Genomic DNA, 143,022 nt, shown 5'->3' with positions numbered 1-143,022 from the left:
CGATCTAAATACCGAAAAATCCCGAAGATTTTAAGATTAATAATGGTTTCACTCGAGTGAGATTTAGGTTTTGTGTAGGGAACCATTAGTTTCTATGCAAGATCAGTATTTTAGGGTTTTATAATGGAGGATTAGGTTATTTTCAGGATTTAATAAAGAATTTCTGAAGAGGAAAGGAGACTTTAAGAAACCCTAGATTCGTACCTTGAACGCGATCTTCGTGTACTTCTTTGGCTTGCGAAAATTCCAGTTCGCGAGTCGCGACTTCGCGTTCGCGTGCGTAAGAGAGAGAAGACGAGACTCGAGAGAGAGTAATTTTTCTTATTAGGAAAGTGTTTGGTAATGGATGTAAGTCTATTCTACTCCGAGTTTTATGCAACTCTATTCTAGTCTGAGTTTGATTCGGAGGCTTCCATTAACCAACGCATATCACATCAGCTAATGTTCCAATCTCTTGGTTCTTTTCTATGTCAAATAACCTAAATACCCTCAACTCATAATTTAAAAAAAATTAAGAATAGAACATATTTGAAATATTTTCGAAGAATGCTTTGTGATGAATTCTTTATTGCAGAAAATTTAATAAAAAGATGTCAACTTAATGTTAATGGTAAAGAAAATATGGGAAGTGCCATGGTTTTCTCTTTTAACCAAATTATGGATTGAAAGATGGCATAAATACAATAAAAATTACAAATAAAGCAGACAGATAATAATAAAAATAAGAGTCGTGATAATCTGACACCCCCTCCCTCTCTCCCTCCAACATGGGCTCCCATCACAGAATCATAGATCATTTGCCTTGGGATACATAATAGAAAGATTTATGATTCTATGTATCCTAAGGCAAATGATCTATGATTTTTTTTATGGGGCGTAAGGGGGATTTAGAAAATTATTATTTTAAAACTAATATTAGACAATTTGAAATTATAAAAAAAAAAAAAAAAAACCTCCACTCCTTAAGTGGGGAAATTTCATTGTACTTATATAGATTTTAAATATTCTATCATTTGAAACATTTAGCTTAATATAAGCTTCATTAGTATAACAAGAGAAGGCGGGGTAGAAGTGGTTCCACACCAAAATTAAGATTTCAAAAATGGCCTCATCTTAACATTTAAATTTGATATAATCAAGGTTGTTTTGGTATATAAAAAAATAAGAGCATGTCATTGATTAATTTTTAAAGTTACAAAATTATCTTTTTTACCATATAATCTACAAACCACTTTTTAATTATAATTTTAAATTACAAATAAACCCTTGAGATACATGCGTGTTGCACATGCCTCCTTCTAGTTATTGTAAAGATAAGGTGAAGTGTGATTCGACACCAAAATTTGGATTCCCATGAATCTCCACCCCATTTAATCTTATTAATGTCAAGATCATTTTATTTAAAACAAATAAATTACAATCCTAACACATTAGTTAGTTTTCTAAAAGAATAATGTTGAAGTGATACCTCAGGCTGGAACCTCATATCACACTTCTTGACAAGAAACTGTGTGAAAATGCATCTACGGCTCCGATCCACTTTCACGTCAAGAAATGCAATACGAAGTTCTAGCTTGAGGTCACTCCAGCACCACTCTTTTCAAAATTACAAAAATATCTTATTTTTATAGAGAAATATGCTAAACTGACTTCTTATAACACTGCTTACAGACCCTTAGATACTTCTCCTCGAGATACGATTGAAAAGTATTTAGGATTGTAGGAAGTCAGTTACTCGGTATAGAACATCTCTTTGTAAAAGTGGGCTTTGATGCTTATCAGGATTTCATTCAATGAGAGTTCTCGGTGACTTGTTCGAGCTTAAAATGAATCCTAATTCCTGCCCCAGGTTCGAGCTAGTTTAAGAGACAACATTAGACTTTGGGGTTGAGTGTAAAATACCTCAAGAGACTCTTTGATTTTGGAGTATATTTGTCCTCGATCAATAGGAAAATCAAAACAGCCTCAACCAAAACATTTTGACATATTCCGAAATAATTTGAAACAATCCAAGAAATAATTGTGTTTCATCTCAACCAAAATTGAAATGTTCCACCAAAACATTTTGGAATGAAATGAAAGGATTTATATTAGTGAAGAGCTTGTTAGTTATCTATTTGGACTTTTGAGACAAAATAAGAGGATGAATTCCACATAGCTTTAGAAACAAACAAATATCAAAATGACAATGAAAATGAAAATGTTTTTTTTTTTCAAGAAATAGTTCATCCATGGAATCCGATCTACCTTATCTATGCAGGCAAACATCGGCAAAACTCCAACTCATCTAGCCTATCCCCACAGCCAAATGAGGGGTAGTCTCAATATCATATTACCCATAGTGGGCTATATATCAAATTGATTATTTGTGTATTGGTCCATCATACTATAGGATGGTGGGCCAAAGATATGTTTCACAAGACATTGAAGAGAGTGACATCAAGCTTCTGTGTTGGAGGGAATATCAAAAAATAAAAATAAAAATTCTCCTAAAAGCTCCATGAGGAAGAAAAATATTCACCCAATAGATTCAAAGTCAAAACCTCCAATGAAAACTTACATTTAGTGGAAACAAGGAGTCTCCTTCTTACACAAGTTATTACATTTACATCAATATATAATTTATATGTATATGTTTTATATTAAATGCATGCCTTTATATCTCTTATTCCTTGAGACTACAAAGAATACCAAAACCATTTCACATGATATAGAAACCACCTTAACTTACCTTAGTGGTAGTAGCCCATGGCAACTACTGGGATCCTTACCCTGTGACCTTTGCTACCTTTCATCAATACCTCTCCAAAGCTGTAGCTTCCAGTCACTGATCTAACAGTAAGAGACACTGTGAAGTTCCGTGATGCACCAGAAAGTAGAGTCATCGCTGGCAGGCTAGCTTCAATTGCGATCTCTGGTGACATCCTAGTCGTGATGACGTAAGTCTCCTCCTCAGCAACATTAGTGACAGTACGAGTAATGGTTCGAGTTCCTACGAGATGGGAGACGGTGATTGATGGGGTGTTGAGATCTGTTGGAGTACCGCTTGTGGAGTTGCAGGATGAGCTTGTGAAGTTCGCAATCTCATGTGGATCAATGCCAGGTGTTGTACACATGAACTTCACGTAATCACTATAGCCTGCAAAACCCATTTGAGTTTAAGACTGATAAATATCCCAAGTTTTAAAATCTCGTCTCGAAGCAATGTCTTGGTCAACAGGAAAACCGAGACTGTCTTGACCACAATATTCAATGTTTCGTTCTGGTCTTGGCCAAAACCGGAATGTCTCAAAATATTCCAAGATGGTACAAAACTTTAAACTATGAAGATACCTGCATCGAAGATGAGTCCAGGATCTAGAGCAGCTCTTGGATTGACATGGCCACTGCCATAATCGAATGGTGTAGCGGTTACCAATGTCATGGTTTCTGATCCAGAATATTGCTGGGCTTGAAGAGGTCTGTCTGCTCGATCCACTGTTGCTGCCGTTGTCATCAAGGCTGATTTGATGGCAGCTGGGCTCCAATTGGGGTGCTTCTGCTTTACAAGAGCTGCTATCCCTGCAACATGTGGTGTAGCCATGCTAGTTCCAGATACCATAGCAAATCTTTCTCCTGATCAAAACAAGAGAAAATCCGAATATGTTAAAATATTGTATATTGTGCATACCCATGGTTTCAGACATATTAAGCAAAACTTAACTATTTCAAAGCATACTTGATCAACAAAACTAGAGAGAAAAATGTGTTTGTTGAAAACCATTGAGCTTGTTACCTAAGTAATTAACTTCATCTGTTCCATTTGGGGACCAGGCTGCCCAAATAAGAGAACCAGGAGCTAGAATATCTGGTTTCAGAAGATCAGCATCTTGGAAGTTAAAATCTTTTATGTCTGGCCCTCGGGAAGAAAATATTGCCACCTGAGGTGCTGATTGGTGGAGTATAGGCTTCAAACCATCCCCGATGCTACCTGTTGCATTGAAGCTAGTGACTCGTCCAGTCCAATCTCTTGAAGTAGAGCTGTTGTAATAGTCTATAAGATCCTGCGGTAACACCATGACCATTGAATTTGAGCATTTTTTTAAAAGGGAGTCAAGCCCATAAATAAACAAACATTGGTTTTCAAAATCCCACCAATCAATGTGATTTTTGAAGTGTAGGTTTCTCAACGGCTGAGTAAATTAATTCATAAGGTCTATTGAGCCCAAAAATTGTGCCAGGTTGGCTCTTTTTTACAAGGATCAGAAAGGGGTTTAAATTTGAATAAATTCTAACTATTGATATCTGACAAAAAATTGAACTACTTTAATAGTTTCATATGAACAAGGAGACTGGACATAGGATGTTTACCATGGACTGGCTGACATCAGTGATGAGAATCCCAGGAATGCCAACTGGAACAGGATCAAATTTCGTCCCTGGAGAAACATTTTCCACAGCAAGAACAAAGCCAATTGCACCAAGACTCTTTGCTGTTTCAGAAACCTTCTGGACTGAGGCAGTACCAACAACAAAATTGAAGGAATACCCACAAAGAAGAATATTTCCCTCCACCAAATTCTTCTTTAAAACTTCTGGCTTTTGGCAGTCTGAAGGACTGTACTTCGTAACCGAAGAATCCAGCATTACATCATTAGCAGCTACAAGGGTAAAAGTGCTATTCGAATGTGTAGCAGCTGTAATGAGTCAAAAAAAAAAAAACATCCTTCAGCTAAAACAGGAATTTTGTAGTCCAACCCTTCTTAGCCACAAATACAGTCTACAGCAGGCAATGCAGTACATGCACATGCAGTTGATGAGACCCATCATTGGATGGATACTGAAATAGACACAATGGGGACTCTTAGTAAAGCAAGAATTGTCATCAGCAGCAGATGCTGTAGTACCCCGATAACCTTTTGGAGCCACAAAAAAGGAGAAATAAATAAAATAAATTCTACAAATCATTATGATTGACCGGTTGTGTTGGGTTCCAAACATGGAGATCCCCCATAGACCATAATGAAGGGCTATAGGACCACATACTATGTATTGTCACTTGATCAATACTAAGTACTATCTAAAACGGAGGATAGCCAAAACATGACAATCATACAAAAAACACTAGATCACATGGAAGTGTGAAAATGAGAAAATTCTTCACCATGACCAGAAGTCCCTCGTCTTTTAAACCATACCAACTTCATGGAACAAAGTAGATGTTCTTTTTGGGTTTGAAGGAAGATAAGGCAGTTGTGGTTGGTTTTTCGAGAATTCAAGGTAAAGGGGGGCAATTTTCATACTTTTTTTTTTAAGATGGAGAGGCAGGATCCAATGGGTATAATAAGAAGGAAGCAGTTTAATCGAAAAATAAATTTCCTCCATAAGCTAATAAAAAAGAAATAATTAGCATTTAGTTCTGTATATGAAGTTTTACAAAACGGCAAGGAATGACACCTTTATTTTTAATTGATTCCCAAAAACTTACTCAAACTGAACAGAATTATCTACGAGGTAAAACATTGTCAGAACCCCTTAATGAGTGTATCAACTAATATTTGTTGTGCTACTGGTGTCTTGATCAACCTTTCGATTTTGATTCATTGCAAAGCAAGTTCGTGCAGGCTCAATTATGTATCTTCTAAAAGCCTAACAAAATCTAACAAATATGAGAAAGATAAATAAGCATTTAATAAAGACTTACGTGACAAACCAATCCCAGGTAAGGTTTTGCCGTTGCCCAGGAACAAATGATTTTTGTATCTGCGGTCATCAACTGCAGCAGCTACAGTTGCTATCCATGGACTGTAAGACACCAAGGTTTTTGGGAAAGGACCTCCATTTCCTGCAGCCTGAACAACAAACACTCCTGCTTTCACAGCTGAAAGAAGTGTAGCATCGAAGGGGTTTAAAAATGTGGTCCTGGTAGTTGCAGGTGGACTGTTTGGTCCCACTGACAGATTGAGAATGTCCACACCATCCTGAACAGCCTGTTTACAAGTGGTAAGGGATTAAAATCCATATACTATCATTGAAACACTTGCTAAACATATTATTGATGCATTATAACTAAGGTGTCAGAGATACACCGTTTCTTTATATATATATATATAATATATATATATAAATGAGATATATTGTTCATTGTTGATTCTCATCACAATTAGCATGATCTTAATTAGCATCAGTTTGGAATTAAATAAGAGTCAATCAAATACTAGATAAGATTAGCTTTTTTTCTTCGGATGTTCCAATTCTCTATATAAATCTATGATTTGGGTCCATGTGAATCATCCAATTTTCAAGTTAATCTCTTTTCTACAAACATTGATAGCAACCACTGACCAGAATGTCCAATAGATTGGCCAGAGAATAATGTTATAGATACTAAGGGAAGGAGAGTGAGAGCAAAGTGGAGTTCCCGGAAAAATAAGTAGCAATTGTCTGTTTTAGATGGTTAAATTGTTAGAATTCTGTCGTGTGATCCAATTGACCTCATGGTTTTGTTGTTTTAGTTGCACGAGGATTCTATATACATTATAGATATCGATATTTAAAGAATCTCAATATCGTTAGAATTATGAATATTCTTTAAAGTTAGTAAGCGACCTTGATGGATAGGAAACTTACAAAAAGAATAACTCTAGGCCCTCAACCTTCATCTATATAAAAGGGGATCGGCGACCCCATATTGGCAAGTAAGAAACAAATAGAGAGAACGTATGTGTGGAAAACGCATAAGTAGAGAATTCATAAGAGTGATATCCATCAATCACTAATACCTAGCCGATCCATATAGAAAGAAGGGAGAAGGTGAGTCTAGAAGGATCAATTTGATTGGGATTTCAAAAGCTTCAAGGAACACGTGGATAGAGAGGCACACCTCCAACGTTGTGAATCAACGATTTCACAATGGCACAAGGTAAGTACCCTTAACTCGTTTTACATTGAATGAATAGTATGTTTGAGATATGTGATAAATTAGATCATATTGGAAAAAATCAAAGTATATTAAAGTCATGTTTTAGGATTTTGAATGTGTAAAATCTAACATAAATAGCCAATAGGACACATGGACAAAGCACTTTTGGGGTTTTCCATGACAGACATGTATCAATACACTGGCACACCCTGGCAGACAGCCTAAAACCTAGGGTAGTGTCACCATTTATTTGAATATTTTCTATTAAAATCTAGCTTCCAAAAGAGGGTAGGAGCAGAACCCATCCTCCATACAAAACTTTATAAAATTGTTAACACAAACAAGGTTTAAAATCTCATCCCAAGGCAACGTTTCAGTTAGGAGAAAATCCGAGATTGTCTTGACCGAAACATTCAATATTGGGTTCAATGTTTTGTTCCAGCCTTGGACAAGACATTTAAACACAACCATGGTTTAATATTAGAAAACCACTTTTTAATGTATAGAAACGTTGGTTTTACTCTTCATATATTTCTTTCCTTGTATTAGAAAAATAGAAATTTAAGTCCAGCATAGCTAAACTATTGTGTTATAGTACACGGATATGGATGGCATTCAGGCTTTGTAAGGGAGGCATGTCCAACACCTTGTACCAGTGTTAGGCAACAACACACGTCTCCATGTCCCTGTTTCATAGAAATACCAATATACAACAAATAGAAAATTTTAAGAAGGTACAGAACCATTGACATTATTTTCTCCCAATATCAACACACAATTAAACAACGATTTCCTGTTCTTATGATTACAATGTAATGCAATGGCTCATCAAAATGACCTCATCTATTAATTGGTGGCTATAAGGGAGGAATGCAAACTAGAATTCAGATGAGTCACATTCCATCCAAAGACCCAAATATCAAAGTTTTTTGGAAGATAAAAAGGAGGAAGAAAGTGGGAAAAGGAAGAGTCTGTGCACATTGCTCAGGTCTAAGAAAATGAATACATAGGTATATTTCACTATTATCTTACTCCTTTAGTCATGAAAAGGTTGCATACCTGCTCAATGGCAGCTACTACATCAGCCACAAATCCTCCAAAAAGCCTGTAAAGGGCCTTGTATACAGCAATCCTGAACCGTTCAAACAGGATCATCGTCATGCAAACAAAAGAAACATAGAAGAGAATTTGCCAATAAATCAACACCTAGACATTGTTAAAATTGGTAATGAGATATAACCCCTCACCTAGCACGGGGAGCCATCCCACTTGCTTTGCCAAATTCAACTCCATGCATTCGCACAGGAATTCCATTATTTCCAGCTGCAATTGATGCTGTGTGGCTGTTAATCAATTTTAAAAATAACAAAATAAAAAATTAATACAAGAGAACATTACAAGGAAACAACACAAGGGAAAGAAAATAAGCTGTCATCAAGTGAAGTAAGTCATGTAAACATAAAGAAAGATTTAACAATTCCAACTAGAGATGGGGAGATAATTGATGCTATACAAGTATAACGAATCCAACCTTCCATGGCCATCACCGTCTAACGGAGACGCAAAATCGATTGCCGGATTAAATACTCCAGCAGCAATTGCAGCGGCTGCAAAATGTTGGGCTCCAACAATCTTCCCATTGCAGAAGTTCCTCTTAGTGTCTGGATCTATTTCACACTTTCCTCTGTAATTAGGAACAGGCTCATATGGTGCAGTGTTGTGGGTTCCAAAGCTCGGATGTAACGGATATATCCCTGAATCTATAAAACCTATCACAATGTCTTCCCCAGCTTTTTCACAGCCACCACCTGTTGGCCACACTCCCATTGGAAGGCCTAAAAATTGAGGTGTATGTGTTGTCAATCTCTTCACCTTCCAATCTCTCTCTACAGACTTCACACCAGGGACTCGTCTAAGAGCTTCTGCCTACCAAACAAATTGAACTTGCATAAGGGGGTGGAGATTTATTCATATATATAATTAAAAAAACACTGATATAGAAGTAACAAAAAATGAACTACATGCATACTTCATAGTAACAAAGTTCGGATTCGATAATTTTTTGGAGAGGGTTCAATTCGGCTAAATTCAGGAAAGTTCCGTAAAAAAATTTGGGAAAATTTCGGAGATTATACAAAAAAAAATTTTGGGTTTCTTACCAAAACCCATCATCTTCAACCTCTTTAAAAACCCTATCTTCTTCTTGATGTTTGAATATTGAAAAAATAAAAAAATTTGTAGGTAGAGGGTAAAAATGTTACTATATTCCATGATTAATTGAGGAATCATCAATTAATTCATCAATTCGTTGATTTAATCGGCTAACCCCCTAATTCGGAAAATTTTAAGAGAAATTCAGAGAATTTTGTGACTATGGCATAGTTCACCTGTTCGGGTGTAGTGTGGACAGCAAAACCATTGATAAGATGGCTATAGCTGTAGAGCTTCTTGTAGGTCCCAAGTTCAAACAACGATGTTAGAAGCATATCATGTTTCTTCTCAAGGTGATGAGAGTAGGCCGTAACCAATTCACTGCAAAGATGCCCATGGAAGAGGAAAAAAATAGTGAGCAAATACAGTTATAATTTGAATTCTTTGAATCAGATGGCAAACAGTATCGGAACAACGTTTGGTTATAAAGGGTGCCTAGTGACTTGGCCGAGATTTGAGACCCTGTTATTTTCCTTTGAAGGATCGGGAAAAAAGAAAATTCCAATACCTGGTGATATCAATCTTTTCATCAGAATCAGCAGCAGTGGCTGCAAATCCTTCAACGCCCCCTCTATAACTCACCACAGGCTCCCCTTCAACAGACACAATGTAAACCTCTGCCTTACCAAAAACCAGAAGGCCAAACAACACCAAAACTGTGCATCCGACCTCCATTGTTGTCATCTCACCAAACAAATGGTAACAACAGTGATCACCAAGATCTGTTTCTTCTTTGAAGGATACCAACTGTTCATATAAATTTAGCCAAAATAAAATAAAAACTAGTAAGAAAGAGAGATGCAATGAAAGAAAAGATAATAAAATCTTTTACTCTACAAAACAGTGAAAGGCAACACACATGTGTGTGAGGGAAAGAGAGGATCAAAAATTTTGGGGCCAAAAATATATTCTATAAAGTGTGGCACAAAACCCAAAAACATATTTTTTTTCTGCAATTGAAGAAACTAGAGATGAAGATTTACTAGAGCAGAAAAAACACAATAGTAATCTATCTCTACATGTATTCTCAAATACAAGAGAAAAATTGTAATACCCATTACCCGAATGCCCACTTGGCCAAGTTAGTTGCAGAGGACCACAAGAAAGATAAGGTTGTTAACAGTGAAATTGAACAAAAAAAAGACAAAAAAACAAAAAACAAAAAAAAAAAACAAAAAGAAGAAAAATACAGAGCTCACTAGTCATTCCTACTATTTAAGGACTAGTTTGGTTAGAAACTTTTGCACCAGAAAAATGAGAGTATCTTTAAAGATTTGCATGCAAATATTTACATAATTTCTGGCGCGAAAATGGCAATCCAAGCGGGCCTTTAATAGACTGGACTTGGTAAAAAAACGAATCGGAAGTTAAGTTCTTACCTGGAAAAAATGTCGAAGGAATCTTCGAGGCCAAGATGTTGAGTGTTTTGTAACTAAAGAAGCTCAGATTTTAGAAACCAACCACAACGAGGGTTTTTATCTACTGTTAAGTGAGATAACAATTAAGTTCCTGCCATCAAAGCATCTGTAGTTAGAGAAAAGCACAAAAAAAATAGGGTTTCAAACACTAAAAGACTTGAAACTAAATAGCGGAATTGCGCCTGAAAACAAAATCGTTAATCTTTAATTATGCTATTAAACTCAAATCCAGAAAAGCTATAACTTTTACCATCTCCGATCCACGCAAGGAATCAAAGAAACTACGATAGTCGTATAAAAACCAACAAAGAAGCTGAAATGGCGAGGAGAAAGAAAGCAAGAAAAAAAAAAATCGATGCTTTATGCTTTTTTGGTGCAACCGAAAGAAGAACGAATCACTGGACCAGCTACATTACGTTTTCTTCACCAAAGGAGAGGAACAAATGGAAGAAAAAGTAGGGTTTCAGAAGAAAGATCAAACTATAGGAATCTTCGAATGCGATGATCGCATTTACAAACGATCTGAATGTCTGGAATCGCAGAAGAAAACTAATGTGGATGAAGAGGCTCAAAAGCTTATATTTATGATTCTGCCATTGAAGAAGCTTTTCAGTTGCAGAGAGTGGAGTTAGTGTGAGAAACTTATTTTTTAGGGTTTTCAGACGCTCCGGACAAAGAGGCCGAAAATGTCGGAGATTAATGAAAAATGTTAAATAAATTAAATATAATATAATTACTTAATATTGTATTTTCGATAAAGATCGAAAAAGTGCAAGACGAAAAAACGGGCAATCGAGCATTTTGTTGTCGGGTGCTTGAATTTAAGGTATTTATAATAGCACCCCTGGTCGGGTAATCTGATTTAATGTAATCTGGCGGCATGGATATTGGAAGGTGGAATTACTAAACTATCCTTATAGTTGGTCAAATTTACAGATACTAATACCGCTTTGTCTCTTATAAATCGTGGCATGTCGGACATGGAAAAATATATATATAATAAAATTAAAGAAATAAAAAATGAAAATATAATAAAATACAATATAGTAAAATTAGAAACAGTGAAGAGTAAAAAAAATAAAGTGAACCTTACAAAATTATAACTTGATTGTTTGATGGATTAAAGATAGAATATAATAAAATTAGAAGGAAATAAGAGAAAAGACAAAAATTGTAGTTATAGTTGGATGAGACATTTGTCAAACTACAAAATTATAGTTGATGGGACATTTATCTCTAACTTAAAAAATTCAACTATAATAATTCATTGTATTTTATATTTCAATTCAAACGGCATGGACCTCCTCTTTGAGAGTTAAAGGGTAAAAAAGAAAAATAACAAAATTGAAGGGGTATTATTAAAAAATCTTTGAGCTTAAAGAGATAAAAAATGATGCATAGTAAAGTTAGAGAGGTCATTAAAAAAATTAGGAATAAAAGAGAATGATGGTAAAGACAATAAAATTGAAAGGATATGGGGAAAGTAATAAAGTGTGTCACTGTAGCTTAGATGGGACATTTATGCCCCCACAAGTGGACTATTTCATTGTGTTTTATCATATAAATTGGATTCCAACTTATATAGAACTAAGTATGGATGTTACATTTGTCTGACAAAAAATAGTCAAATCTATAACTAAGAATTAATAAAATTACAAAATCTAATAACTAGGTCAACAATTACATTAAGTGTCTATATTTGGATAGGAGTGGAGCCTGGATTTTGCCTATGTGGGGGCAAGTAAGAGTATGGAATTTGTTATGGGGGCAACTAAGAGTGAAAAGAAATATTTCAGAGGATAATCAAGAGTGAATTTTTTTTTCTATGGGTACGATAGTGGCAAATTATTTTATCCATCACTAAAATATGTTGTAATAACTCACTAATCTATACACTTTGAAATTTTTTGTAGGGCAAGTGCCCCCACTATAATATCCGCCCCTATGTTTGGAGCCACCAAAAGATCTCCATTTGAATGTTTATAATCAAGTCCCTTGAAAGATGAGTCTATAAGGTTAATGGACCCAAAATGTATTCCACAATTCATAAAATAACAAAAATGTGTGTTCTAAAATACAACGAATTTATGACTCTAACAACATGCTTACTTCTCATGACTTATCATACCATCATTTCATCAACTCGAACTCCCCTAACCTACCCTTGTTGGTTGCAAGATGAATTAGGATTGTCAATGAGCTAGATGTGGGCATTGTATCGAGTCAGACTAGTCTAATTCATGAAATAAAGAGCCAAATTATGTAGTAATCCTAATATTCTTTCTTTTTTATTCGAATTCATAATAACTCAAAGAGAGGGGAATGGATCCTTTGTAGCTTATTTTTCCTGTAACAATTGTTCTATCGTCCACATAACACCACATTGAAAAAAATAACAATAATGACAACTCAGTCTTCTTGTACTCTCGACTTAGATCAGATTTGAAGATGGAATATTAGAGGAATCCTAAATTTAAACAATTGAAAGAAATCGTCTTGATGATGTGGCACACCCTCAACCATTGAAATTAACTACAGAGATCTACAAGAGAAACAAGCTACGGAGTGTCTACTCCCAAAAGACCCTAATTCAAATGATTGATGAGGTAATTCCACAATTTTGAAACCCTAATTCCATGAAATCCAACTAGACAAATTCCAAAATCTTAAGTTAATATATTAAAATATAGTTTAAATTAACATATCCATATCTTACCGGTGGTATGGCCCAAGATATGGTGAAATAACTATTTCAACAATTTGGTAGAAACATGTGAGGTCATTTAATTCGGTAGCTCGCTATAAAACTACTTTTATATATGGAAGGGGTTATGTTGAATATTGAAGCCTTAGTGGTGCTATTTTTAATAAATAGTCATGTTTAAGGGGGTGCTTACTCGAATAATAAAATATACGTGGGTTTGAAATCTTAAAGAGGTTTGTTGCAACGGCTACTTTTTCAAGCACATGCGAGGGTGCCCACCATCCCCCGCAAATGTTGTCTTTATGCTTATGCACCTCATGTGACTGACAATGACACCGTTTTACCTCAACCACCACCATAACAACATAGCATATGAAACGGGTCGGATTTAGATCGAATCCATGGATCAGGATTCAGTGTCCAATATTAAATACACTGATTCAAAGTGAATCTCGAGAATTATTACGTCATACGATTGCTAAAATGATTATTTTCAAGTTTTAACCAAGACTTGTCGTAATTAGTTTTGGAATTGCTACCACTCAAAATTGCAAGGATCATGATGACATCGTTGAGGGAATGTTTTTATCAGAATATTTTTGCTTGTAACTTAATGAATTTAGTCATAATTTTGTCGAGAACTTTTGGAAATTTTCTATTTCATGAATCTTGATAATGAAATTTTGAATTGTCGGTACATGAACTTTTACGTGAAAGACCTACTAACCACTCATGCAATTTGGGATCCTCATTTTTGTAAATAGGCCACATAAGTCTTTACGCCAGGGAGTCTCAGAGGGATTCACCTTATAACATGTAAAATCTAGATCTAGCTACGAACATGATCTCATAGTAGAACACAAATTCTTTGTTTACGTAATTAGAGTGTGTCGATGATCCAATTGGATTCAATCCTCAAATTTAGGATTGGCAATGATCTAAAATATACCCGATGTTCGAATTAATCCAAATTGACCAGATCATAAAAAATATGAAAAATCAAATTTTTAGATCGAAATGTTGGATCCGAAACAATTTCGGATTGAATTCGGATGTACCCCAATCCTCTCCGGAAAAAAAAAATTCTGACATGAACATATTTTTAATAAATTTATTATTATTATTCTCAATTTCCTATAAATATATGCAGATAAAAAAATTTAGTCTTTTTTGTTTCCCTCTATATTTGTACTTGGTAAGTAGATTTTTTTTAATTGTATATTTTTTATATTTGATGAACATTGATATTTTAAAAATAAGACATGTGTTTGGATTGGATCGGTTTCGGATTAAAGATGAAATGAAATGGATAAGATTCGGTTCACATATGCATTAATTCAATCAGATCGGGTACAAGTTTAAAAAAAGTTCAATCGGTATTGGAATGGTATTGACCTAGTACCGGACTGATCCATTGCCAACCCTACTCAAATTAATCCAAATATGTTTTGAACATTTAAATATATGATCTAAATTGATGGAATCTTTATAATATAATGAGCTCGGGATAACTCAATCGACTCTCTCAAGGTAAGAAGACATCTAGAAGTAAATATTGATAAATTTCTCTTTATTAAAACATGTACCAAACCCAACATGTTGTTAGGAGACAATGTAATTGATTCTTACGCGTTTAATTGATCATAAATCACCTTAGTAATCCCTTTTTCTTTTCTTTCGTGTTTGGGTCCACATTGATCAAATCCATAATAGCAACGATGAATTTGCGAGAATGTGGGGTATGTTATGCTGCATTCTATTCAAATTGTATCTGATCGCTTCAAGTAGGTTTAAATTGCTCTTGATCTTTTCCATCATCATTGAAACAAAAAATAATAATGAAGCAATTGGTACAAGAGGCCCCATGCCTAAATCAATGCGGCAAAAGCACACCCACGTAGCAAGGAAAAATTATTAAAACAATTATGTTTTTTTTGCCAAAATTACTAAATCAGTTTATGTTTTTTTTAATATTTAAGAAAACAGCCATACACTTAGGGTATGTTTGATTGCACATGGAAAATAAGGTGGAAAATCAATTTCCATGGAAAATGACATTTTTCAAGTGTTTGATTGCACATGGAAATGGAAATCATTTTCCACCCCATTCAAAAAGTCCACTAAATCATGGATTTCACTTTCCCACCCATATGGGTAGGAAAATGAAATCCACCCATATTTTCCATCCTCAATTCTTCCCTACCACCATCACTATCACCACCACCACCACCATTACACTAACCTCGCTGTCGTCACCATCGCCGTTGCCGTCGGTTCCGCCTCCGACCACCTTCTTTCTCTCTCTTCTTCTTTTTCTTTTTCATCCCTTACCTCCTCCGCCACCACCACCACCACGTTCTCCCCCCATCTTCCTCACTTACCTCCGTCGCTGCCATGGTCGCCGTCATCGTCGCCGCCACCGTTATCGCCTCCGCCATCACCGCCGCCATTGCCACCACCGTCACCGTCGTATTCGTCGCCATTGCCGCCACCGTCGCCGTTGTCGTCGCCGCCACCTTCATCGCCACATCCTCCCCCCTCCCTCTTCCTCGTCATCTTCTTCTTCCTCTCCCCCTCCTCTCATCTTCTTCCTCATTCTCTTCTTCTTCTTTTTTCTCATATTTTTCCATGATTTTATCCAAGTGAAATCAAACAATGGAATTTGATTTTCCAACCCTACCTATTTTCCACAACCAATTTTCCATGGATTTCAAATTCCATGGAAAGTGACTTTCCATGCAATCAAACATACCCTTAGATTATTTACATAGATGTCTAATGACTATCAAACTTATTACAATTTGATTGATTTACCTTTATGTCCTCATGTTGAATATAGAAGCTTGTTTATAATTTTGTATGCTCTTTATATCTTCAAATGTCTACCTACTAATGCTGAGGCCATGGTTTTAAAACTCGTTTTGACGTCTGGTCTCGTCCATGAACGAGATCAAATCGTCTCAGACGAGATTTTAAAAAATGTCTTAGAATTAGAGCAAATCATGTCTTTGAGACAACTTGTTAACTCGTCTCATTGGTGGACATCTCAGTCTCGGACAAGATTTAAAATCATGATTGAGGCTACTTGCAAAACATTTTGAGGATTCTTAAGGTTGCTTCAAACTTCCACCTCCAACAAGGAGCTAGTTTTCATCAGACCTAAAAATCCGAAACTAATTTAGGGTCTTGATATCCAACTCATTCAGAGTTTATAATTTGTCGAATCAACTCAAAATTTGATTGAGTCAACTTGTTTCGAATGCATTTTGAGCTGACTCAACTGTAACACTCAATGGAACCAACCCCAAAAAAACAATTGACAATTTGTCGAATTAATTGAGTGAGTTGAGTCAAAAGTTGTTAAGCTATAGATCAATATTTTTGTGGAACGAAAAAAGGAAAAAAAATAATTTACTTTTACATAAGTAATACTTATTTTTAAATTTAATGTATATTTATTGATTCATTCAATTCAAGTTAACTCGCAAGTTCTCAACTTGACTCAATCGCCACGAATCAAGTCAAGTTCTATTATGGTTGAAATAAGTAGTAGGTATGGGAAAATTAATATGGGACCATCTATTGAAAATGGTGTCCCTTGGCATGTTACCGGGCACATGAGGTCAACCGTACCCTTTGTTGATGGATACATGGTTTTCTTTTAGATGGGGCAGATCCATAAATTCATGAAGGTCAGCCGTACTCTTCCTAGTTGATAAATATATAATTTTTAAGAAATCCATTTAACAAATCATGGGGTAGGGACCGGGACTTAAAATGGTGGGATTTTATTCAAAATCTGAATGCACTGAATTCGAATTTAGTCGGTTTGGTCCCATCAAGTATATCTAAATTACAATATGATTTTGATATGAATTGATGTCTTCGAGTCGGATTCGGGTCGAATTTGATTTCATTTTTATATTCGTCAAGATCTGAATGATGTATTATTTTGGAAGTTCTATTTATATATTTTTTAAGTTATTTTTCATCAATTAATAATATTTTGGTGTAATGGTTAAAACCTCTTTTCAAAATGTAGAGGTTTTGAGTTCTTGTCACTATTTAATCATATTTTAACAAATTTATTTGAAATAATTTTGAATGGTTTGATATTATCCGATCCGAACCAATTAATTTGATCGGAACTGGATATGGATTTGATGAAAGTAAAATGATTTGGATATGGTTTTAACTATTAGGAATCAAGATGGATTCAGATATGGATATGAATCTGAATAAAAAATTCGAATATGGATATAAACATACTCATATCCAAACCGTATCCGCGATCGATTTTAAGCTCTAGTAGGAACATCCTTCTAAATGCATCCCTTTCCTTTTTCGGCAGCTAAGAGTGGGACTAATCCCACAGTCACACACACCCTAGAGGGTGGCCCCAAGAAATTTATAACTTTGTGGGGTTCAAACACTTGACGTAACTTATCAATATTGACCTTGCCACTAGGCCAACCCCTTGGGATTAAATGCATTCTTTTCTTTGTTATTATGAGAAAAGGTGGAATTCAAATGGCTATTCAAATCATTGAGATCGACCATTCAAATTGTCAATCTTGACAATTTGAATTGTTGATCTCAATGATTTGTGTTCAAACATTTATTAATTCATCCAATTCAAGTAGATTGACAATTTGAATGGTTAATCTCAATGATTTGTGTTCAAACATTTATCGATTCATCCAATTCAAGTTGACTCGCAAGTCCTATTGTCGGATCAAATTTTGCAACTGCCACCCCCTAATTTATATGTAAATAAAAAAGAATTAACACACATCTTGGGGTGGTGTTAACAAGAGTCGATGTGATAATATAAGCTATTTTTATTTAACCTCTCCACATTTTGGTGTATTTGAGATACAAATCCATATCATATGCATCCAGGGTGGAAGATTGAAATCGGAGCTCTTATGGGAATGGATTCTCTATAATACATTTTCCTACAGTTCCCTGTAGTGCTCTAACAATGGTGGAGATATCATGCACAAAAATACAATCTAACACAGCAACCATGTTTTGATCATGACTTGGATTAGATTTGACCAAAAAAAAAATTTAAAAATTTAAAATAAAAAACACATCTTCTTCAACCTGATAAAGTGGGTTTCAAATAAACGATCATTGTAGCTCGAAAATTTCATGAATGAATTTTGGTCTATGTATTACGTGACACTCTATCATCAGTCCAACCAAACTTTAGGGAATTGCAAGAAATAGGTACCACAGAGGATCTGTTCCCCTCTTCTCACACCTAAACACATGCCATGTAAGTCACAATCCAAGGACTTAATGCCTAAAATCTCTCTTTTTCAAAATTTTCTTGGATTATTGCTTATGTGGCATGTGTTGAGGTTGGGGGGCGGGGCAGGGCAGGGCAGGGCAGGGGAGGGGGGGGGGGGGGGGTTCGTTCAATCCTCCACCTTGGGTGCATATGATCCAGACTCTTTGAGATACCCATGTGTTTTTCAAACGAATGACATGCCCCCTTTGCTTCCACCCACCCCAACCCTAAATATCTTAGTGATTAAGACCTGTCTATATTTTATTTTGGTGAATATTTGAGATATTGCCTGTTTTCCAATTTGACAACACGCTTCCTCCTTCATTGCACCCCTTACTTACGTTTTGGTGAATATTTGAGATATCCCTTACCTTTTAAATTAGTGACATACTCCCCCTCCTCTCAATTTTTTTTTTTTTTTTTTTTTTTTGATGATTTGGAGTTTGGACACTACTCAACATTTCCGTAAATATTTGAGACATCCTTACATTTTTTTTACTTATGAAATGTCCTCTTTAACCTCGTTCTTCTTTTCTAAACCAACAAAAACTAATGTAAGTACCATCATTTTCAATTTATAATAATAATAAAAAAATTCTTAATTTTTTATTATTATCTAAAATCAATTTATTTTCAAACTCCTCAACCTCTATAATAAATTAATTTTAATCTATTTAATCTCATATTCAATACGTCATTTTTAACTTTGTCTTAATTCATTGTACAAAATCTTTAAAAAAATTATCCAAAAGTCTCATCATCTTCTACTTCAAAAGTATGATCATGTTCTTTAAGTTTAAATGTTAAGTGGACTAATCTTAAGGTTGAAGACTATACTCAGAGATTTTACTTAAGAGATTAAAGATGATTGATTTTGGGAAGAGAAATCAAAAGGATTTTTTATTTTGTAATAAACATGAGGATATTTAGGTCATTTTGATTTAGTCCATTAGAGAGGAACAAGGTCAAGGGGGCATTGGGCTTTTGATGAATATTTGAATATCCTATTTAAAGGTTAAACTGATGACATTGTCCCCCGCCCCCTTGACTTAGGTTTTATCTTATAGATTAACAAGAAATAACCTAAATGCCCTTTCTCTAGCGAAAAACCATTGAATTTTCCTCCTCAAAACTCTGCATATTCAAACTCTTCAACTTAACACCCCCAACCATAACCCTCTACAAAAGAATTGATTCTCTCTCGTTTGGTGCACAACGGTCCTTAAAGCCAATCTTTCTAATTTTATTTTAATCGAACAAAACCTAAATTCTTTAATTTTATCTTCTCTTAGCATTCATTTTTATTTATAGATCCTATAATGTAATGAAGTAAAGTATACATGCATCCTTTTCTCTTATAAAAAGATTATTATAAGAGAGGATGGTCGAAATCAACCATTTTGGATGAGAATAATATAGAATCAGCCATTTAAATTATAAAAATCAATGTTCGTAAAGAGATTTATCTCAACAATTGGTTGTTATAGGTCAAGACCACTTTAATTTTATAGAGTCTAAGAGGACAACACTTGAACGATCGACCTTTCCAAAAATCAAGATGGACAATTAAACAAATGAGCTTGAAAAATAAGAGAGCTGCTATTGGCAACCCAACCTTTACTTATTACATTCTAATTAAAAATAAATTTATAAAAGAATGATTTAGAATAAGTAAAAGTTGGGGTGCTAATAGAAGTTCTCTCAATTTGATTTTTTTTGATAAGATACACAACATTTTTAGGTTTAAGATTTTATAAAGCCCACTCATAACTGTAAACAGCTATTGAAATTATTTAAATAATGTTGAGATTATAATAGAAAAATTATTTTTGTTGAATTTTAATTTTAAATTTAGGAGTTATATGGAAGTTTAGTAGCCGTACATTTTCAAAATCTTAGATCAAAGTGAAAGAAAAAAAAAATCATTTTGTGTTTTTTATATTATTATTATTAATTTTTTCATAAAATCTAGATGGATGTGTTGTTGATTGGTGAGCAAAGCATTCCTTAGAAGGGTTTAAAATCTTTATAAGGAAATTATTTTTTAAAATATATTATTGCCCCTCAAAAGTAGGGGTATTTAGAAAAAAGTCCCTCTTCCTTAAAGGTCCATCTAGTAATTTTCCCAAAAACCTACCGTACGTGCATACTGCGCACCAATACAACAGCACCAGGAAACTTGAAGAGTCTCTCTCTCTATCTCACATACACATAAAATGGCGATTGCCTTAAACGCAAGTCTTTCTTACAAGAACACATCTCCTTCGCCAGGTAGAAGATGTAAATACTCGGGTCAATCAGTGGTAAATTCCTCCAATTTTCGCACTTATTTTAATCAATTTTTTTATTTTTTATTTTTATAATTTATCTACTGGACTGGATTTGCTCGAAATTTGAAACTCACCCTCTAATCAACGAGAGTTGGGTCAATTGATTTCCGACTCCTATGATTTTTCAGAAATTTGTTAGAGTTTAGACCATTTGACTCGTTACATTGAGTGAGTCAGACGGGACCGAGTCCAATCGACTCGACTCAGTTAACGACAGGTGTCCCTTTTATAAACCTTGAATCACTAATTTGATTTTTCCCATTGTGTTGAAAATTGAAATGGCAGAGAGCACTTCCCATACGTATATTAACAGTAGGGAGAAAGAGATCAAGTGGTGTCCAACTCTTGGTCCAAGAGTACAAAGAGAAGCTCAAATACTATTGCAGTGTGGATGACATTCAAATCCGATCCAATCCTAAAAATACTGGGTGCGTCCTTTCGCTCGTCTTGAAAAATTGTTACAATTTTGTATTGTGCACCTAAGTGACCCTCACTGGGGTATTTGTTGTACATCATGCCCATATTAGAAATTAACGACGTGCCATGTCCACAATATATGTACGTAAAATAATTATTGTATAATTTTCATATGAATTATTGGGTATCACTGACATATCTTTACAGTTTACTTTAGAAGTTGAGAGCAGTGTTGTCAAATGCGGTCGCATATGCTACAGTCACATACCCCAAATTATGCTATCTGTCAATATGCGATGACATATATTTGTGTGCGATGGCATATTTTTTTACCTGTTTTTTTTCAATTTTTTTTAATTGCAACATATGCCATCGCATATGCGATGTGCGAAATCACATATGTGAACCGCGCGTGCTGGTTGCACAACAGTGGTTGAGAGAGATATTTTTAATTAATGTCAATTATACAATGTAAAGTTTAGATAAGCTTGTATACATCATAAGTTTATAACTAAATAAACTGAATCTAAATAATAACTGAAGACTTAACAGAAAGAAAAAGGTTTCGACAAATTATTTACATGCAAGTTAGGATTTATTTAAAGAAATATGCCAGCTTGTTTCCAACATGATTTGTTTTCAGAAATAGTTGTTATTTTTTTTTTCTTCTTAAATTTCATCTTTTAACTTTTTGACATATCAAGCAGCAATGTGAAGGCTCAGATTGAAGGGGAAGATATGGTTGTAATGCAGCACATCAGGTCTGGAGATTGGGTATTACCTTAAACTCAATTAATTTTCAATTTCATCATTTTTATTTCATGCTAGTTTTGTAATATAACATTCCAATCTTCTCCAAAAATTTTCAAGACCTTTAATTGATGAGTCGTGATTTTTTGAAGCCCCCTTTGACATACGCTCCCTGACATGGCATGAGCTAGGACAATAGATCTTTTTCTACACATCCCCATAAATATTGCAGTTATGCATCCCCAGGAAAAAGATCCTTGGTTCTAGCCCGTGCCACGTCAGGGGGCGTATGTCAGAGGGGGGTGTCAGAAAATCATAATTCTTAATTGATTCGTAGTTGATTCTGCCTTACTTTGTTCTTACATTTCTATTTGTCTAGAGATGTTCTTTAACATTCTTTTACTTATGTTTGTTGCTAGTTTTACAATATGATATCTCCCAAATCCCAATGTTACCATAAATCTTCATGGGCACGTTGGCATGTCTGTTTTTTTACAAGCGGCATGTTTGGTTTTCCAAGCATACTCCAATTATGGAACACCCATTCGCGACATTTTTCTTGTTATATTGGTGTTTGGTCTTCATCCCTTCATCCCACGTTCTGTTATTTGAAGACCACCCCCTCCCCCCTCCCTTTTAAATCCTCTTAACAACTTTATATCTCAAAGTCTGTTTCTACTTCTTTCCAGGACTGATAATTTACATTAATCCACATATAAAAAGTTAATGAAAACAATGAGTTTTACTTTTTCCTCGACTACGAGAATTTTACATTAATCCATATATAGAAAAGTAAATAGTCACCTGTAGGCAGTTTTCTTTCCGATAGTCCAAGAATGTGCTTATGTATCTATTGAGCCAAAATTCAGTATATATGCTTATTATTGTAGTCACTGCTGGCACCAATGAGCTTTGGTGCAAGTTGAAGGCTTTGAGAAGTGATAGGGAGGGCAACATAAAGTGGGTTGCAGTAGTAACAAACATCTAAAGTCATGGCTCACAAGCCTTGACAAAAGATATAGCTCTAGGCAGAGTTGATTGGCAAAAAAGAATTCACATGGCTTACCCCAATATTTGGTTAAAGCGTAGTCGTCTAGATGATGATAGTGAATGCTTCACTGTTGAGGTCTCTTAAAACTATTCTGTACATTTATCAAGAACCAGACATCTGACTAATGCCCTATTATGTCCTTCAGGGGATCAGTAATTCTTAAATTATCATTGACACCTAAGGGTACTATGGGACCTGTATTCTTATTGGTTCTTTACAGTTTACACACATCGTTTTACAGTTTTATAATGTAATTCATTTACTTGTTTGTGGAATTTTGTTGACAATCTCTGTTTATGTTTATTGTAACACTGAACTATATGCAACTTGACTAATTCAGATATTCGAAGATAGTCTGTCATTCATTACCTCTGTATGTGTAATTGAGGGTTGCATCTCATGGGTCGTTGCAAGCTTTACTGCTTGAGCTTTTTATATGCATTTTGCAATTTTTGATTTGTAGGTTGTGGTTTTAGATGAGCATGGCCTAGACATCGGGTCTGAGCAAATGGCTGAGTTGGTTGGTGATGCTGGGAACACAGTATGCACTTAACCTCAACTTGCATGATCTTTCAAAAAAGATGTATATATGCTTAGTGATGAATAGACCTATCTTTTAATTATGCTTTATAGTTAAAACAGGAAATGAGGTCTGTCATTTGCATGATCTCTCATTGAATCAGTTATTGCAAATTGCTTTAAATTACTTAAGTGTCATTCAAACTTCGAACACACCCATAAATACATTCGGTTCTATTTTCCTCCTACTTTCCATGACTTTGAATGCTGCCGAAATTGTGCATAGTAATTCGTGTCATCTGCAAAAGGACCTTAAAACATCAATTACACTAAGTTGGCAAAAAGTTGACATTTTTTCAGCAACTTGTATAATCTCAGTGCATTCAGTGCCACCCACACTTGTGCCATCCAAACAGGGCCTTAATAGCCTTTGTTTTGTCTATTTAATCGTGGAGATTTTTTTTCTCAACGATCAGTTACTGCCTAAATGTTGTCTACTCCAATTCTCCTTCATTATCACCATCATCCAGGTTCTGTCCCAATTATTTGGAACCAACTTCAACCTTCAACTGAAAGGTCTGAAGTTCGAGTGATGGTATCATATTCATCAGCAATACAAGTCCTCTTCAAAAGCTCAACTTCGGTGAAGTTAAATATGGTATGAAGTAGTTACTGTCAACAATGGTATATCCGGATTTATTTGACTTACATGTAATGATTTAGGATCCACCATTCAATGGGCCCCAACAAGGAGATTTCTTGGATAAGACAGCTGCCTCGTTAATTATATAACCATCGATATCCTGGATATCTTAGTAGATTTTTTGACAATAAAAAACAATGCTACATACCTGATAACTTATATTGACAGTTTTTGGAGTTGTCTATTATTTGACGATTCATGTGTGAATGGATGTTATAATTATTTGTATTTCTTGTAGGGATCATCAACATTATCATTTTGCATTGGTGGACCTTATGGTCATGGGCGACAATTGCGTGAACGTGCTAATGTAACCATTAAGTTGTCTTCTATGGTTCTAAATCATCAAATTGCTTTAGTAGTGCTACTGGAACAACTTTATAGGTAAACATACTTTTAATTTGCATTCCTATTTCATTCTAGTTTTATTTTTGCATTTTTTTTTTTACTTGTTGAAATTTAGATTAACATGTCATAGATTTAGACCTGAGCACATGCTCATAATTCTCAGAAATAGTCGGATAATTTATTAAAGATCATAGTGCACTAAGAATATCAAATAGATGAAGAGGAATATTCATGCCAAAGAATACATCTCCCTTTCCTCTCAGTGTACAATGCATTCATTGAGTGTTGTTTCAAACCCATCATCGGTGGGTCTCACCGAGGGGTCTTATGGTAATAGGGAGAACTTCCTCCATTCTTCCTTTTATCCTGATATGGGTTTTCCTCTAAGATTAAACAACTGATGCATAGTGAACCTTCTATTGACATTAAGCCAAACATGGAGTTCAAGCTGATTATTAGGTTAGGAGTCTAATTATTTAAGTGAGCTGAGCTGAGGCTACCTATACCTACCCCTCTGATTGATCCTGGCCTTGAGCTCGAGTTCGACTTTGCTTGATCTAAAATGCTTGCATGACTGGAACATATCTAGGTTATAAAGTTGGAAATTTCAAGTGTATTTATTGGTTTATTCAGTGAGATCTAGGCTTCCCATTACGTGCTCGAAAGGAACAGTCGAGTGAAGGGTTCGTCTTGATTTGATGGTCTCACCTTGGAGATCTATTATGGATGAACAAATCCCGTCTTTCATTCAATTCTGTCTCATATCATGTTTATGTTAATCCAAGTATGTTATCAGCTCTCACTACCTCTACCCACGTTCTTTCTGGTTTTCTTCTCGTTCTTTTAGAACCTTCAACTTGTATGTTCCTTCTAACTAGACAATTAGTGGTCTTATCGCACATGACTAAACCATCTATATTGACTTCCCCTTAGTTTATTACCAATTAGGGCTACTAAATGTTCACAATGCGGTCCATCATTGGTATTGGTATTGGTATTGAGTGGCTTAACTGTAGTAATCACAAAATATGAAACCTATTCAGGTCTAGACATCAAGGTGATTGCCAAACGTGCGACAAAAGTAATCTGTAAACACGACATACACATACTCAAGCTTTAATAAGTTGATTAATGGGTGCTTTTGTTTCGATGTTTTCAGAGCATGGACAATTCTTAAAGGGCAGAAATATCATCATTAGTACTCACTTTGTTCTCACAGTGAAGACATGTAAACAGGTATTACTCCAAATAATTTATTATGTGTGCATGTTTATATATTGAGTCATGCTGGAGTGACCTCAAGATTGGACCTCATATCGCACATCTTGACGTGAAAGCGGATAGGAACCATAGATGCTTTTTCACTCGTATCTCAAGGAAAAGCATCTATGGTTCCCATACACTTTCACGTCAGGGTGTGTGATGCGAGGTCCAATCTTGAGGCCACTTCAAGATTATTCTTATATATTATGTGTTCTTCTTAGAACATTTGCACCTCATCCTTTTAATATAAAGAATTCGAGTTTTTGAAGTTTTTACCATGTTGGAGACATGTCAACGCTCTTATTAAAAAAAATCTTAATTCCCCTATCATATTTCTTTTCAGCTATTGTATTTTGAATTGTTTATATAAATTCGGTTTATCAGCTAATCCAAATGCATCGTTATTTTTCACTATACCAAATGAACTTTACAGGTTTATTGGTTTAGTGTGTCCAACATTTTGTATTGCATTTAACATAGGATGTACTTTGATGTGCAATATCTTGTTTACTGAAATGTTTCTTGCATATAAGATCAACTTTGCTTAGCAATGTACATCACGTGTTTTTTGCAGGTTCAAGATTCATGGATTTTACAATGCAACTCAATGATGCAACCCAAAACTACTACGTCTTTCAAAGGAAGAATTCAAGAATCAAAATAAGGGCAGAGAATGGGTCGAGCGTCGAAGTTCAACGATCAATTGTAATTGAAATCTGTAAGAGAGGATGCTAATGCAGAATTTTTAGAGGCTGTAGATTTCCGCTCAACCATTCGATTAGGATTCTCTCAGTTGCTTTAGAAAGTTTGTATGGAAAAAAAAGGTCTTGTGTTCGGCTTTTACCAAAAAGTGAAAACAAGAAAAAATTTAGTTGATTCTTTGTGATGATCTCTTTGCCATTATTACTAAAAATCAATCATAGACTTATATTGTTTTGGGTACTTCGCATATGAGTTTAAAAAAAAACTTGTGTAATTATCAGATATCAATATACTTGGGACCTTCGCATTTGCTCTTATGATTATTATTATTATTATTTGAGTTAAATTAATACTCGACTGATTATATAAATTTAGGAAATAAATATAATTTTATTCTTTAGAATGTTATGAATATTTTTTTTAAGTATTTGGAAAATACAATATATTGGCAAGTTAACGGAACATACTATGAAATCATCTTATTTAGGGGAAGGTACACATTCAAAACTGAATACAAAGTCAATAAAAAAAAGACATTTATGATAAATAGATTTTATTTTCTTCGAATAGTTAGAAGGCTACAAATATTAGAATTGATAAATACATTTTTTGTAGTATAAAAAGTAAAAACACCTTCCTTAGTAAGATTTTAAATCTTAAGAAGGTTTGTGTTTGCTCAAATGGATTACCACACATTGGAAACATGCAAAAACTCGGAACTAGAAAGAAAAAAGAATTGGGCTTGATCCAATGTTTTAAAAATGGCTAATTGCCAAATTTCTTTTTGAGTAGAAGGGTATCTGGGCCAGTTTGCGCGCACCAACTATTCCCTCCTCCCTGAGCAAGGCTTGCGAAATATGATTTTAATCATGCGGTCCGTGGCCACTAATATTAGTAACCGGTGGGAATCGAACTTGAGACCATAGGGGGAGCACACCCCTTGATCCCGAAGTGCCAAATTTCCTCTGAATTCCCATATTTAAAATTAAAATTTATTAGTAAAAAATATGTATATATTTTTTTTTTACAACACTAAAACATCAGAACATGTTTTTGGATGCCACAAGATGAGCTCGAGGACCCTTTGAAATCTTACTAAGTTAGAAAGGTTAGTCACTCTATTTTACATTTGTTTTGGTAATAAATATTTTGGATGCAAAGAGTTAGGGTATGTTTGCTACCACTTTTGAGGTTTGGAACTAGTTTCTCTTTTTTGATTTTTGGTTCAAAACTTTTGAATTCATTCAACGCCCTCTATTGTTGCTTCAAAACTTTTGAATTTTGATTCTGAAGTATGGAATCTGAAAGATTAATGCTGGAGTAACCTCAATGGGGGACATCTTGACATAGTGACGTGCATGCCCGTAGATCCATTTTCTCCGAGATACGAGTAAAGGTGGACCACCTCCATTCACTTCAGAGGTGTTCCCAAAGACACTTAAAATCGGCAGGTGTAGCTATTGAAAAGACAAATTTGCCCACCTAAGGTGAGACGGTGCGCTTAGAGATTTAAATTTCGCACTCAAGTGTCTCTTTGGCGCCAACTTTGTTAAGGTTTTCTCTCTTCTTCCTCTCCCCTTACGTACTCATCGAGTTCAATTAATCAGGTATGTTAGAAACAACAATTTCGTACTCTCCTCCAAATTGTCATCTTCTTTCATCGAAACTGTTCTTGATATGTGCTCCATGAAAAATTAGGGCAATTTCTATCTGTCCAATAGATGCAAAATTGAACACATTTGCTTCAGTAATGGCGGATGATCCTGTCGATCTGGAAATAAACGATAAATTGAAGGAAATGAAATCGGATCCTTTGAGATTTGACCAAATCTGCGATCAAAGGTATTTTTCTGCTCACTGGTTATGAATTCATGTAGTTCTTACAACTATTATTAATCATTAATGTAGTTTTTGGATAAAAGTTGATATAATATCCATGAATAATCGAGATAAATACCTAATTACACTATTATCCAACTAAATGCAACATAGTAATTCAGTATAATTAGAAAAGTATGCTTTGTTTAGATTGGTTTTCAAACTAGTTTTTTGTCCAGTTTAGTTGGCTATTTCAAATCGGTTTAAATTAAATATAAATATATGTATTTTTTGTTTTTTTGATAAATATTATTTTATTTATGTTATAATCTCAATTTAATAGAGGCTTTATTTAAAAAAAAAAAAAATCCCATTTTAAATGGATAGCAAGAATTGAGATTCTTGAAAAGAAAAAGAAAAACAACCCTTGGCCTCGTATGAGATTTAAGAGAATTGGGTCTGGTTGACTCGGTTCAGTAGTCAAAAATTGATCGAGATGATTTGGATCTTGGTCTCGTCTGAGATTTAAAACCATGTTATCTAGAGCAATCATCGTCATCATATACTAATGCTTAGTCGAACACTTTGTATTCGAGAATATGCTTTAGAAAATGAAGAATGTGCATCACGGCGTTCATTATGTACATAGTACACTGATATTAGCAAATTTTATCACATTTCCTTTCAATGCAATGTGTATATATTATATTTATGTTTCACTTATAACGTTACAGTATAATTCAAAAGGCTGGTTCTACTCTAGCTGTTTTCAGAAGAGTGATGGAAGCTAGTGATACTCTGCATCCTGAGGTATAGAGTTGGATATATCTAAACTACACTCTGATTTCAACCTCAAATATTATCTAAAAAATCACTTTTCTTTCATTATTTGGCATGTTTAGGCAATTCTGACATGTTTGCTGATTTGAAGAATCGGAACTTTTCAGGTTTTGAAGCGACCACTTCTGAAAAATTTGTATGATCTGCTAGTCCACTTGTCCTTGAACCCATCACCACAAAACTCTAATTCCAGAGTTTCAAATTACTTGGACATCGGGAACCATCAATTTGATTTCAATGTAAATTTTACTCAAATTTGCAATCTTGCTAATTTTCTCTTCAATGAACTTTCTAGAAGATTTGAACAGTTAATCTCAGATTTAAGCCCTCCACAAGACTTAACGATGCTGTTAAGATGTTGTTTGGTTATTTTGCACTTGCTAGTGTTTGATCAGAGCCTTCTTTTGGAAAAATGCCTAATTCTCTTTACGATCGTCACCAAGTTGTGTTCTCCGGATCTCATATTGCATATTTCTTGCCGTATGAGAGGAAGTGGAAAAGCTAGCATCAGCTTCAAGAGATCAGTTTCACATGAATGCATATATGCCAGTGATTGTGGAATCATCTCTTGCGTGGAGGAGTGCGATGATTTTAAATTTTCTGTTGAACAATCTGGTTCACCCATTCCTCTTGTGTGTTCGCTTCTTGAGGTAGTTTTGAATGATAGAAAACTTCATTGCTTTACAAATTATGCATCCATTCAATCATGATAGAATATGTCTAGGACATTGGAAGGAAACTATTCTAAACAACATTATAGTTAATGTGTCACAAACGGGGACGTAAGACTCAGCTCTGGATGGGTCCCACATTAGAGGTCCTCTTTTTTTATAAAACCATTCTTATCCTCCTCTAAGATGCTACAGATGGGATGTTAAAGGATGAGTTCCACATCATGTGCACACACACAATACTTCCTGTTGTTTATAGGACATTCTTTCATTGTATTACCCATTGCTTTGATTTTTTTCTCATCTTGATTATTGGTTATTTTCAATGTTTGAAATATTAAAATCTCTAGCAAAGTTCTTTAAATCGTGATTGCCTTATCTGGGCATTTTAAGTTACATCTTTTATCTATGTTTTCTTCACTATCCGAAGAATTTATAGGGTTTTTTTTGTGTGGGTAGTAAGTAGAAACTTATACTTGGCATATCTTTTCAGGTTTTCGTGGATGAGCTTTTGGTACATAGACGATTGAGGGAATATTTTATGATAATTAACACAGTTTATTATACAAACGAGAAGCTATTTATGTGTGACTTCAGTCATGGTGATAGTGATGCCGTGTTGGAGGTGATCTCTGCACATTTTCTTCTATTAGTTTCTGATGAGCAAATTTTTAACAAGTTCCTGAGCACATTGTTCTGGCAACACAATGAAGAAGAGCCAATTCTTGAAATTAGCCCGGTTTCAGCTATGCAATTGCTTGGAACCCCTGTCATATTCTCCATGCCAAAAATATTCCAAGCTTATATAATTTCCATGGTTTCTAAATGCGTTGGCATTGCCATGGCTCCAGACAATCAAAGATTGGATAAGATACTCATGAACTGCTACATATCAGTTTTTGAAAGATCATTCATCTTTTATGATAGGCACATGTCCAGTTTACAATTGGATGAATATCCTCTGGGGGCTCAAAGTAGATCATCTTCTTGTGATGAACCACGTGTACTTGAGGGAGAATTCAATCCATCTTTTGAATCTTGCATTCGTCCGGTCACATATAGCAATATCAATATTCAGATTACCAAGATCACTGCTAATTCCAGGCATCATTTATTCCCCAAAACAAAATCTGACCTAATGGACGCTTCTATTGCATTTATGAAGGAGAATGAACGTATTCTTGACAAGTCACACAGAGATGAGATTTGTTCAATTCTAAGTTGCATTTTATCACGGACTCTTTCTGGCGAAACGGAGGGTATTGGAGACGTATGTCTGCAGGAAATGTATCTTCTTGCTTCTATAATAAAATTAATGAGCGGTTCGTTGCTGCAAACTATTTGGTATTTGCAATGTGGGAATTCGGGTTGCCCAAAAACTTTAAAAGATTACTCCTGCTGTCCGGAATATGATGTTATAATAGGCATTGTTGGTTGTTTTCGCCAATACAGTGTTAGCCATCCAATACAAAAGCTTTTATATGGTGTGGTGGGAACCTACCCTTCAAGGCATAAGGAATCCAAGTTGATGCTCATGCATTTTTGTCGCTTGTTAATGTACAGTTTTGATAGAGGACTTGAATTCCTATGGAAGGGCTGCATATTCATGATTATGACACTGATGAATCTATTTATTTTTGAAGAGGGTAATCTAGATGCATTGAAGCCATTCCTTACAATGGAATGTTCATCTTCTCCGTCTTCAAATAAATTCTCTGAGGTGATTATTTTCTCTTTCAAATTTGATAGTTTTATCCATTTTTGTCTTACCTTAATTTACTTCATGTTATCTGCATATGGGTTTCTAACACAGAGCAATGATGCAGGCTCTGGTTGAGCGCTGTTCCAGCATAGTAATTGCATCAAAATTTCAAAAGATTAGGATGCTCAACTTAAGGTACACATTTCTATGAGTTCCTAACTCAAGATGTTGTCAATTCTGTGCATTTGTTGTTTCTCTGCTACTTGGTCTTGCATTCTACCTACCCACCCCACACACAAAAAAAACAAAAAACAAAAAACAAAAAACAAAAAACAAAAAACAAAAAACAAAAAAGCAGCTCTGGATCCCATTTGATAAGATGCAGATAGACTATTGTTTCAGCAACTAATCATTGCTAATTATTTCTTCGAGCATGCAGACCTGCAATATATTTATTATTAGTTTACATAATTTCAAAAATGTGTTTTTGAAATTAAATGAATGAAAATGTTGTGATCTACAAAGTTCATGGCAGGCATTTACTTGCATGTATTTTTAGATTTTCCTGAAATCAAACATTTTTTGGTATGAAGATTTTGGTGATGTAATATAATCTTGTCACTTCTCATATGGTTATTTTTTATGTCAAATCTGTCTTGGTGCCTATATTTTTATTTTCTTGTAGAAAAATTATTCAACTAGCTAACATAATTCTGGCATGATTTGATTTATGGTCAAAATATGAAGAAAGTGTAGAACTGGGAGAAGTTTATCTGTTTAGTTTCTTTTCCTTAGAGCCGAAAGAACACACAGATAACGGCCCCAGTCAGAAAGAAAGTGCAAGTTGAAGGTTCTAGAAGAGTAAGTGAAAGACCTAAAAGGACTTGGATTGAGTTAGTAAAGAGTGGATATGAAGACACTTGAATGAACATAAGACATGGCTTTATAGACATAATTGAATGGAAAGACATGATTTGTTCAGCCAACCCAAATTTTGGATCACTTAATCAAGGTGGTTCTTTTACTAACAATTATACCTAGATAATATACTATGGGATTTTCATTTGTTAAATTCGCTCCAAGATCCATGGTGCATCAGAGCTAAAATCTACGTTTGTTCACCCTTGTACTATTGACAAGCTTTGCTTTTTTACAGGTCAGACATTGTTGTAAATGACATTGTAGAAACACAAGACAGTCAATCAGAATCCTCAAATTCCATGCTCATCAAGGGTATAGAGGAGTGTGTTCTCAGCATAGAAGATGATGACACCTGCAATGGGGAAACTTTTATCGAACTCAGACAAGGCCATAGAAAGCCACCTGATTTTGATGAATTGGCTGATTTTGTTGTGTGCAAGCGAGGAAAAGATTATTCAAGTTGGTTGAAGGATCGAGAAAAGTATCGCAAGTGGAAATATGAGAAAAGAGCAACTTTGATGCGTGAAAGGAAAAAAAAAAAGGCATGGATGTTTACAGAAGGTACTAACACTAGAAAGTAGAAAGTTTATTTAATTCCTTAATTATTTCGTTTATAAATGTGGTTAAATTTGTTTGTATCTTTTGCAAGTTTTGGTAGCTAAGTTGTACAGACTACAGTGACTGACAATGTAAAGGTTTAAGATATCCTTTGATCCATATTTTTAGAGTTTTTTCAATCTCCAGTGATGGATGCATGAGGTTCTGTATCATTTGGAATTTTTTTTTCCTTGATGATGATTCTATTTTTGTGCATTTAGTCCTAAATCGTCAAAAAATAACTTTTGGTCAAGATTGAAATGGATTTTGGAATTATCTCAAAATGTTTCGGCTGGAACATTCTCGAATTTTCTGCAGATTAAGAGATTGCCTCGAGATGGGATTATCTTTAATGACTGAGAAACGTTGGTCCCAAGCCTAGATACAAGAGGATTGCACTAGTTGACTACTTGGCCGCTACTTGGTATGCTGTAAATCATTTGCAAATGCAAATAATTTTTTTAAAATCAATTTTATTGGTGATTGGTTGTATAATGCAAATGATTTGCATGGATCACCTAAGTTCCTAAGAAATTATTCGATGCCAATTTATGTATATCAAAATTACTAAAATGCCCCTTATCAAGTAAATTAATCAAATTACAAAATACTTATTTCCACCATATGCACATAAATTTACGAAAATACCCCTCCTCCAAGATACATTAAATTGGATATCAAAAATGCAAAAATACCCCTCATTAAATAAACTTTTAAATTATAAAAAAAAAAAAGAATTCACAAATATGTCTCGTGACATTTAATTGAATATGAAAATAACAAAAACATCCCTTGTCAGTTGTCTTGGAAGTATTTTTGTAAATTTATGCATGTTATTGTAACAAATACTAAAGATATTTTTATAAACATGTATGTCACTACACCTTTTGATGAAGATATTTTTGTTTTGTTAGTTCATGTGTTAATGCACAACAATTATTTAAAGTATATTTGTAGTTTGAATAATTTCTTTGATGAGATTGAATTAAGTTAAAAGTGTTTCCACATTTTAGTTTAACAAGAAATGACAATGAATTTTTCTATTGCAAATATCAACCGATACTGATCACAAAAAACAAAAAAAAAAAGATTCACAAGAGATTTCCCAATGGTACCAAGCAAGCAATAGTAAATCTTTCATTGCAAAACATTTGCAAAGCAAATTATTTGTAATGCACAAAGCAGGGTCTTAGTGCAAAAAACCATGTGGCAGACATTTCATTTTGTTTGTGTGTTCCGTTGCAATTGAAAGTAGGAAAGGGGTTAAGATGTCCTTGGGAAAGGAAACATTGCAAATAACAACAAAAGGCTCAAGACATATATTGTTTAGCTGATCTCAAATCGAACAAGGCTTTGATGATCATATCAGTGAGACAACCTAACCACCACCAACCACAACTTGTACACATTCAACAAATCGTCAAATCCCCCAAGTAAAAGAGGCATATCTACTGATCATAGTAGACATAAATACCTCTACATACATCTGTTGGTAAACTGGATACTTGATCCAGTTTCTTCGATTTCCTCATAAAACCATAATTTGTTATTAGGAGAGGACACTGTATAAATATAAAAATAAAATGGCATCACGGTATTGTACATACATTTTAGACAAGGAAATACCGCTTATGTTTCATAGTTTACAAGTATAAAAAAAGAGTTTAAAAAAAAGAGAGAAAAGAACTTAAGCAAGTATTCAACCCACACATCTGGCCCTGTGATCCTGCAGTGCAACAAATGGGAGTTAACACAAGTTTACTAAAACTAAAATACAGCAAAGCAATACATCCAAAGAATGTAAAATAAACAACTCAACAAGCTGAACATGGAATATAACATTAATTCAGAGACACAGGTACTCTGCTGAATGTGCAAAAACTGCATTTTTATGTCTAAAGTGTGTTTAGGAATTGCTAAGCAGTAGTGGTTAGACATTCAGCTAAAAGAGGAGCAAACCCTCCCAATTGACTGGAACAAAGTCCGCCATCTTTACACCACAAAAAGGATTATTCATTCTCTGTGTCTTGAAACATGGTCTCCAATGACTCTCGAACATTTTCCCTTCAGCCTATTTTAATTCCCATGTCTCAAAACTCTGTTTCTGAGAGGGGCTTGGGCTAGATCACAGTTTTTATTTTTATTTTTAAACCTGTAATCAAGTGGTGAAGAAGCTACGTACAAGGTATTACTCACAAGACTTCACCCAAAAATCAAATTCCAATATAGCCCCTTCAGGGTCAAGAAATCTGGTCAGACCAGCCCAATCAACTCAGTTATATACCCTACAGTACCATTTAGTTAACCTAATTGCTAACTTGGCTCACACCTCAGCTAGCTTTAAGAGGTACTTTTCTCCAAGCCTCAAAGAGGTGTCACATTCAGCCTTTAATATCCAAATTTTCAGGAACTCAGGCTTGACCTTAGAAAATCAGACTTAATGAGCTCCATTGAATAAAAGACCAAGTATGGAAAAGCTTTCTAGCGGCCATTATTTTAAGACTGGCCTCGCAGCAAACCTTAAACAATGCTGCATATTAATTCTAATGAAGTAAACTACTTGGACAATAGAAAAATAATATAAGAAACAAATTTTAGTATGCCTTGGCCAAAGCAGTAAAGTAGGGAGTATGTACCATCTGAGATGACTATTACACTCATAAACTGAAGATGTTCTCTGCGTTTTAGCATTCTAAAGCATATGTTGGGATCTACAACAAAGAGAAGAATACTACCATAAATTAATATATAGGACTTTGATGAAAAACACCTAATAATGAATTAAACCAATGTTCAACAGATAAATTTTCGATTAGCATATAAAAAGAAAAAGAAAAAAAATCAACCGAAAAATCTTGTCTTCCTCTACCTCAAGCATGTTTTCCTCAAGAAAGAAGTTTGGTCCTGCACAATTACTATCATATTGAAGGATCCTAAGCTTTCCTTCCTGCATTTTACATAAAAAAAGTAAAAAAAAAAAAAAAAATCAAGAAATCAAATTTGTGCATATCAGAAAGAAAACATGCATAACAGTTCTCAGACATTCACCTTAGTTCCATAAACAAGACCTTCTCCAACTAAAGGATGAAAGCATGCTACATTAACTTCATCTTCTGCACTAGGAAGTACTCTCACAAGCTCCATATCTGAAACTCTGTAAACCTATTACATAGAAAAAAAATGGGACAATAGTTACAATACCATATTATAAATAGTTTAACAAGGGAAATTTTAAGAATTTCCTACTAAAGAACTTACAAAGAAGTTGAATCTATAATAAACCATAAGTTCCCCTTTGTAACTTACTGCACCAATATATATTGCCAGTCTGGAATTTTATGTTCAGAAAATGGATGAACTATACAACCAGATGCGAGATTTTTAGAAAAATGAAACTAGGGTTAGTTAATCATGACATTGATTGTTGTCTTACTAATAAAAATGACAAGTTTACAGTAGTATGTCAATAGGCCAATAACCTGTCAAGGACAAATGATTGCAGTGGTTAACACAGATGAATAAAATGAAATTTAGGCTTCCATGGTGCATAACTAGAGAAGTAGATGCAATTCATGGCAAAGTGAATCCAGCAATCACCTAAACCAGCTTGTCCTTAAATCTGCAATAAGTATTAAGATCCTCCAAAAATGCCAAAGCTTCTATGTTGTTATAATTGGTACTCCACAAGTCTAAAGACATTTCTAAACATGATCCCAAGTCACTCCTAAAGAAAAGAGTAGCTAAACAAGCATCCATCAAAATTAATCTTTAATGAAACCAATCTCCATTTTTGCCAAATATTAGAAATGATGGCCATGGCCCACCATCGCTATCATGAGCCTTGTTCCAACCATATGGGGTCAGCAAAACTAACTCCGTGTCAAGAGTAATGTCTTTAATTAAGTCAAATCTCTTCAGAAATTATATTATTACTTCCAAAAAGAAAAGGAAAAGAAACGTCTTTAAATTTTTTCCTCTTACTCTATTAGAGATTTCAACCTGCACATACCCCCTCAATAGCGTTGTCATTGGTTTTAGTTTTACATGATCAAACCATCCCAATCGACTATCCTTTATTTTATCACCTGCTAGAGATACTACTAGCCTACTACATTATCTCAGTTGTGATTAGTTAACGTCCATAGACATTCTACTCATCCATCTTGACTACGATCATTCCAAAATTATGTTGTTTATTGGCAAATTGGTTTTATCAAAGCTGGCAAACTTATTGTTGTACTATAAAATTTTACTTCAGTTCATTAGTGTTTTGCTTCAAAGTTACACTCCAACTGAAGTCAAAAGTGGAATAACAAACGTGCTCCAATCTTTAAAAAAAGGAGTAACCACTTATTCATCACTCCTATGGCTTTCAAGAGGCCAGCCAACTCCTCATCTTGGGAAGTACTATTATTCATTTCCTTCTAATCAAGCTCCTCAACAAAACGCAAAGGGGAGTAAACTCCAAAGGAATCTTCCTCACCATGCAAAAGCACCTCCAGAACATTCCGAAAACAAGTCCATTTGCCTCGGAAACACTTAGCATGATGTGAAGAGCAACAGAAAAGCAATTCAATAACACCTTAGCAAAAAAACCAACAAAAAACAGGTGGTCTATAGATTCATTTTGGCATTTATCATATAAGATATATTTTTAGTTAAAACTTCTTCCTAATGGTGATTGGTGAGATGATCTGATGTGAGACTTTTGTCCAAGCTAAGAAAGCCACTAAAGGGGGTAAATGGGGAACCAAATATAATGAAAATCTGGGGAACCTGCCACTTGTGAAAAAATCAAACAATGATGAAATCATAAGCCCCCATCTTGATTCCAACTCCACAATCTCTTGTCCCACCATTGTCTGGAAATCAACCAATCTGTCTCACAGTCACAGACGTGCCCTAAGAGGTTCCCAAAGAACTTAGGGCAAAAAAGAACTCTAACTCCCCAATCATCCAAGACAAAAACATCTTGGATGGAACTGAAGATCAGAACTGCGCCCACATCATGTACAACTCTAAAATGGAATTTTACAGTTTTTTTTTCCTTCCATTAAACAACAATGAAATCCCGTTTATTCTCCTTTTACGAACAGTTAAGAGTGCTAGAGTAGTAATATCACTGTATTTATTGATACTGTGTTTTACATCTCAGGAGTTTCCTTTTTGCCTCCTCAGACTTCAACCTCTCCCAATGCAGGTCATTTCTTATTTCATTGCAAGAAATAGCATCTTTCTGCTATAAGGTGGAGGTCTGTTGAGCTGAACCTTGCAAACAACAATACGGTGATGCAAATAAAACCCAGTCTATAGATATTTTTTCTCTCCTGGGTTCGTTGGAGAGAATCCTCCCCTTCTTTTTCATCTGATCTAAAAGAATTACAAGAAATTATTTTCCAAAGCACAAATGAAACTTAAAGCCAAAGGAGAAGGGAAAAAATAATTTATTTGATATTTTATCTTTTTTTAGATAACCTAGAGTTTTATTAGAGGAGGACAAGAATTTTAATGATCACAAATTATGAAAGAAAAATAAAGGTTTGATGGAAGTCATCAAATAAAATAATAAACTATCTGTATTTCTAGTTAGATGCTGTATTATTTTTTTCTTTTGCTAGGCAAGCAAGTTAGTGCTCAGCAATTAGTGGGTGGACGTGGTTTTTTGAACCCAGCTCATGGTATCAACACTCACGAACCATACCAACTTAGCTAAGTTTGCACCTTCAAACACCAGCATAATGTAAATGTACAGAACTTAGAAGCAAAGGCTCTCAAATCATCAGCCTATAAATGATCTACTTGAGTTGGGAAACAAATAATATATAACCTGTTATTTAATTACACATGGCAAAACTCGCTAAACTGAAAATTCTAAGAAACAAAGTTCAGCAAAAAAATAATATATAGAAATAGAAGTGAGAATAAGAACTCTTACCTCCAAAATTGTGTAAATAGATACTGTTGTCTCTCCATCAATGACAATGCTTCTAAGAAGTGAACTATGGCGTCGACCGTAAGCCAGTAATATGTGTTCAGATGTAGGGGAGAACTGCAGATACAAAATTGAACCCACAAGTAATGAGAGTTCTAAAAGTGGTGTTACAATTTTTTTTCCTAGTATGAAATTCCGTTATTAATGTGAATAGATATGTAAGCTATTAAACATTTAACAATTGAAAAAAATGAACAACCTAAATCGACTCTTAAATATAAAATGCATACCTACATGGCTTGACAAAGATTCATAAGAATCATTTTGTAAAGCTTAGTGCTCTCAGCAACCTTAAGCCTCTTGCCCACAAAGAATTATTTTTGCATGTTTACAGCCACAATGGTTGTCCATGGCCCAAAAAGTTATTTTTCTGAGGAAATCATGGTCAAACCATGATTGAAAACCACTAAGTAGAGGAAGGATTCAGACTAGCTCTACCCAAGTGGCATTGTCTACTTTTTTTTATGGGTAAACTGGACTTATAGCCACGGCCTCAAAGTTGTTTTGCAATGTATCAAACCAACTGAACCATGGGTCTGAGCCCTAGATTGTCTACTTTTACAATGAAAGAGGATGTTTAACAGATGTTTTGCATAATTAAGAGTATAATTCCATCAAGAAGTATCTTGGTGTGACGTTCTCGTTCTAGTATAGACACGGGATGATACATAGGAAATGCATCATCTTGCACCGGTTTGCATTCCAAGACATAACATTATTCTTCCAAGTTATAGTTACATCTCATTCCTTCAGATTACTGAGAGACCCTACAAGACTCGGATCTTAATACTTGATACTCTAATCCATGCAACTTCAAGCACATAACCTATTTATTGATGGTTAAGTGATTTCAACTAGATAGAGGTTTGTCTAAGCATATGACATATTGGCCAAATGCGTAGCCATATACAGTGCTAACATGGTTGTACAACAATGCACATCAATCAACAAACCACAATCCCAAGGGTCAGCTCTGAATCCTTTTCTGCAATTCCACTCTCTCTAGGGTCCTTTGCTAACATTGGGTATATCATACAACTATATCACAACTCAAAGACAATTGGAACACCCAAAAAAGAAAAATCTACATTGATGAAGCTGTGGTAACAACCCTTATTTCAAGAACACTCGTCTGCCCAAGGACTCACATGGGTAAAGTCTGAATGAAATTTGTCGTAACAATTAAACTGGAACAAGGAATCTTTTGGGTCCTTACGGATACATACACCATTAAACATGACCACCTGATTAATATGAGGTTATCCAGGTGGACGGTGAATATCAGCAGCATGACTAAGCATGCAGTGTACTTCAGTGAAGAAGATTGAATACCCTGATATGTTGCTAATAGTGAATATGATACAGCTGATTGGCAATTAAAAAGTCAAGAGCACGACTTCAAAAATTGTATTAAGATCATGGTTGCTATTAAGGAGTCAAGTGTACTGATAAAACTAAATAGGAAGCAGTTTAGACATCTGTTTTCTAAATTCTGTGTAAATGAAACATTTACAACAGTACTCGATAATTTGAATTGAAGAAAGTGAAATGTCCACAATAAAAACTAGCACACAAGAGTAAATATGCAGTTAAACATCCTATCTATTCAACTATTCATAATAAAAAATGTTACCTACATAATGGAGGTGTTAAAACAACTGGTAAATAGGTAATTATCAGTTGCGTAGATCACATACAAAGGCAGCTGACTGAAGTGAAGATATTGAACAACTTACATAAATCTTAAAATAAAAAAATACCGATGAAAAAAATTAATTATTTTTTCAAAAGCAACTACCTGAATTGAAGTCAAACAGTGTGCAGCTCTGATTGCCCGTGATGCAAGCACCTGACCAAAACTACATACCCAAAAAAAAAAGACATTAAATTGTAATGGATATAAGGATTATTTTCGGATGCAAATGCAGAAGCATGAATATGTAATGTATATGAGTCAGAAAGAAGTATTACGTTGCCTCCTCAAGGGAATATACACGAAGCTCATACATCACTTGATGAGCTGAAACTGGGTGCCGCGTTGGTGAAGTCGCAGCCCCATTGACATCGTGGTGCACCTGCGATTGTAATCCAGGATCAGCTTCCATATGAGGAAGCGTACATGCTACACAAGCAGCTAAAAATCTCCCACAAGGCGAAAAGTGAGCACCCATTTCACTGCCATTATAAATAAACACGTTAAAATTCAAATGGATGGATAAGATGTCCAACACAATAACATAACAAGAAGTAAATAACAAAAAAAGAAAGTTCATAATGGTAACGTCCCAACTATATTTATAATCTAGCTAGGACCGCCTCAATTCATCATCCTCAACATCAAAATTTGCTTTTGTTTAAGGGGTTGAGGCTTTCTAGACACTTGAAAGGTTTTTCCTTGAAGATTCATTTTCAAATGAACTTACTGTAAATTGAGGTGAAGGGGGATCTTGGAAGTATAACATCATGAACAACATAATTGAAGACCACAAATTTCTTAACATAATAGAAAGAGCTTACCTACAAAGGACAGCATGAGGTATAGTTAAGCGGCATTTTTCTGCATCAAGCAGAGCACAAGGAGCTTTTATATCATGTGGCCATATTCTTAGCTTCACAGTGCAAGGTAACTCTGCAGCTGCTGCTGCAGCCAATGATGTGGCAAGTTCAGATTCTGTTCTACCAATAACAGGTTGAGGATCACTTTCATTATGTGTGATATTAATAAAACCAGCACCTTCCCCAGATCCAGTCAGGGCCATTGAGCGGGAGCGTGAAGAACGATTCCGAACACCAGATCGTCCAGCTATCCTAGGTTGGCTCACACTGGTTGTTGTCGTGACCGAGGAAGCCACTGGAATATCCACATTACGAGTAGATAAATCAGATGCCAAGATGTCAGACCCGACTGAACGAAATCCAGATGAATTTTCAAGTAGAGCATCATTAAGAGAAATCATTGGATGAAGGCCAGCTTGGCTTTGGCCCATTAACCACCCTTGCAGAAAAGGTAACTCCCAAAACATAGGGTCACCGAAAGGGAAAAATTGATGAAGTTGACCAAATTCGCCACTTCTTAAGAGCATTTGAAGGCCGGTATTTCCAGAAGGGTTTGGAAGATAGATACCGGGTGTAACCTCAACTCCCGGCCTAGATTGCCGGTTGGGAGTTCGGCCAACTCCACCAGATTGGAAAACAAGAGGTGGCATATTGTTTCCATCCAAAGGCTGCCCTTCATTGGTCTCCATAATGCCCATAGCAGAGTTGGACACTGCATTTTCCGTTTCATTCGGGAAACAATTATTTCCTGTGTCTTCTGGCAAAGGATACGAACTAGAAGGTATAACAGGAGAAATCTCCATAGGAGACACCAAATACTCATGTTGGCTCCCTATATTTGAATCTGTTTGTTGTTGTGCGGTACTTGAACCAACAGCCCTATTCGCATGAAGCAAAGATGTTCTTCCTTCATCTCTTACAAACGTAGGCCAGACCAAGGATGGGAAAGGCATTGGAGGAACTTTAACTTCCAGATTAGAATGGACGCCAGAGTGAACATTTGCAAAGAATACTGCAGGAGGAGGATAATATAAGTAACCCGGGGATGTTGCTAGTGTCATCGGAGAATCTGGTGAGTCGAGATCATTGACCTGCAAATCAGTCCAATAAATGGATTTAGAAAGCAGTATAAAAAGGTAGATAATGAATGATGCCAACCTAGAGATTTTTCACCTCGGCAGTTAAAAGAAATGGAGCGGCATGAGGATGAAAATGCACAGCTCGAAGGGAACGCCGTGTCTTTAGTACAATGGCTGGTGAAGATGCTTCTGTTCTCCTGTTGTAGTGCCATATGTACAGCTAATACAAGATTGCAAATGTCAACAGTAGAAAAATGCCGGCAAGAGTAGATCTTAGTGTCAATTTCAAGGCCAAGAATCCTTACCTTGTGACCTGAAGCTACAGCAAGAAGTTCCCCTTGGGCATGGAAAGCAATAGAAGCAATAGGGCGGTCTGCATGGCAAAAAATTGGGGAAATCAACTAACAATTAAGCTCAATAGGAATGTAAAGTTATTGTTGCCATATTTGAAAGATCTATGTGAAGAGGTCTGAAAGAGAAATTACAAAAATCACGTGATCCTACACACTCTGCAGTATTCGCATCCCACAATCGAACCTCGTGATCCAAGCTTCCACTCGCAAGTATTTCTGGGTGCAATGGATGGAACCTAACCTGCAAAAATTCTAATATCATATGAGACAGAAAGGTGTGGCTCGACAAAAATAGGTCCTCAAAAACATGTTTAACTCATTAGAGAAACTCCAACCAATTTTCAAAAACTCCAACCAGTCTTCAAATTTCCATATTTAGAGATGGAGCCTTCTGAACCAAACTCCAACCGTCCTTCAAAAAGAAGATTTCATCTCTATATCACTGTTCACATCTTCAAATATAGAGCCGAGATAGAATTTTTGAAGCCAAATCTCTATCATTGTTTACCCTTTGAAATACCTATTATATCCCCATTTTTTTCATAAATGCAAGTTTTGTCCTTTTTCCATGGAACATGTCTTAAATACCATATTTGTTCCCTACCTATTATATTCCCCCTTAATTTTTGTAAGTGATGAATAGTATTTTAGATAATGAATAGCGATTTGAAGATGGGGCTGGTTGGAGTTCAAAAGAGGTTCGGAGTCTTCAAAATGAAGAAGATGCCAATTTGAAGCCTTGGGTTGGAGTTGCTCTTAAGCATGAATCACATACAAAAGTTGCTACATATTATCTTAAGATAGTGTTTAGCTCCAGATAAGTAGTGAATAGAAAACAAATCAAAGCATGCTCTGACGCAAATTTGCAACGCAAGCTGCTTACCACCCAAGGTGTGCGTCGATGACCACTCAACACCTTTAAGCAAATTCCAGTCTGGCAATCAATTATCTTGACAGTGTGGTCACCACTGTAAGCAAGACAAATACACGTGGTCAGTAACAAAAACTAGAGAAGAGGCATCGATAGACAAGAAATATCAACTTACTGTGTCGAAGCAAGTGTTCTTCCATCAGGACTAAAGGCTGCCGCAATAGTTGACCTTGGAGGAGGCACTAGAGGGCAGTACTTTGCTGATAAATGCTGCAAGGACTCTGCTTCTACCCTGCCACAATAATTAAATAGTCCTCAGAAGGAACTTTCTTTTTTTAACTACAATACAAACTCTGAGTGGAATATTAACAGATCAATTTGTTAGCATCCCATAAACTATCTACAAACACTTTGTACTATATTAAATATTGACAAATACGGAAATTTATCATACTAAAACATGTATGTATTTATGAATGAATGTAATTATGCATCCTATGATCATCAAAGCCTTATCACAAAATATCAGGTCAGCAACAAATCTTGTTCCTCCATTCAAGTGTGTTTATATTTGCTATCACTACCTTAATCGATGTCCTTTTCAGTCTTTCTCATGCTCTTTTAGAATATTCAACTAGCACATTCCTTCAAAGGTTGTTATTTGCCTTCATTGCACGTGAGTAAACTATCTTATCAACTTTCCCTCATTTTTATCAACTATTGGGGCTACTCCTACATTTCAACAATGCATTCATTTCTCATTTTATTTTTCTTAGTCTTTTCACTCATCGATCACAACATCCTTCTCTAATATGCTCAACTATGAAAATTACAGACATTTGACTCCACCAAACATAGCCAATATTTTCCTTTTAATTTTGGGAATTTGTTAACGTGTGCCCTAAGGGAACACGTTAAGGTGCATTAGATACACCTTGGAAATAAGCATTTGAGGGTATTTTTAGTAATAAATTTTTTTAAGACATTTTTGGTAGGAAAATAAATTTTCAAGGTGTAATTAATGCACCTTAACGTTTGCCCTTAGGGCACATAACGCTTTAATTTGATGAGTCGCGATCTAGAACGGTGTCCCGTTCATGTAGTAACAAACGGTGTCTATGTGGCACGTTTTGTTTAGATTTAAAACACATATGGCTGCGTGCATGGCTTGTTTTAGTGCCCAATGTGTTTTAAAACATTAACCAAATCTTGCACGTAGATACCGTGCCTATTCTATAGGAACATGACACCATTCTAGATCCCGACTCTAATTTGATTAGAACCCATTAGTCACATTACCACTCCAAAAGCATACCTCTGCTTTAACCATCAAACTCTAATTCTATGTTTCACATTGTCAACTCCAAATAACTGACACAAGTTATTTCAAATGGCAATAATGAATGAGAGTGGAATGGAAGAATATGATTCGTTTAGCCGGCCCCAAATGTTTGGGATAAGGTTTTGTTGGTATATTAATTTCATCTAATTTACTGGATAACCAACTACGAAGTATATTCATGGTGGTACAAAAGTAACATTTACCACGAAATTAGACCGTTTCTTGCATCAGTTACTTCACAATTTGGCCCAAAGCGATCAATGTTGCATTTAGAAGTCTCTCCCCACAGCTTTTTCGACGAATGTTTCGATCTCGGACAAATCTCCCTCCTTGCTAACAACATAAATACATTTCCACAACTAACAACAAAAACAAAAAATAACATTAAATTCAAATACCAATCAAGATTACCCTAGACAAGAAAAACAAATCGAAAAAGGCTTGTCCTTTTTGCACCTTCGCCTTGAGGTAGAGTATGATGGCGGAACTTGTGGAGGAAGACCTACAGATTGCGAAGAAATCGACGATGTCGAGGGTACATTTCCATCATCTAGCAAAGATTGCATGATTTCTTTCTTTTCTCCGAACCTCATGCTCTTGCTCCTCTGAGTAATCAATCTAATCTTGAATTATATGATCAATCGAGCGATTTAATCAGTAATTCTGCATTAAAATCACCAGATCATTCAGACAATTTCCAATCGAATGCATGGTTGATAAAGATGGTAAAATTGGAGGAAAAAAAATCGAAAATTGGATTGATTTGTTATTGAATTAAAATCAAATCTCATTTTACTCAAAGAAACGAAGCAATAAGGGATTCAAAGAAGGCAAAGAAAACCCTACCGTTTCCATGATTTCTGAAGGTGAATTAAAGAGAGAAGGAGATCTATAACTCTGAAAGCATGTAAAGCGTGAAATTGTACAAATAGCTCTCTTTCTGTATCTCTCTTCCTCTCTTTCGCGAGATCTCTCTGGTTCGATCGTCGCGGCGTCGCCCCAACCCTTCAAACTCTCTCTCTCTCTCTCTTAGAGGTAGGGGACCACCAACATAATCAAAACGATCACGTAATCTTAACCGTCGACAAATTTTATAGATTATAGTTGTGGTTATATTTATAATTATCATGAATCGAAAAAATATAAAATAATAATTTATATTACCACGCCAAAAAAACTTATGACACACCAATCCCTAGTCACAGAATTCCCTGAATTTTCCAAAAAATAATCATGAAGTTCTCCGAATCAGGGATTAGCCAATTAATTCACCAAACGAATTAATGAACAATTCCTTGATTAATCATGGAATATGATAACATTTTAACCTCCACCTTCAAAATTTTATTTATTTTTCAACATACAAACACCAAGAAGAAGATAGGATTTATAGAGAGGATCAAGATGATGGGTTTTGGTAAAAAATCCAAAATGAAATATTATCTAATCTCCAAAAATTTCCAATTTTTTAATGAAACTTTCTTGAATTTGTTATAATTAACCGAATTGAAGTCCTACTGAATAATTGCTGAATCTGAACTTTATTACTATGGGAGTTTCCAGAATTATCTTCTATCATGGCATCTCTAGTCACAAGATTTTTTAAATTTTTTTTTATAATCGGATATTCCTGTAGACAACGAACAGGGCCAATATCTGGGCATTGCCCAGTCCATAGACCATGGTCTAATCCAATAACTATACATGGAGCATTGCAGTGCCAGCACATCACATACGCTAAGTAAGTGAGGGTGCACCTTCGCAAGTGGCTCCTGAGGAATTAATGCTCATATTGGGTATTGAACTCACGACCTACGAGCATTAATCGTTTATCGGTCTGAAATTGCCATTGAGCCAACCCCTTCGAGGTTCTAATCACAAAATTCTTGGAAAATTTTCAAAATATTTGTAAAGTACTTTGAATAAGGGATGAACTGATTACATTGATGAATTAATCAATGATTTATTGATTAATCACTAAATAGGGTTACATTTGTGCCCTTCAACCTCAATGTATATTCCTTAACCTTCACAAGTTAGGAATGAGGATTTTAAAGGAGATTAAAGATGATGGATTTTGGGTGGAAAAAACCTTAGAAAATCATATGTACTTAGGGTATATTTGATTGCACATGGAAAATATAATGGAAAATCAATTTCTATAGAAAATGACATTTTTCATATGTTTAATCACATTTTTCTGAGGAAATTGATTTTTCACCCTAATCAAAAAGTCCACAAAAACATGGATTTAACTTTCCCACCCATATGGGGTGGAAAAGTGAAATCAACTCATATTTTATACCCCCAAAATATCATCTTCTTCCCTATCACCACGATCATCACACTAACCTCGTTGTCGTTGCCATCACCGTCACCGTTATCACCATCTCTAACCATCTTCTCTCTCTCTCTCTCTCTTCATCTTCTTATTTTTGTTTTCCTTCCCTCACCTCCACCGTCACCACCACCACCATGTTCTCCTCTCTTTTTCCTTACTTACCTCCTCCGCCACCACTATCCATCCTCCCTCCCTCCCTCCCTCCTCCCTCTTTATCATTTCCCAAACCTCTTCTTCTCCACCCCAAGCCTCTCCCTCTCTTCTCATCTCATCTTCTTCTTCTTCCTTAAATATTTTTCCCATGATTTTATCCAATTAAAATCAAACAATGAAATTTGATTTTCCAACCCGGGAGCGGTTTAACAGCCCTAAAGTTTGCCAAATATTTTTCAAAACATGGGTTAAAAGCTTTGGAATGAGCTGATTTTTTGTAAGGATGACCTTTACCGTGAAGAGATCATCCTCTTCAAAAATCAACTCATTTTGAAATTTCTAACCCTAGTTTACAAATTGAAGAATCGTGAACCGTCCAATTTTTGTAAATCACTTTTGATCACAAAAAATCAGCTCATTTCAAAACTTCTAACCCATGTTTTGAAAAATGTTGGGCAAACTTTAGGGCTACTAAATCGATCCCTTCCAACACTACCTATTTTCCACTATTATTTTTCTATGGATTTCAAATTCCATGGAAAGTTAGGCCTGTGTGGATTGACTTTCTAAATACTTCTAATTTTTGCGGGGAGTAAGAAGCACTTTAAAGGTATTTTGATAAATAACTCCTAGAAAGAACTACTTTACTGTGGAGTCATTTTAGTGCTTTTTCACAGAGTACCGATAATGCTACTTCTCTAAACTATTCTTGTGCGGAGCCACAAAATATTGTCAAAATGACAGGATTGAGATAAGTATGTCCCTCTTAAATTTTAAAAATTACAAACCTACCCTCAAAAAGGCAATTGGAATAATATTATATTACTATCCATTGATATGGTAGTAGTCTTTTGGTGTGACATTTGAGACAAGTATACCCCCCTCATAAATTTTAAAAATTACAAGCATACCCTCAAAAATGCAATTGCAATAATATTATATTACTATTCATTGATGTGGTGGTAGCTTTTGGGTGTAGTATTTGGGACAAGTATGTCCCTCATAAATTTTGAAAATTACAAGCATATCCTCAAAAATGTAATTAAATAATATTTTATTATTATTCATTGATGTGGTGGTAGCCTTTTAGTGTAGCATTTGAATTTGGATTTCTACCTCCCCCAATTGCTCACTCAATGATTTATCCATGAGCATTCCAACTATGGTTGAAATTTTCTTATTGCAAGATTGATGTAAACAATTACACACAAATTTACTATCCATTGATGTGGTGAAAGCTTCTTCATATTTTTAGTGGTGGTATATATTTGCTCACAATATCTTCTATTTGTTTATAATTGTTTGGAATTTATATTAATTTTTATGGATAAAAAAATTTCTTTTGAAAAATAATTTGTTGAGTTATAATGTTAAAAATAGTAACTGATACTTATAAGGGCATTTTGATCATTTTAACAGAATTCAAAATAGTTTCCTAAAACAAAACTCTATCAAAAGTACTTTTGACAGTACTTTTCAAAATCTACATCCAAACACACAACAGTTATCCACCTACTCCAAACAGTACTTCAAAAAATACTTATAAAAGAACTTATGTTCTAAGTACTTATGGCTCCTGTATCCACACGGACCCTCACTTTCCATATAATCAAACATACCCTTAATCTCCAAATTCTTTTACAAAACGTTTTGGAACTTATTAGAATTTACTAATCTAAACAATCATCAAATAATTGCAAAATCTTAACTTGATCATTACGATCACACAACATTCTATTACACTTTTTTGCAAACTCAACCTCCTTATCACTTTGAGAATCGAGATATACTTCACAACAATTGATCAATTTCGAGCTTACATGTATCTCAAAACCATGCAGTGAGCTTCCCCTTGGTTTAAGACGAGGAAAAAAACCCCTTAATTTGATTTGTTAATGCAGCATAGCTTGCATGGAGGCTGATAACGCTTTCTTCTCATCCATATAAGGTTGGAAGGCATCGAATGCTTATTACTACCATTACTTAAATGTTGAGGAAGTGTTTCAAATAAAATGGTATACTCCTCTCTTTTCTGATGTATTATTTACAATTTTGTTTTAGTGGTTGTAGCAATATCAGTTTGTCCAAATAAAAAAAAAAGTTTCTATTAACACACCAACCTATATGTATATAGAATTTAAAAAAGATTGGTGTGTTTGAGTAAACGTTGGTGCGCCAATAAAATTTCTATAAAAAAAAAATATCTTGAAATAAATGAGTGATCATTACTCTTTTCAAACTGAAATATCTCATAGGTTTTCAAACTGATTTCGGTCTAAAGTCGGTAAGAGAGTCATGTACTTACAGCCCAGCCTTATAAGCATCCGAGGGGGTTGAAGAAAGACAACTTATTCCCCATTAGCACATAATATCCTTATTTGCACAAAGATACTGATTAAAAGAGATATAGTCAAAGCCCAAATGCGAAGGCAAGCAAATTGGCACAAGGGCAAAGAAACAAAACTTATTCCCAATCAACATAATATTCTTATTTGAGCAAAGAAACTGGGAAACAGGTTTTTCTTTCTGCAGAAGGTTAAGTGAAGATCAACACTTGATCTTCAGTCTGAAGGACCCTCAGATTTATTGACCCACCAGTCAAGGAACTTGACCTGAGCAGCCATAGTATCCAGCCTATAGAGCTGCAGCCAGTGGTTTGCAATTTCATGACCAAAAGTCCAACCAAACACAGCTCCTGCTCCTAGGGACAATAGAGCTCCTGCCATACAGTAAAAGGAAATGGAATAAGAAGGAAACTTACAGTTCAATCTGTTCTAGTCAACCTTTACTGTTGCCGATATTGTGTACCAATTATCAGGTCAGCCAAGTCAATAGGTTGGAATCCATGTTAAGGTTTTGACCAGTGTTGTCAAATGCAGTCGCATATGCTATTTCAAAAACAAAATATTGCCTATGCTAATGCTATCATCACGTATCCAAAACATATGCTATCTGACAAATATGCGATGGTATATTGTCCAACGGTCGTAAAAAAAGTTTGCAGCATAGGCGATGGCATACTGTCCAACAGTAAGATTTTTTTTTTTTTTTTTGCAGCATATGCGATGTCTGAAATTGCATATGCTATTTAACAACATTGGTTTGGACATTGTTTTACGCCAGCTATCAATATGTAAGCCTTCTATTTGAAGTTGAAAAAAGAAAGAAAGAATCCCCACGCATTTACTACACCCACGTGACAAAGGAGGATAAAATAGTACTAACAATTGAACTTGATTGCAATTCAAATACACATAAAAACTGTAAATGAGTTGAAAAACCTAAGGTCTTCATGGGAGAACGAGAAATACATGGTCAAAATGAGTGAAACAAAATACTTGCCGTAAGCCTTCATGCTGAGGCAACTTCACCAACACAACCAGCAGAAACACACATACAAACAAACAAACAAAAAAACTTCGATCACCAATAACATTATTACTCCCATTAACCCCAATCATTTGAAAAATCTTCATGCAAAGTTGCCAAAGGGGTATTTTGAAACGAGATTAGAAAACCTCGAGAGTGGTACGACATATAAGAAAGGAGGAAATTGTAAAATAGAAAAGAAAAGAAAGCAAATGTATTTTATATATCAAATATCAGTGACTTGTCATGGCACAACTATTCCTTTTGTAGTTGATTTAGCTATACTGGTAGAAAGAATATGTTCAAAGGTTTTCAACAGGGAGAAGAAAAAGCTTGAAAAATCCCAATAGAATAAGACATGAATGAGTTTTTTTTTTTTTTTTTTCTAATTTCAGATTTTTTTTCTTAAATAATAGTGCTAAATTTTCTTGAAGATGCATTTTCAGTGATATGTCTTAGACTTCTACTATTAGAGCACTCTTTGTATAAAAATCCTATGCAATATCAAGTTAGGATACAACAGAAAATCTTCAATTTCTTAAATTATATAGGTCTAGAAATTAAAAATTGTATGTTTTCCATCTTTCAGTTACGAATCTTCCATATGAAAAAGTGTGGTAAGAGGTATGAAAAAAGTTAGTATGCTACCGTGCGGACTCTTCGAATATTTCCAGGATGCTCCAGCAGTCGAAAGTGCTCCAATAATGCTTCCTGTAGTAGCAAACTTGGCTGCTTCCCTTGCAGTCTTCAGCTGAAAAGGCAAAGAAACATATCCTACATTTTACTGCTAATGTTTGTTTGACATTTATAAGCAATGGACAATAAATCACATCTCAAACTAGCAAATAAAGAACATGCTGAGAATATCAACCTTCCCGAATTGGTTATGCCTTTTTACTAGATGTAATTATGGAATAGTGTTTACAAAACAATTAAAGATAAAATAATTCTTTATAGTGAAAACAACAGTTGACCCACTTAGCTTCATCAGAGGATGTATTATCGACCTCATAATCCATTAGGACTATGGTTATCAAATGGCTCCCAAACTCTTCTATTTAACAAATAAATAAATTGATCATCATCATCAAAGTCTTATTTCCATAAACAAATCTTGTTCAATTCAATCCTGTCTACAATGGTGTGTTTTGTTATTGAAGAGTGTTCATATCCACCTCTTACTACCTCAACGGCTCAATCCATGTTCTCTTGGGTCTTGCTCCTACACTTTTGGAACCTTCAACTTGCACATTCTTTCTTATAGGGCCTTTAATCAACCTTGTTGCATATGACCAAACCATGTCAATCAATTTCGTCTTTGTTTACTACTCATTGGGGATACCTCATACATTTTCAAGAACTCCTTTATTTGCAATTTTACATTATTTTTTTTTAGTTTTTCTCTTCATCCACATCTGCTAATCTCAATCTATAAACATCATGTTGATGACTGATCACCATTCAGCTCCATAAAGCATAAGCAGTCTTATTGTTGTCTTATAAAATTTTCCTTTATTGGGATGTGTCAATCACATAACACTCCCAAACTACAACTCTGTTTTGACCATTCAACTCTAATTCTATGTACGACATAATCCCCAATCTCTTCACCCTTGTATATAGAACGCTTGAGGTAGTAAAAGTTGTTTCAGTGACATAGCGGAAGGGTGTGAATCAATAGATTCAAAAGGAATTAAGATATTGCGTTCAATGGAACACTCAAAACCAGTTTGAATCAATAGATTCAAGCTTGAAAAAGAAAGGAAAACCAGAAAATTAAATCGAAACAAGAGAAATAACTAAATTTGAAATTTATTGAATGATTATTATCTTAAAATTCATATGTGAAGCTCCTTATACCAAAAGAACCAAACAAATCAACAACTGAGATAAAGAAAAACACACAAACATTAATCCACATAAATTTACATAATCATATCATTATCTATAAATTAGATAAAAGAATCTGAAAGCAAATAATATTATTAATAATAATAATAGCAAATACTGAAATAAACCAAAATTCGCTAAGTAAAATAATATTAACACAAACTAAAACACATCAAGAGCGTAATTCAAATGCCTAATCTAAACATAATAAGATAAACCATTTACTACAATATATGATGGGCAAAAAATTAGATTTTATTTAAATGAAAAATGCTAATCTAAAGTTCTAAACTGAACACGGTAGACAAAAGAAATAGAAAGCCCAAGAAACAATGTTAAAAAAAAAAAAAAAAACAAAAAAAAAAAAAAAAAAGAAAAACCATAAGATACAAACAATAGCACATCCAAAAAGAAAAACCATTAGATACAAACAAAAGCACATCAAGTCACCAATAGGAAAATAATTACCCACATAAAAATTCTAACAAAAATATGATAAACCACTTAAAACATACCAAAACACATAAACAACCCATATTATGAAATTCCCAAATTTAAAAAAAAAGCACCAAATGAACTAAAATGACCACTCAATACAAATAGCCAGAAATGATCGCACAAAATAAAATAAATCACTCGGTACAAACAAAAGCATGTCAAATCCAGGAAAAAAACAAATGCCCGCATCAGAATTCTCTAACCAGTATAAGATAAGCTACTTAATATAAACAAAGACACATCAAGAGTCCTAATCTCACATCAAAATCCCTAATCAATATAATTTAAACAGCTTAATATAATATAAATCAAGATCCGAAAAAAAAAATCCAAAAACAAAACATGATAATAATAGTAAAAGATAACCTGATTGACACAAACAGAAGCGCATCAATGCCACAAATAGCAACTACCCAGATCCAAATTCTTTAAAATAAGTAACTTAAACTACGTGATACACAATCAGAGCACAAAATAACAGAAACCCAGATCGATATTCTCCAAAAAGCAAAATAAACCACTTAAAACTATAAAATAATTTAATAAATAAATAAAAAATCAAAATCAAACAAATACCCATATCAATATTCTCTAAATAAAAGAAAAATTCCAATAATTGCAACAATAAGAGAAACCCAAGATGATAAAAATTCAAAAGGGATTTTGATGTTACAGTGGGGCCATGAATCGGATCGGAAGCGATGAACTCTTCAACATCGGAATCGGACCATGAGGGAATCGGCTTCTCTCGGTCGCTGACGTGCTTTTTATAGTTTTCGAAAAACGATAATCTCTCACCCCAGTATTCTTTCCAACCTTCCCAGTGCCTCCCAAAAAACGAAGATGATGAATCTGATTCCGCCATCACCTCTCTCTCTCTCTCTCTCTCCTCTTACCCTTAATGGCTCGACAAACTAGCCTTAATCAAGCACTCAGGTTAACCTTACCCTCGTGGCTTTACCCTACTTTAATCCTGTACTCCATGGAGTTATAGATTGATATAATAACACCTTTCGCTTTGCAAGCCACCCGGCATACTCTATGGGTTCATTGCCACTAATATTGGGCCCACTAAGGATTCGTTTGTTGTTGTGCAGCGTAGCAAAGCCTGTTTGGCTCACCAAGTTGGGTTGATCAAATTTGATTAATTTTTTTGCCGAACCAGTATTAATCGTACCTATCGATATCAATAAGCCTGATTTTAGAATATGAGTCCGATAATATTGGCACCCATTTTTTGAGACATCAATGTTCACTTAGTAATTACACCCCCGGAATTTATAACGAATTTGTCAAAGTTACGCTCGAACTCCTTCTTCATAACGTCGTCGTCTCACAGATGGACTAAGAGTTGCTTTGAACCTTAAAAGGCATTAAATTCTTTTTTTGTTTCTCTTTACTTTGTAATGTGTTTGTAAGGGTGAAAATACCATAGAAAAATTAAGGTACATGATATAAATTAATTTAGATTAGTGTTAAAACTCTAATGTATATAACATTTGAATGCTTGTTATACTGAGGGTTACTTTAGTCAAAAATCAAAAAACTGACGACGTTCCATCAGAGTTTTCAAAATTATAAAAATGACTTGTAATTTCTTGATTTTTGACCAAAATAGCCCTGATTATATTAAGTTTAAACGTAAAAATAGGGGCATTTGTGGGATCCAAAACTTAGTGTCGAACCACTTCTATTCCACCTTCTCTTATTATACTAGTAAAGATTTAGCATTTCTTATTAATTGAACTGCAATAATTCCAACAAGCTTAGAACGATTACCAATGATGGTGCAGTGTAGTTTGGCCTTTTAAAAAATTTAGATATTAGATAGCTGTCACTGTGTGGTTAATCACAGATTCACAGCCATCAAAGAGTTATAGAGGTCCTTGTTCAATGGACTAATTCTTCACAGAGAGCCAATGTTAAAACTCATCAATGGTGAAAACACAATAAAATGAATTTTTGCTAGAACCTCACTTGACTGTATCAAGTTCACAAATGATTTTACAAGAAAAATGCTCTGATGCAAGACCTTCCAACCTAGACACATGTGTAAGCAAAGCTTAAACCAGAACATAAGGTTGATCTCCCAACAATCCCTCACGAGCATGGAAACCCAATGTAATGGCAAACCATTCGTGTTTTCAATTACTGGAAGTAAAGTTACATCAAACAAATGCTCACTGATACAATTATTCTCCCTCACAAAACGAAAAAAAAAAACTATGTAACAACGCTCACTGATATTTCATCTAGAACTAAATTTTCAATCATGGAACACAAGGAGATCATGGTTATTGTAATCCTACCGATGCAAAACTCCAGTTGAAAACTTCTTGTTCAGATATTATACGAGGGCTAGAGTCTGGTTTCTCATCTAATAACTGGAACGAATTGATGAACACCTGCAAGAATTTCCAACAATATAAATGATTCACCAGCTTTGATAATTGGATAAAAACTTGATCATGAGATGACAGAGATTTTGTTTTCACAAAGGATTTCAAGGATTTAATTTTGAATTTGCACAAGTAAATATTCATCAAGAAGCAGAAAGGAAACAATGGTTCGGAGATTCATGGGTATTTCAATTACTAAAGTACAGGATATATAACATCAGATAATCTAATGACTTACCTTGAAATTATACAGCATATAATAAAGAAAAGAAAAATCAAAGCTGACTCAATTTACTCAATCCATTCCACACACACACACACACACACAAAGGAAAACAATGGTTGGGAGATTCATGGGTATTCAATTACTCATGTAAAAGGAATATGACATCAGATAATTTAATGACATGCCTTGAAATACAGCATAGAATAAGCAAAAAATAAATAAAAAATTTCAAAGCTGACCCAATTAATTCAATCGAGATCTTATACACACACCTAAAGTTGGAAGAGAAAAAAACAGAAATTCATTTATAAAAGTACAAATTAATGGTTGAAAGGGACAGAAAATATAAATTCAAGTTCGGTAGGTGACAACACCCTGTTGACAAACTGAAGACACAAGTGTACAAGATGCTACCTATGTCTCTGATGCAAAGCTAAGGTCGTGGGTTCAAGTCCAGCTTACCCATCAAAAAAAAAAAAATTTGTAACACCATTTACATGTCCCTTATATTTGTATGAGGAACTACCACACATGACAACCACGCACAAAAGACAAAATTGAGAACATATTAAGTTGGTATTACATTATCGGTCATGGTAATTTAAAAATTCAAAATGCATAGTTCTTGATATTATTACCTTAATTTAATTGTACAACGTAGGTGTGTAGGTTGAAGAGTTGGTTCTTTCGATATCCAGATAGCTTCCTTTTCAGGTTTGGTTAGTCTTCATATGGATTGGCTACTTTACATTGACCTTTATCGACCAGCTTCAGTTCCAAATATTTGCAAAAAGAATTCATCAAGCTTCCCCGAGTTCGGAACACCAACATTACCCATATTCTCAGAAGGCAACGATCGAATACATCCAAGGATATGTTGGAGGTCCTGATACAATCTGGTACATAGATGGTGACCTTGAAAGTTTAGTAGAAAATACTCAAAACTTAAAACATGGACAGAATATCTCCCAAAAAACCCCCTAAAATGTTACTAGTTCTGCCATAAGAAAGAGAAGAATATCATCTGCAGAAGTATGTGTTGTTAGACAAGCACCTGTTCTTAGCTTGGGGAGTGTTAATCTCTAACTTCAAATATGCCTCGGAAATTTGCAAATGGAAGATCTGAACCACTTGCCTGTAAGCAGCACAAATGTTAGTTATTATATAGCAGGTATAGCTTTAAATGTAAAAACAATTAAAGGGTCTTTTAAAATACAGATTTAAAGGCCAAGTGATGCGGATTTAAATGCTGCCTCAAGGGGAAGTGGTGGTGAAGGCTTCTCGATATCACCTAGGACATTTTGCTTATAAAGGACGCAATTTGAATGAGACCAAAATTCATTTTAGCCTTTTCAGATCTGCAATTCTGTCTTAAGGAAAATTTTCTTAGCACAGTTGCAAGTCATGGGAGAGCAATGATTTCTTCTGACCATTTTAGGTAGAAGAATCAAAACTTCATATAATTTAGCGGCTTAAATAGAAGTCCCACTATGGTGGTGGATAACATATTTTTCGGGAATTTTCTCAACACCCAACTCAAACAATGGCCTTCCTGCCATGTGAGAGGAAAATAAACCATTAAAAGTCTTTACAGCAACATAGTATCTATTTTTCTCCTTGACTAAATATAAAGATCTAGATAGAGTTGAATCGGGGAAAAAAAATGGATTCATGTTGCCAACCCCTAGCCCAAACAAGTCAACACTGTTGTATCTATTTCCAAGCTGGCGATCTGGGACTCTCCCAGCTTTGTTGCTCTTTCTCCCGTCTGTGTGCTTTCATCAAATGAGTTTTCGGACTCAAATAAGTAATTCTGCCCATTAGTTATATCTAATTTCTTCACAGATAAAATAAAGGGACAATGTTCAGAGAATCTTAGCCAATATCTGGCCTCGATTGATCTTAAGCCTCACCTGAAAATTATTTGAACATCTATTTCATGAAGAGTTCGAGATAAGATGCGTTGGAGATACCCAACTTCCTGAAAACAAATTAAGACATTTAAGTTCCAATCAGGTCTGATTAATCAGAGAAAAGATGTAACTCAAAGGGAAAAAAAATATATTAAATAATATATTAGAGCACAAGATTTCATATCCAGGAAAGACATACTATTTAAACCAACAATTTCAGTAGGAATGAGAAGTTTATCTTAAATGGAAACTTCGGCCTTAAAAGATTTTTTTGTTTGTAAGCCCAATGAACAAGATGTAAGAAAATCTGGATAGTACATCAATATTTCTTTAAGATGATTAGCATACATGAAATTTATATAGAGAAAAAAAAAGTGGAGGGGGGAGGAGCGAAGGTGTGTTTAGCAATGGAAGGATATTTGCCATGGTAAAAAGCTTATTCAAAGTTATTCAATAGTATTTGAATATATTATGCATTACTTTCCTTAATACAATTAGATAATAACAAAAAATACAGAAAACAGGACAGTCTAATGCACCATTACTATTCACAAGTAAATTTTAAAATCATGTCAGAAACAAATGATCTTTATTCCACAACTATATGAATATATATATAATTGCTTATGAAACAACACTACAATGCAAAGGTTTGGACTATTGACCCCCCACCCACCCGCGAACGTGCACGGGAAAAAAAAAACAAAAACAATTAGTACTCTTAACAGATTTAATATGATGCTCTAAGTTTGTATGCTAGACAGCCAGAGAACATTCACATCAAGAGAAATGTGTACATATCATCATCATTGTCATCAAAGTCTTACCCCAAAAAATTGGGGGACAAGGCCGTAAGGTGTATATAAGTAAAGTATATCCAGCAGAATTCCACCTTGGTAAGGGATCGAGCAAATTGACTAGGCTGTAAATCATTATCCTCTGGCCTATTCCAACCCTCAACAATTTGGGGCAACCCGCGAAGATGTACCAACAATCTTTCTCTCATAATTTGAACTAGTTTTGTATGTACTTCATCCCGGTGAACCTTATAATCCTGAAATTTTCAAGAATTGAAAATCAGCATTGTCCAAAGTAACAAGATAACCGGTAAAATGAGTTGTTAACTTACATCAATGATTAAATGAAAACCAACTCATAACTTAACCACGATAAATTGTACTCAATCGAGAAATGAAAATCAGAATATGAGAAGGATGAGCTTGTGTTGGAGGTGTTAAGTAAAAGGTTTAAGGTTTTTAGGGGCATTTTTCTCGAAGATTTCCTTGTTAGGCGGGAGAGGGTTTGCAATGTAAGTATGGGTTAACTTTTTTTGGCTGTTTTACAGCCTTGTGCTTGCTTGTTTCTGTTTTCCGGTCAGTCTCCTCGTCCTCTGTTTTTTAATAGAAATCATCTTTACTTATCAAAAAAAGAGAATATCAATTAAACAAATATGCTGTAGAATGAAAAATTCAGTCCAACCCTAGCGCAAAAAAGGTCTAGACTAGAATGTTTATTAAAAAAGAAATAAAAAAAACAATAATAATAATAATTTGATAGAAGTTCCATGTATTAGGAATTTAGGGTTGTCTTCACCCAATGCAAATATAATGTTGTAACAACGTACTTACTATTCAACAGATGAGTGATATGAAACGGAAAAAAATTAATGAAGATAAGTTAAACAACCAAAAGGATCATACCTGAGCTACTCGATCAATCTCAGACAGCAATAGTGCCTTACGAGACTCTGGTATTCTCAGGAAAAGAACACGTCTGATTTCTTTGTTCAACACAGAAAGAACAATATCAGAATGAAATTTTGTAACTTCATATTTAATACTGTTATCAGGCACACAACTGCAAAAGTCCTTTTCAATTGCACCATAATTCTGTGATTAGAAAAGGTATTATTAGGCATTCAAAACAAAATAATGAGTTCAGAAACATGGAGTTCACAAAAGGTACCACCCGGTATCATGGTTTCAGATCTACGATGACTAAGACAACACAAATACTTCTGGGTTTTGGCAGGGATGGAGATATAGCTTGGACCAGGCTCTTCTCATTTGTATTTGCCGAGACTGCTCTCAGATCTACTTCATTTGATTTGTATAATGTTAGACTCCACAATCTTCCAATTAGAAGTTAGATGACTTACCAATTGGGTACTAAGCATTAGTTTGAGTAATCATGTTATCGATATATGGATGAAATGATAAGAGTTTGCATTAGCAAATGACAACACGCAGAGTGATGGATTGACGGGCTGATGACATCATAATGCCTAATGAGGTGATCTTGGATATCTTGGGTTTGCTATACTAAAGGCAAACTGAGCAAGGACTTCGAAGGAGCGTTCTTAGAGGACTTTGTTTCAAATGGTAGGAGTTGTGCTCTTTGTAGTGTTGAGAGGGCTGGTGTGATGTGCTTGCTTTTTTTATTTTCTTTCTCGTGTTCTGTTTCTTTTACTTGTGCTCTTGTACTGCTTGGGGGTCATCTTGACCTCCAGTTTCTTCATTAATAAATTTGTACTTACAAAAAAAAACTCTCTTCTTTTCATATCTTTGTGCATTTATGTATTTTACATAGTCTGCCTTTTTTAGATATTTTTAATGTTCAGCCCACCAAGTGGCGTCTCATATCATCTTGAGTTTTGCTTGCAGAATATCCAAGGCAGCTCAATCATATTGAAAGACGATCTAGAGACTTTTTTTGTCAGTTAATTTTTTGGTGTTACCAACCGAGTAAGCTTGTTTTAAATAAGATCAGGAACTCGGTGGGGGCGGGAATTGAACCCAGGCAAATGGTATCATCACTATAGACTATACCAATCAAGCTAGCTATTCACGATCAAGAGACTTGGAATCTTTTCCATTATTGAGATATCAAATTGAAAGATCCATGGAGAAAATGGGCAATGAAAATAATACAGAAGTCTACAATCATAATAAAAAAATTCATAAACTCTAAGTGAACAAAATAATACAGATGTGTTCAATCATAATATAAAAAAATTCATAAATTCTCAGTGAACAAAATATAATAATTAGGAATAGCCCAATTAAAATAATAGAATAGATCAAAAGTAATAGAATAGCAATAGGTTCAGTCAGTAAGGAGATTTCAAGAATATTTCCCTCAAAATTGGAAATAAGATCCCCAGCTTGGATCTACTATAGATGAACATGGATAAGATTATAAGAAAAGCCTCACATAATTCACAATAACAATGCACGAATTATTGATTTCAAGGAAACACATAAATCAAAGTAGCAAGGATGAGAAGAGCCATTTTGGATATTGTACTTTTAGAGCAACACACGAATTTATTATAACCTACCTGGTATAATATCATAGGTAAAACTGATAACCTGACTTGCCAGCGCCAAGTGTTTAGAAGTTATAGACTTCAGCCCAGAAACCTGCAATTCCACATTCACAATCAAGAGGGGCCTAATTCAATATTTAATGTGAAAGGCAGCTGACATGGAAAGCACAAGAACTTACTACAAACAAAACCAGAAGGATCATCAATATACAAAAATTAGATCTTTCAGAATAGGTTTAAGAATTTCCAGATTCCACCTAGTTCAGATTATAATCTAAGTAAAATATTTATAGTTATCTTTTGATCATCATCATCATCCTCAGTTCATCACTACACCTTACCCCAAATATTCGGGTTAGCACATGAATGGATCGCTTTTGGCATTTTTTATATTAATCAAATATAAATATAAGAAAAAAACTGGGGTTTGAGATGACCAACCCAATCCAAAGTCCTAGATTACAACAAAAAATTAAAGCAAAGACATTGCTCAATGGAAAAATCATAGCCTAATACTTTCCACTATTTTATCTGTATATGGATGGCTAAGTTGAAAATTTCCCTCTTACAAAAGGCACGGAAATGTTTTTTTTTTTTCCAGATGGGATTGCTAGTCTGAAATATTTCTTCCTCATGTTTAGGTGTACTGTGGCATCTTGTGAGATTATCTCACGTGGTCTACTGGATCTGCTGCCCCTTTTTCTTTAAATGAAATCCCATTTAAAAGATCAACAATGAAAAGGCACAAATCAATTTATTAGAGATGAATGAAAAAACCTACCTGCATGGCACCGGCTCCAAGAACAAGCTGACAAGTCCTTGTGTTGAAAAATTTTAAAATTTCCACGACACGGTGGATAAGTTCAGATGACAGAGCTGGCAAAAATGTATTCATATCGATGTACTCTGACAACATCTTCAGCAATATTAAACCACTGAAAAAGATACAGAATAGCATCAAAATTAGTTTGTTTAATTAAGACTATTGTACATTATTTAACCCCAAAAAAAAAAGAAAAAAAAAAGTTACTTTCTTTATAAATTTTAAGCATACAGAAAACAATATGAAATGAATATCAAAATCAGCCACAACAAGAAGCCCCGAGTTTCCATCAAAAATAAAAAATATATAATCAACAGAGAAGTGCAGTATGGATTACACAATACTGACTGAAGAAAAAATAGGTCGAAAGATGTGAAACAAGCAGTCAACTGTGAAGGCATATAGGTACAATGCTTGGAACCAAATTGGAAAAAAGGAAGCTAATCAAGCACTAGAAAAAGAAGATAACTAACCAGTTCACCATATGATAACTGACGCCTCTATACATCAGAGTTTGGGAGATCGATGTCCCATGCTCCTTTGTGTTATTATTATAATTCTGAGCCGATTTATCATGCCTGGTGTTATTTGCCAAGTTATTAACAGAATCATTCAGCTCAATATGCTCTTGAGGAGATACCCCAGCATCTACCACAAGTGAACCATCATTCTTGGGGACTGCTTCAGAATAACTTGTAGCTGTGTTACCAAGAACATTGGCTTGGTTCCCATTGGTCGAAGCTTCAGAACAAAGAAGCAAGTTGGCAATGGCCTGAAATTCTTCAGGGACATCTACTGCAACCCATGTTTCTTGGTCAAGAACTGCCTTAATCTTTGCCATCTACAATAGCCAACCAAGAAGTTAAAATAACAATATGCAGAGCTCTTATAAGCACTAGAAACTCATTTCAGCACTATTAAACAACTGACTAACTCGAAATTCATGTTGAAAATCAACAAATGCTTTGGATTGTGACTGCAATGTTCCCCGTATGCTATAGCCCAGTCTTCCACCGATCTGCTTATATGAATTAGTTTAGCATAACACATATTCATATATGATACAAAGATAAAACATATGATGTGATCAAATTGCTCGTCAACAAACAGGCAATACCTTCTCAGTAGCTGTTATAAAATCCTGAGTGATGTTGTATATGCTTAAAAACTCTTGCAGTCTTAACTTTGGGTGAAGAAGAGCTCGAACGCCAAGGAGCTTAGCCCATCTTCCATGAGAAGTATCACAAGCTGCAAATACAGCTTCTGTGTTTTCCCGCAATACATCAGCGCTGAGAATGAGACATCAGGTGGTCAGAATGCTCAATCAAATAACAACCCATAAAATGAAAGGCATTTTAACTTCAGAATTGAAATGTAAGATAACAGCCCACAAGGAGGGACCACTACAAAGATCTTCACAAAGCTGTGTGCAATATAGAGAGGCCTAAAACCTTGACTTAGACAACGTCCTTGCATCTCTATTTCTACTGACTCAAATGATGTCCTTATAAGACATTTGAGGATTGGAATAACTACAACAGACTAGAGTGCACTGTTAAACCATGTAACTTATACACGGAACAAGGTCTTGAACATGCTGACCACAATAAATCTAGCGACACAATAACATGGTTGTACGATGATACTGACACGCATACAAGTAGAACTAGGTAAAATTAATTCAACGAAGTATCAAACATACAAGGAGATGTCTATAAAACAGAGGTACCCTGGAATTGTATGAACAACGAATAAAGTAAAGCTAAAGCAAAGAAAGATAAACCGATCATTCCCCAAAGACTATAACATTGCATGTCCAGCATATGTATATGGCAATATTTTGAAAATGGAGTTTTTTTGTCGCATGGTCACTAATAATTATGTTCTCAATATATATATACTAGAGTTCACCTGTGCCTACGTGTCACGGCCCTATTCTTTCGATGCGGGGTCGTGCGGCGCAAGGGGGTCAAATCCACTTGCAAGCCTGTAAAATGATCGTACACCACACACACGTAGCTAGCAAACAAGTAAACGAGGCAACACGAGATAAAGCCCGAAGGCAACTTTGTTGATATAATATTGATTACACGGTGCAACGCGATATAAAAGCAAATAGATGCGTTACAAGCAATTGATGATCCTATGACACGCGGGACTTCCACGGAGCTGGGCTTCAAGGGCTTCAACAACGTGGGTGTAGGCCGGGGATTGGGATAGCACTGACACCCTTCCTACAAAGTGTATGCTAAGTCTTTACTAGGTTTCCAGAAGGAAACATCAAAAGTAGAGGCCGGTCATACTCCCTTATTACGAAAATGCCACTAAGCTAACAAGTGTGCCCTGGCACGGGGCTGACACGTACCCTAAGCTAACAGATATGCCCTGGTACGGGGGCTGACATGGCTTCATAACGAGCCTTACATGATATTACATGGGTGCTCCCGGGTAGCTCCGGGGCGAGCTTACACCTAACTCTAGGTGACAGATGATTTGGCCGTTACAGTCTCCCCCACCTATTCTGCAGACGTCCTCGTCGCATTGACCTGGCAAACTCTTCAATCGGCTGCTTGAAAGGTTGTAGGTTCTCTGCACTCTCCTGTGTAGCTTCAAATTCTGGCATGTCCTGTGTGACGAAGTACTCCACGTGCTGCTGCTGCTGTTGTTGGATGGAACTGCTGCTGAAATGACGTCTTCGAGAACTTTGTCGACAACACGCTCTGGCTGAAAAGCTGAATGAGAAGTGGTACGTGTTGGAATGCTGCGCGCGGGATCTCCTTGATCTGCTTGGTACGGCTTGAGACTTCTTGCATGGATGACAGAGTAGATGCTGTGTAACCTGTACGGTAACCAGAGTTTAGCAAACCTGTACGTCCTTGGACTGTGTCTCCTGTAGCCTGAAACAATAGTGTGAGAAGTTAAACACTGTTGGCCTGATATAAGTTCAAAAGTACTATTGTTGGAGGAAGAGTTCTTCTGAGTGGTGGAATTGAACAAATTCGCCCAATTCGGATGATCGGCATTGGCAAGATGCCTAAAATACTCCAACGCAGAACTGAATCTCTCCGTTGGCCAAACTGCTTGATGATGTACACTGCTCGGAAAATCAAGCTGGAATCTAAGTAGTCTGCACGGTTCGTTCCATAACTTCCCTGTGACTCTTGAATCTCTGACGCTGACAACACTCTGAGGTACATCACAATTATTGCTGACACTCTGACTAAGTGGCTGAGGGGCTTCTTCTGCAACTTGAATCTTACAGTAACCTGATCTCTGACCTAACTCTGAAAAACACTTGGCTGTCCCAAGCTTATCAAACAAGTCGGCACTCTGCTGGATAGGATACTTGTTCTTGATGGTGATCTTCTTCACTGCTCGATAATCGATACAACGTCTCGAAGACCCATACTGCTGCTTGCTCAACTCAGCTAGTCTTGGATGATTCATCCTGTAAGGCCTCTCTATAAGAGGTGTGGCAACAGGTAGCAATTCATTCTGATGATCATTCGACCTACGTGGCTGTAGTGTCTTCGAAAGCAAATTCGCTATCTCGTCATCATCTTCTGCTAAAACCTGTGTGGCTTGTGTGGGAGTTGAACTATGGTCATTTTCTTCGGCTTCAACTCTCAAGGAAGCAATGTACGGTTGCTTACCTTTCTTCAACCCTTTCTTCACCTGAATGGCTGAAATCAAATTTCCCTCTTCCTTGCCTGTGGAGACGGGAACAAAGCTTGGACATTCACCTAGCATGCCCAAGGTGTTGGCGAATGGCATCGGTACAACCCTGTTCTGTCGCATGAAATCCATCCCAATGACAACTCTGAACTCATCGAGCGGAACTGCGAGTAAATCAAGCTTACCCTTCCATGTACCTATCTTGACGGACACTGACTTGGCCGAACCTTGGATAGGAGTGGCTTGGGAGTTTACAGCTTTCATACGGCTTGAACCCTTATCGAGCCGGATATTGAGACGCTTCGCCTCTGCAGGGGTAATGAAACTGTGAGTAGCTCCTGTATCAACCATTGCCTGGGTGGTCTTCCCACCAACTTCAATATCGACATACATTAGACCCTTCCGTTTCCGGCTATTCTGAGTCTCAGATGTCTGTTTCATTGCATTCAAAAGATGCAAGGCTCCCATGTGAGGAGAATCTTCATAATCTCGCCCACTCGTACTCTCGTGACTAGGGTCACTCTGGGAAGCTAATAGTGCAGTCAGTTTGGCTCGCTGTGGGCACTTAACTGTCTTGTGAGGCCCACCACACAAAACACATCCATGCTTGTGACGACGCTTGACTGGCGAGGTACTTCTGCTCTGTGAAGGAGAGGAGTTCCGTGATGATCCCGGACTGGAACTCTTTCTATGCCTTCCATTCTTGCCATTCGAAGACTTCTTTGTGTACTCAGGTTGCTGGTAGTAACCCTTCGATTGAGGATGTACATACTGTTGGCTCCCTCCCGCGGGAGTATAATCAGTCAACCGCTCGGCTGCTGCAATTGCAGACGCGAGATCTTCCACACGTTGCCGTTGGAGTTCTGTCTGAACCCAAGGCTTGAGTCCTTCTTGGAATGAGAACAGCTTGTCTTTCTCTGACATATCACGGATATCAAGCATCAAGGCGGAAAACTGCTTGACGTACTCGTGAACTGTACCTGTATGTTGGAGTTGCCTCAACTTTCTGCGGGCAATGAACTCCACGTTCTCTGGTAAGAACTGGTGCTTCAATTCTTTCTTGAGGTCCTCCCATGTATCGATGGAACATTGGCCACTTTCCATCTCGGTGTACTTTGTCCGCCACCATAGCTTGGCGTCACCTGCAAGATACATAGAAGCAGTTGTTACTTTTACCTCTTCGGAATCCGGACGAGCTGCACGGAAGTACTGCTCCATGTCGAACAGGAAATTCTCGAGCTCTTTCGCATCGCGAACACCATTGAAGGTACGTGGCTCGGGTACTCGCAAGCGCGAGGGAGAAGCTTCACTATTGGTAGGCCGTTCGTTACCGACGGCGCGAACTAGGAGACCTACTTTTGTAGTGAGCTCTGTAACCTGTTCCTGTAAGACGGCTAGACTGTCTCGGGTATCTTCCTCGAGGGCTGTCACTCTAGCTCTGAATGTCTCGGATCCTTCCTCCAGCGTGCTCTGGCGATCATCTAAATGCGCAATACCATCAACAATACCGGATAGCATACCTATCCTTTCCTCCAATACCTCGATGCGTTCCTTGTTTGTACGTGGTGCTGGTGTGTTTGGAGCGGGTAGATCCGCGGTACTAGTAGTTCCTCTGCCATCGTTCGCGTGAACTAAATGGAATCTCGGGGAATAGCTAGGGGGAATACCAACTGTGCTCAAACAACTGCTGCTCTCTGATACCAACTGTCACGGCCCTATTCTTTCGAAGCGGGGTCGTGCGGCGCAAGGGGGTCAAATCCACTTGCAAGCCTGTAAAATGATCGTACACCACACACACGTAGCTAGCAAACAAGTAAACGAGGCAACACGAGATAAAGCCCGAAGGCAACTTTGTTGATATAATATTGATTACACGGTGCAACGCGATATAAAAGCAAATAGATGCGTTACAAGCAATTGATGATCCTATGACACGCGGGACTTCCACGGAGCTGGGCTTCAAGGGCTTCAACAACGTGGGTGTAGGCCGGGGATTGGGATAGCACTGACACCCTTCCTACAAAGTGTATGCTAAGTCTTTACTAGGTTTCCAGAAGGAAACATCAAAAGTAGAGGCCGGTCATACTCCCTTATTACGAAAATGCCACTAAGCTAACAAGTGTGCCCTGGCACGGGGCTGACACGTACCCTAAGCTAACAGATATGCCCTGGTACGGGGGCTGACATGGCTTCATAACGAGCCTTACATGATATTACATGGGTGCTCCCGGGTAGCTCCGGGGCGAGCTTACACCTAACTCTAGGTGACAGATGATTTGGCCGTTACACTACGGCACGGGCATCCTCTCTCAAGTTAAGGGGTAAAAGCAAAAAAAATAAAGTTGGAGGGGTATTATTATAAAACATTGAGATTAAAGGGGTAAAAGATGACAAACAATAAAATGGATTAAAGGGTTAAAAGAGGACGTATAGTAAAGTTGGGGGGGTAAAGAATAAATGAAATAAAGTGGGCCTCAAGAAACTATAGCTTGATGGAAGGGATATTATTTAAAAAAAAATGAGATTAAAGGGGTAAGAGATGAAAAACAATAAAGTGGATCAAAGGGGTAAAAGAGAAAATATAGTAAAGTTAGTGGAGGGCTCTCTCGGTTAAAGGGGTAAGAGTGGAAAAAAATAGAGTTGGAGGGTTATTATTAAAAAAAAAATTGAGATTAAAGGGGTTAAAAATGAAAAATAATAAAGTGGATTAAAGCGACAGAAGAGAAAATATAGTAAAATTAGAGGAGGTAAAGAATAAAGGAAATAAAATGGGTCCCATAACACTATAGCTTGATGGGAGTTTTAACCTACAAAAGTGTATATGATGGGAGGTTTGTAGTTCGATTTATTTCCCACAACATTGTAGATGATTGGATATTTGTGTCACACACAACGGTTCAAACTCAGTTGTGTTTTATTTTATATATTACTCAAGTATAACCGAAGTGTCCCTATGCGAATGCATTCATGCACCAATACAAATTAATGCAATTATTATCACCATATATACCTTATCCCAAATATCAGGGACGGCAACATTAATCCTATTCCTTTGTTCATCTCTATCTAGAGCTAAATCTTCTATCAATGCATGTGTCTTTAGATCTTTTCTTACTATCTCAATCAATACCATTTTCTGCCTTGCGCTCTTCATTTTAGAGCCTTTAACTTGCACGAAAGACTCCTCACTGGTATCATATTTTGTTTTCATCAAATAGAGTTAATTAAGAGAAGATATTGCAACCCAAACAATCGAATAATTTCCCATGCAAAGAGTTCAAGCATGAAAGAATAAGCTTGCAGACAAAAACCCATACACACTTTTTGAAAAGCCAAGCCCCCCAGCTTAGGGAACTACAAATTCATAGTCAGCATAAAAAAGCCATGTGCTCTTGCACTTCATTATTGCCAAGAGAATACATCAGCAGTAAGTGGGAGATTAATGACAACTTGGCTTTAAAATTAATCCAATCCATACCATTAAAATGGTTGTACCCAGAAAAGGCAACTGATAAAAGGAAACCTCCAAAACAAATACTTTGGAGTAAGTACTTTGTATAGAGAATAAATGCAAATTGAGCAAAAATGTTGAATTCTTCTGTGGTTTAGAAGGTTCACTAAGATCAGAAGGAACAGGATGTTACCGGAAATTTCTTGCCATGTTTGATGGACTTGAAGCATCATTCACTCTTCCCTGGAAGGAAGGGATCTTAGTAGCACTTTTCTGAAGAGAATATGGCGAACTTTCTTGACTTGTTTCTGCAGCAGCTGCACCAAGTGCAAGTGCAGTGGCAACAGAATCGGCAGCATAGCAACCATCAAAGTTGCACATAATCCATTCAATAGCTTTTTTAACTTCTGAGGCCCGCACTAAATGTGCCTGCATTCACTAAAAGAAGAGAAATTACATTACATCGTACTTAACAAAGTCTCAAGAGTTCATGAATAGAAGTTCAAGTAAAACCTGGAGGTCAAAACAGTGTTAGCAAGATTAAACCACATTCAGCGCGACATGCAAGAAGACTCAGATAGAAACAATTGTACCTCAACCAATTTATGCATGTATACATTTTCCCTAAAAAATGTATTAAATGCGTGTCAAGAGAAGCAAAATAAATTGATAGTTGAAGGTATTAAATCATAAAAATCTCTTAAAAGGATAGACATTCACCCACAGTTACATTATTAAGCATGAATTGTATCTTGAAACTCACGCATTAATGTACCCAAGTTGCCCTTTATATACATCAGAAATCCTTCCAACCAACATTTTCTAAATAGTGGTTAAGGTCCACCAAAGCTTCAATAACTATCAAAACCCAACAAAGAAAAGAAATAAAGTGGAGCATTACCTTACCTGTACAACCTTGAAAATAGCATCCAAAAGTCGAACAAAGCTTTCAGATGAAAGGTTCCGCAACTTGCTTGCAAGTGATGAACCTCCACCTGTATCACTTCAGCAGTTAGAATGAAAGCAGAGGAGAAAAAAAAAAGGAAGAACAAATCATTTCATAGCTGTCAAGAATATGCCTTGGTGCTGCAAATTTAAAACATAATACACAACTTGTATTATATAATATCTCACCATCAGCATCCACTGCTTGTTCTCCAGTCGTCAGATCAGACTCTGAGGGTTGGACAACCAGTACAGGAAGCAACTCTGCAACTGTGGTCTTAATTGCTGTTTTCATGTCGGCGACAAGTGTATCACGGTATATCCTTAACACAGATGGCAGTTTTGCCTGAGCAAAAGCATGATACCATAAGAAGATGCAACACATAGCAGCAAAAAAATGTAAATCCCACAACTTTTTAAATAAGGCTTTTCAGTCTGTAATGTGTTCAGGAAAAAAATTGCAGGTTTAAAATAACATTTCACATAAACGAGAGATAGAGAAGGCTCACAGTTCGGAGCAATCCAATGATAAGGGGGAGAAGACGATCTCGGAAGCTATTGGTTTCTTCCTCATCCAACTTAACCTGCTAACAGATAAGCTCCAGTTAACATTTTGAAAAACATTCTTCCAAAAGTCATACATGAACAGAAAATGGCCGAACTACAGAAATATATATAGTAGTGCAAAGGTTAATCTTGTGATTAAAAAGAATACAAATTCTACTGACTTAGCCCACAATATTCCAGATTTTTTTAGCAAGTTAACATCAACTTGGGTTAGATCCATGGATGGGCGTTTGAACCCTAACAGATAAAAAAGGTCTCATATACGGAATGGCAGCCTTTGTAGTAGTTAAACATAAAATGAAAAAATCAAATATATTAAGATAATCATAGAACAGTGGTTTGGTGATTCATAGAACAGCAACCCATTATCCAACCGAACTTTGACCCAAAAATGACTTGACTTGAGGATGTTATCAATATGGAGACCATATTCTTAAAAAGGGTGCCTTGGTAATTCTTGGACTACACAAACTGCATACGGTAGAGAAAACTCTGTATAAAGTGGAACATAAACATAAAAAAGCACGTGGAAGTGATAAGTCCCCACTAAGAACAATGCCCAAGTTAAAGAAGGAGAATGAATTTGAGCAACACAACCCAAGCATAACTCCCTTCACATCAACAGACTATAGAGGCCTCAACAGCCAAAAAAAAGTCAGGGCAAAGCTGCTCAGGATTGACTTAACAGAAAAAACTAGAAAATGATGCGCTACAGAAATTTAAGGCAAATCATGAGATCAACAACCCCAAATAATATAGCAGTCACAAAACCAAAATCATTCAGTTTGAAATACGGATCATGATAATAATAATACTTACTTCATCATCTTTCCCACTAGCGAGATTGGTATCCCTTGCTTTCAATCTCAACAAAATTACCGAATCCACATCTTTTGCATCATGTATAGACGTGCGCATGAACTCTGCCGAAAGAATGCTACAAGAATGAACTTCACAGGTTACAAACTAGACATTGTATAATCCATATATTTCACATAAGAATAGAAAAAATTGGCCAATCTGCATGTATAGAGATAAAGCACATCCTCCTTTTTTTTCAATAAGCAATCAGTAAAACAAAAGAACTGGACCAAACGCTCTTTGAGACTTGGCTGGCTTGGGGAAGTTTGTTTTCAAAACCTAAGTGCATTTAGTGGGTTTGCTTCCATTTGCAGTTTATTAGGGATTATGGAAAGAAAGAAACAATTGCATCTTCGAAGGAAAAAAGCCTTGAGTCAGAACATCGTCATATCAATCTTGGCTTTACTTTTCTCTTGGAGTAATTTATTTGTTGAGTTCAAGGGCATCTGAGCATCTCTTTTGAGGATTTTCCTAGTTAGACGGGATTGGGTTTGTAAACTTTTGGTGGGTTAGTGTTGCTTATTTGGTTTTTTGTCTTGCTTTGTTATGAGGAACGGTTGGCTACCTCGCTCCTTTTTCTAATTTGGGATAGTTACCTTGAGCTCCCTCTTTTTTCTTCTCCATTAAATTTATCTTCACTTATCAAACAAAAAAACTGGACCTAGAGTGTCTAATACACCAAAATGACCTTGAGCAAAAGTAGTAGAGTGTGAAACAAAATAAACAACAGAACTGACAAACTGCTCAATGGAACAAAGTGGACTGGGGTCCTTCAGTGTAGCTTTCAATAGGACAAAGTCGTTCATCTGACTAAACTCAAATTGTATGCAAAAGTTCATAAATTTAAACCATTTTATTTTCCATAATAGAATAAAATGATATGTCGAACATAGCTACAGTAGTAACAACCCGTTTATTAAAAATGCCCAGTTCCTTAATGTAATTTACAGGGTAGGTGTAGTTCCTTGTTTTATTCTTTTTCCAATCAGTGTGGATATAGTTCCTTGTTGATGTGATTTGGTAGGTTTCGTAATTCCCAAAATATTCAGCAAGATAATACCAGAGGCATTGAAGCTAGTTCAGAATTTTTTCTTTTTTCCTTTTTTCTTTTTTCTTTTTTCTTTTTTCTTTTGATGATGATGCTTGAAGAATTTATCCAGTCACAATATCATACTCCATTGAGTATCCTTTAGTGCAGCTTAACCAAATGACTACACATGCACTTTATCCAAAATTTGGGAAGAGGCAAATCAAAGAGTCAAAGAATAGGAAGCAGTTGAACACTTGCAGTTTCCCTGCAATAGCAAGCTGAATTTTCCAGAAGACGTTATAACTATGAGTTGACCCAAAAGGTGTACCTGTTTATTGAATCAATGGATGTTGCTAACAGATCCCGAAGGTGACGAAAGCAATGGAGACCAGCAAGCTCATCGGTATCCTGTCAAACATAATAGTAATCGCAATAAGATAAACTAAATGGTATGCAAGGACTTGCATTTATTTCAAAACATGCAAACTTGATAGAATAAATAAATAAATAAAAATCCCTGTAGAGCACTAATAATTCAAGGGGTCAGAATGAAAGTCCCAAGGAGTAGAAACTAAAAAGATACACAAGTGCTTAGAAGACAAGTCTAAACCATTACAACAGGCAGAGAATTTTTTTAATAAGTACCAATGTGTAGACACTTCACAACATTGGAGGGAATCCAAGATTCCAACCACTACTCTAGTAAAGGTATTGGTAACAAGCTGGGAATTTACATTCCCATCACTCCATACCTCTTTAGGCTGCTTTAAATCAATAGAAACAATGGATAACATTATATTATTCCCACTTCTGTTGTATAAAAAACGTCTCTCAAAACTCAAGTAATAAGCTCTGAATAAAAGGAGTTATTTATGTTTCAAATGATGTTTATTAGATTTAATGAGTTTCAACCATAATCACTGGTGAACCACTTGCCCACTGATTTTTTGTATGGTCCTCTAGGAAAAGTCCTTAATAGAGAAAAAACTTGAGACTAGCTCTTTGTATGGTGCTTTATACATTGAGGCCCTTCCTACTTTATTTGCACTAGAGAGTGAAATATGCATTCACGTGGATTACAAAATTATTATTTATGCAAGGTTAGAATTTTCTTTATAAGCTGAATTAAAGGAGGTGTGCCATTTGAAGTAATGTGACAGGATTTTTGTAATTAAAAAAATGTGGAATGTGTCAACAATACTCACTCTTCTCTCATTGTAATAGTAAACACAATGTATTTGCAAGGGTATTGTTGTAATTTTAAAAATACTATCTAACGAGGATTTGGATGAAGATGGTTAGAGTTAGAATCGTGGGTTTCTAGTCTTTTATTTTTATTTTTTTGATACCTCAGGTATTCGGGCCTCTTGGAGCACCCGACTGATCCCACAGGGCATGCATGTCACCCCTTCCACATGTGCTAGGTGTACTGGGATAAATCTCAAGGGTGATCGAATTCAGGACCTCCGCTTCCTAAGACGTGATCCTAGCCATCTCACCAACCCCCCGTTGGTTATAGTCTTTTATATACTTTTTTTTTAATGAAATGACCTATTATTTTATATTTCTTCCTTAGTATCAACTTTGTTATAATTGAAAAATGGATTTGGTGTCAACAAACTCGTATTCAGCCTTCTCTTATTATTATAGTGAAGAAATGTAATCTCACTTTACAAAACAATGATCGCATAATTTCAAGAAACCTTGAGGAAAGAAATTTCTTCCCATAAATTAAATTAAAAAAATCAGAAATTCTACAACCATTATCACGTATCATTTCTCTTGAAATAATAAGCTAAACTACGCTTATGAGCATATCAAATAAAACTGTAACAAGCACAAACACAATCGTAATCTGTAAAATTATGTTTACCAGCAAATGTTGCAAATCATCAGTAACATCCAAAGCTCCTGCACAATCAGCTGCAGCAACAAGCTGTATGCAAGACAAATAGATCAATTTCATGGACGCACGCATTATCAAGTGTAGTGTTCATCTAAAATCTTGGTTAACAGCATAATAATTAGAAATGGTAATTTAAATTTTGAAGCAAATGAAATATATATATATATATATATATATATATATATATATATATCAAATGAAACTGTAAAAAGGATTCAACGTCAACCACAGCAAATATATAGTGGTACTAAGTTCTGAAAATTAATCTTGAATAACAGCATTATAACAGTGCTTGAGAGATGGCATTTTGTATATATTCTACAATATTTTAGTTACCGACCAAAAACAAAAAAGACAGATGGCATTTGCATATTGTACATTCTGAAGAAAAGAAAGCATGTTTCCCAATGGTCTATGATTAATTATCCTGCAAATGCTTGAGCTTGAACAACGAGTTTAAGAACTAAGATGCATTTGATTGTTAATCAATATGTGTATAGTAATCTATCATCGGGCTTGGACCCATAGCTCAGTTGTTAGTTGATTGATATATCGAAATGCAACTTCAAGGTAATGAGTTCAATTCCAGCTTACCCAATTAAATAGTTATCTATCGTCAAATATATATCATTTCTGATGAGTACAATAAGATAGGAATTTTTCGTAAGATACAATACAATATTTATCAATACTTTTTGTTGCTTGGAGACACCAATTCTGGGGTTTGGCAACATGAGTCTTATACATGCCACACAGTAAAGATATTTAATAAAATTAGAAAACAGATAATATAGATAAAAGGCAGATACTTTGGAAGAATTAAAGAAAAATACATGAATTTTACCAGTTTCAAAGCTGAGAGCGCTTGATTAACATACAATATAAGCTTAAGTTTCTGTTGAAGAGCAAGCAAGTTAGTCCTTGTCAAATTCAAATCCTGAATCTTCCTCACCGACTCCACCAAATCTCCATACAGGATCCTAATAGTCCCCTTGAGTTCTCCAATCTTTCCACATTCCTCCACAATCTCCAAATTCAAATTTTGGAGTTGCCCCTGCGCTTCAAAGAACGAATTCGACCGCAAAGAGATCTCTTTCACCAAATGCAACTCAACAGTATCCAAATATTGCGACAATTTCTCCTGCAACACAGCATTTTCCGATGCTGTCGAGAAGGGGCACGCCGCACCGAATGTGGATCCTTCCTCTAACGCGAAGTCCTCCTTGAAGTACAACGATGGAACTTCTCTCAAACAAGCCACAAGTGCTTCTCCTTGGCCTACTCCAAGATTTGAACTTGAATTCGATTTCGAACTCGTCTCTGATAATTCCTCACCACTAGATTCTTCGTTCCTCGTATGATGCCTGATATCCTCAAATCTCGTGTACGATTCAGAGATCGATGAGAGGTAGGGTTCGAAATCGGATCGAAGAACCTCAGGGATCGTTTGCTTGATCGTCAATGGGGTAAATTCAGTGGGTCCAATGGAGGAGGAAGCGGACCACCATCCGGACACCCACGAAGTATCGGATCCATAAACACCATACTTACCAACATGTGGATTGTTGAGGATCGAAGCTAAGCTTTGGCTACCACTACCAACATATGAAGATGAACGAGATAGATTTTCTGGAGTGTCTGATGTGGATCTGTTCGAGAAGGAAGAACTGGTGCGAGAGAGGCTGATGTTGTTTTCGAATCTTCCTGATTGGGAAGGAAGAGCATCCATTCTCACGATCTATGAACCATGAATTAGTGAATCAAAACACCAAACGTAGCTTGATCTGATCGAAATGAACTGGTTTTTGCTTCACTTTTACGTAATTTGATCTGATGAGAATATCTGCAGATCCTGTAATTCAGATCGAATAGGGTGTCTAAACTCCAAACGCGGGCTGTCAATGGGCCGGAAGGAGCCCGATTCATAATTGGTCCGGATCGACCGGACAGTTAATTAGAATGATGGGCTTTGGGTCAAGGCCCGTCCAGACCATTGGTTTGTTATAAGAAAAGATGGATAGGGTTTGGTGTATAGCATGGTTGGGTCTCCTGGACTTTTAGATACAATAGATGAATAATAGAGAGTTACTATTGCCACACCTACTTTTACTAACACCAAACTAATTAATTACATAGGAATTGGTTTGGCATTAGTAAAAGTTGGTGCAGCAATATCAGTTCTCTAATAATAATAGAAGGGAGTAATATGGAGATAAATTGGAAGACTTAGAAGATTTTGATGGAGAGATTGCAAACGATAACTCTCAAACGAATTTCGTCTTCCTTTTGACTCTTGACACGAGTACAAAAAGATTGTAGAAGAATTGTTTATAAAATAAAATGAAGCTCGAATCTTAGTTCCTGTTTTTCGAATTTAGTATAATTCGGTTTGAATCATTAATTGAAAATAAATATTGTCGAAGAGTATTAAGAAAAGGGATGGTATTGGGTGATTCGTGAAAAATAACTTCTTGGAAAACATGAAATCAACATAAATCTTATTGTAGAAACCCTGATATCTTAATAATCATGATATCATGCCCATTGACAAAAACATGGATTCATACTTGACCGTTCAACGAAGGAATTTGAACTATCTAATGATCAACCGGTAAACCCTCGATATATTTTTTGGAAAATAGAGGTCCATTTGTTCCTCCAACATTTCTAGCCTCCATTTTTGAACAAATGTGATCTAATTATTAAGTAGAAGTAAACTCTTTTCTTATCCAAGTTGGACTAAATATAAGAGAGAAAAACAAGTTGTAAACTTTTTTTATTTAATTTAAAATTTTCAAAGCATCTTGGATTTATTTTTATTAATATAATTAATAAAACAGTGATAAGAAGCAGACATGTTTATTTGAAAAATGAAATATGTAAGTCAAGTCGTTAGGTCGTCGTAAGCGCATCATCAAACACCAAACTCACATGTTTATTTGAAAATAAAATATGTGAATTTGGTAGGTCAAGGTCATCCAAAGAGATGCCCTGTTTGCTTGTGAGAGTGGCATTCATCTTAATCTTTTTTTTTTTCTTTTGATCCAAAACATTTAGGGGAAGCTACTTAAAAGGACTCTCACGATTTTCCATGATAGCTTGATAGGACATTTAGTAACCTTTTTCTTTCTTATTGGTCCCTCATTGCTGGCGAACTCGCCATTTTTTTCTTTATTATCGAGTTCAACAATTTTTATTATTGTCGAATTTAACATTTTTTTATTTAGTGTCGAATTCAATATTTTTACTGTCGAGTTCACCACTTTTTAAATAAAAAAAAGTGGTGAACTCAACACTATTAAAATCCACCCATTTTCAATTTTCAAAATTTTTCGACTAAAATATATGGAAAGATCAACTAAAAACTTGAGATAACGACTTGTTTAAAAGATTTCAACCCAAAAGAACCATTCGTGGTCGATTTTCATCCAAAAACTAACAAAAAAAAAAAAATCATAGTCTTTTACATACATCTCAAAATGTTTGAAAAAACTATTGAAAATGGTTTCTTATTCTTTCTTAGATCCTTTCTCGCATAATGAAATCTCCAAACCTCAATTGAGATGTCCAAAATCCAATTTTTGGATAAAAACAATGAGTTCGAACAATTAGGGCATTCAATCGTGAGAATGTGAGAGATGAGGTCTAGGGACCATTAGAAAGAAAAAATTTACCAAATATTCTACCAAGCTACCGTCGAAAACTTAGGGACTATTTGGAAAGAACCCCTTTTGTGAGGGTCCTTTATGTAGATTTCCCAAAAAAGAAACTTTGATTAATCACACAACTTGGCAACATTTGCACAAAAACACTATTAATCAAATTCAAGTATCAGTATTAATGAGGTATGGACACAAAATCTAAAAGTAAAGTCAACAACCCCCATGTTACCTACATTCTACTTAGGATTACACTTGGACCAACCATGTGATGCCACTTGTCACTAAATTTCAGTTATAAAACCTCCTCTCAAAGAATTAGGGAGAGTTTAGAACCTAGATTTTTCTCTAAGAAATTCACTCACATAATCCTACATACCTTACAACTTTATTGTTCCTTGTCTTCTTCAGCTTCTCACACACTTTGGTAGGCACCACTAATTACATAATCTTCGAAGGCTCTTTGGTAGGCACCACTGACTACATCGTGTCCAAGGGTCAACTGAAGCATAAGGCCACTTAGGCAATTGCCTAAGTCCCACATTGAGATAAGGCCCTCACAATGTTTTTTTTTTTCTTTTAGGTGATAAATAACTTTTAGTGGAATATCTTAACATAGTAAGAAAATAAAAGATAATTAAGAAAAAAATTCCATTATTTTTATTATATAGATAATTAATTAATATATTAAATATAAAAAAGGTCTCATTTAGAGTTTTCACCATAGGCTTCAATTTGTATCGAGCTAGTCTTACTGGGCCTCATCCTTAATTCCTTCTTTCCTTCCACCACTCCAATAGTTGAAGCAATTTAAAGACCGCCAAGTCATCACCAACATCAAAGAGAGGCCATTGGATCAAGATCAAGTTATCATCAAGCGAAAGCTCTCATCCCAAGGAGTGAAAGTCGAAAAAGCTCTCCACATTTATAAAAAATTTATTTATCTTTTTTTTTTTTTTTTCTTTCTTTCTTTTTTAATTTATTTGATAATTTATAATCCATACTTGAATTAAATCTCAACAATGGAGGCACCTAATCCCGTTACAAAAGTATTCTTGTGCATCTTATTTATTTATTTATGATACATACGTGATCTGTACGCAGCTGACGTAGCTATGGCATGGAATCGTAGATCTTTTTCATTGTGTATCTAAAGAAAAAGATCTATGGTTATGTGCCTTGCCACATACGTTTATCACGACTCTTTTATTTATTCGATGGACTAAAGGACCACACAATTATATCAAATTCACAACCTTGGATTCTCTTATCCTAAACTCAAAGTTTCTACACAGTTGTTTCCTTCCACTCTCCTTCCTTTCAGCCCTTTAGTTTGACAAGTCCGAATATAAATACATGTTTCCTACCACGGTTCCATACTAGTTCCCAACATTCGAAATATATATTTCATAATTTAAGTATATATTTTAACTTCACATTTTATAAATCCATTGAGAAAAGTTATAAAGACAAAATTCAAAGACATATAAATTAAAATCAATTAATGATTCAATAACACACAAAATACAGGCAGAAGAGGGTCTGAGTGCAGATGTTTGGTGTATAAAACTTCCAAAACACAATAATTTATGAGAGAGGAAATAATGGATTTGGAGGTTGGGGTGTGTACCAGACAAAATCGTGGAAGCTTGGTACTATGGCATCTTTCATTTGATGTGGGACACAAACATCCTCATATATAATTTCTTACAGTGAAAATAGAGTAATGATCTAGTGTGATATGGTAATGTACAAGTTCGGTGTAGTTGATGACATCGTGTCCTTGTCCACCATTGGATCAGTTTTGGATAATCATCATTTCGGTTCATAGTATCGATCTATATATTTTTTCCCCCCCTCAAAGTTATCCTTTCACTCTTGCTTAAATTAATGTAGGTGTATATTCTAATTATATTAATTACAGGAAATTACTAAAATAACTCGATATTTTTGCTGGAATTTATTTTTAATAATCGAGACTTATGTCCGATCAGGGGGACTAGATGAACTAGGGCCAGAATCATGGCATATGGGACCCTCTCCAGGGCATGTGCAATGCCCACACATCACATGCACCTGGTAAGTACAAGAACACCCTCATGGGTGGCCACGAGGAAATATTGCTTATGTTGGGTAACAAACACACAACCTATGGACTCTCATCGCTTATTGGATTCAAAATTGTCATTGAGCCACCCCCTTGGGATTACTGGAATTAATTATTGAATTAGACTTTTTTTTTTTTTTATTATGAAAAGGATCATCTACTCGATTTCATTTTTCAACGAAAGTAGACATCTTATGTTTGATGGTTGTAAGGACAATTTGATCGATCACATTTATTCCCTTGAGTTGAATGTGGGTTCATAATAGGATAGACAGGAAAACAGCAGATGTGATCATACATTTGATAATCATTTTCATTATTAAAAAAAAATGTGATATGACCTTACCATTGAAATATGAATATGCACCATATGTGATTTTATTATAAAGTCTCACCCAGAAAAAAAAAAAAAAAAAAGGAAGAGGAGATTTGATAAGTAAAAAATGATGGATTTTTTGGGTAGAAAAATTAAGATTTTTTTTAAATAAGTTGAAGCCAAAATTAGATAAATTAAAATAATATACCCGAGGTTGAAAAGCTTGAAAATAACTTAATTTTGGGAGGAAAAAATAAAGAATTTTAATAAGTTGGTGAGTCATGTCCAAATCACCCTAAATTAAATTATTCCTTGTTCATTGTTAATTGCTTTAATTCAATGGCCACATCACTATCCATTATAGGGAACCGTATAATGACCATGTTTTACGATGTTTCGATTATGTGTTACATATGCGACACATTAACTATTTATTGTTGAGGGAGAGGGATTTATTTCCTAGAGATTATGACTTTCTTAAAGAATGACCAAATCATGGAAAGTGATTTCTAAAAAATAAAATATGTATTCTACCATTTGAGTACACAATCGAATATAAAAAAAGAGTTGATTTTAAATTTTTGGAAAGTAGAGGTCCATTTGCTCCTCCAACATTTCTATCCTCCATTTTTTAACAAATGTGATCTAATTATTAAGTAGAAGTAAACTCTTTTCTCATCCAAGTGGGACTAAATATGAGAGAGAAAAACAAGTTGTAAAGTTTTTTATTTAATTTAAAAATTTCAAAGCTTTTTCGATTTATTTTTATTAATATAATTAATACAAATCATAAGATAGGTCAAGCCGTCAAGGTGTCCCAAGTGCATCATCAAACAGCAAAAGTTTATTTGAAAATAAAATATGTGAATTTGGTAGGTCAAGGTCATCCAAAGAGATGCCTAGTTTCCTTGCGAGGGAGGCAATCATCTTAAAGTTTTTTTCTTTTTCTTTTTCTTTCTCTTTCTTCCTATTGATCCAAAACATTTAGGAAAAACTATTTAAAGGACCCTCGCGAAAGGATTTCTATATAAGTAGTCCCTAAATTTTGTGTGATAGCTTGATAGGACATTTAGTAAACTATTTCTTTCTTAATGGTCCTTCGTTACTGGCGAACTCATTGCTTTTTTCTTTACTATCGAGTTCAACAATTTTTATTACTGTCGATCTCACTGTTTTTTTATTTAGTGTCAAGTTCACAATTTTTACTGTCGAGTTCACTACTTTTTAAATAAAAAAAAGTGGTGAACTCGACGTTGGTAAAACCCACCCAATTTCAATTTTCAAAATTTTTCGATTAAAATACATGTAAAAATTGACTGAAAAATTGAGATAACGACTTGTTTAGATGATTTCAACCCAAAAAAACTATTCATGATCGATTCATCCAAAAGATAAGAAAAAAAATTGAAAAAAATTTCTAGTCTTTTATATACATTTCAAAATGTTTGAAAAATCCCTTGAAAATGACTTCTTTTTCTTTCTTAGATTCTTTCTCATAGAGTGGAGTATCCAAAAACTCAATTGAGATGTCAAAAATCCAATTTTTAGATGGAAACGATGAATTCGAACAGTTAGAGCATTCAATCGCGAGAAATGTGAGAGATGAGGTCCATGGACCATTTAGAAAGAAAAAAATTTACCCAATGTCCTGCCAAGCTACAATCGAAAACTTAGGGACAATTTAGAAAGAAATCCTTTTGCGAGCGTCCTTTAAGTAAATTTCCCAAAAAAAAAACTTTGATTTATTGGTAACCAATTTTCCCTCCTAAATCATTTTCACCAGTTAATTAGATGAACCTTGTGCATGGTACCAAGCTTATCCAACATGAACATCCATAGATGGCAGTACACCATGGAAGGTACTTACCAAAACCTAAGCACCGTACTTGATTAAATTAGGCGCAATGACAAAAAATAAAGACTTGATCCTACTCATACTTTTTCAAGATCACTAGTTAGCATGGTATACACCGAGCACCTAAAACGAGAATGTTCAACACCTCTTCTAGGTAGGGTAAATGGAAGAGGTAATACGACTGAACTTAACTCAAAATGGTCTAAATATAGGTGTAGATAATTTTTAGATCAATAAATCGATGAGCTCGGTCTCAACGTTTCAGACACAATAAGACAAAACATTAAAGGCGACCTAAACTCTCCCATCCGCCAAATTCACCACATTAAATGTGATATCTACAAGTACTTATCATATCGGGGTGGACATGACATTCTGTGACTCACTCACACCCAAACTATAAAATCACACCAACTCAACAGTATTTGCACAAAAATATTATTAATATTAAATTCAAGTATCAACATTAATGAGACATGAACACGAAATCTAAGAGCAAAGTGAACAACCCTCATCTAATCCACGTTCTACCTAACATTACACTTGAACCAACCGTGTGATAACACTTGTCACTAAATTTCAGCTATAAAACCTCCTCTCAAAGAATTAGAGAGAGTTCAGAACCTAGATTTTTCTCTAACAAATTCAATCACATAATCCTACATACCTTACAACTTTATTATTCATCACCTTCTTCAACTTCTCACACACTTTTTACTATTACTAACACAACCTTCGGACATTCTTTGGCAGACACCACTAACCACATCATGTCCCAAGGTTAACTGAAGCATAAGGTCACTTGGGCAATTGCCTAAGGTCCCACACTGAGATAAGGCTCTCACAATTTTTTTTCTTTAAGCTACTCCCATAAAATCTCGCCTAGAGAAAAAGAAAAAAAAAAAAAAAAAGAGAAGATTTGAGAAATAAAAAATGATAGATTTTTGGGTAGAGAAGTTAAGAGTTTTCTTAAATAAGTTGAAGATGAAATTAGATAAACTAAAATAATTTACTCGAGGTAGAAAAGCTTGAAAATGATTAATTTTGGGAGGAAAAAAGAAAGATTTTTAATAAGTGGTTGAAGATATGGCATTTAGGTCATTGCATGAGAGTATTCTGGATTTGACCTTAGTCAAGGGGACATGACATCAATTAGAAAACATGGGTATATCTCAAAAAACTTGGTGAGTCATGTCCAAATCACCCTAAATTAAATAATTCCTTGTACCAACTATCAACTAACTCTATCTCCTGCCTTGAGTTCTTGATACAAATTCAGAATATTTTTTTAGGACGATTTGTTTTAAACATTAACAAAAATATGATTAAGTTGTTAATTGCTTTAATTCAATGGCCACATCACTATCCATTATAGGGAACAGTATAATGACAATGTCTTACGTTGTTTCGATGATGTATTACACATGCGACACATTGACTTTTTATCGTCGAGGTTTGGGGATTTATTTATGAGAGATTATTACTTTCTTAAAGAATGACCAAATCATGGAAAGTGATTTCTAAAAAATAAAAAACTGTATTATACCGTTTGAGTACACATAATCGAATATAAAAAAGAGTTGATTTTAAATTTTGGGGCGAGGATGATTGAGAGAGAATAAAATTAAGAGGTGCAAAAACAATTTTCCTACTTAGAGGTGGACAGTTGCTTTGGATAAGAAATTGAATCCGAAAAAAAAAATATATTATCTTCATTTTCATTTTTATTGTTGAGTTTATTTTTTACGAGATCAATAATTCAGTGTTGACAGGAATTTAACCCATATTATGATCACCAATCACCAATAGATTTATAGATTTTACCAACTAATTTAGCTGGTGCCTTCAATAAAAATACATTATCATAATTATAATATCGTATTTTTTGAAAAAATCACTTTTTCAAGTACAAATCAATAAATAGTTGCAAATTTTGACTATGTAGATGTCGACTTACCATTTTTAAAAAATTCATATTAACTTCCATGAATTGGTGAGACACTCAAGGAAGTGGGGGTGTCTTTAGGTTTTAAATCCACTTCAAGGCTTATTCTTAGGGATTTATCCCATAAAATAATTGGTGTGAACGCGAAAGTTAACTACCTCATGAATTAGTCAAGTGCTCTAAGAGGCTCGGATACCTCATTTTCAAAAATAAAATAAAATAATTATATATTTTATAACATACTTTTGAAACACTCCTTGTAAAAGATAAAATTAAGGTTGCCTCTCTGGACCATAAGCCAATGTTACTTTTTCTTTGATGATTTAATAGTAAAATTTTGATTTAGTAATTTAAGTATTTGAAGAAGATTTTGAAAAGAAAAAAAAATCAAAAGCAAAATTTTACTGTAAATTATCAAGAAAAACAACATTGACTTACGGTCAAAGGGGTAAATATAATATTGTATTTCTCAAGGGGATAAGCATAATATCACCAATTTAACAGGGAGTTATTTCTAAAATATATAATTATAATAAATGATTATATATTCAAATTTATATTTTAATTAATTATTTTTATCAAAATGATTATATATTGTAGGATTTACATTTTCCATCTACCCATTTATGTTTTATGTGAAATTACATTCAACTCCTAGGCTATAAAGAAAAATTTATTAAATTATCTGTACTACATATCAATCAAAATGTAATACAAAATCAGACATACAACTAATTTCATATATCAAAACCATTATAAAGCATGGTGGTTTTAGTAACATTGTCAAAGATAACTGTTTTAGTAATTTCCTCATTTCCTTTTACCCGCTTACTATTTTCACGACGTGAAAATCTAGGAATTAGATCTAGCTCCTTGATATACATGATTCCCTTGGGATACACTTTTTTTTTTATGGGGAAGTGCAATTGTATATACAGAGGAGCACAGATTTATGGTTCCCCAACTTGTCACGTCAGGGTAGTGAATTGAGTGTGCCACGTGGGGTAGTCAGATTATCACGATTCAACAAAGAAATGTGGAAGGTTGTGACTTATGATCCAATAATTTTTATTTGAATAATGATAAAATGACTCCCCTTCTTGACAAACTCCCCCCTAACTCCCGTGGTGTGATTGTGCATAGAACCATAGATTTTTTTTAATTCATAGTTGCACATATTTATGGGGATGTGCTGTTGTGTATCCCGATGAAATCTATGCGAGAGTTTGTTAGAGGGAAAGTTAGAAAATCACGACTCTTTTTATTTTATTTTAAGAATAATGATAAATTGACTCCCCGACGTTGCATGTGCATAGAACTATAGATTTTTTTTTCTTTAGAACACATTATTGTACATCCTCTTAAATATGTGTATTTCGAGAAAAAAATCAATGATTTCTATGCACATGTCACATTAGGACAATAGAGGGGGAATATGTTAGATTTGGGGTGTCAATGGATAGTCAAAAATTTGAATCTGATTCAAATTCGAAAAATCGGATATTATCCGAAAATTTTAGATATCGAATTCGATCGAAGTTGGATAATTCTATATATTTGAATCCTTATTAGATATGGATTCGGATATTAACATTTCGAATCCAATAATATACAATTAAAAATAATATATAATATAATATATATTATATATATATATTTTTTAATTTTTTATATAAGTAATATAATATATATTATTTGATTTCATTTATTTATTATGTAAATAATATGATATATAATAAGTTTTTTTTTAATAATGAAAAATTAGGTGGATAAGGAAAAATTATGTTTTTATTTTTTATTTTTATTATATGCAAATTATTTGAATTCTAATTAAATATTATTCAATATCAGATACGACAATCGGATCCAAATTCGGATAGGATATTAGAACATCCATGATATTTGAATTTAAATTCCGATATCAAATTAAAATTTTGAATTTAGATTCGGATATTATTGTATCAGAACCGATAAGCATCCATTGACAGCCCTATGCTAGATAGGAGAGTCGTGAAATCACGACTCTTATTTTGACTAGAAAGTTCTAAGTGGGTCCTATTATCAATTGTGGTGTATATCTCATCCAATAGACGATTGGAGGGAGAGAGACCTATTCAGTCATCCTTCATCGCCACATGCCCACATCCTTCAAGAGGATATATAATGGGGTTCTGAGAATATTATTTTATCTTTAAAATCACCTTACTTAATATTTAAATTATCAAAACGTTTTAAAAATGTATTAAATATATAATGTAATAGTATTTTAAATTAGATTATCTATATCATTTTTAAAAAAAATTTATAAACAGACTAGTTATGCTTAAATTACCTCCATGTTATAATCTAATAAACATATAGATTTTCTCATCCATTTATCAACTCTCTCCAAAATATTTTTTGCTTACCTAGAGGTGCTCACATTAGAGCAAATAACGTATTTCTCGTAGAAATCTAAATCGAATATGGATCCCAAGACATTGTATATATTTTGAAATATTTCAATTAAGACAATCTTGATTTTTTTTTCCTAATCAAGAATAATGTCTCGAGAAAAGATTTTAAATCCGAGTGATTAAGCAAACATAATAAAAACATTGATAATAATGCAAATAGATATAATTCGAGAAGTTTGAAAATTATGTTCGTTAAATGTGTGACTAAATTTTAATCCTTGTTTTTTTTGCCTTTATTTTGTAATCTTTGTATCATGGTCATCATTAAAATATCATCCCAACAATTTTGGACTAATGGTTTTAAAATCTCACACAATGTTTGTTAATCTTGTGAGATTTTATTTTCATTAACGAAACAAAAGGGATAATTCAAAAATATCTTAAAAAGATGGATAATTTGTACAAAATAATACTAAATTCCTTGACATGGGTTCAATGTTTTATGCATGTTGCATGAGTGCAAAGGATTGAGAATTTGAGGTTCAATTCAACTCCAATTTGACTGCTAAGGTGTTAAATGATTGACAGAGCCACTTGTGGAGCTAAATGATAGATGGAGCCACTTATGGAGCGTTCTTCATTTGGTTTTGTCAATTAAGAATCTCTTACGAAGATTCCAGGAAATCTCTTTTATTCATGATTATATAGATGTCAACAAGACGACGAACTTTCTTGCCTCTTCTCTTAGTATCATGAATTGCTTGGAAATTAATTGTGATTCTCTTTTTAATACTCTTGTTTTTTTTTTTTCTTTCTCACAACAAAAGATATCATCTCTTCTTGAGGTTGCAGTTGGTCTGGGTCTACCTTAACCTTGTTGACCTTAAAAAAAGAAAAAAGAAAAAAGAAAAAAGAAAAAAGAAAAAAGAAAAAAAATGAGATCACACCAGTTGTATCCCAAATTAATCAAAATACTTGATCTTAGTCATTTGATTTGTCTACTCCTTATACCACAATTGAAGAAACATATTCGAAAGGTCTATTAAAAGTTTCTAGATATCTAATAGTTGTTTCATTAATTGAGTTTAAGGGTAAATATCTTTACCATCTCATATTTAAACCCATCTTATTTCCTTAAATTAATTTTAATTTTTTAAAATTATATATATTTGTATTTCTAATTTTAATAATAATTATTACTTGTCTATAAGGTAGATTAATATATAATTGATTTTTAATTATTTAAATCACAAGCAAGCCAATCTTTGGACAATTCACATCTACAATGGCGGCTTCCGAGTTGAGATGAATGACCCGAGTCATGTGGGTTTGGACGAGTTATAAACTAACTCAACTTAAAAAATTATTTTCTAATCTAGATATAATATTTTACATTAATCATTGTAACTAAATGGCAAAAAAAAAAAAAAAAAATAGAGTTAAAAAAAAAAAACCTATTAACTATAAGACATGAAAGCTGATGTCGTTTATTTATTCTCACTAATTCACCTATTTAATAGTCTCTCTCTCTCTCCAGGGCTTTTTAGGTTTGTGGGCAATAGAAATACGACAGCTCACAATCTCCTCAACTCGGAAGAAGAGCTTTAATTGGGAAACACGAGTCTCCCTGTTTTCTACCCTAAATTCCGCCATTTTTTTAATTCCTAAATTCTCCCTGCAATCCAGTCCCCACCTAGTTTTTCTCCATCTCTGATTTCTCTACAATTTCGCCTTTTTTTTATTATCTTTTATTTCTTTATTTATACCAATAATCTCTCTATTTTATTCCGTATATCTCCCAATTTTTCCATCCAAATTCAAAAGTTTCGATTTTTTTGTTCGATTTTTTTCCTGTGAAATCTATCTCTGTAAATCGTCTACTCTCTCGTTCCAGAGGGCTTGAGCAGGATAAATCGCGGGAAAATGTTGTCCCAAGCTCCAATTGAGTCGTTGAAAGCTGAATCTTCGTCATCTGTAGATTCAATTACTCAATCTCCTTTTAAAATATCCGAAGATGGATGCAAATATTGTTTCTCTGATCTTAGAGGTGTTCAATGGCGTATAAATTTGGGGATTTTGCCCTCTTCTTTTTCTTCAATCGACGAACTTCGACGTGTCACCGCCGATGCTCGAAGGAGGTAATTTTATGTTTCGTTTTTTTGTTTGTTAATCTTTTGAATTTTTTTTGTTTTTTTTGGGTATTTGTTTGTGTAAAATTTGGGGCCTGTTTGGATCTCCCAGAGGAAAGATATTTCCAATAGCTCTTAGTACTTTGATACTAAAAGTAATTAAAAAGACATAAATTTATTTAATATGGTTTGATGGACGAGATCTCCTCCTCCCCCTGCTTTGTGCACAAACAAGCTCTTAAAGTACTACTTTTTGGTGCAAAAATTAGCAATCCAAAACAAATGCTTAGTAGTTTAGATGCTTGAAAGTACGTAAAAGAAGTAAATTTACTTCAATTAGTATGGTTTGATGGATGATAACCTTTATTTTGCACGGAAAATCTGTTAAAAACATGTTTTTTGGCCCAAAAATGGTAATTCTGGGTTTAGCCCCATAGTTTAGTCGGTTGACATTATAATGGAACTTTGAGTTTGTGGGGTTCAAATCCAGCTTATGTAACCAAAAAATAAAATAAAATTGGCAATTCAAACAGGTCGTTATGGTTTTGATGCATGGAATTACATTAAGGAAGTGAATTTATTGTATCTAGCATGCTTTGATCTATAATCACTTCGGAATTTGTTTCATGTGGGTGCCTTGTTAATGGGAGTGTTTTGAGGTTTAGATGATTGGAATAAAATCGGGAGTATCGGTTATGATTCGCATAGTCTTCAACTTTAATGACTTATCTCAAAGGATTTTGTTCTTTGAATTATTGGAATTACTTTAAAATTTTCCTTTTAGTTTTTATTTGCATGTTTAGATACGTGGAAATAGGAATTCTCCATCCTAGATACCTGGATCTTAACAGTTTTTTTCCCTTTCTGTGAGGGGGGTGCATATGTATTTTTTTATGCCATACATCTTCATGGTTTGAAGCTAGAATTGCATAATGTTCTCAGTGCATTTGTTTGTAGAGATTTGGTCTGAAAGTAGTTGTAATGACAAGGGACTCGATTAGGTGGTTGTGTCATGGTTGAGCTAATGAGGATTCTAGGATTAGTGGTACTAGGATTCTGTGCTGTGGATTATTTTGGTTATCCATAAGGAGTAAAAGTTTAATATATAGTTTTGTGTTATTGTATGTTTTTTTTCCTTTGCCAATAAAGATTGAAATTGTGGTCTTTGCTTGATCTTTCTATTGGAAAGGGAATTGTTGATGAGGATCTGTTTTGTTCTTTCTGAAATTGTGGGATTTTCACTTTGTTCCAATTTAATCTCTGATACAGTTAGTTTTGCTATGTTGCATTTCCTTCTAATTGGGTTGGTGCATGTTATGTCTTTAAGAAAATTCATGAATTGATTATAGTATCCATGTTATCTTTTAAGCTAGTCGTCAAACACAATATTTGGAGACTACGCATATTGTGTTTGAGTTCTTTGATAATTGTGGGCCATCTACATTGAGGAGTCTAATTTAAAGAAAGTTGGTGTTTTCCACAGGTATGCTGGTCTAAGAAGACATCTTCTAGTTGATCCACATTTCCCCAAAGAGGGAAATAACTCTCCTGATCTTGTCATGGACAATCCACTGTCACAAAATCCAGGTACATTTACTTTTATTCTTTAATGCAGATTAAGCATGTTTTGTCTTAAGACTGAATTGTTATCTCAAAACCTTTCCTAACTAGGATCTGGTAATTTCTCATGTTTCGTGATATCTTGTGATTGCTTTTTTACACTCTTACTCAACCTTTTGGGTAGATAAACACCATAAGCGGGTACACATGTTGTTGGTCTTAATAATTCAATAAGGGTGTTGTATTTTTTTTGTTAGGCAAGGAAGGGGTAAGTGGTTAACGGAGTTATGGTGGGTTCAACGAGATTTGAACCTAGGTCATGGGATCAACTCCTCAAGCCTTTACCAAATTAGCTAAGTGGCACCTTTGAGGTGTTTGACGTTTTAATTTCACGCGAACCTCATTCTGATATATTAAAGGACTGTAATCGAACATTCTTAGATTCTCTATACCACTTTTCTTCCTTTTAAAATTTTTAATTTTGACAAATTACACCATTGTTCTGTTCTTAGTGACTAGGGCTCTTGGTTCTTCTATCATAGTGCACCTTGTATGGCTTTCAGACTTGATGTATTTATGACTTTAGTATGTTGCATGCAGATAGTATGTGGGGTCGGTTTTTCCGGAATGCTGAACTGGAGAAAATGGTGGACCAGGATTTGTCACGTTTGTATCCAGAACTTGGGAGTTATTTTCAGACACCAGCATGCCAAGGCATGTTAAGAAGGATTTTGTTGTTGTGGTGCCTTAGACATCCAGAGTACGGTTATGGTCAAGGCAAGTCAACATATTTATATTTGACCATGATAGGCTTTCTGTTCCAGTGTTTGTTATTATTTGCAGACAAAGTACTATGATATGTGAATTTGCCTTGCTTTTAGGATTGGAAGTTTAAAATTATGTCTTTTATTTCTGGAAGATACAGAGTGTTAGATGGAAATGACCATTTCTTGCAAGAAGTGTTGATCTCTATTTTGGGGCTCTTATTCTTTTGGCTAAGTAGTTCACTGAGTTTAGAAGGAGTTTTTTTAAGATCTTTTGTTTAGATAGGAGCTTTTTTGTATTGACTGGGTGTGTTGCTTGGTTTGTTTTTGTCAATATTTTTTTTGACTTGTTGTGTGGCTACCTTGCCCACTTCTTTTCTCTTTTATTAAAAAAAATATTTTGCTTTGCCTATAATTTTCATTTATTTATGAACGTTTGAAATACATGAGTCAATCTTTTGGTTTACATTCTCAAATTCCCATCATCTTTTTTTGTTTTTGTTTTTTGGCTAGGCACTTCCCATCATGATATATCTTATCCCAACTATTTGAGAAAATTTCTCATAGATGAGAACATTTTCTTGATTTTTTGTGAATTCCTTGATAACCAGTTCACGTAACATCTCACATGTGTCAGTAATGAGTAAGAATTGGAAGTTCTCCAATTGGATAATACATGAAAATAATGAGTATGCATTTGTATATTTTATTGTGAAAATTTAAGTTTCACTTTTTTGGTGTTCTCAGTGTATCTGTTCCCCTCTTTTGTTTTCAGGGATGCATGAACTTTTGGCTCCTCTGTTATATGTTCTTCATCTTGATGTGCAACATCTTTCTCAAGTGCGAAAGCTCTATGAAGACCATTTTACCGACAAGTTTGATGACCTGTCCTTCCCAGAGAGTGATCTAATATGCAACTATAAATCCTTGAAGTGGACCGCAGGGATTGACGATGATACTGCTTTCCAGGGCTGTGAAGCCGAAGTCAGCAGCATCAATGAGCTTGATCCTGAGATACAGACCATTGTATTACTAAGCGATGCTTATGGGGCAGAAGGAGAATTGGGTATCCTCTTGTCTGAGAGATTTCTGGAACACGATGCATATTGCATGTTTGAGGGCTTAATGGGTGGGGCCAGTGGTGCAGTATCTATGGTAGATTATTTCTCTCCCTCCCCCGCTATTGGGTCGCACACGGGCGTCCCTCCTGTCATAGAAGCATCATCCGCATTGTACCATTTACTTGCAATGGTCGATTCCTCCCTTCACAGCCACCTTATTGAGCTTGGCGTTGAACCCCAGTACTTCGCACTCCGCTGGTTACGAGTGTTATTTGGACGGGAATTCTCATTGGAAGACCTCTTGATAATCTGGGATGAGATATTTGCATCAGAAAATGGTAAATCAATCTTGGGCACCGTAGGTGATGTAGGTTCCAGCTTTGGGCTACTCCATTCCCCTCGAGGGGCATTCATCTCGGCAATGGCTGTCTCCATGTTACTTCATTTGAGATCCTCCTTACTCGCAACTGACAATGCCACCTCATGTCTCCAGAGGTTGCTGAACTTTCCAGAGAATATAGATGTAAAGAAGCTGATAGAAAAGGCGAAGTCTTTGCAGGCACTTGCGCTGGACACAAGTGTGTCCTCATCTCCTGCTCTCAATGGAGATATCACGGGGAGTAAACCTGCTGCCGTCAGAGGTCATAGCCTTTCTTCTGGTTCAATGTCTCCAAGAACCCCGCTGAATTTGGTACCTGATAGTTACTGGGAAGAGAAGTGGAGAGTGTTGCACAAGGCAGAAGAACCTCAGAAAGGAAGCTTGCGAAAACAAGTTTCAGCTGGAATAAAGGAATTATCAGAGAAAGTAAGATGTCGCCTAGCTAGAGCAGCAACAGAGTCACCTTCAGCGAAGGTCAAGAGTTGGAACAAGGACTCGAGATTTCCAGTTAGGCGAAGTTTGTTAGAAGATTTGGCCCGAGAACTCGGCTCAGATGAGGATTTAGAGAATATAGGGGGTGGTGAAGTTTCAGGCGAAAAGGATGATCCTTATTCTGTGGAAGTTAAGGTGGAAGAAAGGAGTCTGCTGCTCGAGGACACAGCCAAAGAAAATGGCCTTGAGGAAAATTTCAGTTGTGTAGCAGAGCAGACGTGTCTGAGCGGACATATTGGCAGTGAAGAGAGCTCCTCCATTTTTTCCGCCTCCTCAAGTCCTATTAATATAGCCAATGATCGTGAGAATGACTCAGATAAAAGTAGTGTCGCATCAAATTTGTTTATCGATGAAAATGATGATGATGAGGATCAATCCCAAAATGTTTTGAATGACTCACCTCTTCCACTTTCTTATCCCATAGCTGATGTCTCACATAAGCCTGGAATATCTACAGATATGGCAGGAAAACAGTTGGCTGTGTCAAAAGAAAGGAGGCTGCTATCTGGTAAATTTCAATGGTTTTGGAAGTTTGGGCGGAGTGCCAGTGAAGGGGCCTCTGAGAAAGGAGGAAATGCCATGGTTTCAAGATCGCCATCTGTAGACAATAATCAGAGTAATGTATCTTCCTCATCAATAACTGGTGGATGCAGTACTTCACATGGGGACACAGCGGACAAGAATGTGATGAGTAGTTTGAGGAATCTCGGACAGTCTATGCTTGAAAATATTCAGGTAAGAGTTTGGACATTAATACATTGGCAGCAACTAATGCAATCTAGAATTGATTTTCGAAAGAAATTTTTTTATTTTGTTCCCATTCCTCTCCATCATCCAGAATTTGTTACTTTATCTCAAGCTTTGAAACTTCTGATGTCAACTCATTGTTTTATAAGCAATTTTAACTGGTTTAGTTGGATCACCCAACTTCATTAGTTCTGAAAATATTATAATTTCGAGTTGAAATGGGAAACATAATGTTTAGAAGAGGATATTAGAGACCTTGAATGCTGCAACTAAACTGTTATTATTATTATTTTTTTAATTAATATCCTGAACTCTTGATGGGTGTGACTGACAATTCACAGGTGATTGAGTCGGTGTTCCAGCAAGATCGAGGTCAGTTGGAGAATTTGTCTAGAAGCAGTTTGGCAGGCAAAGGGCAAGTTACTGCCATGGCAGCTCTCAAGGAGCTTAGGAAAATCAGCAACATTTTATCTGAGAGGTGAGCTGAGTGAGCCTTGTTTACCTGTATATATACATTTTGTAATTACTATTCTTAGAAAGCCAAATAAAGTGCGCTTTCGAGCTTCTTTCCACTACTTCCAACAAATTCAAATTTTAAGCGGATTCCATAAATTGTTATTCTTAATCTACTAATGAGCTTGGCCACTGGAAGTGATCTGCTATTAATATTGAATCTTTATCTGTAACTCATGGACCCTACCAACCAAAACCATTGATTTAAACTTGGGCTCATCTAGGTGGTTGACGATCAATTTATCATTCTGATTCCGATGGATGATTAATTACTAGACATTGATTTTTTTGATCAAGGACTGTAAGTCCATGGATTAAACGCTTGATTTCCGATTCTTGATGAAATATGCTCGTCGGATAGTATTAATTGCTGCTGTCCACCAAAGGTTAGAGGCCATCTTCAACCTGCGGGACCCCAAGAACAATATAATGATTTTTTGGGAAAGATTAAGGTTGTGAATTTTTGCATGTAAAAATCAAAGATTTTCAATAAAAAGTTGAAAAGACGATGAGTTGAAAAAGAGATCAAAGATGTTGAAGGGCATGAAGATAAAATAATTTTTGGGATAAAAATCAAAGGTTTTTTTTATTTATTGAAAGTTAAAGATGAGATCATTTTTTAATAGTTGGCAAAGATCAAGGGGGTGTCCGCCCGATTCAATATATATATATATATATATATATATATAGGGGGGCGTTCAATGGCAAACTTTTTAGCAAACTTTTTGGCAAAACATTTTTCAAAACATGAGTTAAAGGTTTTGGAATGGGCTGATTTTTGGTGAGGATGATCTCTACGGTGAGGAGATCATCATCACCAAAAATCAGCCCATTCCAAAACTTCTAACCCCATCAAAAACAGTTTACAAAAAATGGACGGTCCACGATTTTTCAACTCGTAAACATGGGTTAGAAGTTTTGGAATTGGCTGATTTTTGGTGAGGGTGATCTCCTCACAGTAGAGATCATCCTCACCAAAAATCAGCCCATTCCAAAACCTCTAACTCATGTTTTGAAAAATGTTTTGTCAAAAAGTTTGCTAAAAAGTTTGCCATTGAACGCTACCCATATATATATATATATATATATATATATGGGGGGAAATGTTCAGCACCCTAAGTTTTACCACACACTTTAACAAACGTTTTTTGTCCTACATGGGTTAGAAGTTTTGGAATGAGTTGATTTTTGGTGAGGATGATCTCTATGATTAGAAGATCATCCTCCCCAAAAATCAGCCCATTCCGAAATGTTTAGCCCCATGTTTACACGTTGAAAAATCGTGAACCGTCCATTTTTTGTAAATCAATTTTGACGGGGTTAGAAGTTTTGGAATGAACTGATTTTTGGTGAGGATGATCTCCTCACCATAGAGATCATCCTCACCAAAAATCAGCTCATTCCGAAACTTCTAACCCATGTAAGACAAAACGCGTTTGTTAAAGTGTGTGGTAAAACTAAGGGTGGCGAACGGGACCCATATATGGGAAATGTTCAGCACCTTAAGTTTTACCACACACTTTAACAAACGTTTTTTGTCCTACATGGGTTAGAAGTTTTGGAATGAGCTGATTTTTGGTGAGGATGATCTCTATGATTAGAAGATCATCATCCTCATAAATCAGCCCATTCCGAAATGTTTAGCCCCATGTTTACACGTTGAAAAATCGTGGACCGTCCATTTTTTGTAAATCAATTTTGATGAGGTTAGAAGTTTTGGAATGAGCTGATTTTTGGTGAGGATGATCTCCTCACCATAGAGATCATCCTCACCAAAAATCAGCTCATTCCGAAACTTCTAACCCATATAAGACAAAACGCGTTTGTTAAAGTGTGTGGTAAAACTAAGGGTGGCGAACGGGACCCTATATATATAGGGAAATGTTCAGCACCCTAAGTTTTACCACACACTTTAACAAACGTTTTTTGTCCTACATGGGTTAGAAGTTTTGGAATGAGCTGATTTTTGGTGAGGATGATCTCTATGATTAGAAGATCATCCTCCCCAAAAATCAGCCCATTCCGAAATGTTTAGCCCCATGTTTACACGTTGAAAAATCGTGGACCGTCCATTTTTTGTAAATCAATTTTGATGGGTTAGAAGTTTTGGAATGAGCTGATTTTTGGCGAGGATGATCATCCTCGCCAAAAATCAGCTCATTCCAAAACTTCTAACCCCATCAAAATTGATTTACAAAAAATGGACGGTCCACGATTTTTCAACGTGTAAACATGGGGCTAAACATTTCGGAATGGGCTGATTTTTGGGGAGGATGATCTTCTAATCATAGAGATCATCCTCACCAAAAATCAGCTCATTCCGAAACTTCTAACCATATAAGACAAAACGCGTTTGTTAAAGTGTGTGGTAAAACTAAGGGTGGCGAACGGGACCCTATATATATAGGGAAATGTTCAGCACCCTAAGTTTTACCACACACTTTAACAAACGTTTTTTGTCCTACATGGGTTAGAAGTTTTGGAATGAGCTGATTTTTGGTGAGGATGATCTCTATGATTAGAAGATCATCCTCCCCAAAAATCAGCCCATTCCGAAATGTTTAGCCCCATGTTTACACGTTGAAAAATCGTGGACCGTCCATTTTTTGTAAATCAATTTTGATGGGTTAGAAGTTTTGGAATGAGCTGATTTTTGGCGAGGATGATCATCCTCGCCAAAAATCAGCTCATTCCAAAACTTCTAACCCCATCAAAATTGATTTACAAAAAATGGACGGTCCACGATTTTTCAACGTGTAAACATGGGGCTAAACATTTCGGAATGGGCTGATTTTTGGGGAGGATGATCTTCTAATCATAGAGATCATCCTCACCAAAAATCAGCTCATTCCAAAACTTCTAACCCATGTAGGACAAAAAACGTTTGTTAAAGTGTGTGGTAAAACTTAGGGTGCTGAACATTTCCCATATATATATATATATATATATATAATATATATATATATGGGTCCCTTTCAGCAACAAACATTTTGACAAACATTTTGGCAAAACATTTTTCAAAACATGCGTTAGAGGTTTTGGAATGGGCTGATTTTTGGTGAGGATGATCTCTACGGTGAGGAGATCATCCTCACCAAAAATCAGCCTATTCCAAAACTTCTAGCCCCATGTTTACGAGTTGAAAAATCGTGGACCGTCCATTTTTTGTAAATCATTTTTGATGGGTTAGAAGTTTTGGAATGGGCTGATTTTTGGAGATGATGATCTCCTCACCGTAGAGATCATCCTCACCAAAAATCAGCTCATTCCAAAACCTCTAACCCATATTTTGAAAAATGTTTTGCCAAAATGTTTGTCAAAATGTTTGTTGCTGAACATTTCCCTATATATATATATATATATATATATGGGAAATGTTCAGCACCCTAAGTTTTACCACACACTTTAACAAACGTTTTTTGTCCTACATGGGTTAGAAGTTTTGGAATGAGTTGATTTTTGGTGAAGATGATCTCTATGATTAGAAGATCATCCTCCCCAAAAATCAGCCCATTCCGAAATGTTTAGCCCCATGTTTACACGTTGAAAAATCGTGGACCGTCCATTTTTTGTAAATCAATTTTGATGGGGTTAGAAGTTTTGGAATGAGCTGATTTTTGGTGAGGATGATCTCCTCACCATAGAGATCATCCTCACCAAAAATCAGCTCATTCCGAAACTTCTAACCCATGTAAGACAAAACGCGTTTGTTAAAGTGTGTGGTAAAACTAAGGGTGGCGAACGGGACCCTATATATATATATGGGTAGTGTTCAGGGGCAAACTTTTTAGCAAATTTTTTGGCAAAACATTTTTCAAAACATGGGTTAGAGGTTTTGGAATGGGCTGATTTTTGGTGAGGATGATCTCTACGGTGAGTAGATCATCCTCACCAAAAATCAGCCCATTCCAAAACTTCTAACCCTTGTTTACCAGTTGAAAAATTGTGGACCGTCCATTTTTTGTAAACTGTTTTTGATGGGGTTAGAAGTTTTGGAATGGGCTGATTTTTGGTGATGATGATCTCCTCACCATAGAGATCATCATCACCAAAAATCAGCCCATTCCAAAATCTCTAACTCATGTTTTGAAAAATGTTTTGCCAAAAAGTTTGCTAAAAAGTTGGCCATTGAACGCCCCCCTATATATATATATATATATATATATATATAATATATATATGGATTCTAATGATCTGTCTACCTTCTTAATAAACCAAATATTCCATTTGATAGTTCCATTTGGGTGCAAATTAATTGGGGTACAAAAATCTTCACCAAGGCACAATTCGCAAGGGACTCCACCAATAAGAGAGAATTACAAGGTGAAACTTAAACCATCCTTTTTAATGAAAAACACATTTTTTCCAATAAATAAACCACAGTGGAAGAGATGCAAAATCCGCCCCTCCATAATCTCCCTGCAGCCAAACAACTAAACAGAACCATTTGAATGAAGTATTGCACCTCCCCAAGTGATGACAAGATAATTCAAACCACCAATTTGGTTAAACTAATTACAGAAAGTTTGAAATATATCAAAGGACAGTACAAAGAAGACACCATGACCAAAAGAAAGAAGTAAATAAAGTCCAGCAAAACAACCAATAGGATATTTTCGTATTATTTGTGGGGGTAGAAAAGGTTGAATTGTTTTCTAACAAGGAGTAGGAACATAAGTGTTATCTAAGAAAACGATGTATAGTCTTGATCCTATTGAAAACAACAGTGGAACTCAAATCCTGAAACTTGTATCATTAACCTATTGCTTCCTTTCCCCTACTAATGAGCCTACTTCAACTCGTTACAAGAAAATATAATTCTGTGCAATAAGCTTTTGAGTTTCAGTAACCCCTGTTAAGAAATAATCGTCGAACTCCAGACATTTTGTTCCCAGTTGATTCCATGAGGTTGCTGATGACTTGTAGATGCATATTAATCCACATTGTGAAACCCTGGAAGAAGGGAAGCGATGAACCCACCAACAATCATCTGTATCTCCTTCACGATTCTCCACCAATTGACACCATCCCCTCCAATAGCTTCTGCTCTGTTCTCATTCTCTACTGGTTGATTTTCATTTTGCGCAAGCTGGTTTGCATTCTCAACTCCAGGTTGTCCCTCTGCCACATGTAGTATATTTAGCAAATATTACCCATAAAGGATGGATGGATGTTCCACCAATCAGCCAATCTTTCATAAACAAAATCATGTTTGAAACAAGGCGTGAGTGTTTGATTGAATGCTACCGTTAAACAAAGCTGCATAACTTTAAACAAAAAATAAAATAAAATGAAGGTGTGATCTCACTACAGCATACACTACATATCAATGAACTCATGCATGTACATACGTTCGTACACACTCACTACAGCATACACTACATATCAATGAACTCATGCATGTACATATGTTCGTACATAGGCACATTTGGACGCTTCCATTATCCTTGTGTGTCTATCTAGCATTTTTTTTTCCCAAAGATGTCCTATAATCTTCCGATAGATTCATCAATTGTAAGGTAAATTTAGACAACTGTAGTGATGGTTTACTTTGTCTCTACTGCACAATAGTCCAAAAGATGTTACAAAATTGCCATCCAAACACCTTTGTCATGATTATCATTTTGGCAATTTTTTCCCAAAAAAAATGCCCGTATACGACCAACTCATGATAATAAAACTATTCTTTATATAATTTTGTAATTTATGGAGGACATCTTGATCACCATCACTTTAAGTTCCCTGAGAAAACACCAAGCCACTTTATCACAATTAGCCATTTCTATCACTTGTCTATTCTTCCTCTCCTGAAAAAATATGGTTCTGGTTTTTCTGACTTCTTGAATTGCCATAACTTCCAATCGGTACATTGGCTTGCAATAAAAATAGTGACATCAAAAAGCTCTTGCAGCACATTAAGATGGTATCCATAATAAAATTTTCAACTTGAACATAAAATATTAGAGAAATACCTATAAAATGCTTGATTTGACCAACTGTGACAAATAAAAAAGTACTACCATTATTCTACCAACCCCATTTACCGTTTAAATAAATTTTCTTTTACTTGCATCTTAAAAAATTACTATTTTGAAAACCTCTACTAGAAAAATGAAAAAAGAGAGAAGCAATGCTATTAATTAAGTTCACAGCATTCCCCCTGAAAAATGAAAAAAGGTGCATACATGCATATGAACACATCCGTGATTGTATGCATAAATATATAGAGAAACACTACCAGCCTGAGCATCATTCTCATCCTCTGGCCTAACAGCAGCAGGGCCATTTTCAGCCCTCTCAGCAGGCCGTGGTGGTGGAGGTGCACCTGGCCTCTGGATTCCTCGTGAAAGCCATCGTATTAAGGGCGTGAGAGCTCCAGTCTGATACCTATAAACATAAAAAAAATATTTCTTAAATGACAGCAATTCATAAAGAAGATAAGATAATAAAAAAGGCATTAAAATATAGCAGTACTAAGAGAATAGAATACAAACTTAAACCAAAATAAAGGAATACAATGAACAAGTTGTAATTATGAACAAAAGTTATTCCAAGTGAAAACAATATGAGGTTCGATTACTTACAAATAAACAAGTGAAGCAAAGAACAAAAGAAGAATGAGCCTTTGTTTTGATCCATCTTGGTTGAACAGAAAAATTACGACAGCCAGCTTCACTATGAGCAACAAGTCGATCTCAAATGCAAAGTGAAATCTCCTTATAACAACTTGTCTTTGTGGTGCATGTTGTTGCTGTGCCTCTTGTCCATGTGCTTCACTCACTGATCCACCTTCAGGAGGGCTTGGCCCTCTAATGATGCATAATGTAAACCACACAGAAATGAGATACAATCTTAGACAGTATCTTCAATTCATATCTAAAACAATGACATTAATCTAGCATACATAGTGCACCGTATGGAAGCTAAAGGACTAAGTAACAGAGAGAAAGCTAAATAAGACCCATTAAAACTTTCTAGATAATTAACCTGACACAAGTAAATATGATAGATGATTCAAAGTTCCCAACTTGAAGTTTCTATGCTAGCTTAAGACTGGTAATGCCCCCCTCTCATGGGGTTTCCTCTGAAAGTTAAGCTACACCCAAGCTTCTTTTTCATCCTTGAGGCCAATGGTAGAAAACCAGGATCCAATGGGAAACAAAACCAACAGAAGAAAATCAAGGAATGAATGAGAAAACCTAAGCCTGCAGAAATACAGGATAATCCAATAAGTCTAGCATATTCTCATGCCCCATAAAGGAAGCCCACAAGCCTCTGTAGCCAAAGGCTTACACACAAACATGAACAACAGATATTTCATGATATGTCACTTCTAAAAATAAAATCATACCCAAGAACATCATAAAATACAACCAAAAAGATATAAATTCAAGATATCAAGTTCCAGCAATCACAGAAGAGATGGCAAGAAAACAAAAAAAATACTTACATGGGTATATTGTAGGTAAGAGGAGTAAGAGTGTTGGTTGGAAGTCTAGCCATCGACCCCATGAATGGAATAACAGGAACAGCATAAATGCCAGAGCCATGGTTTCTTGGTTCCTGATTCTGCGATGGGATTAACCCTGGTACAAGTACATGGTACATGATTGGGAACATCTGAATATCACCATTAGGAGAAATTGGGGAACCAGAAAATGTTGGAACCTGAGATAACAAAGCAAGCCATATCCAGTAATTAAAGAGCAACCACAAAGACAGATACTAAAGAGAGAGCTTTAGAGATCCAAAAAATAAAATCAAGAGAATTAAAGAGAGACATCAGGGAATTCAATCTTAAAAGCTACGATATTTGATATTTGGGTATGGACACAAATGACATATTTCTTGTGGTAGGGTTTTGGTCTTTTATTTTTTATAAGTATAAAATATATTGAAGAAAGAAGGAGGAAGGGTTTTGGTCTTATATGTAAAAGTATACTTTGGTGCCAAGAGAAGGATGAGTCTGCACATAAAAATACACATCCACATATTCACAATTGCATATGAGAGTTTGAAACTGTATTGTGTAAATAAAGACATTAAAAAGCAACATAATTTGAAAAAAATCTATGATACTCTGAAACTTTAAATTGTTTAGCCTACCTGTATAAATATGATAAAGACACTGATATTTATATTTTATAATGCATGAAACTTGAAGCATACAGCCTTTCCATTTCCAATTGTACAGATGCTAATTTTCATTTTAACACCAAACAAAAATTATTTTTTTGGTACCTCAAAATTGTTTTGCAATATATCGAACATTAAATGTTTCATTTTGTGTAGCATAATGCAAATACAGAAGATGACATTGAACTTGCATACACACAATGAACTTAAATAGACTAGAATTATAAGTTGGATGCGATCATCAAATCAATATCCGCATCTTGGATCCCAAGAAACAAAGAATCATATGGTATCCCAGGTTCTCAAATACTTTGTGTCCCTATCCATATTTGTCCAACTTAGCACAATCGCATCATGTGAATTTTTAACCTGGTTGACATTTTGCTAGAAATGAAACAAAACCCTACTCCCCTCCTCACTCGGCTTGAATATGTATCACTTGATTTTTCCAGCAGTAAATACCAAAAAATTGCAATAGATGATCAGTCAAACCTGAAAATGGTAAGGAAGTTGATTTTTTTTGTTGAAAAATTTCAGTTCTAGGGTCTACCGACTCCTTACACCCAATTAGAGGATTGTGCAAGTTGAAAAGGTTCTAAAAGAGTGAGAGAAAGATCCAAAAGAATGTGGATTAAGATGGTGAAAGTGGACATGAACACACTTTGCACAAAATTGAAAGGAGGAAAATACAAGATTTGTTCAGCCAACCCCAAATCTTTGGGATAAAGCTTCGATAATGATCATGTATTTATACATATATATTTTTTTTTTACTTCATCATTCAGACGTATTTTCCCTTCTTTCTTTTAGTTTGGAGCAACGAGAGTGCTCCATTTAATGATCTCTACAATCTTCGTCATAAACAAGTAATATCCTCCTAATGAGGATCAAGAGGGATGATCAGATTCCTTAAATAGGGGCAAAGAAATCCAAATGTCTACCTACAGAATCCATTTCTTAATCTCTACAACAATTATATTTTCTTCACCAACACTGTTGACTTCAAAGCTACACTTTTCCTTCCTTTGATCCAATTCTTCGCCATCTCTTAAAGAGACCCGATCTCTAAAATTGTAACTAAATTGGACTGAACATAAAGAACAATACAGACAGACTCCATTCATGCAGAGATCTCAAATATATAACAAAAACTTCAACATCAAACAACAATTCAAACCCTAACCATAAATCAGAGTGCAATTGCGGAGAAGAATCGAAAAAATCCAAACGATATTGAGATAACAACTTGACTCAGATTTTTTATGTATTTTTGGGTTGATTTGAAGGTTCGAAATACCTGAGATTGGTTGGTATTATTGACGTCCGATGATTTGGTTAGCGAAGATGATGGATTGGTACTCAAGAGGCGAGTCTCTGATTCATCCTCCATTATAGTTCGATCGCAAGCTTTGAGACTTATGGAATGGAGTCGTGAATCTCTCTCAACTCTCAAGTCTCAGGCATGGTTTTTGAAATGGGTTTACAATGGTTTCAAAACTCGTCCGAGAACCGAGACGTATCGTCCTAGTTAATTCGGTATCAGGCATGGTTTTTAAACTCGGTATTCCGTATCGTCTCGTTCACCTCTGATACCGAGTTGACTCGAACGATACGTCTCGTCGAGTCGTCTTGTTCGACATTGAAACAATGGTTTTTAACCATTTAAAAAATCTGAAAAATTCAGGAAAAATTCGGAATTTATTCCTATTAAATAATGAACCCCCCAAAAAATATAAAATTAAAAAAAAAATTCATAATATACATATCAAAATAAATAAATTAAATATTTACATTGTTACGATGTTTCATTTTCATTGTACAAGTGCACTAAACTTGTTTTCCAAATACAATATTTAAAGAGCACCAAACTTACCATCAAAAATATCAATTAAAACACTAATTTCAATTCGATAAAAATCGGTATTATAAAAATTGGATCGACCCTTATTGGAATTAGTTTTTATTCGATCTCAATATGATCCAAATATGTTTCAATTGATTTTCATCATATTGTAAGTATGATTTGACATATAAAATACAAAGAAGCAACATTCCAAAAAATAAAATACAAAGAATCTTCACAATTATGTAACACAATTGACCTACTTTCTCACATTTTATCGGATAGGGACACGATTGATCCATATTCCATCCGATAGGTTACTGCATCAAATTCTTATCGGATCTAATTTTTATTAGAACCCAAATCTTTAATCCATGTATGAAGTTATCTAATAGGCACAAATTGGATTTTGGATCCATTGACAGCCAAACTATTTTCAGAACCCAAATCTTCAATCGAGATATGAAATTATCAAATTTGAATGGATCGGATTTTGGACCCATTGATTGCCTACTATTGAAGGGATCATAGTAATTTATGATCCTAAGTATCCGATTACATCAGTAATTAGCAGTTGAGAAGCATCCTATATTTGCGATTTAGGAAAATGGCACACAATTTAACGGTGGTGATTCAATGTGCATCATTGGTCCATCACTAATTTCAAAAATATTTGGTAAAACTCGGACGAGATTTTGAAAATCTCGTCCGATACAACTCGTTTGTCTCGCGAGTTAATGTAAAATCTGTAATGTCTCGTATATCTCGTTCGTATCGTCCGAGACGACTCGCATATCTCACGATACGCGGTCATCTCATGACTCATTGTGAGTTAGTCTCGTTAGGCTGCGATACCGAGTTAACTCGAGCGATACGTCTCGGTTTCGAACGAGTTTAAAAACCATGGTATCAGGGCTGAATGATACAAACGCACAAGTCAGATTTTTAAACGAGATTTAATACCTCACGTTCGTTATTGAAATTTTTGGACGAGACGTCTCAAGAACATCAAAAAACTAATTCGAGATGACTCGGCATTTGACATGGACTAAATGAAACACAATACCGAGTTATAACGAGTCAAACTAATTGTGTACCGAGCTCATGGTTTAAAACTCGATTTTGCATCTTGTCCATGCCAGATACTGAGTAGTCTCGGACGAGTTTTATGATACGTTTAAGAAGTCTTGTCCAAAATTTTGAAAAATGAATATGGGGTATTAAATCTCATTTTAAAAATCAATCTCGGACGAGTTTTGAAATTATGATCGGGCTAAATCCTTCGTAAATGGGTGCTCGACAAGTTGAATATCAAGTGCTGGAGTGACCTCAGCAACGGACACATAGGGACATCTTGACATGATGGCACATGTATGTTTGTAGATGCATTTTACTCGTATCTCAAAAAAAAAATACATCTAGCATGTGTGCATCACCAGGTCAAGATGTCCACCACAGGGCACTCTAGGATTAATCTACTTTTTAACTCTTGATAAAGTGCTATTTGCACTCGGAAGGAATGCTATTTTCTAATAAATGGCAAAATTATTCGTCACATCTACTTAAAAGTAAGAAGCTATTGAAAATTTGCATTGTCACTAGGTGGGATCCTACGGAATTCTCATACAAGGAATCATAGGAGAACCTACTGATTGGAAGACTATAAAATTCTTTTAGGAAGATTCGATAGGTTCATATTGAATTTATGTTGGTGAATTCAGTATTAACTTATTGATTAAAACTTTGTTTGAATTTTTTTTTTGCTACCAAGATTTTTTAACAATTACTAAATTAGGAGTTGAGATTTTCACGATCATTGCTAATCTATTTTGCAAGTTCTAAGAGTTGCTTCTTTTACTACGAAATTTTAGTTGAACTTACGTAAGTTCAAAGTAGAATAAGAAGAGAGACAGGGTGAGAGGAGACAGAATCAGATTCAGCAGGGGATGGTAGATGAAAACAGTAAAGTGGGTGAGGCAAGCAATTAGATAGGTGTGTATAATATAACACACCTGAAATGTTCTACTTCTTTCACGAAGAAGATTGCGAATAGAAACTTTCTATAATCTTGACGCAGAGATTTTTTTATTATATTATTATTTATATTTCTGAATTAAGTAGGTAAATGTGATTTTTTTAACCTGAATCCAAAGACAATTACTTTGTGATTAAGTATTTAAGATAATGTTGGAGGATGGCATTGTTGGATCGTATGTGAATAACCTGAAGGCGGTCCTGAGATGTTCTGCCAGTGAGTTTAAGGTTTTACATTTTATTGTTACAATTTGAAAAAGGGTGGATGTTGATGTGGAAGTACATAACTTATTAAAAAAAAAAATTTCCTCTCTTACCTACCCCCATATTTATCGTTTTAAATTTCAAGGATCGTTGGACTCACATTAATTGCAACATCAATAATCCAACAGCACAGACATTTAGATTTCATGAAAATATTCATCTATTTAAAATAGAAAATTTTTAAAATAATTATTTTTCTAACTTGATTCACGGACGACTACCAAACACCCAGGAGCGGAGTTAGTAAGGAGCTGCTGGGGGCAATTGCTCCCACAGAACTTTGAAACACCTTTATATTTTCCACTAACTACATGCCCCATTTGTCCCCACTCCCTCACCTCTCTACCCATTTGCCCCCACACCCTCATCTCCCTCCATTTAAGTTCTTCAACCATACAACTAATCAAAGTTTGCCCCCACTTCAAAAAAATCCTGGCTCCACCCCTGCAAACACCCATATTTAAAAATAAAATCCGACGGTGAAAAATAATTGTTTTTTTTTTAATTTCATATAATTTTATCCTCCAATGTCACAAGATGATCAGATCTGAAATTTTCTTTTTTTTTTTTCTTTTTTTTACTATCAGCAGGAGAGAGGAGAGAGAAATTCTCTTTTTATTTTTTTAGTAAGTTATTTGCTTCCATGTCAGCGTGCGTCAAGTCCATCATATTATCAGCATTCTGGAAAAAATGATACCAGGGTTGACGACCATTCTGCTTGCAAGGCCGACTCATTTGGTCATCCATCAGTAGCTTTTGAACCCAAGTCGAGATACCTTGGCATCTTAAAAGAATAAAAAATCCCCAAAGCTTTTTTTTTTTTTTTTAAATTGTCAAAATTTCCAAACGGCTACCCCATATGTAGACTAAATGGTACGCTATAAGGAAGAAATAAGAAGATAAATTCTAACAGAAATATATAACTTTAAGTTGGTGTTTTCTCGAGTGATTGAGGTGGGGTTGGGGGATTAATATATACATGGAAGGAAATAATTTCCCCAGGCTACACAACTAGCATCAAGGAAGAAATAAGATCAGTCCAAACAGCGATGGATATTAACTTGGTGTTTTTTGGAGTGATTGGCGGGTTTAATATACATGGGCAGGAAAGAATTTCCCAAGGCCGGCACTACTAATGTCGAAATATGTACAACCTCCTCTCCCTCCCATCCAAGGGTTTGCTGCCCCCCTTCAGCTGTGCATTTTCTTATCCACACAGCGTCAACAAGCCTGCAACAACTGCCAAACCATTACAAGAGACTCTTCAAGATTCAAATAACTATTTCAAGATAATAAAAAAAAAACAGCCTATTATCAACAAATTTAAGTAGAAAGATGAACATTAAATTAAATAAAAAATTAAAATAAGGCTCTTTCCGCAAAAGAATGGATGCCCCAAACAATGATATAGTTGACCTATATGTTGTTGTTCCTCAAATCATTCGAATCGTAAGAATCAAGTTACAAAAAAAAAAAAAAAACTGGAAAAAAAATTAAACAATTATTTCCATTATATTAATTACAAGGAACTCCTATACAATATGATGCACTCACGGCCGTTGTTTGAAACATTCTTAGCAGTAAACATAGATCATTAAATTGCATACTTCATGTGGTGATTTTATGTTTAGAAGTCGAATTCTATGTATACACAAATGATGTAATTAAACCTTTGAACTCAAACATCTGGGAATTTTATTTTTATTTTATCTATAATATTTTTCATGATGATTCCTATACGTAACTTTTATCTTTTATATTAGACTAAGAAATAATAAAGTTAAAATAGTTAAATGCCACCATATATATTTTATAAGTATACATTTTGCTTACCAATCAGAAAAAAAAAAACCTATACATTATGGTTGCCCTCCAGACACATCAAACCATCGATTGTCCTTAAAACATGTGTTTCCTCGCTAACAAATTGTGCAGTTGATTCGATATGACATCATCATCAACATCATTTATAACTCATACCAAATATTAGAGAGTTGATCTATAAAACAAAAATTGGAAAAAAAATAAAATAACATAAGTTTAATATTGAACTATTATCAATGCATAATAGATATAAATCGGCTCCCTTGAACCACAAGTGTGATAAAGGTCTAAAGGTCTTAACCTATCAAAAAGAATCTTAATCTTGTAGTAGCACTCAGGTGATACACACAAATGGGTAACAAATAAATTCAAGAAATTCAGTTTAGAAGAATTATACAACCTATAGTTGGTGGAACATAGGATGGAGGCTAAGATGAGTATCGAGTGACTACCAATGCTAAGGAAGAAACAGTTCAGGCTTTAACAATAAATCTCACCTTGGGGAGCTGCTTAGGTACAGATGTGGTTCAACCTTCCTCATCCTCGGATTGGGATGCCTTCTTTGAACTTATCTCTGTCTCTACTGCATGAGGAGGAGCACCTGTGCAGGGACAAAGTGCCACATGAGTTTACACTAGCTTGAGTTTCGTCTGCTGCATCTCATCTACTATCCTTAAATGATTGAAATATGGATGCAGTATATATGCTCTTGCATATAAGACCTTTAAAAAAGTATTGTGTCGCTACATCTATAGACTTCAAAGGATCAAATTCAATCAATCAACAACATAATTATCTCAACATTCAGGGTTGGCAACATGAATTGCATTCTACCATTGCACTCATCATACCAGCTTAACCAGCAAAAAGACTTATCCTACTAGTATATTCACCCGTGGGTTCTCCTATATGCTAATGCCTTAAAACCTACTAAGATACCAAATTAAACTGTTAATGCATGTTCAATGCAATTGAAATTTCAGATCTCGGCGTTTGAACCCTTATCCCAATTCCCAACTATTAGGAGTAAGGTAGTACTTGGAGTTCCACCACTTAAATTTTCAAACATCATGGTGTAGAGTGTAGACAATCAAAAAGAGCGGTGGTCCTCTACTTCATAAATCTTACTTGATGGCAATACAGCACTAATAATATTTATTTCCATTCTCTTAAAATGAGGCCACTGAACCTAAAGGACTAATTCAACCTGTAACACTTTAAAAAAATAAAAAATCTTGCATTATAAAAACGAAGAGGAGGCTTATTCAAATAATTATAATCCAGTTAACAAAATTCCAAGTAATGCTGTACATGGGACACTTTATATGAAACTTTCCCATGAATTTATTTTCCAAATTATCTGAAATCTTCAAATAAAAAGTTCAAGTTTCATTGACACAATTAAAACAGTGAAAACCAACCTCAACCGACATTTGAGGCTCTCCATCAGATAAACGTAGAGATGGAAGAGTGCTCTTAGGGATTCCCAAATAATGGATTCGTACTCTCTAGAAAAATCTGTACTCATCCCTAAAAGACCAGAACTAATCTCTAGAAAATATGTGTTTTTCCTCTCATCTTCAATGTATGTTTGATGGAGAACTTCAAATATTATTTGAGCTTAGAAAATTCCAAAGAAAATATAGAGAATAAAAATTTCAAATCGACGGACAATCACCTACACCAATATTAAAATATTTATTTAAATGAGCAACAAAAAATTCAATACATAAAGGTCACCATCTACCAAAATTACAGTAGGAAGTGAACAATTAAAGAACATTTTCTGTCAATGTCAAAACACTGTAAATCTCAACGTTGACATGAAACTCCATCAAAAGAGAATGTCAGTCTTCCCATTTGTTCCATTCATATATGCACATTTGTGTGATTTTAAGAGCACGTCAAGAACAACTTTGATGGATTGGTCCAAAGTATATCACAATTCCTTCACAACGATGTTGCCAAAAATTATCAATTAGTGAATCCAAACAGTTCGACACCAAATCATCATCAATTTCCACTACATCATTGGGGTATTTCTTAAAACTTTTTAACCAAGTTATGAGTGCAAACAAAAGTAATACCTACAATACAAGGTAATATCCCTTAAAACCAATATTTATGTGTCCATAAAATTCACATGTCTTTAGTTTTTTCAAAGTTAAGTAGCATTGCACATTTATTCCACCAAACTTTTCTTGCTTCCAGAAAACTATGTAGCATACCCAGCAATCCAATACATTTATCTATCCAAGGCATAGCTAACTCTGCAATCAACATCCTCCCCTCCCACCCCCCCCCCCCCCCCCCCAACACCCAAAAAAAAAAAAAAAACCATCATCCACATTAGAAAATGTCCTCTAAAAATCTATACTAAAGTTTTTTTCGCCCAGATTTCAAAGTCAATTACAAAATTTGGAAGGTCATTGGTCATGTTCGAACAAGATGGGCATGCTTTTTTATTTATTTCTCACGTTGACAAATATCCATTATGAGAAATATGTTTTAAAGTGTATTAATGTAAACTAAACATTCCAAAAGATAATTGATTGTGCCATTACACTAAACATTTTCAACCACCAAAAAATCCGTCAAACTGGAGAACTATTTACAAGCCGATCAATCATATAAACTCACTCCAGGTAAAAATCGAAGCTTTCTACAAAAACAGACAAACTAAACATCTCCACTTAATGAACCGACTAAGGAAAAATAGAAATTCCCATAAGTCTAACTACCAAAGAACTAGTTCTTCAATCCGGCAAGAAAAAATTGAAACCTCAAATAAATTAACAAACCCAATTTCCAGAAACCCTAAAGAGTGCCAAAAACTACCCAAAATTACCTAAAAATAGAACCTTTTTTTGTTGGTGAATTAGTCATCAATTTAGGGCAAACTAAACATAAAATAGATCCCATCAACGACACTACCTTCGATGAAAAATGCCTTTGAAGGCCATCCATGGACCGTTTTAAGAGAGAGTGTTTCCTCTTCAGTTAATGGATTCGCCAATTTGCCAACCAATTCGACGATTCCATAGGGCTTTTTCCGCGGCGGGACCCAGTAAGATGATCCGGGAATGAACGGCAACCAATCGGGGGCTGATCTTCTCACAATGATCCCATGAATCGCATCTTCCAGCCTACGCATCCCCAATACCTCAATCTCGTTCTCTGGATCTAGATCGATCTCGGTCATCTTAGCCTTCTCTGGACGATTAGATCGGTTTCTGTGGTTCAATAACCGCGATGAAGGAGCTAATGGAGGTGATTTACCGGAGAGAAACGAAGGCGAGGAGACTCGAATTAGGGTTTGAGATAGGGTTCGAGCCATAACAGAAACAAAACCACGCGAGCTACAGAGACGAAGAGAGACAGAGAAGATAGAGATCGATTACCTGGACAAAAGAGAGGACATGGGCTATTTATAGGGACGAACTGGCGGAGTCCGAGTTCGACACGGACGTCAGTCGGTGTCAAATGTTCCATACGAACATCAGAATAGATGTTAGTTGTTGGTCGAATGCCACGTAGCAAATTATCACTCTCGTTCATGACTTCCTAACCGTTGGATTCTGAAAATTTGTTTCTATGGTACTGAAATCAGCCTGATTGACGATTTTTATAAGGTGATGATGATCTCAAGTCATAAGTATGAACATTTTGTTTTTCACATAAGTACGCCAATCCATGACAATATATCACCAATAACACTGATTTTTGTTGTGTGGGCCCAAGTAAAGATCTAATCATCGATGTGCCAGTGGGCCCAAGGCTATACAATGTGGGACTTTCTTTGAAGTTTCGTTGAATTTTATAAGTTTGTAATCAATCTAAGACGATCGATGTTGAACTTTGAAGTGAGACATGTACAGTAGACACCGGTCAAGGATTTAACAAAAAAAAAAATACATATATAATTATGGGAGAAAGTAGACACGTTAAGGATTTATAAACAAAAAAAAAAAAAAACGACTAGAGAGAGAATGAGAAAGTGAGAGTTGGAACTTACTCGACAAGGAATTTCGTTACCTTAGGACCGATATAATTACAGCCGTTGTTCATCGGGGCTTCGGTCGTCGTTCCCCTGTTATCAGGTCACCAACTTCCTTGGCCTTTCAATATTGGGCAGGCGTCAGCCCCTAGACATGATCTTACGATTTTGTGAAGACCTATGTTTTTAGTAAACAGTCGCTCAGACCCAGTGACTGTGACCCTTTTCTTTTGTGAGGAGGCATTCCTTTCTCTCGAAGTTATAGGACTATTTTGCCGAGTTCCTTAGAGAGAAATATGATGTAATTTTGAATTTGGTACACTGTTCATTTATAATTCCTAAAACGTGCTTTACCAGCAAGATTGCAAATGAACTTGCTCAAAAAACACGTTTTGGGAATGAAAATGAACAGTATACCAAAATTAGAATTTTTGCAAAAGTTGTGCAAGTTTTCAAAAAAAACTCTTTAAAAATAAAAAAATAAGTGAATGATTGAGAATAAGTAAAAACTGGGGTGCCAATAAAAGCTCTCTCCAATATTATTTTTTACTATATTTCTATTTTTTGAGGGTTTAGGATTTTATATGAACCTACTCATAATTGTAAACAACTACTGAAACTGTTTCAACGAGTGTCGTAATGTTTAGTTTATAACTTGAGCCACATCTTTGTAATGTTTGAAAAGGGCATTTTGGTTAACAATACCTGTCATTCTTCCATTATTTAGATTTCATACATGTTATCTTGGCCCTCTAATCTTCAACATAAACATTGAGAGAGCGAGAGAATTTTATGCATTCAGATGTTAACAGATGATGAGAGTGCAGCCAAAGAATTAGTTCAACAGGTTTTACAATAACAAAAAAAGTAAAGCAATTAAGAAATAATGGCCCTTAGATCAAACTATGATTTCCCTGAGGTAGCCCAATCTGCGCTAAGCCCATAAACGGATCATTAAATGGGTTGGTGCCCACAGTCTGCTGTTGAGGATATTGTGGTAGATATTGATGAGGCACCATCATCATATGTTGTTGTTGTTGTTGTTGCTGCTGCTGTTGCTGTTGTTGTAACAGCATCTGTTGCTCCTGCATCTGAGCCATCAAGGCCATCTGCACGTTAAGTGGCGGCACTATGTTGTTTGACATGGAAAATGGATCACAGGAATCAAATGGGTTTCGAACGCCCATTCCAACTCCGTATCCTACATCCTGTTGTTGTCTCCTGGATGCTGCGTCATCATACAAACTATCGAGCAAGAGCCTGTCGAACCCACCAGCCTATAAACAAAGAAAAGTAAATAATGTGCACATGTCACCATTGTACATATATTTGCTAAAATGGGGCTTATGGGAACACAATGTGAGAGTCAGTATCGGTTAAATGATGCTTATACACATTTTCCCCATAAACAAAGAGACAAAAACAAATAAGGGAAGGTTAGATTGAGGTGGAAACACAGACCAATTTGCTTTCGGTCAAGTGACCGCTATTGCTGCTAGGATGGGTAACCAATGCAAGCTCCCATCCTGAAGCATTGGCACCACCAAAGTCCGCTATCCCACCATTCATAGAAGATAACTGATCACCCCCTGCAAGATTTTCCAGAATTTTTTTGTACTAGAAGATGATTATAATTAACATAAATCTCAAAGAGAACAGACATACATGTGAGTGTGTGTGCACATGCAAAGATGGCATACTTTGTTGGGACATTGAGATGGGGAATGAAACTTGAACAAAAAGGCTCTGATCCTGATGGAAGGATCACAATGTTTACTGAAGTTTCTGGAAGAAATTTATAGAACTGATGTCCAATCAGGGTGAATTTCTTCTTAGAAGATCCCTAAGGTGAAATACTATCCTATCCAACGGAGTTCATAACCCCCCTCCCATTAATAAATTAAGCCCCAAACACATAACGTACCAGGTGGAACTATAGCAAGAGCCATTGCATTTTTTTCCTCTAGTTCAGAAGCTATTGGATTTATCTCATTCAGACCCTGCAGAAAGTACATGATGATACATTTCTAAGTAAATTGCCAGGTCTGCTGCAGTGAAAAAAACTTAAGAGGGGTATAGGAAACTCACCAGCAAATCTCCAGTATCTTCTATAGGCATCAGTTGGGCTTCAATCTCACTATTGGACTGAGGTTTTTCTTCTATGTCTACAATAGGCATTTTATCTTCTTCCCGTTCGGCAGGTTTTACTCTCTCTGGAGTTGAAGGTTCTTGAATCTGCAAGACTTGGTCTTTCTCCAGATATTCCTAGTTTAAAAATTGAACAAATCAAGACAAACCCAACTATAGTCAATGCCACACCAGATCTTGAACAAGCCAAGTAGAAACATATTATGGGCTATATAACAAGGAAAATCCTTTCTCTAAAAGAAGTTATATTGCTAGAGACCATGTCCAACAAGTGTCTGACATACTGGCACACTTTTTTTCGAAGAAATCTCAATTTATTAAAAGATTTGGTTTTCGGCTGTTGTTTATCTCTGATTTTGAGTTCTATACATTTAATCAAATAAATTTACTGTATTTTTTTTTTTTTTTGCTTTGGTGGGCCGCATGTACCAAGCACCCTAGCATGTGTTCAACAGTTAAATATAACCACTTTTATGTTGAGGGGCATATAGAGATTCGAAGGTGTGACCTGGGGAGCAAACCCAATCGTCCTTACCATCTCAGCTAACCCCTGATGGTAAATAAATTTACTGTATATTTTACACTTAAACAAACTAAAGTATTTTCAAACGGCATATCTCAAAAAACATGAAATAAATGGTAGGAAAGTAGATAAGTGTCATGTACATAGACTGCAAAGCTCACAACCCCATTTGGATGTAATTGTTTAATTTTTGGGCTGCCGCAAATCCAGAGCATATTGTCTAGTTTGGTGACATTTTAATCTCCTATCTAGTAAATTACAAACTTAATTCAAATCTTAGGGAGGGATACTTGAATCATCAAGATATGGGAAAATTTACCAATGAAGACAGCAAACTTAGAAAAAATGAGTGGACAACAGATATTATTGGGTTTATTTATGATTCAGCTAAGACAGGTACATACTATCACAAATTCTTCTTCCAAAATATGTTGGTGAGTCCATTATCTGAACAATCTGTTTGCCCAATATACAAAATTTAAAAAAAAACCGTAACAGAAGGACAGATTATACTAACCAGTCTCTTATTTGAAACAGAGCCTATTTGAGGTGCTTCTCTTATGTATTCCTCCATTGTTGCAATATACGACGGAGGTGGCTGTAGATATGGAAACTCATAAATAGATACAATGATCTAAAAAGGATCATTAATTTGCATGAGCTAAGATTGTCTTTTTAATAAAAAAAAAACATACTTCTCTCAAAGTTGGAAACTGAAAGTTCCTTGCCAGCTCCAAACCTTTACAAAACTCGTAAAAAGCAGTAAGGTTTTCAGCCTGTTATCCAAAAAAAAGCAAACTAGTATAGAATTCTCCAAAACATAACAAATGAATCCAATGAGAACGCTACAACAGTACTTTTTTTCAAAAGACTAATGGGTTATAAAACCTGTTGGCCAGCTCTTTTGTAAATATTGAGAGCTTTAACAGCATCATGTCTTGACATGTCAAAGTACTACAATAATGCAAAAGTTACTGATTAACATAAAACTTATATATAAAAAAACCCGAAAGGAATGTAGGAGATTTATCATATTAAACTATAAATTTACCATGTCCATGAGATTCATTAGTCCTTCATTGATGGCACAATACATTTTAAAGCTCTCTTTCAGTACCTGCATAACCAATGTGTAAACCTTACAGGTGATATACATGCAGTGTAAACTTTGTCCTATTATGAATCCCTCATGAAGGTTAGAAAACTAAAGCAAAGCCTTGACCTTCCTGAAGTGCAGTGATAAAACTACTTTCTGAGGTAAATCAAGAATACCCACAACAACCAAAAGAAATTGGAAGACATTTTAGTTCTTGTCAACATTAAGACTCGGTATCCAAACATTCCATAATTAGCTTTACTTGAGGAGTAGACTTTGTGATGCAAAATTCTATTGATTACTATTATACATGGAGCAAGGCAGATCATAGATTAAAGTTTACTTTTCAAATTTGGTTCCATTATTAGATTTTAACATGCAAATCATTTTGGGAGTAAATTGGGTCCTTTTTTATGCACCTTCAGTACATTTGAGACATTGCAGGTAAATGAGTAATAGTGTCAGACCTCAAGCTTATTCATGAATCCATCTATTTCACCTTGCTTGATCTACAAAGTCTTGAAGTGTTTGGCTACAATAACACCATTTGTCTTGAAATCTAATAAGAAATTAACGGGAAACACATTTTTATTTTTGGTCCAAAACTAACAATAAATAAAATTTCATTTATATTTGAATGTAATTATTTGGTGAACAGTTTCCATGGTGATACTTAAAATTCCATAAATAAACAAATATGTACCAGAGCCAAGGCATATTGTATAAGATAGTTGTAGAAAGCTCCTCCCTCGGGCTGCCAAATATGGAGGAAATTAGAAATCCCAATCTAAGAAACAAAGCTACTCATTCAACCAAAAAAAAAACAGAATATTATCAGCCATGCCAATTGGTGTTAGATATTTAGCTTTGGCAGGCCAAATGACAATGATGGTATCACATCAATAACTACCTGGCAACAAATAAGGCGGTGTAATAGCTGTTGTAATGCGGGCAACTGCTCCAACAATTCTTCCTTACCCAAAAACCTTAATTTCCTTTGCCCCTATTAACAAAAAAAAAAAAAATGAAAAAATAAATAAAAAGATAGCAACGATTGCCAGAAGAATCTTATATACCATTAGAGTACAAACCTTGACTGGCCTCTGTGAAGGTTTACTCCAGCGCTCCGCTTCTATATCGTATTTTAAAATCTTAAAACATTCAAGTCTTTCCTCTAGAAAGAGTGCGTAAGTGCGAACCCATGCAGAGCAATCCCAAGCTGCATGGCGAAAAATGCAATATATTTAAGAGAGAATTTAAACAAATTCAAAATTCTAGAAGCTTTACACAAACTTCGAGGCATGTCATGTTTGGTAGCAATGAATTTACCAAGTGGGCTTGAGACATCCTTGAAATTGGATATTTGGAGCATATGTCCTCTAATTGTGTAGTTCATCAACTCCTCTTTGAAGGTAGGATCGCCTTCCCTCAACGTCCTGTGAATAACTATCAAAGTCTTCAATGCCACCTGTAGAATAGTACCACGGTACCACAACTAATTAAAATAGTGGAACTTTGATGAAGAAATTTCAGGAGAGATCCAATATTTTCTAAGTGATGATCCATATCCAACCTCATGATTAAATTCACCATCATGACTTAAAAATGACGGTTGTAACGGCTTATGGTAAGCTGCCATTACCATTACTATTTAATGGTTCGACACCAAATTTTGGATCCCACAAATGCCCCCACCTTTACATTGAAACTTAATATAATCAGGGTCATTTTGATCAAAAACAAAGAAAATATATATAAGTTAATGATCTCAAGACCCCAGATTTTTGGGATAAGACTTTGATGCTGCTAATGATCTCAAATTCATGCAAGCAATTGAAGGTGGTTTCATAATAATCAAATATTTCTCCAAATAAGTCAATTGGTTTCAAAATAAATAAATAAACCAAGAACTCTAAAGGGAGGAAAATTAAATACAATCCAGTTACGCGTCTTGGACAGTCTCCTCGCAAGAGCATGAATGCAATAAGCTACATCTGCCCGTGGACGAACTACTGATATCGCAGAAAAAATTTCTGAAATGGAACATCAACTTAATCAACAAAAACTAAAACGATAACCCTGAAAATGCATTGTCTAGCGTGAGATCGAGAAAAAAAAATTCATATGTCAAAAATAAATAAAATAAAATAAAAAGAATAATTAATGCAGATTCAATAGATATTTGAGACAATCCACATCATTAAAAAAAAAATGTTTCATGAAATTCAATAAAAATTCAACAAGCCCATAACAGAATTTATTTATTTAATATCAAATGTTTAAAATTGTCTCACTTCTAACATATCTTTCCTTTGGAGGACATTCTTCGTGATTCGTGGCCTTGACGATCGCAATATCCAAATCCTTTCATCAAAATTAGAAGAAAAAAATCAATCTCAGAAACAAAACAAAGAGAACACAATTAGATTCAATGATTTATAATTTTTTTTATTATTTATAAGAATTAAAGATTTAATTGAAACACAGACCTTGAAATCGCTATTGACCTTGGCGAGGCCAACTTGGGTGGAATCCTTGAGAGCTCCATACGCTTTTCGCAAGCTCTGAAGCGTACTCATTATTCCACAAAGAAACAGACGGACCACGCAAGGACGAGGAGATCTTCTTCTCTCGTTACTCTTAACCGTCTTTTAAAAAATCAACATCAACCATCTCTCTTACTCTCTCTCATCCAAAATGTTCGCAAGAGGGCCCCACAAGGGTATTTTGGTCGTTTAATTAATGCCAGTAGTTACCTAATCATTCGAGAATGAGAAAAGGCCACATATGTTTGAAGGTTGAATTACAAATATGCCCCTATGTCTGGAAAAACGGACCGTGGGAGACCGAGTTGCCTCGTCCGAATCATCTCGTTTCGCACTTTTGTTAATGTGTAAATTATTTTTTTATATCAAGGTCCTCTTGGTCAATCATGAATAAAATAAATTATTCAAGGGCATAAAGGTAAGTTCAATATAAAAACGTATTTTTAGTAAGTTCACACAAATATATTGTTGTTTTAATTTATAAAAAAAAAAAGGATTAAATTATTTCTGGTCACAGCTAGTATAGTCGGATAAAGATTAAAAATAAAAAAAAAAAACTTATAACATAGGTTATAGCGTAATTAACTTTGTTCACAGCTCAAAGTAACTTATTGTCCAATAGAGAAAAACTCATTATTAAAACAAAACAATTAAAGTGTTGCTTTCATGTTCAAGAAGCTCGATAATTTATCATATTAAAATATGATAGTTTAATAGTAACAAACTACCACATTCTATCGTTCTGGTTTTCGCATCTTGGTCTAATGTTTCGAGATCTAATTCTTCTCGATGGAACCCCATTGCCATAGTGTTGGAAATCCTCTCCTCGAGAATTGTTTTTGTTCCATCCACTTTGATAACTATTTTCTATTTTCTTAAGAATATTTTAACTATTAATACGTTTAAGATGATAATTGTGATGCAATATCGGTGAGCACTCTATCCAGGAGCAATGTTTATGTAATAGTGGAAAAATAAAAATAAAATAGAGTCGTGCTGGAGTGACCTCAAGATTGTACCTCATATCACATATCCTGACGTGAAAGTGTGTAGGAACCATACAAGGGCAGAGTCAGGATTTTCTTGTAGTTGGGGCAAATTATAGTTAGTTGTTTAGTTGAAGAACTTGAAGATGAATGATTTTAGGGAAAAATTCAAAGATTTTTAGTTAGAAGTCGAAGAAAATGATATTTAAGTCATTTCCAATTAGTATATGAGAAGGCCTGGTCAAGAGGCAATATCATCAACAATAAATTGAAGGGGAAGGGGCGGGGCGGGGCGGGGGCGGGGCGGGGGGGAATGGGGCATGTAATTAGTTGAAAATATATGAGTGTCTCAAAGTTCAAAATTTCTTTATGCAGCAGAAATCCTTCAATGTATAGGTGATTTCAATTTATTTACTACATTCATATTTTTAACAATAAATATTAATTTTATTAAGAAATATTTGACTCTAGCATGGTGGAGGCCATAGATCTATAGAATAACAACAATGGTGGTACCAATCAAATCAAATACCATTGATCAAAAGATTATTGACAATAATAATAGGATTGATAATAAAGTGTGTTATGGTTTGTGATATTTTCATACTTTCATTGGTGATATGTAGAAGAGTCCGACTAACCTTAGAAAGTTAATAAGAATTTCACCCTTAGTAAGGGTCCTTGAGCTCAACTTTTGGCATCCAAAACCATGGTTCGAAGCCTCAGGGTTGTAGAGGACAAAATTCTATGAACTTTGAAAAGAAAAAATCAAAAGAAAATTATTTTTCACTACTGAATTTTAATTTTAAATTTGAGAGTTGGGTGGAAGTTCCGTAACCGTCCTTTTTCAAAATCATGGATAAAATCCAACAGATTTTTTTTATATGAGTTTTTATATGAAATCTAGAGGGTTGTCTTGTTGGATTACCAATGCGGTAATCTATTTGAGCAAACCGACCCTTCGTAAGACTTAAAATCTTAGTAAGTTAGTATATGTAAAATCTTAGTTCCTTTTTCTATGATATATACTTTTCTTCATTCAAAGAAAGTGTGTAGTCTAAAATAAAGAGTTTTCTTTCATAGTGGAATCAGTGAGGATATGTGGATGTACCTCAATCCTGAGGGAGCAACAAGTGTTTCTTGTGTGGTTGCCTCTTTGAATATTTTTCTATATTGTTGAATCGGTTTTCTTACAATCCGATATTTAAAAATGAATTACGAAGTTGATAATTATGATCTGCTGAAAAAATGGATTGATTATAACACATACACATCCAAAACTTTACAAAATTGGAGTTTTATGGGGCAGTATATCTTTGTCGTGCTTGATTTCACCTTTGTAAAATATCATTCATGAAATTGATTCAACCAAGATTTGTGATGACTTGTCTAAGATTTTGAAAACATCAAACAAGTTAATGAAAACTCAACTAAATCAATTAGGTTTTGTGTTTTGATGTAAAATAATTAATTCTTTTAATGATATATATATATATATATATATAATACTTTTGAGAGTTAAAAAGTATGTTTGGATTCATTTAAGAAAATTGCTTTAAAAAGTAAAAAATCTTAATTTTTTTTAAATGCAAAAGGAAACTACTTTTTTACTTGGTAAAAATTACTTTCTCCCAAAGTTATTTTTTCCTAACTACTTTTTATTTTCTATCCAAACTGGGCCTAAACCTCTTACAAAAAATAATTAATAATTATTTAAATATATGTAAGTAGTTTTAAAATATTTTGACTCATCTAAGATGAGATGTGATACTGAGTTTTAAAACCATGCGGTAATTTAGATATGCTCCGCTTTGAGGACTTGGAAGAGACTTAACAATCCAAAAAAGAGAAATGGGGAGAATTTGAGAGAGAGAGAGAGAGAGAGTATGCACGCTATAACTAACACTTTTAAGTCAACTTCAAAACGGATGCGTGTTACAAGCGCACACCGACTTTATCTGATAGACTCACTTCACTTTAGTTGCAGAGCTCTCTGTCTCCCCACCTCTACTTAGCGTTCCACTTGTGATCTTGGATGTAGTGGAGGATTTAGATAAATGTGCTCGGATGTTCCCCCCTCCCTCCATAAGACCTTTCTTATCTTTCCTCCCTTGAGAAAGAAGAGAATCCTTTCTTCTCTTAGGTTTTATAGGAGAAAAGAAATGAAAGAGATTGAAGGAGTAAAGGAAGCTAAAATATCACAATATTCATTTCTAATTAAGAGAATATACAAGTTATATTGGATCATGAATTACCCCTATGAGAGTCTCAAGTATTTTGAGATAGCCACTATGTTTTCAAACTGAAGACATGTCCCTTGACCTTGATATTCTATTGTAGTATAACGGAAAATGACTTCAAATTCTTTAACATGTATGGTAATTTTCTTCATCTATTAGAACTTATCTCAAGTTCATCATTTTCAAAATCACCCTAAACCAAAATCTTATAAAAAAATTCCATCATTTAAATTGTTCTTGAGATTTGGAAGTTGAAGTAGACTGAAGTTTGAGGTTCAAGAGGATGGAAAACATATTTTTGATGGTTGAAGTAGATATAGGGTGTGTTTAATAAGTGAGTGCTCGTGCTAGAGTTCACAACTCGCACAAATTATCAAAATTTTGGTGTTTGAAATATTCAACTCTTGCAAGTTTGAAACTCACCCAACTCTCCAACTTACTGTTTTTTTAGGATTTTAACATTCATAAAAAATGGTGAATGTTGACAACTCTCGCACTCAAGTCTCGCCCCAGCCCAGGTACTCTATCCTTCTCCAGTCCATGCTCCTGCTCCCTCTACCTCCACCTCTTCTCTCTCTCTTTTTTTTCCCAGGCATCTCTCTCCTTCTTCTTCTTCCCAACCCTAGTCACAGTGAATGCCATGCTCAGTCCTCTCTCTCTCTCTCTCCATGAATTAGGGATTTTTTAGAGGAAACCCTAATTCGAATCCTTTGCCCTTCATTCATCCCTATTTATCAAGATCTACCAAATGAGGATATTAAAATCAACCCTCACCGTTCATTTTCAAGGTCGAACTTAGAGATCAACTCTCAAGTTTAACTCTCACTAATCAAACACACTCATAATATTAAAGTTGAAAGGGGTGGTAAAAAATTATTTATCAAAGATGTTGAAGATTGGTTTTGGGAAGAAAAACAAGGGGCATGTCATCGTCTGAAAATAAAGAGGGGTAATTCAAAATATTCACCAAAACGAGGAGGTATGTCTAAATCACCCAATTAGAAAATGCCATCGTTTTTTTCTATATTCTGACTAAACCACCCTTACCAATATACTTTATTCCCGACGTTGGAAAATAAAGACGGGAACATAAAAGAAGTTGATAGGGTTCCAGCGACTACCACAGAGGAAAAAAAAAAAAAAAACTAGGGTTAGGGTTTCTAAGATCTGGGAATTGATCTCGTATTGTAACTCTAATGGCGATGAGGAGCTTCTACAACGAGATCAGAGGAATGAAAGTGAAGGATCTTCCTTCGCATCTGAAACCAATGTTCTCCCTCGATTTCGTGAAGAAATCGATCAACAAAGGCTTGGATAACTACCATCGCAAGTACATCTTGACCAGCTCTCCCGATCCGATCTACCATGTCTGCTTTGGTGGGATGATCTTCTCATACCTTGTCGCTCTCCCTGAAGAGCGTCGTCATCTTGAACACCAACAACACGCGAAGGAACATGGCGGCCATTAACCGGATCCAATCTATCGTTCCTTCGATACAGGTATTTCGGTGAATTCGATTTTATGCGAGGATTCGGATTATTTATGTGATATTGGAATCGTTAACTGATTTTTATAATAATTTAGGGAAATGGAACGAATTATTGATCGGATGTTATCGATTATTGTCTACTTCAAAAATTTTCCTGATTTTTTTTCGTTAGTTAGTTAGAGAATTTCGTTTATTTATGTGATATTGGAATCATTAACTGATTTGTAGAATAATTTAGGGAAATTAAATGATATTGATCGGATTTTATCCATTGTTGTTTAATTCAAAAATTTCCTGAATTTTTTCGTTAATTAGATAGAGCATATCGATTATTTATGTGATATGGGAATCATTACCTGATTCGTAGAATAGTTTAGGGAAATTGAACGAATTATTGATTGGATGTTATCAATTGTTGTTTAATTCAGATTTTTCATGAAAATTTTCTGTCAATTAGATAGATCAAAAACTAGAACGAGTTTTGTTGATGTATGTTATAATTTTTCTGTGGTATGTGGTATTTTTCTTGCTTTCTATCATTTATTGGATGTGTTTGCCTGTACATTGTACTCTAGTTAATAACTTTAGGATCTATAAGTCCCTTGGTGATGTTGAGATGAATTAATGGAAAGACAAGCAAGGGAAAAAAATCAGATATAATCACAATTGAGGGGGGATAGGAGTAGCCCTGATGGGGGGAGAAAATGAAGATGTTGTTTGAGATGATTTGGGCTAAAAAACGACGATCAATGATTGGACCTGTGAAAAGGAGTTCTTTGGTGCATATTGGGAGAGTCTAAAAGGGTGAGATGAAAGCTGAAAAGTCATGGATTGAGGTTGTAAGAAAAGATTTGAAGACATCAACAATGTTAAACTTTTTTCTCGTGACAGCTGTCAGCAATTGAAATGAAGTTTCTGTTATGAGTAGCCACTCCACATCCCAACTGAAGCTGTTTCTTCAGAAGTAGTGAGCATCTTTGACTTATCATTCATAATATTATGGCACAATTTGTGTCAGGATGATGGCCACTCATTGGCACTATTGCACCCGACATTGAGGATTACTATGTACATTACAAGAATATTTGGGCATTGTTTATCAAACAATTGTGCCTGAGGATTCTCTAATGCAAAATTCAATTTTTTTCTTTCTTTTTTTAAATATGTCCCTGTGTAGGGTCTAATGAAAATCTGAAGCCATGAACTTCAAAATGTTTAAATGAACTTGGATACCAAACTTACCAACTTGTCCTATGTAGATGTACTAGAGTTTGCCTGTACTTACAGCACATGCATCCTCATTGTGGTTAAGAAGTTGAAGAGGAAAAGCAATAAAGTTGGGGGGTATTATTTATTGGAAATGAGGAGAAGTGGAAGACAATAAAGTTGTAAGGTATTATTGGAAATAGGAAGGAAAGGCAATAAAGTTGGTGGGATATTCTTGGAAGAGTACCCCTATCCTTACTAAGTAAGGATTTCACCCTTACTAAGGGTCCTTGGGCTCACCTCTTAGCATCCAAAAACATGATCCGATGCTTCAAGGTTGTAGAGGATGAAATTCTATGAATTTTGAATTTTTTTTTTTTTTTGAACAAAAGTTATTTTTCACTGTTGAATTTCATTTTTAAATTTGGGAGTTATGTGGAAGTTATGTAGCCGTCCATTTTCAAAACATTGGATCTAGTTCAAAAGAAATTGTGTTCTTCTTGTTTGTTTGTTGGATCTGAGTTTTTTGATGAACTTAGAGGGCCGTGGTGTTGGATTTTTTATGTGGTTATCCATTTGACCAAAATGACCCTTAGTAAGGCTCAAAATCTTACTATATTAGTAAGGAAAGGATTTTACTTCTTGGAAAGGTGGTAGAATTGAGCGTTATTCTTAAAAAGGGGAGAAGGGAAGGGGGAATAAAAGTAAAAGTTGTCATCTAGATGTGTGTGTGATTGAATTTGTCCTCTCTATGAGAGCAATTCCAACCAGTTTTCAAATTTCTAAATATAGAGATGGAGGCTTCTAAACCAAACTCTAACTGGTGGTCAAAATGAATATACCCCTCCTCCCCCATATCACTGTTCGCATCATCAAATATAGAGGGGAGAGAGAATCTTTGAAGACCATCTCCATCACTATTTACAATTTGTAAATACCTATTATATCCCTTTTTTTTTTCTTCATAAATGTCATTTTTGACCTTCTCTTGTCATGGGACATTTTTTAAATATCATTTTGTCCCCTACTTATTATATTCTATTTTTATTTATTTTTAAGTGAGTGAATATATAGAATGAATAGTGATTTAAAGATGAACCGGTTGAAATTCAATTTGAAGACTTAGATTGGAGATGCTCTTAAGGGGATGGACATAGGAAAGCCAGCCTTTGTGTTTTATTTTATAGATATAAACATAATATTGATCATATGCTCATACAGGTAGAAAATACTTGTGTACACACAGTTGAACAGTGTATAATATCATGACTCAAACAATCATCAAGATCATTCTAATATTACATATACGTGGTATCTAGCACTGTTGAACAGTTCTACTGTTAATCTTTAATTTACGGAGGATGATGATGAAGATTGGTAAAAGAAAAATATGATTTTAGAGAGCTACTATTGCCACACCAACTTTTAGTAATGCCATATAATTCACCAAAGAATTGCACACAGTTGGTCCAATGTTAGAAAAAATTGGTGTGGCAATAGCAACTCTCTAATTTTATCTCTGTTCAAGTCCCAGGTCAAATTGTAGTCAGATAAACCACATGATAATTTCCGTTGGAATTTTCTATATTTATTCATTGGTGGTGAATCCTTCACCATACTTGGGTTTTTTGTTTGACCTAAAGATAAACCATAGGTGTTTAATTTTAACATTAGCATTTGTTTTGTGCGACTGATTGAATATCATGAAATTCGGATTTGTTTTTTCCTCTTTCCAGGATGCTGGATCAATGGGTTCCTTTTGGTGGATTTGGTCAAGGAAGACTGTCTTTTAGCTGTTTTCATTTTTTTTTCTTGCGGCAAAGAAGATACTTTGTCTGGTTTAATGCGTGGCAGCACTTGATGAAATAAAAACCATTCACTATGACTGTCATCGTAATGTTTTACTGGTAATTTGATTCAAGTAACTTTATGCTGATGAGTGCTGATGCACATCATTATAAAACCTTCTTGTTTGCTATTGCAGTTGTTTGTGTTCTCTGACTCTTTCACTAATTCCCCCCCAACCCCACCACCGAAAAAAAAAAAAAAATTATGTTCCACCTCTAGCCCTTTCTTTTAGAATTGTTATACGTAGGATTCATTTTCTGATTTGATGGGCTGAAATGATAGAAGGAAATGCTGTTAAGGCTTAAGACTGCCAACTCTTAGATTTACGTGGTCTCAATTTGGCACAAGTCCAATATGAATGCTCGGTGGCTCCATCTTCCATGTTAGTACCTGAAGCCACATCCTTAGATCAAAGGAGCAGATGGGCTTTTGGTGCGCCATGGTTCTGCATGATAATCCTCAACTTTTGGTGGTTGAGCACCCCCTCCCTGTGCAGATCTGAAGTATATAAGCTAGACTCCTTATTTTCCTCTTATGGCTAGCTATCTACTATGCATGAATTGCTTTACTAATGTTGTTTGCACGAGTGTGAAATGCGAAAGAGAATGTAGGTTATGTGATCAAATAGGGCAATGGACTCCCTAGGTAACCTGTATTTCCATTCCCACGCACATGGCATTATATAATTTGTTCCTCAAACAGTGTGGTCTAATGAGGGTTGGGCCTTGTATAAGTTCATTTTTTTATATTAATGATCGGTAGGGTTCTATGAATAACGGATATCTAGATAAAACTAGTAGAAAATTTATTTAAAAACCTAAATTGAGAGGTTAACTAACTATATTTTTTTAAATTTAATTTATGAACAAAATTGTGAAAGCCCCTTGAATGTTAAGAGAGACTATGAAGAACAAATATTTAAAAAAATGTATTTTTATTTTATTTAATAATTTGGGTGTAACCAACTCCCTAGTGGTGTGCAACTAGTCGGTTTCAAATTTAAGTTTTTTAAAGTATTATCCTAGGCGTGTCAATGGGGTTTGTTCCAGTTTGGTTCTTAAGAAACTTATAACCATAATCATTAATTTTTTTTCTGTTCCGTTTCTGGCTCTACAATAAGTGGAATTGGATTTGCCAAAAAACACGGGTACCCATCGATTTTGATTATCAAGAATTGAATGGTAAAAATATATATTTTAAATCATTATAAAGTTTTTTTATTTTATTTTAAATATTACATATTATGTACAAAGTAACAATTCAATTATAATTTGTTTTACTAGGGTGTTTTTTTTCTTTCAAAAATTAAAATTCCAACTTCTCGGTTAGTAATAAACTTCTAGAGGAGATGGTACATTTTAAGTTCCAATGCATAGTTTTATTTCCTGGCACCCACGGGTACCCATTGGAAATAATCTAATGGTTATGGCTCCTATTAGTTTGATTCTATTTTAGATCTGATTCTAATTAATTTCAATAAAAAAACAATTGGAATTGAGGTTTTTGATTTTGGCTCCAGATAAATGGGTGCCCATTGACACCCTTACATTATCCTAAATAATTTGGGCTAAAATTTTCTTATGGAGTTATGCCATCATTTACCAAATAAAATTAATTGATGGTCTTGTACTGGCAAAGGCCCTTCCTAAGATATTATGAAATTTAATTTGACATGAGGATCGTACCCCTAGCCCTCCTAGTTTTGGTGAATACTTGATATACTCCTCCCTCACACTGATAACATACCCACCCTGGCATGGTTTTGGTGGATTAGACTACTTTTTCTATCAAATATCTTCGTTGTTGCTTGTAAATTAAGAGAACTTCTATTGCCACACCAACCTTTTCTTGTATCATCCTTATAATTTGTTCCCGCAATAGTTTAATTATCACACAAAAACTCAACTCAGACTTTTGTTTTGTTTTATTTTATTTTAATTTTTAGTTAAGGGTATTTATCTTTACTATTATAATGAGAGAAGGCGGAGTAGAAGTGGTTTGACACTAAAATTTGGAATTCAAAAATGTCCCCACTGCAACATTTAAATTTAATATAATTAAAGGTCATTTTAGTCAAAAATCAAGAAAATTGCAATACCACATCTTTAAAATCACTTTGGTTAATTTTCAAATTTACAAAATATCATTTTTACTATATGATCTTCAAAATCACCTTTTAATTAATATTTTAAATTACAAATAAGTCCTTCCAATACATGTGCCTTTGCACAGCGTGGATTTGTGTTGAAATGAAGTCGGTTTTTTGGCAGGGTGAAGTGGATTAACAAAGATTTGAAATTTTATGGTTATGGGTCAGTCCGCTTGGGTTGGATTTCTTTGGAAGACAGATGGATGTGAGCGGACTGGTAATGAAGATTGAAGTGCAGAGATGATAGTTGTAGGGGAAATAGAGAACACAATTTATTGCTTTTGTATTACGATCCCAAAGAAATATGGGCTTAACATTTCACACAATTTATTGTTTTTTCAACATTCAAACATCAAAGAGATTAGGATTTAAAGAGAGAGGTTGATGATGATGATACGTTTTGGTAAGGAGTCCAATAAAATATTTTGTATAATATCTGAAATATTGTTGATTTTTTTCAAAACTTTTTCAAATTTATCTGAATTAACCAAATTGAACCCTTGTCAAATAATTATGGAATCTGAACTTTGTCACTATACTTATGAAGGGTAAATTACACTTTTACGGTTTGGCATAAATCTACGTTGGCCCCTAACATTTTTGACAATTGCATTTACCTCCCATATCACCAAAAGGGGATTACTGTTCCAAATGTTAATTTAGTGAAACAAATTACTATTAAGTTGATAATTTGCAAATAATATGTTATTTTTTATAAGGAATTTTTTATTATTATAAAGATTTTGAAATATTTTTTGAACCGATGGGTACCTGTAATTTTTGGTGGTTCCAATTCTGATTCCACGTATTTTAAAACCGGAATTGAAAAATATAGTAGTTATGGGTTTAATTTTCATAGGAATCGAATCGGAACAGAGCCATTGCTACCCCTAACTAGAATTACATTTTAAAAATATTAAAATATTTTTATAAAAAGTAAAAAATCATTTTTTAATAATTTCATTGACGAGAAGTAGATGTGAGTCCATTAGACAATTCTATGTAGGGCTTAAAATGGGTCGGGTTCGGTCCAGAATTGAGTATATTCATATCTAGAGCCAATTTTTTTTATTCCGATCATATTAACTAAACAATATCCAAACCATTTGCTTTCACTAAATCCGGATCCGACATGACTGGACTATTTGATTCTAATTGGTCAGGTCAGGTAATTTCGGATCATCCAACACTTTTTTGCTATATTTCTTCTCTGATTGCTATATTATTATTATTTTATATTTAATAAGAATTCATGTTGTATTTTGAAAAATCTAAAAATATATTTTCAAAGCAAACTTATCATTCAGATTAGGAAGATATAAGGATGGAGTCATATCTAACCGGGATCCGACTCAAGTCAAGGGATATCAACCCATATTCAACTCATTTTTTTTGTTCAGGTTTATTCCGAAGATCCAAACCCACTAAATTCAGATTTGGGTCACTCAGATTTCAAATAAAATCTGACCCATTTTATGTCCTAATTCTAGGGAGGTAAATACAATTGTTAAAATGTTAAGAGGTCAACATAAAATTATGCCAAATTTTAGGGGTTAAAGTGTAATTTATCCTTTATAAAAAGAGTCGCAATCCATAACAGTATCCGTTCCTATAACAATAATGACGTTTCCATCAATATATTCAAAAAAATACTTCAAAGGGTCAAATATCTAAATAAAATATAATCATAGATGATTTATATATTTTAGAAGCATTAGGACTTGATGGAATCCAAATATTGTACTTATGGGGTGTAGGCTGGGCATATATACATACAATGTGGGAAGAATGTTACAGATATGTTTCTGGTTATAAGGGAGTGTGTTATAAAGCGTTTTATACTTCGAAGAGGCCCAGAGACATTATTTTGAAGACCCAACATGTTTGTCCTCGTGTACAGGATCATCACGTTCATCATTCCATTGAAGACAAACACATTCGGCATTTTATTGAAGACCAATTCTCCGAAGGAAATGAAAATTATAATGGAAATCAATGTTGCAAAATATGGTGGTCTTGTGTATTTTTTAGATTTGTGATTGTGTTGTAAATGAGATTAGCAATAGTTGTGAGTGTGGGGTTTCAAACAATAATGATTAAATGATTAAGGGTCGAAAACAAAAATGAAGAATAAAAGAAAATTGAATATTACTGATTTGAAATTCAAGGTAAACTGTAGTCACAAAATATAAATTCTGCCAATTTATGTTTGTGCTTCAATCATTTATTCCTTATCATTAAAATAATCAAAAATGGAAATTTCAAAGTTCATCAAAACCTCCATCTCTATCTTTGTTAGAAATATAGTCTTCCTCTTCACCTTCGTATCATCCCTTCTAATTAACTATACTCTCGAGAACCATCGTCACCTCCGTATGGTTCTTTCTACTTAATCTCTTTAAGCTTTTCACTTGCCTTCTATACTTCATTGATTGGGATGTTGTTGTGGTGTCTCACACCCAACAATAGTGTCATCAATCATAAGTTGTTTCAAAGCACAATCATTTCATATCTGACTATAGCTTGTGTTCGCGAGAAATGCCCCTGTAAAAAAGCAAATTCTCCTTTAGAAGTTTTAGAACGTAATCCTTGCAATACACGAATTGAACCAAAATGGAGATCCTATTAGAGCCCATGTGGCGTTTTGGCCTTATTGACCTCCGTGATTTTAGTTTCAAAATTGCACGTGGATTCTATAATATAATAGATATCAATCATAAATGGAAATCCAATATCATTAGAATTATATTCTTTAAGAAATTAGTAGGAGACCTTAATGGATATTAAACTTACTAAAAGAATTAATCTAGACCCTCAACCTTCATCTATAAAAGGGATTGGCTAACCCTATATTAAAGTTGTTGAAAGGACACGAAACGTTGACATAAAAAAAGTGATATCCATTGATCACAAAAAACTTAGCCAATCGAAATAAAGAGAAGGGAGAAGGTGAATCTAGAAGAAAAGACCAATCCAATTGAGATTTTGCAAAACACGAGGAAAAAAGAGATTAAATGGAGCATATTCAAAAATATTGGATTAAAAGTTTAGCAATGGCACAAGGTAAGTAATGATAACTTGAGCTAGATTTTGTTTATGAATGATTGTTTGAGATATACGATTGATTGATTCTATTGGGACAAAATAGTAGTCATGTTGAGATTTGAATGTATAAAATAATCAACAAACCTAACAATGATAAAATAATAAAAATAAATGGAGAAAGGTATAGAATAGAAATATTTATGAAAAAGTGATCGACTTTTGACGAACTTACGATTCCGGCTCATCGTTCATATTAATTACCAAAACGTGAACAATAACGAATTCGGAGGTTTTTAAAGTGACTATTTCATAGGTTTAAAGTAACAATTTCACTTTGAAGCTACGAAATTGTTACTTTAAACCTGTGAAATAGTCACTTTGTTCTAAATAATGGCGATTTTTCTATTTTTTGCTAAAATCTCAAATGGGCTCTTTGTTTTAATTGTAACAAGAGCACCCTTTTCTCCAAGGTAATTCCCTTAAACATCGATAAATCCTAAAAGAGCATAATGACACCATCAAACTTGGAAGAAGAAACCCAATCTATAGGAATAAAGAAAATTTGAAGTTAAAAAAAATATATAAAAGTAAAGGACCTCTCTAATTTGATAAACCTTAATTGTGACACTTTTTTTTTAAAAATTTTACTATAAAAGAGAAAACTATCTTAACCTTCTTATTCATGATAGAAAATAATTGTCAGACATTGATAGGTTAAAACTAGACATTTAGATCAAAATCATCATCATTGAAGTCATGTCCAAAGATTTGGGGTTGACTAAACGAATCATGAAGCATTTGATGTTAGCATTCGCTTCTTTTCATTTTTTTTGCACTTGAATAAAATTGTGGCATTTTTTATTGTACTATATCATTTTCCCATGATCTTTTTTCCAAGGAATTAAAATTTTCTTGAAACGAATTTCCTAGCTATCATTTTTGGATTAAGTTTGTGTGATTGCTGTTGTAGGCATTGGATTCAAGATGAGCAATTTTTACAAAAGGATTTTAGTGCTCGGGTCAATGATTACAAATCCCTAATAAATAAATAAAAAATTTCTTAAAGAGGTGATTGAAATTTTGTAGGATAAGGTTAAGGAATTAAGAGATGTGGAAGGGAATAAGATGAAAGGAGAAGATTGTCGATATACATGGTCGCCCTGCGATTAGAAAAAAAATAAAAAATAAAAAAAAATTGGCAGATGGTATCTAGAATTCTTATATCATTAGGCAATTTCCAGAAAAAAAAAAAAAAAGAAAAAACAAAGAACAATTTTTAGAACCTTTATAGATTTATTTATTTTTTACTTCATTTTTATGTGGGAGTTCTCCAATTATTGTGGTTCTGATACTCTTTCTCTTTTTCTTTTTTTTTCTTTGTTTGCAATGGAATGGAGAGTTGACTCTATTGGGGTATAAAATTTAAGCTAGTATTTAAACAATAATGATAGGAAATGTTGATAGGCCATGATTTTAATATTTTCTCTTTTACTCCTTTAACTCATTTTATTATTTTTCATCTTCTAACCCTTAACTTCAAAAAAAAAAAAATACCCCTAATTTTATTTTTTCTATTGTTACCCCCTAAATCCAAAAGAGGGTGCCTACGACACAAGTGAACTGTAGTATATAAGGAATGGACAGTAAACCAGTGCAAGTGATCAATAAATGAAGAATGATTGAGTTAGATGGATATCAAAACCAACCAATACCAAAATTGATCCCACAATTGTAGAAGAATTAAAACACTTCTGTCGCCACAAATGTGTTTGATGGCCACAAAAGTCCACAACCTAGTCTTTAACACTTGCCTTCATGTTTACCTTAGAAACTACGGCAATGATGACTTCATTTGTTTCTACTAGATTGACATTAGGCTTAAGATCATTCCTTAAATTGGATTAATTTTGACTGGGTTAAATACTGATCAGGGCCAACCTAGCTAGAATATGACCTATTGACCAAATTTTTGTTGATTTTCTTAGATCCATGACTTGTATTGGAGATTGTTTGGGCTTTCATAGATCCATCAAGTGAGAAATAGGAGTTCGAACACCACTACAACAATGACCCTTGTTTACTCCCCCCACCCCCACCCAACACACACCCACACACACACACACACAAAGTTAAAACTTGCAGCCAAACAGGGCCCACTTAATTTGAGGAATAAGGGACAGCCAGTCAAACAAAGCCGACATGAAATCAGAAATCAAATATCAAAGACAAGAGAACATAACTTCCGTGGGTCTTCGGTAAATATGTCCTCATACCCTTGGCCAAAATTACTCGGGCCTACATTTCCCTCTCCTCAGTTTAAAAAATGAAATTATTCCCATTTTCTATTTGACTACGAGGAACACATATGATGGTGTGCATGGGTCCAAGGTTTGTGGGACATGCAATTTGAAATGTTACATAAAAGCACATGGCATCTTCAATGCTCAACGCCCATGTGTCTCCACATTGATCTCTGACAATTCTTTTGATTATGATAAGGAAGAAGTGCAATTGCAGAGGACACTTGCATATATCCATCACTCTATCTCGAGGAGTCATGAAAATAATCTTTAGCTCATTTCATCTCAAATCTTAGATCTTAGAATCAATTAGTAAAATGGTCTAAATCATGTAATCACCTAACAGTCAGATCATATCTTTAAATATAATCAAATAAAATTTCACATAAAAGTAAAACTTGACTTGAACATTATAATGAGTCACAAATATTCCTTCAAACTGAAAAAAATGATCAAAGAAGAAGAATATGGTGCCTTATATCTTGTAGCAATCATCTCGAGTTTTGTAGATGAGGATTTTAACCATTCCCTTCCACTAGTAAGCACACTTGTGCATCACAACCTAGAGTAAGCAAAAAAATCATAAACATCCGATTTAAGCCAAAACTTGAATTGACGCATAGATCAATCCGTAGTATTAATTAGACATACCCCACTATATGCATCATGGATTGTGGACTTAGGACCGGAGATAGGATTTTCTTGTAGTGGATGCAATAGTTAATGATACACTTGAAGAGATTGAAGATGAAACGTTTTGGGGAGAAATTCAAAAGTTTTTTACTTGGAAGTTGAATAAAAAGATATTTAAGTTATTTTCAATTAATCTATGAGATAAGGCCCAGCCAAGAGGCAATGTTATCTTTAAAAAAGAATGAGTGGTGGGGGCAAAAATTAGAGCGAGGTGAGGGGGTGGGGCATGTAATTAGTTGAAAATAACAAGGGTATCTCAGAGTTATGTGTGGGCCTCTTCACCTTAGGAGAGCTGTCACAATAGGACAGATGTAGGGTCATGTAATAAATGTGTAAACCTGTACACGATCCAATTTGGTGAACCAATAAGCATAATTGGTTAACTTTGTCTCTACTTAACGGTCACTTTGCTTGAAGAGGAAGAGCACGAGTGCAACGTTCACGGTTCACCTAACGCTGTCATGGGACAAGGAACAACTTCATATGATTACAATTTTGCTCTCTAACGTTTATAGCGAATCTGATACACTTGTCACATTTATTTACAGCTGCCATGATAAATATTAGGCCAACCTTTGTAGATCTAAACACCAAAACTCAATGTGGCCTGATTGATGATTCTAAGTTTCTAGACCAACTTTTTCCTGTAACACCCTTGTTAGTCTGTCTTTTTCACCAACAATTCTTTTCTTTTATTCCTCTTAAAATCCAAATTGAGAGAGAGAGAGAGGTCTTGAATAGGTGAATGGATTTCAAAGAGAAGATGAATAAGAACTTTTACGAGTTCGAAGACGAGGAATGATTTTTTTTTTTCTTTTAGATTCTAAGAAGAATGGTTTTTGAGTTTCTAAGGGAGGGAGGGAGAGAGGTGCTTTGTCATGGTAGTCGAGAGGTTATCCATTGTTGGCAGGGTTTAGGTACTCTCCTTTTATTTCTTTCATTCTTCCTCTCTCTTGTTAAACTTTGTTTACTTAATTTTTTTCTTTGATCTTTATTATAATTTTTTGTTTAGAAGAAAACACAAGAAGAAGAATTAAGGGTAGATATATAGTGTGTATTTATGTCCTTATGTGTTCTTCCATACATAATTACATTAATTCGAGTATTATTACAAGAAGTAGTCAATGTGATAAAGTAAGTTCTCAAAAATCGGTTAAATAGAATCTTGATCATCTTCAATTCATGGTCCTAACCATCAGATTTGTCAATAATTTTCTAAAGCATCGTTTGTAGTATAACAAATCTTGATCAATTCGGTTAATATCTTACAGGATTTTGTTAATGTGTGCTCTTAGGACAAATATTAAAGTGCATTAAATACACCTTGAAAACAAGTACAACGAAAATATTTTTAGGGTAGTTTCAGTACAAAAATCAGATCTCAGGACATTTAACAAAATCTTATCTTATATTTGTCGCAACAACTTTTTTATCATTGCATCCCAAATTGTATAAAATTAAGTATTGCATGCAATCACAATAATGAAAATGTCGGTACCAAAAACAAAAAAGTCGACATCTTTGATTTGCCTTGCTGTGATGATGTAAAGTAGGTTATATAAAATGCAGATATTAGAGCATCTCACATCAAAAATTAAATGATGTGAACATCCTTGTCTGGTAATTTTTAAAGAGAATTGCTATTGCCACACAAACTTTGCTGATACCACACCAATGCTTATATAAATCATCTAAAAATGCACTAAATTGAGGTGCCATTAGCAAAAGTTGGTGTGGCAAAAGCAGATCTCTTTTCAAAAGTTAGTGAATTCATCACTTTTATAATCAATAAATTCATTGCTATATATATATATATATATATATATATATATGAATTCGTAAATATTAAAAATGATTAGTTCACAAGAATGATGAATACATGTTTTAAGAAATAAAATGAATATTGAACACATGAAATGAAGATTCACCCAAAATATAATTAATGTTGGTGTGGCAATATAAATTTTGTCCCAAGGGAAAGACGCGTGTAGTGGAGGTGTAGAACGCACCATGGTACATATTAGATTAGATATAAGGATAAATGAGTAAATAGAAAAATAGAGAATACGAAATAACTGAATTTGTCACTAAGTTTGCTCCACTCAACTCAACTGTCGGCGGGTGTGCGCGTGATTCCTTCAATCTCTCCGTCTTTCCGCACTTTCGACAACTTCTTCCTCTCCCCATCACCTCTCTCTTAAACCTCACTCACGTGCCACCACCACCTCTCTCTCTCTCTCTCTCTCCTCCATTTTCTTTCTCTTTTACTTCCTCGAACTCTCTGCAATCTTCTCTCTCTCTCTCTCTCTCTCTCGCTCTCTCTGTGTGTATTTATGCAATTGAAGGTCTGTAAAAGCAATGCTGTGTAGCAGAAAGATGTTTAATTTCATTATTAGGAAAGATGTGAGAAAGATACTAAAGCGTAAGGACAGTGATGCAGGCGAGAGAGGTACATACATACATACATACATCTCCTCTCTCTCTCTCTAATTTTTCCCTGATTTTTGTTCTTTTTCTTTTCCCTGATTTTTGTTCTTTTTCTTCTTCTTCTTCTTCTGTTTTTCCCTGATTTCGCTATATTTCTCCCAGTTTTTGAAGATGAGGGTTTCTGGGGTTTCATTGATTTTAGTTCCAATGCAGCTTTTGCTTGTTTGGATGGCTTTTTTGAGCATGAAAACACATTTTTTCTGGTTCAAAATGATGATCTGAAGGGACAAATTCTCCCTTTTCTTCTTAAATTACAGGAAAAAAAAAAACAGGTTTTTGGGGGGTTTTATTTATTTTCTCTAGGGACGAAATTTTGGGTAAAAGAATGGTTTTTTTTTTCTTTTTTTCTTTTTTTCTTTTCTGTTAGTAATTTGGATAGAAGTGAAGTCTTCAGTGCTGTCAAGTCTCCTTTCATCCAAGGTCTTAAACACTCAAAATTTAGAACCCAAAGCCCTATTAGATTATTTTTTTTGAACCCAAAATTTACCCCTATTAGATTATATACTCAATTTTAGTGCAGAAACAGATCCCATTCAAACAAATACCCTCAAAAATGATAAAAATATTGTATGTGTATTGGATCACTTGTATACATATACTATAGGTGATTTCTCAAATTCTGTAATTTATCTTGAAAATTTGAATACCGTTTGCAAGATATTAAATTTCAATGCAGGGTATTGTTTGATCTCCAAAATGAAAACTTTCAACCTAGTTTGGAAAATAGGCTTCTTTCAAGGAAATGGAGACAACTGTCACCCCAGTCCAACGGGCCCTATGTTAAGTCCATGAAAAAGGTCCATAGCAGCTGGCCATTTTCTTGAGAGAGAGAGAGAGAGAGAGTGGTTGACCAGTCTTGGTAATCAGCTCTTGGCGATTGGGAGGAAAATTATCTTTTTAATTTAAGAAATTTTTTATTGATGCTCTAGGGAATGATAAAATAAGCATGAAAACATATTTATAACTCACCAAATATAATAGACGGCAATATAGAGGAATTGAGATCTTCTGTTAACAAAATATGGTGCAGAGCTGATGAATTAATGGCATGACACCATGTTTACTGAAAAAAAATACTTGATTGGTTTGGTGGAGACAAATTGAGGGTGAAGATGGTTAAGTGGTTAAATTTTTTGGATTTTACCATTTTCTTTGTACATGTGACATCATACCATTGGTTTGTCAACGTAACACAAATTTTCATTAATAAAAAATTCAGAGACAATATGAATTGAGATTTGTTGTTAACAAAATGCTCATGACATTTTGTAACACAATGGGCTCAGGTGCTAAAGGGCCCAACTATAAAAAAAAAATATACACAAAGTTATTATAATCACATACTATTTTAACTCCATAAAAGCAAAATACAAATTGCCACATATACCTACATATGCCGACATTTCCCATATGACCTGACACTTGATGGGTTGCCACCTGCCTAGTAAAACTCAACCTTCTTTCAAGCCTTCTCTTGTTGCTTTCTAGTATGGCTTCTCAGGAGTATCTACATATGTAACCTCAATTCAAACTCATTGTGCACCATTAAAGCCAATAGATACTAGGTTCATACATCTTTATCTATTTTTTAAATGATAAATACTAATTTTCAACTAATTAGAAAATAAATGATTAGATGAATGTGCTAGCAAGCTTATAATAATTCTTTTAAGCATGCATTCGACGCCTTAGCAACCTTCGAAACATTGATGAGAGAAATTCTGATGATTTTTTTTTTGTACTGGATAGAAGAGAGAAGGTTCCTTCTATAAATAAAGGAAACCCAACAAAGGCCTCTCCAGATGGTACTGTGTACCATAAACTGGATGACTAATAAGAGAGAGAATATGTATTCTTCAAAAAGACGTCTTAATGAAGAGTTCCAAACCTATAAAAAAAATGAAGAGTTCCAATTCCCATAGGTGTCACTTGGACGCCTTATGAAATACATTGATCCAGACGTTCTCCAACAGACTATGTTTGGATATAATTGGAATTGGTAAAATTGATCAAATCTCTTTTTTACTAAAAAATCATTAGAGCAAAGCCCACATGTGGGCCCATGGACCTTGCTCGTATCTTGTGACTTGAGCCTGGTCCTACATGGTGTGCGCTTGCATGCATGCGTGGTTTCAATGGTCCTTGCTCTATTTTATCCTCACTTAAGGTTTATGACCAAAGGAATTTAAAAACCACAAGAGCATTCTTTCCTTGGTCCAGGTTGGACCAAACATTTGAATACAGCTTCAACAAAGCTTTTTGGAGCTTTGATTTTCCAATCATCGAAGTGATTTCTCGATCAACCATATACATGGATCTCATGTCCATACTTCATAATATTAGACAAAACCTTAAGATGGAACAAGTGAGGCTTTAAACCTACTCATCACAATAATGCAGAAAAATAAATCATAAAAACCATATGATTAGAAGAGTGGTTCACAGGGATCAAACCCGCAACCTGCAAATCTGTATATCACTTACTGTTTCTTCTTTCCTCTTCAACACAGGGAGAGCATTGGAAGAATTGCGAGCTTCCTTGTTTAATGAGCTGCATACATCTGAAGGTGCAAAGCGTCAACAACAACGTTTATGTGGTCCAACAGTAGCACTTTCCTTCAATTTCTTTGTTTCTGTTGGAATCATCTTGATGAACAAATTGGTCCGGTCCCCCAACCTCTCCTATTTCAGTGTGATTTAGTAATGCCTCGGAGTTCAATAACAAGTTTTCTCGATTTTGATGGGCTGGAGTATTTGTATTTTTTTTAGGTGCTTGGGAAAGTTGGATTTAATTATCCGATCTTCCTCACATTCATCCACTATACATTGAGCTGGTTCTTGATGGCCATTCTCAATGCTCTCTCACTTCTCCCAGCGTCTCCTCCCTCAAAGTCAACTCCATTCTCTTCTTTACTAGCTCTTGGCATAGTCATGTCTCTCTCCAATGGCCTTGCTAATGTCAGTTTGAAGTATAATAGGTGAGATGTGACATCCCTGTTTAACACCACATGTTATTCTTACTGAAATTTGGTGATCCTTAACCTTAATATCTATATTTTCAGTGTGGGTTTCTATCAGATGGCTAAGATTGCTGTGACCCCAACCATCGTTCTTGCGGAATTTTTGTTCTTCAGGAAGTGTGTTTCCTATCAGAAGGTAACTGTTTCTTGATTTGATAATATGAGATGTCTTTTGCTCATTTCTATTTTTATATATGAAAGTCGGAGAAGGACATGACTGTGTGTTTCAAACAATGACTTTGTGAGGCTCGATTATCAGTGCATCTATACATGAATGAGGAAGTTCTAAAAGGATGTATATTGTATGTAAATAAGCTAGTATGAATAATTGAGGACATAATTTCTCTTATATAACTTCAATATCTTTCCAAAAACTTAATTTCTTTTTAGTTATTTAAAACTGTAGCACTTTTTATTAATTGGTATCTATGCATGGAACATGGGAGACTTTCTATACTCTTGAGAATTCCATCACATCGCTTACGTGGTCATTGGTCTGGATTTTTTGATTCCTTTTCTTTTAGACCTTTCAGATAGGCCTCTTGCTAAGACAGTTAGGATCATTTAAATAGTGTAATTCTTGGGCTATGGTCCATTACAAGGGTTGCCTAACATTTGGACATTCTGGATTGATGGCCATCTTTTGCACATATTGTATAACGGAAAGTTCTCTACACTTGTTGCTTTTATCAACACTATAAGAAGCATTGTGTTAGTCATCCCTGTATGTAATCGGGACCCTCATTACTGTATTTTTCAGGTATTAGCGCTTACTGTAGTATCTATTGGTGTGGCTGTGGCTACTGTTACCGATCTTCAATTCCACTTCTTTGGTGCTTGTGTAGCATTGGCATGGATTATACCTAGTGCAGTCAATAAGATCCTCTGGTCCAACCTACAACAGCAGGAGAATTGGACTGCCTTGGCGTATGTTCACTTTTCTGCCAAATTTCTTCATGTATTTTTTTGTTTTCTTTTCCTCAATGTTAGTTCCCGTACGATAACTTGTTCACATTTCTTAACGTGTAATTGTTGGGCAGGTTAATGTGGAAAACCACACCGATCACGTTGTTCTTTCTGGTGACTTTGATGCCTTGGCTTGATCCACCTGGCTTCCTCTCCTTCAATTGGAACTTCACTAACACATTGGCAATTGTCGTGTCGGCGGTTCTTGGCTTTTTGCTTCAGTGGTCAGGTGCTTTAGCACTTGGGTAAGTTACATTAGGTTTATACTGCTATAGAGTCTAAAGTCTTCTCTATTTCAAGGTTGAAAAACTGGTAAGTCAACCTTGATTCATAAATCTTTGACTCGATGTGGGTGTCTCATACCAAGTTTCCATGTTTCAAACATGGGGGTGCAAATAAACTACATTAGTTTATAGCCATATCTTTGAAAATTAATAATTGAGTTGATTTCCCAACATTGGGTTTCTTTATGTCCACTCTGAAATGTAGTGTCTCTTGCAAATGTTCCACAGGGCAACCTCGGCTACCACCCATGTTGTTCTTGGACAGTTCAAAACATGTGTCTTACTTCTTGGAGGCATCCTTCTCTTTGGTTCTAATCCTGGCACAACAAGTATCTGTGGGGCCATCACTGCCCTTGCTGGTATGTCTGTGTACACATATCTTAACTTGCATAATTCACAACACCAGCAAAACAAGACATCTCCTAGACAATCATCCTTCTCTTACGCGAAATCTAGACTAGCCAAAGAAAATGGTGACACTCATGATGGAAACTGTGGTGGAGAATCCGTTTAAGACAAGAAATAAATCTCACTTTGAGGATGACAATATGAAAATATTAACTAGTTACTACTTATCAGAAAAAAAATTAACTAATTACTGACCCAGTTTTTTTTTTTTTTTTTACACCTTTGTTTTATTCCAATCTTGAAAATGGATTTCCACAGTATGTTGCAGATCTATTACCTCTATGTTTATCCTAACCTTAAGGTACATGGTTTGTAAGTCTTGCAATGTAGATTTACAGAGTATTTGTTTTTCTTTAGACCTCAGATCACCCACATCTTTATGTAAGTGATGTCAATAGATTCCTAATGTGTGTCTACTAACTGTTACTATTTGGTGCTTAATTTTTTACGATAACTAATATTGCCAGACCAACTTTTTATTATAATACCCCATTAAATTAAATTAAATTGAATAAGTTGTCTAGGGTGAGGATAATCCTTTTATTTTCTCAATGATGACTACATTTCCATTTCCAAACCCTAGTTTAAAGGAAAATCTAAGAGGCTGTGGAAAAAGGGGAGAGTAGAGAGGGGAATGCAACAGCTGAAGCCCCTAGGTAAGGTAAGGGTTATGGTGTGCCGATAACATTTAATCATGGCTTGCCATTGGCACACTACTATTGACTTGTGACCTCACACGTCGGGCCAAAGACCCATGAGTCAAGTGTGCTCTGGGAAAGAGTTGGGGAAGGTAGAGAGAGAGAGAGAGAGAGAGAGAGAGAGCAACAGAGGGA

General features: G+C 35.0%; 13 protein-coding genes across 20 annotated transcripts in view; 5 read left to right on the top strand and 8 right to left on the bottom strand.

Annotated features, from left to right (window-relative positions):
* Window positions 1-363, bottom strand: part of LOC147397553 (7-dehydrocholesterol reductase-like protein) — a 2,902-nt gene extending 2,539 nt beyond the window's left edge. The window contains exon 1 of one of the 2 annotated variants that reach the window (XM_086449309.1): window positions 205-363. The gene's annotated coding sequence lies outside the window, so the exon portion shown is untranslated. The remainder of the gene's footprint in view (window positions 1-204) is intronic. The other variant, XM_086449310.1, reaches the window with a different exon arrangement.
* Window positions 364-2,505: 2,142 nt separating this feature from the next.
* Window positions 2,506-11,232, bottom strand: LOC147397552 (subtilisin-like protease SBT2.6). The gene is made up of 12 exons (XM_086449308.1): window positions 10,781-11,232; window positions 10,492-10,621; window positions 9,621-9,859; window positions 9,289-9,433; window positions 8,433-8,827; window positions 8,149-8,244; window positions 7,961-8,033; window positions 5,684-5,969; window positions 4,351-4,676; window positions 3,776-4,043; window positions 3,334-3,615; window positions 2,506-3,139 (listed from the first exon to the last, which is right to left on the bottom strand). The coding sequence occupies exons 3-12, from the start codon at window positions 9,794-9,796 to the stop codon at window positions 2,733-2,735; spliced, it is 2,454 nt and encodes an 817-aa protein (XP_086305434.1). The 5' UTR covers window positions 9,797-9,859; window positions 10,492-10,621; window positions 10,781-11,232; the 3' UTR covers window positions 2,506-2,732.
* Window positions 11,233-20,566: 9,334 nt separating this feature from the next.
* LOC147397551 (methyltransferase) lies at window positions 20,567-26,842 on the top strand. Of its 2 annotated transcripts, XM_086449305.1 has the most exons (7): window positions 20,567-20,836; window positions 21,149-21,291; window positions 21,988-22,054; window positions 23,545-23,622; window positions 24,542-24,687; window positions 25,811-25,887; window positions 26,489-26,842. In XM_086449305.1, the coding sequence occupies exons 1-6, from the start codon at window positions 20,750-20,752 to the stop codon at window positions 25,848-25,850; spliced, it is 561 nt and encodes a 186-aa protein (XP_086305431.1). In that variant the 5' UTR covers window positions 20,567-20,749; the 3' UTR covers window positions 25,851-25,887; window positions 26,489-26,842. The 2 variants fall into 2 exon arrangements, with proteins under 2 accessions (XP_086305431.1, XP_086305432.1); XM_086449306.1 differs by lacking the exon at window positions 23,545-23,622.
* A 1,222-nt stretch (window positions 26,843-28,064) lies between these two features.
* Window positions 28,065-33,359, top strand: LOC147397550 (2-isopropylmalate synthase). The gene is made up of 7 exons (XM_086449304.1): window positions 28,065-28,223; window positions 28,315-28,458; window positions 29,169-29,244; window positions 29,382-29,924; window positions 30,439-31,665; window positions 31,772-31,842; window positions 32,804-33,359. The coding sequence occupies exons 2-7, from the start codon at window positions 28,367-28,369 to the stop codon at window positions 33,147-33,149; spliced, it is 2,355 nt and encodes a 784-aa protein (XP_086305430.1). The 5' UTR covers window positions 28,065-28,223; window positions 28,315-28,366; the 3' UTR covers window positions 33,150-33,359.
* A 1,295-nt stretch (window positions 33,360-34,654) lies between these two features.
* On the bottom strand, window positions 34,655-46,421 carry LOC147397549 (uncharacterized). Of its 2 annotated transcripts, XM_086449303.1 has the most exons (17): window positions 46,205-46,421; window positions 45,815-46,021; window positions 45,562-45,717; window positions 44,192-44,308; window positions 44,029-44,113; window positions 43,278-43,386; window positions 43,098-43,165; window positions 42,887-43,012; window positions 41,892-42,804; window positions 41,675-41,798; window positions 41,129-41,332; window positions 40,956-41,016; window positions 39,101-39,214; window positions 36,214-36,327; window positions 36,035-36,112; window positions 35,802-35,876; window positions 34,655-34,891 (listed from the first exon to the last, which is right to left on the bottom strand). In XM_086449303.1, the coding sequence occupies exons 2-16, from the start codon at window positions 45,949-45,951 to the stop codon at window positions 35,850-35,852; spliced, it is 2,433 nt and encodes an 810-aa protein (XP_086305429.1). In that variant the 5' UTR covers window positions 45,952-46,021; window positions 46,205-46,421; the 3' UTR covers window positions 34,655-34,891; window positions 35,802-35,849. The 2 variants fall into 2 exon arrangements, with proteins under 2 accessions (XP_086305429.1, XP_086305428.1); XM_086449302.1 differs by having other exon boundaries at window positions 41,675-42,804; window positions 46,205-46,420.
* A 3,764-nt stretch (window positions 46,422-50,185) lies between these two features.
* Window positions 50,186-54,568, bottom strand: SDH6 (succinate dehydrogenase subunit). Its single transcript, XM_086449301.1, has 3 exons — window positions 54,283-54,568; window positions 51,870-51,972; window positions 50,186-50,571 (listed from the first exon to the last, which is right to left on the bottom strand). Exons 1-3 carry the CDS (start codon window positions 54,472-54,474, stop codon window positions 50,414-50,416), a joined length of 453 nt encoding a protein of 150 aa, XP_086305427.1. The 5' UTR covers window positions 54,475-54,568; the 3' UTR covers window positions 50,186-50,413.
* A 977-nt stretch (window positions 54,569-55,545) lies between these two features.
* Window positions 55,546-76,593, bottom strand: LOC147397547 (vacuolar protein sorting-associated protein 54, chloroplastic-like). Of its 3 annotated transcripts, none has more exons than XM_086449297.1 (19): window positions 75,578-76,591; window positions 74,701-74,763; window positions 73,156-73,235; window positions 71,756-71,873; window positions 70,879-70,956; window positions 70,559-70,715; window positions 70,331-70,419; window positions 69,618-69,853; window positions 63,416-63,587; window positions 63,233-63,316; window positions 62,772-63,139; window positions 62,257-62,410; window positions 61,488-61,569; window positions 59,848-59,927; window positions 59,040-59,201; window positions 58,148-58,215; window positions 57,289-57,369; window positions 56,873-57,130; window positions 55,546-56,014 (listed from the first exon to the last, which is right to left on the bottom strand). In XM_086449297.1, the coding sequence occupies exons 1-18, from the start codon at window positions 76,460-76,462 to the stop codon at window positions 56,992-56,994; spliced, it is 3,096 nt and encodes a 1,031-aa protein (XP_086305423.1). In that variant the 5' UTR covers window positions 76,463-76,591; the 3' UTR covers window positions 55,546-56,014; window positions 56,873-56,991. The 3 variants fall into 3 exon arrangements, with proteins under 3 accessions (XP_086305423.1, XP_086305424.1, XP_086305425.1); XM_086449298.1 differs by having other exon boundaries at window positions 70,879-70,953; XM_086449299.1 differs by lacking the exon at window positions 55,546-56,014 and having other exon boundaries at window positions 57,075-57,130; window positions 58,975-59,201; window positions 75,578-76,593.
* Window positions 76,594-88,536: 11,943 nt separating this feature from the next.
* Window positions 88,537-94,715, top strand: LOC147397546 (uncharacterized). Its single transcript, XM_086449296.1, has 5 exons — window positions 88,537-89,149; window positions 90,624-90,727; window positions 91,301-91,477; window positions 92,240-94,131; window positions 94,485-94,715. The coding sequence occupies exons 1-5, from the start codon at window positions 88,935-88,937 to the stop codon at window positions 94,623-94,625; spliced, it is 2,529 nt and encodes an 842-aa protein (XP_086305422.1). The 5' UTR covers window positions 88,537-88,934; the 3' UTR covers window positions 94,626-94,715.
* A 4,521-nt stretch (window positions 94,716-99,236) lies between these two features.
* On the bottom strand, window positions 99,237-104,259 carry LOC147397545 (uncharacterized). Its single transcript, XM_086449295.1, has 5 exons — window positions 104,090-104,259; window positions 102,107-102,324; window positions 101,241-101,465; window positions 100,895-101,043; window positions 99,237-99,777 (listed from the first exon to the last, which is right to left on the bottom strand). Exons 1-5 carry the CDS (start codon window positions 104,180-104,182, stop codon window positions 99,590-99,592), a joined length of 873 nt encoding a protein of 290 aa, XP_086305421.1. The 5' UTR covers window positions 104,183-104,259; the 3' UTR covers window positions 99,237-99,589.
* A 3,566-nt stretch (window positions 104,260-107,825) lies between these two features.
* Window positions 107,826-112,165, bottom strand: LOC147397544 (uncharacterized). 2 transcript variants are annotated; one of them, XM_086449294.1, is made up of 3 exons: window positions 111,692-112,165; window positions 109,255-109,358; window positions 107,826-108,172 (listed from the first exon to the last, which is right to left on the bottom strand). In XM_086449294.1, exons 1-2 carry the CDS (start codon window positions 112,092-112,094, stop codon window positions 109,285-109,287), a joined length of 477 nt encoding a protein of 158 aa, XP_086305420.1. In that variant the 5' UTR covers window positions 112,095-112,165; the 3' UTR covers window positions 107,826-108,172; window positions 109,255-109,284. The 2 variants fall into 2 exon arrangements, with proteins under 2 accessions (XP_086305420.1, XP_086305419.1); XM_086449293.1 differs by having other exon boundaries at window positions 107,826-108,163.
* A 1,370-nt stretch (window positions 112,166-113,535) lies between these two features.
* Window positions 113,536-119,227, bottom strand: LOC147397543 (putative clathrin assembly protein At5g57200). The gene is made up of 15 exons (XM_086449292.1): window positions 119,011-119,227; window positions 118,816-118,885; window positions 118,457-118,554; window positions 117,851-117,989; window positions 117,613-117,740; window positions 117,432-117,524; window positions 117,225-117,275; window positions 116,477-116,542; window positions 116,314-116,379; window positions 116,121-116,201; window positions 115,943-116,023; window positions 114,843-115,019; window positions 114,679-114,754; window positions 114,216-114,343; window positions 113,536-114,031 (listed from the first exon to the last, which is right to left on the bottom strand). The coding sequence occupies exons 1-15, from the start codon at window positions 119,098-119,100 to the stop codon at window positions 113,648-113,650; spliced, it is 1,728 nt and encodes a 575-aa protein (XP_086305418.1). The 5' UTR covers window positions 119,101-119,227; the 3' UTR covers window positions 113,536-113,647.
* Window positions 119,228-123,379: 4,152 nt separating this feature from the next.
* LOC147397542 (ATP-dependent RNA helicase) lies at window positions 123,380-126,972 on the top strand. The gene is made up of 2 exons (XM_086449291.1): window positions 123,380-123,793; window positions 126,726-126,972. The coding sequence occupies exon 1, from the start codon at window positions 123,490-123,492 to the stop codon at window positions 123,760-123,762; it is 273 nt and encodes a 90-aa protein (XP_086305417.1). The 5' UTR covers window positions 123,380-123,489; the 3' UTR covers window positions 123,763-123,793; window positions 126,726-126,972.
* An 8,681-nt stretch (window positions 126,973-135,653) lies between these two features.
* On the top strand, window positions 135,654-142,545 carry LOC147397541 (nucleotide-sugar uncharacterized transporter 2-like). Of its 2 annotated transcripts, none has more exons than XM_086449290.1 (7): window positions 135,654-135,941; window positions 140,022-140,173; window positions 140,281-140,489; window positions 140,574-140,667; window positions 141,292-141,458; window positions 141,572-141,742; window positions 142,010-142,545. In XM_086449290.1, exons 1-7 carry the CDS (start codon window positions 135,857-135,859, stop codon window positions 142,293-142,295), a joined length of 1,164 nt encoding a protein of 387 aa, XP_086305416.1. In that variant the 5' UTR covers window positions 135,654-135,856; the 3' UTR covers window positions 142,296-142,545. The 2 variants fall into 2 exon arrangements, with proteins under 2 accessions (XP_086305416.1, XP_086305414.1); XM_086449288.1 differs by lacking the exon at window positions 135,654-135,941 and adding an exon at window positions 137,072-137,473.
* The last annotated feature ends 477 nt before the right edge of the window (window positions 142,546-143,022 follow it).

The sequence above is a fragment of the Akebia trifoliata genome, chromosome 8 (assembly GCF_017979445.1).
Source record: "Akebia trifoliata isolate Shusen 1 chromosome 8, ASM1797944v1, whole genome shotgun sequence".
Classification (NCBI taxonomy): domain Eukaryota; kingdom Viridiplantae; phylum Streptophyta; class Magnoliopsida; order Ranunculales; family Lardizabalaceae; genus Akebia; species Akebia trifoliata.
The sequence above is the reverse complement of the archived record's forward strand: the minus strand, read 5'-3'. Positions and strand labels throughout refer to the sequence as shown.

Coding starts and splice junctions, on each gene's coding strand:
- LOC147397541 (XM_086449288.1), top strand. CDS start 137,383: ATGCTGTGTAGCAGAAAGATGTTTAATTTCATTATTAGGAAAGATGTG. Junction 137,474..140,021: donor CAGTGATGCAGGCGAGAGAG/GTACATACATAC, acceptor TCTTCAACACAG/GGAGAGCATTGGAAGAATTG. Junction 141,743..142,009: donor TCAGGTGCTTTAGCACTTGG/GTAAGTTACATT, acceptor AATGTTCCACAG/GGCAACCTCGGCTACCACCC.
- LOC147397552 (XM_086449308.1), bottom strand. CDS start 9,796: ATGACAACAATGGAGGTCGGATGCACAGTTTTGGTGTTGTTTGGCCTT. Junction 5,970..7,960: donor TAGTAGCTGCCATTGAGCAG/GTATGCAACCTT, acceptor ACTTGTAAACAG/GCTGTTCAGGATGGTGTGGA. Junction 3,616..3,775: donor AGATGAAGTTAATTACTTAG/GTAACAAGCTCA, acceptor TGTTTTGATCAG/GAGAAAGATTTGCTATGGTA.
- LOC147397546 (XM_086449296.1), top strand. CDS start 88,935: ATGTTGTCCCAAGCTCCAATTGAGTCGTTGAAAGCTGAATCTTCGTCA. Junction 89,150..90,623: donor ACCGCCGATGCTCGAAGGAG/GTAATTTTATGT, acceptor TGTTTTCCACAG/GTATGCTGGTCTAAGAAGAC. Junction 90,728..91,300: donor TCCACTGTCACAAAATCCAG/GTACATTTACTT, acceptor TGTTGCATGCAG/ATAGTATGTGGGGTCGGTTT.
- LOC147397547 (XM_086449297.1), bottom strand. CDS start 76,462: ATGGATGCTCTTCCTTCCCAATCAGGAAGATTCGAAAACAACATCAGC. Junction 63,317..63,415: donor TTATAACAGCTACTGAGAAG/GTATTGCCTGTT, acceptor TCATATAAGCAG/ATCGGTGGAAGACTGGGCTA. Junction 57,370..58,147: donor GATGTTCAAATAATTTTCAG/GTGAGGCTTAAG, acceptor TGCTGCTTACAG/GCAAGTGGTTCAGATCTTCC.
- LOC147397551 (XM_086449305.1), top strand. CDS start 20,750: ATGGCGATTGCCTTAAACGCAAGTCTTTCTTACAAGAACACATCTCCT. Junction 20,837..21,148: donor AATACTCGGGTCAATCAGTG/GTAAATTCCTCC, acceptor TTGAAATGGCAG/AGAGCACTTCCCATACGTAT. Junction 21,292..21,987: donor TCCAATCCTAAAAATACTGG/GTGCGTCCTTTC, acceptor CATATCAAGCAG/CAATGTGAAGGCTCAGATTG.
- LOC147397544 (XM_086449294.1), bottom strand. CDS start 112,094: ATGGCTCGAACCCTATCTCAAACCCTAATTCGAGTCTCCTCGCCTTCG. Junction 109,359..111,691: donor AAAGGCATTTTTCATCGAAG/GTAGTGTCGTTG, acceptor GTCCCTGCACAG/GTGCTCCTCCTCATGCAGTA.
- LOC147397550 (XM_086449304.1), top strand. CDS start 28,367: ATGGCGGATGATCCTGTCGATCTGGAAATAAACGATAAATTGAAGGAA. Junction 28,459..29,168: donor GACCAAATCTGCGATCAAAG/GTATTTTTCTGC, acceptor ATAACGTTACAG/TATAATTCAAAAGGCTGGTT. Junction 31,843..32,803: donor ATTAGGATGCTCAACTTAAG/GTACACATTTCT, acceptor GCTTTTTTACAG/GTCAGACATTGTTGTAAATG.
- LOC147397549 (XM_086449302.1), bottom strand. CDS start 45,951: ATGAGGTTCGGAGAAAAGAAAGAAATCATGCAATCTTTGCTAGATGAT. Junction 45,718..45,814: donor TACTCTACCTCAAGGCGAAG/GTGCAAAAAGGA, acceptor TTTTGTTGTTAG/TTGTGGAAATGTATTTATGT. Junction 43,387..44,028: donor ATCGACGCACACCTTGGGTG/GTAAGCAGCTTG, acceptor GAATTTTTGCAG/GTTAGGTTCCATCCATTGCA.
- LOC147397542 (XM_086449291.1), top strand. CDS start 123,490: ATGGCGATGAGGAGCTTCTACAACGAGATCAGAGGAATGAAAGTGAAG.
- LOC147397545 (XM_086449295.1), bottom strand. CDS start 104,182: ATGGAGGATGAATCAGAGACTCGCCTCTTGAGTACCAATCCATCATCT. Junction 102,325..104,089: donor ATAATACCAACCAATCTCAG/GTATTTCGAACC, acceptor TTGTTATCTCAG/GTTCCAACATTTTCTGGTTC. Junction 99,778..100,894: donor TGAGAATGATGCTCAGGCTG/GTAGTGTTTCTC, acceptor TACATGTGGCAG/AGGGACAACCTGGAGTTGAG.
- SDH6 (XM_086449301.1), bottom strand. CDS start 54,474: ATGGCGGAATCAGATTCATCATCTTCGTTTTTTGGGAGGCACTGGGAA. Junction 51,973..54,282: donor ATCCGATTCATGGCCCCACT/GTAACATCAAAA, acceptor TTGCCTTTTCAG/CTGAAGACTGCAAGGGAAGC. Junction 50,572..51,869: donor ATATTCGAAGAGTCCGCACG/GTAGCATACTAA, acceptor ACTGTATGGCAG/GAGCTCTATTGTCCCTAGGA.
- LOC147397543 (XM_086449292.1), bottom strand. CDS start 119,100: ATGAGTACGCTTCAGAGCTTGCGAAAAGCGTATGGAGCTCTCAAGGAT. Junction 117,741..117,850: donor GGATGTCTCAAGCCCACTTG/GTAAATTCATTG, acceptor TTCGCCATGCAG/CTTGGGATTGCTCTGCATGG. Junction 116,202..116,313: donor ACAAAAGAGCTGGCCAACAG/GTTTTATAACCC, acceptor TTTGGATAACAG/GCTGAAAACCTTACTGCTTT.